General features: G+C 65.6%; 1 protein-coding gene across 2 annotated transcripts; it reads left to right on the plus strand.

Annotated features, from left to right (window-relative positions):
- The first annotated feature begins 23,491 nt into the window (after positions 1–23,491).
- On the plus strand, positions 23,492–114,969 carry RXRA (retinoid X receptor alpha). Of its 2 annotated transcripts, none has more exons than XM_052649816.1 (10): positions 23,492–23,574; positions 87,860–88,125; positions 93,395–93,545; positions 94,387–94,566; positions 101,235–101,404; positions 104,713–104,842; positions 106,025–106,157; positions 108,278–108,369; positions 109,825–109,930; positions 111,555–114,969. In XM_052649816.1, the coding sequence occupies exons 1-10, from the start codon at positions 23,547–23,549 to the stop codon at positions 111,700–111,702; spliced, it is 1,404 nt and encodes a 467-aa protein (XP_052505776.1). In that variant the 5' UTR covers positions 23,492–23,546; the 3' UTR covers positions 111,703–114,969. The 2 variants fall into 2 exon arrangements, with proteins under 2 accessions (XP_052505776.1, XP_052505777.1); XM_052649817.1 differs by lacking the exon at positions 23,492–23,574 and adding an exon at positions 70,795–70,861.
- The last annotated feature ends 20,811 nt before the right edge of the window (positions 114,970–135,780 follow it).

The following is a 135,780-nucleotide window of genomic DNA, read 5'->3' on the forward strand; positions in this document are numbered from 1 at the left end:
AGTTGTACACTTCAAAAGGATGACTTTTACGGTTTGTGACATTTCTCAGTTTTAAAAACACACACACTCACAAAGCTGTACAGGGGAGCTCTGCGTGGCCGGGGGCAGCGCCCTCCTCTCTGGCCGAACAAGTAGCGGAGTGGGGCCTGTTTCTGGTGCTTTGGGAATTGGGGCACAGGTGCAGCCCAGGCTCTGCTCAAGGAAGGGAGGCCGGGGTGGGGTCTCGGGCTGACCGCAGAGTCTCAGGGGGTCTGGGCCTCTCTGCCCAGCTCCCGCATTAGACGGATGGGCTCCGAGGCTCGGAGAGGGACCCTGGCTCCGCGGGGAGGGACCCTGGCTCCGCGGGGAGGGACCCTGGCTCCGGGGGAGCGCTGTCTCGGGCTCTCTTCCCTGAGGTCTTCTCCAGCAGCCCTTGTGTCATCGGGGGCTTCCCAGGGGTCGCCTGCAGACCCGGAGCTGGGACTCCTCCCTTTGGTCTCCGGCTGTCGCCTAGGACTGCAGGGAACTCCTGGGCTTGTGTCTAACTGTCTAAGAAATGACGCCTCACGCAGCAGGGTCAGTGATGATAACCATCTGTGCTCACGTGCAGTTTCTGTGCTTTTGGGAGCAGCTTTGCTGGGCAGATCTGGTTTGGAGTCTCTTGAGAGGTTGCCGTCAAGGTGCCAGGGGGCTGAAGTGACTTGCTTGGGCTGAAAGGTCCACTTCCAAGGGCCTGGCACGCATCACTGGGCAAGTCGGTGCCCTCGGTGGCCAGGAGGCCTCAGTTCCTCCCCACGTGGATGCTCTGCGGGGCACCCTCACAGCACGGTGGCAGCTTCGCCAGAGCTGGTGGTCTGAGAGCAAGCCAGGCAGAGGCCAAGGGCCTTAGGACTGGCCTCAGAAGCCTCTCCTCATCAGGATCACACGATGCCCACCTCTGCTCCCCACGGGAGGGGACCACCTGCGGGCGAGAGGCAGAGTCACTGGGGCCGACAAGGGGACTGCTTGCCTGAACTTGTGAAGTTCACACTTCAAAACCTTTCTGGAGCTGGTGCGTGCAGCCTCTTCAACCCTTTGATCTTGCTGTTTTTAGTCCTTCCAAATAAATTGACGATAATTCACTGTGATTGCCCCTGCTGCATGGAGCCCCGGGACCATTTCTCGGCTGAGGTGATATTTTTAAAGCTGCCTGACACGGTCTCTTTAGCAGGCAGGAAGGCCGGCAGACCTGAGCCCTGATGGTGAAAACACCCCCAGGCATGTCCCGTCCTGTGCACAGCGGCCAACGCTGGGCAGGGAGGACGAAGCTGACGGCGCCATGGAAGCTCTGTGCTGGGGGAAGGACCAGCAGTGCGAGGTCAGGAGGGCCCGCAGACCAGTGAGAAATGCTGGGACTTCCCACTGTTGGGGCCCTGGGTTCCATCCCTGGTCGGGGAACGAAACCCACAGCCAAAAAATTAATAAAAGTGAAAAGGGCTTCCCAGGTGGTGCAGTGGTGTGGAACCCACCTGCAAGCGCAGGAGACGCAGGAGACCTGGGCTCAATCCCTGGGTCCAGAAGATCCCCTGCAGCAGGAATGGCAGCCCGTTCCAGTATCCTTGCCTGGGAAATCCTATGGGCAGTGGAGCCTGGTGGGCTACAGTCTATGGGGTCCCAGAGAGTCAGACATGACTAAGGCGACTAAACAATAACGGCAATAATTAAAAAGAGAGAGAAATGCTGCTCCCGGGGAGCCCGCTCCTTTTATTTCCAGGTGACTCTGTGTTTCTCAGAGGCTGACCTTACTGATGGAATCAAGGCCTCCCTCTCCTCCGGCTTTAGACGGTGGTGGCTGTCACTAAGCTGTGCCCAGCTCTTGTGACCCCATGGACTGAAGCCCTCCAGGCTCCTCTATCCATGGAATTCTCCAGGCAAGAATACTGGAGTGGGTTGCCATTCCCTTCTCCAGGGGATCTTCCCAACCCAGGGATCGAAACCCTGGTCTCCCGCATTGCAGGCAGATTCTTTGCTACCTCAGCTACCAGGGTAAACCAGCTGCAGAGGGGTGTAGCAATTCTGGTCAGGGTATTGATTTCTCTCCAGGAGGCCAGTGCCTGTCAGGTGCCCCCATCCCAAGCCCTCTCTGCCTCTGGGTTCAGGTCACCACCCCCGCCCATCCCCCTTGCTTCTCCAAGCCTAGGGTGGGGACAGTCCCTGCTTCCAGCCCCAGCTCTTGGGGCCAGCCTCTTGCGGTTTCTCTCACCTTTGCAAACTCTCTGGTTTGTAAGCAGTCCTCAGATTACTCTGCCTGAGAGCAGCAACAAGAGGCCCCCCAACTGCCGTGCCTCTGAAGGGGAGAATGGGCAAAGGACAGCCAACAAGCTCCTCCTGCTCTTCTGGGAAAGTCCATCTCTTCGCAAGGGGAGGCAGAATTCCCATCAGTATTGCTGGGGTTCCGTCGCTCGGTCACGTCTGACTGATTGTGGCCCCGTGGACTGCAGCGGGCCAGGCTTCCCTGTCCTTCGCCGTCTCTCGGGGCTGCTCACACTCATGTCCACTGAGCTCGTGCTCAGTACTGTGGACAATAAGGCCAGGAGGCAGCGTTCGCATGCCTTTCATTAAAACTCCAAGAAGACACAAAAAATTTTCTAAGAACATAGTATAAGTGGGTGCTGGTCCCTTCCTGGCTCACCAGGCTATGTGGGCACAGCTGGACCAGGGGCCAGGGCTGGGTTCATGGCCACTGGGTGGCAGGTGTCCAGTCTGGCACTGAGTGCTCCTCCAGGGGGCAGGGAGCTGGAAATAACTGAAGATGTCTAGAAGATCCCCTGGAGGAGGGCACGGCCACCCACTCCAGTCTTCTTGCCTGGAGAATTCCATGGTCAGGGGAGCCTGGCGGGTACAGTCCATGGGGTCGCACAGAGTCTGACTGAAGCGACTTAACACGCACACAGGTACAGAGAAGGACATTCATCAGATGTCCTTAATTCCAGAAAGAGTTGAATAAATTAATCTAAATTTGCCTGCCAGACCTCGATGTCATCATTATAAATGATAACGAGTATTGAATGAGACAAGAAAATGTCTATGATATAATTTTAATAGAAAAACAAGAGCACAAAATGGTAAATATAGTATGACCTCTAGGTTTAATGTATACATACATTCACAGAAAGTGAAAGAGGAGAGTGAAAAAGTTGGCTTAAAGCTCAACATTCAGAAAATGAAGATCATGGCATCTGGTCCCATCACTTCATGGGAAATAGACGGGGAACCAGTGGAAACAGTGACAGACTTTATTTCTTGGACTCCAAAATCACTGCAGATGGTGACTGCAGCCGTGAGATTAAAAGGCGCTTGCTCAAAGTTATGACCAAGCTAGACAGCATATTAAAAAGCAGAGACATTACCTTGCCAACAAGGTCTGTCTAGTCAAAGCTGTGGTTTTTCCAGTGGTCATGTATGGATGTGAGAGCTGGACTGTGAAGAAAGCTGAGCGCTGAAGAATTGATGCTTTCAAACTGTGGTGTTGGAGAAGACTCTTGAGAGTCCCTTGGACTGCAAAGAGATCCAACCAGTCCATCCTAAAGGAAATCAGTCCTGAATATTCATTGGAAGCACTGATGCTAAAGCTGAAACTCCAATACTCTGGCCACCTGATATGAAGAACTGACTCACTGGAAAAGGCCCTGATGCTGGGAAAGATCGAAGGCGGGAGGAGAAGGGGACGACAGAAGATGAGATGGTTGGATGGCATCACCGACTCAATGGACATGAGCCTGAGTAACCTCTGGGAGTTGCTGATGGACAGGGAGGCCTGACGCGCTGCAGTCCACGGGGTCGCAAAGAGTCGGACACAACTGAGCGACTGAGCTGAGCTGATTCACAGAGAAACGAAAAGACTAGTGGGAAAAGCCAAAGTATTAATAAAGATCATTTCTCCGTGCTGGGATTATTGGTGTTTTAATTTTGTCTCTTATCCTTTAGCTTTCTGCATTCTCCAGACTTTCCCAAAGGAATTGCTTTTCCATTTGTTTGTTTAGAGAGTGTTAACATTAGTCACTCATGTCCGACTCTTTTGCAACCCCGTGGACTGTAGCCCACCAAGCTCCCCGGTCCGTGGAATCCTCCAGGCAAGAAGACTGGAGTGGGTAGGCTGTTCCCTTCTGCGGGGGATCTTCCCAGCCCAGGGGTCGAACCCGGGTCTCCCGCACTGCAGGCATATCCTTTACCATCTGAGTCACCAAGGAAATGACTTAAAAACGCACACTGAGAAGGACCAGTACAGACAGAAGTCGGGTGGCGCAGACGGCATCGCGGGGCGGCATCTCACCCCGATCACCGCACTCTACAGTTTCCAGAGGCCTCTCCCTGCGTCATCGCTGGGGCGGCCTGGGGAGCTGTGGTCACAGCCGACTCCAGTCCACCTCTCTGTCAGTGATCGGTCCCCCTCAGACTGGTTCAGAATGCACCCCCACACCCACGCCAGCCCGATTCCCCCAAACGCTCTTCTTGTAAGCTCTGTGGCTCTGCAAGACGATGCCGAGGTCTGCTCAAGACAAGCAAGTCACACCTCAGGGTCCTGAGTCCTGAGCTGAGCTGCCATTGGCTAGGGAGCTGGTGGGGACACCGGTGGAGCCGCAAGTCCCCAGGATACGTACGCTCACTAAAGCTGTGGAAGACGGACTTTCCTGGTGGCTCAGCGGTTAGGACTCCACGCCTTCACTGCCGAGGGTGCAGTTTCCCTGGTTGGGAAGCTGAGATCCTGCAAGCCACATGGAGTGGCCTAAAAGCCTCAAAAGACAAACCCCAAACCCCACAAAACAACAGCAACGAAGGCTCCAAAAAGTCACCAAGAGCTGAATCAAAATGACGGCACCGGGAGATGGATGGGCGGCAAAGGGTGGCCGGAAGGTCCTGATAAGGTCGGGGTCAGCCAAGCCTGGTGATTGCAGTCGAGAGGGCCACAGGATGGCCAGAAAGGAAACGGGTTCTTAAGAGAAATCGTGGGGGAACTGAAGGCGTATCGATGCCAGGAGAGTGGCCGGGGCTGAGGATGCCTGGCCGTCACAGCTGCAGGGTCCGCTCCCGTGGCCCCGCACCTGGTTCTGTGTTGGTTTTCTTCAAGAGGCCTGTGATCTGCGCCCGCTGCCTGCCGTGCAGAGCCTGGCTCTGCCTTGATATGGATGCCTGTCTGAGCCCCCCTGAAGGGTTCCCGGCTCAGAGAGGGCAGAGGCGGCTCCCGGGCATGACCCCTCTGGCCCAGGTCTCGCCCTTCTTACCTGGAGCGGGACCTGGGGAGTCTGGTCCGTTTCTCAGCCTCCCTGGCCCCCTCTCCCAGCTCCTTCAGCCGGAAACACGCTTCCTCTGAGACTTACGTTGCACCCCTACCTTGGGAGCCCCCTGTAGCCCCCTGGGTGGATTAGGCCAGGATGGTGCCCCAACCCCGGCCCATCACTCCCCTGCCCTTGCCTAAGGCTCTCCTCTCTCCCTGTATCGCCAGGCCAGAACCCCGCGGACAGGCTCTGCCCTGGTCACCCCTGGATCTCCAGCCGCGGGCTGGGTGCCCACTGCTCAGGAGATACTCAACACCGTCTCCCTCAATAAACGCCAGAGTCGAGGAAGGACTGGAAGCAGGCCTGGCCAAGCCGCGTGGCTCTGACGGGCGCCTGGCGCGGGTCTCTGCAGCGCACGCGGGGGTCCTGAGCAGGCGGTGTCCTTCCTGCTGGAGGAACCCTCGTCCCAGTCCTCCGGGCCCTTCTGTGCTGAGTGGCGTGGCCTGAGCAGGGTGTGGACTCTGCAGGAAGCCCGCAACTTTCCTGGATCTGCCCCCAGCAGAGAGGGCTCCTCCTGCTCACCCAGCGAGCCCCCCTCTCGGGGGCCCCCCTCTTTATCTCCAGATAAAGCCCCCTCAAAGGCCACAGCCACCCCAGGCTTGGCAGAGGGCTGTGAGATGTGGGCCCCTTCCCAGGGTGCCCTGCCGCCCCCGGCTCCTGGCCGTGGAGCCCGCATCCCCGGCACAGCCGCGCCCGCGGCCGGCGGGCCTGCCCGTCTCCTCCGGCCCTGGCATCGTCGGTGCCACCCTGTTAAAAGTTGAGTACGCATTTTCCTCCTGCCAACGTTTCTCCTTTTCATTTAGCAAACACTGATTCCCTCCTGAAGACGGGATGGAGTGGAATCACACACGCCTCTGGGGCGACTTAGCTGCCAGAGCCAGAGGCGCGGGGCAGACGGGGGCTTCTCCTGCCCCTCACCCACGGCTGGCTTTGTGACCTCAGACAGCCGTTTAGCCTTTCCTGTCTGCTGGTTCCTCCCCCCAGCCCCAGCGGCTGGAGAAGGAGCCCCCGGCGCCCCTGGCCTGCAGAGCAGGAGGCTTTATTCGCCAACCAGCGGGGCCTCCCAGAGTGGCTCCGAAGAAACCTTCTGTAAAAAAGCCAAGTTCAAGGTTGTGTCAACACCAAACACCATGAAGTGGCAATTATCCAATTAACTTGATTAGTGTAGACAGAACCGCCAATGTCTGCTCGGCATACCCGCTTCCGCCCATTTCCTGAGCTTAGGCAGCTGCGGCAGAAGCGAGAGAAGGTTGGGGCAGGAGACTGGGCCTCTCTGCACTCCGGCCGCCCTGACTCTAGTCTGGGGGTGACAGAGCTTCCCCCACAAGTCTGCGGTGAGGCCGTGTGGGCTGACCTCGCCGAGAGCTCTGGGTACACGGGGGAGCTGGCTTTAAAGGCAGCACGTGTGGGCGGGGGTGGTGCAGACCCACTTGCATCCTGGGGGGCTGCCTTCTTTTCACCCTCATGACTTCAGGTGCTTGAAAAGTGCGTATTTCGTGGGGCCTCCCTTCTACCAGGGACAGCGTGGGCAAGGTGCTCTGTGCCTGGGTTTCTCCGTCTGTTCCACGGGAATCCTAACGGCCTGAGCCTTAGAGAGGTGTGAGCACAGGTCTGGAGAGTGATGATGGTGTGAAGGTGGTGAAGGGGGAGATGGTGGTGGTGGTGGTGGGGATGGTGGTGATGAAGGTGATGATGATGAAGGTGATGGGGATGAAGGTGGTGGGGATGATGGTGATGGGGATGGTGGTGATGAAGGTGATGGGGATGATGGTGGTGGGGATAGTGATGAAGGTGATGGGGATGGTGATGATGAAGGTGATGATGATGGTGGTGGTGGTGGTGATGAAGGTGATGGTGATGAAGGTGATGGTGATGAAGGTGATGGGGATGATGGTGGTGGGGATGGTGATGAAGGTGATGGGGATGAAGGTGGTGGGGATGGTGGTGGTGGGGATGGTGGTGATGAAGGTGGGGATGATGGTGGTGGTGATGGTGGGATGGAGATGATGAAACGCTGTTCTCATGGGCTGACTACACAGCCAACCAAGGAAACATTCTTAACTGCAGAGTCCTTTCAAAGTAATCCCTCCCCCACAGCGAGGTGGAGTCAAATCCTCTTCTCTTGAATCTGGACCTCACAGCTTGCTTAACCAAGAGAGCTCTGGGGAAATGATGCCATGTGACTTCCAAGTCTATGTCAGACGACGTTTTGCAGCCCTTCTGCCCCACAGACCTGCTAGGACGTTCCGGGAGCCCTCGGCCGTGTGTGAGGGTAGCTGCCCTGCGGGCGCCCCACTGGAAAGCTGGACTGGGCGACAGTCCCCCCGAGCCCAGCCCTCCAGTCACGCAGCGCGGGGCCAGACTGCGAATAAAGCCGCGCGGACCAGCTCACCTGCCAGCCGGAGGCCACCACGCGAGCCCGCGAGTGTTCCCTGGAGGAGGAGAGCTGCCTGGCTGACCCCCAGAGGGGCTCCTGACCCACACAGTCTTCAAACCGAACAGAGTTAACGTCCTGTGCTGCTCCACGTGGGGGCAGCGTGTAAGGCGGCAGCGGCCGCCTGGGACTGGCTGGTTCTGGTTCTTGGCCACTTCCTGGGTGAACGTGTGTCCGCAGGCGGCTGCTTGGCTTGGCGCCACGCATCTGAGTCCCTGCCGGGGACCTCGCCCTGCTACGGGGTCCAAGGAACGGTCAGCTCCGAGCTAACTTCTTGGCAAGGGGGAAGGCCGGTGTATTTTGAAGCTAGTGCTTACAGAGTTGTAAAAAGCCTCAGACGGAAGGCCCTGGGTGGGCCTGGAAAGAGCCTGGAACAGTGTAAGCCGAGAGCTCCCTGGTGGGGCCCCACCTGCGGCCCCAAGCCTGTCCACTCAAGGGCAGGACGGCCCTGAAGGACAAGACTGACTGGAGGGGGCCACCCAGGCAGCTCCCAGTGGTTCCCGTGCTACCACAGCCAGGCCCTGCTTCTGGGGGACTCGCTGGGGGTCCTGGCCTGTTGACAGGCTGCCCTGAGGGAGAGAGGGGCAGGGAGGGGGGAGGGAGGGGGTCGGGGCTGCCAGCAGGGGGGCTGCCCCGGCCCGCCCCCAGCCCGCCCCCCAAGCTGGAGGGCAAGGGGTGCCAGCGTCCCGATGCTCCGACTCTGGTTAGTTGTCAACTTCCATCAGAAACTAATGAAATTTTGACTGGGATTGTGTCAAACCATCACAGGGAAATATATCTCATCCAGCCTTACAATCCATGAACATGGTACATCCTTCTATTTATTTAGATCTTTATTTTCTTCCCTCAGCACTGTTTTGTGACTTTTTAATGTAAAAATCTTGGACAAACGTTGCTAGATTCTTTCCTGAGCACTTTAATTTTTTGTGCTATCCTAAAGCGGAATTTTTAAGACTTTATTTTTCCATTGTTTGCTCCTAACGTGAGTATGATCGATGCTTTTATATCACCTTTGTGTCCTGTGACTTCACTGAAGGCATTCATTGCTTCTCACGGTTGTTTTGTACATTTCTGGGAGTCTTCTACGTCAGTAATCACATTGTCTGCAAACAGGCACGGTTTTGCTTCTTTTCTGAGCTTTGCCTTTCCTTTCTTCTATCCTTGGCGTATAGCAGCGTCTAGGACTCCCAGCGCCAGGCTGAACAGGGGCATCAAGAGAACACCTTTGTTCCCAATCCTGGGGAAACAAGCCAGCTTTTCACTGCTGAGGGTGATGTTGGCTGCAGCGGTTTTTTACTAGATCCCCTCCATCAGTTTGAGGAAGCGTCCTACTGTGCCTAGCTTACTGAGAGTTTTTATAGTGAACAAGTAGTGAATTTCATCAAGAGCTTTTTCTGAATCTTTTGAAGTAATCAGATTTTCTCTTGAAATATTATGATTTTCTTCCATTAGCTTATCAATATCACGAATTCTATTGTTTTTCAAATGTTGAACCAACAATGTATTTCTGAGATAAGTCTCAGGGATTGAGCTATTACCTCAGTGAGGTAGTATCCCTTTTTAAATGTGGCTGGATCTAATCTGTTAACATTTCGACATTTTATTAAATCTTTGAAAAATATTTTTATTAAACGTTTGATGTAAGAGTTGAGTAAAATGCTAGAATTCATCAATGAAACCCATCTGGGCCTGGAGTTTTGGGGTTATTTCTGATCAATTGAATTTCTTTAATAGCTGGAGGGTTGATCAGATTTTCTATTCTTTCTGTCAGCTTTGGAAAGCTGTCTGTCCTAAGAAATATGCCCATTTCACCTGCACTGCCGTATTTTTGGGCATCAAATTGTTTATACAAATTCTCTGTTATTTCATCAGCATCTGCGGGACCTGTGGTAATAACTCCCCTTCCACTCGGGTGCGGCTGATCCTTTTAGCGCTGGTTATCTTTGTACGCGCTGCGTTCTTGGTCCTTCTGGGTGGGGCGTGTCCGCTCGTGGACGTGTCCAAAGACCCCGGTTTGGGCTTCGCCAGTTTCCTCTGTGCTTCGTTTCTATGTCGGGATTTTCTGCTCTTGTCTTTCTTAAATCCCTCATTCTATTTACCTTGGATTCAGTCATCATCCTGAGGGGAAGCCTTAGGTCACTGATTTCAGGTCCTCTTGCTTTTCTAATATAATTATTTAAAGTGATGAATTCCTCTAAGAACTGCTTTAGTTGCAAGCCATGAACTTTGATACGCGGGGTCATTGTTAGACAGCAGCTTTGTTCCCGATATTTGGAGAGAACGGGATGGATCCAGGAGTCAGACCTACAATCTCATTTCTGGATGAGAGGACAGAAGCCGGCCCAGAAGGCAGCAGACTCCCCGGGTTGCTGTGGAAAGGGCGGCGGCCGCCTGGGCCCTCCCGAGGGCTCCGCCGCCGGCCCATCGCAGACTCGCTGCCCCGCCTCTCCCAGCCACCTTGCCCGCCTCTGCCCAGGGCCGTCTGTCCAGCCCTGCTCTGGCGGCGGCCGCCTGCCTTGCGTTACCCTTGTGCCATCGCTCCAGGTCCAGGTCAAACTGGCATCCGTTCATCTCTCTGGACCTCTGTCTTCATGCTTGGCCCTCGTGGTTGCCAATAGTCCCTCCTTCCATGAACTTAGAAATCTGTCTCGCTCCTCGTCTAGGTGGCGGGTCGCTGCTCGAAGCCTGATAATCACGGCGACAGCCCAGCTTGTGTACTCCTGTCTCCTCGCTGCCATCCCGGCAGAGACTGTCGCCCCAGTAAGGATGGAAAGGAGGTTCGGGAGTGCTTGGGTCTCATCCAGGCTCCAGTCACGGGGCTGATCTCGGGACGGGCGGGAGATCCGACCCAGGTCCCCCCGCTGCCCAGAGAGGTGACGGAGCCTGGCCGGCTGCACGCACTCCGGGCCAGCAGTGGTGCCGTGCCCTTGCATTTCAGTTGGTAGCGCTGGCAGGGGTGGGGCCAGACCCGCTGCTTCAGCGTGGCCGCCTCCTCTTGCAAAGACCCCAGCGAAGATGGCAGGCCAGCCAGATGGCAGAGGTGTTGCTCAGAAGTGTGGGGACACTGCTTATGGGGGAAGAGCCAGCTTCTTTCCCCAGCCACGAGGATAATTTGGGGAGCCTCTGGGAGCCTCCTTTTCTTCCTCCCACAGTCAAGTTTTATTTATTTACTTTTAAAGCAAATGTATTCACTGTGTGCTCTGCCCATTCTTTGACCCCAAGACCCCCCAAGGGGGTGGGGTTGGTGCTATTACTGTTTCCCATTTTACAGCTGAGGAAACTGAGGCTCAGAGAACACAGTCAGAGCCCAGGTCTGCCAGGCTGCACAGGACGTGCCACAAGTCTTCCCACCCCGCCCTGGAGCGTCCCTGGAGAACGCAGGGGACTAAGACCCTAAGGTTGCTCCTTTTGGGTTCCGTGTAGGAGGGCTGAAGCCATCAGCGTCCTAAAGGGTGTTCCCCTGGGCCAGTCGAGGCCGGTGCAGCCTTGTTGGCCGTGCAGATGCTAACACAGGGCTGCTTGGCCGCCCCAGACAGACACCCGAGACTCTTCTGGAGGCAGTTCCAGTGAGTACCTTTCCTCATGGGACCCAGCAAACCCAGTGTCCCTGTAGGCATCATGGGTCCAGGCACAGCCGGGACACTTAGCAGATATCACCCGCCTGCTACGGGCCTAACACTCTGCAGGCTGCATCTCTGACGCTTTCAAGGGCCCTCTAGGAAGGTTCTGAGGCCCTTAGCTTAGTGGGGACGAAATAGGGACAGAACAGCCGGGGGCTGGGCCCCAAAGACATGTGAGACGTGGATCCAGCTGCGGGCGGCTTAGAAGGCCCAGTCCGCTCTGCACACCCACCCCACAGGCTCCCAACAGCTGGGCAGAGGGCGGCCTGGCTCGCAAGAGGGCTGTCTGTCTGTCCAGGGAGCTGGGCCCGCGGGGCCTGAAATCCAGCTTAGCTCTGAGCTTGACTGGAAGATGCAGACGCACCGGGAGCTGCTCAGGGCTGGCGGTCTGGGCGGAGGGAGGGGAGTCAACACTAATCCGTCTTCAGATGGCCGAAGGGGGTACTCGCTAGAGTGACAGGGCTGAGAAATCCTGTTAGTCCTCCGCTCAGCTGCGGCTGTCACGCGGCGTCCAGACAAAGCCGCTCCTGGGGGCTGCGGGCGTGATGAAGAGCTCACGTTCAGGGAGGGCAGGCGGCAGGGACCCCAGGGAGGGCTGATCTCCGAGGCTTGCTGGAGGGGGAGGGCCGAGGCTCCAGGGCCTGCTGGAAGCGTCTGAGGGTCCAGGTCCTGGCAGCCGGCCTTGGGCGAGCCCCTCCCTTCTTCTGGGCCCCAGGTCCCTTGTGTAAAATGGCGGGAGGGGGGAGAAGACCTCCCAGGGATCAGGTGGTCTGGGGGCTTCCTGAATCCTGCCTGGCACACTTGACTTGCCAGTCCTCCGGAGGTGGTCGGGGCAGGGTGAGGCCACGGGCTGTCTTGCCACCAGGGCAGTGGGGGCCCTGCAGCTGGGTTGACCCAGGGTAGACTGGGGGTGGGAAGGGAGCTGGGGTGGGATGGGAGCGGAGGGGGACCCGGGGTGGGGTGGAGGCAGGGGGGGGGACTTGGGTGGGGTGGGGGTGGGTGGGGACCCGGGGTAGACTGGGGGTGGACCCAGGGTGGGGTGGCGGCAGGGGGACCCGGGGGTGGGGTGGGGGGGACCCGGGGTAGGATGGGGGCACAGGGGGGACCCGGGGTAGACTGGGGAGGACCCGGGGTGGGGTGAGGGGGAACCCGGGGTGGGGTGGGGGCGGGGGGGGACCCAGGGTGGGGTGAGGGGGGACCCGGGGTAGGATGGGGGCACGGGGGGGACCCGGGGTAGACTCGGGGGGACCCAGGGTGGGATGGGGGTGGGGGGGACCCGGGGTAGACTGGGGGGACCCGGGGTGGGGTGGGGGGGACCTGGGGTAGGATGGGGGCATGGGGGGGACCTGGGGTAGACTAGGAGGGCACCCGGGGTGGGGTGAGGGGGACCTGGGGTAGGTGGGGTGGGAGCGTGCAACCTGCTCCACCAGCCAGGCTGACAAGCTTTTCCCTCCTGGAATCAGGCTCCGGCTACAGACCAGCCTGGACCGCGGCCGGGCAGCCCCCCTGGGGAGCCGTAATGGGAAGCAAGTCACAGCATCCCGACCTGGCTCCCCTGCAGAACAGGGCCCACGGCAGCGGCATTTGTCTCCTTGTGAGAATGGGCGTGCTCCTGGAGGAGCTCACAGTCAGGAGGGCGGTCCCCCAGGCCCAGAGCCCCCTCCCCAGGCTCCCACCCTCTCTGCCCACAGAGATGGAGGCCCTTTCAAACCCGACTTGCTGGGGCAGAATTACCGCTCCCCGCCGAGCATGCTGAGCCCCACCCACCAGCCCCTGCGGTTGACCCCCCCCGCCACCCGACCTCCCCAGCAGGAGGCTCTGCCCTCTCCTGTGCTCCCAGAACTGCCCCACATCCAGGCCCCTGTGGCCCCGAGCCCTGACGCCTGGTCGGAGGGCCCGGGAGCCCTGCTGGCTCTCTGAGCCGCATCTGCGTTCCTCCTGGGCTTCCTGTCGCATCCGCTCTCTGGTCTGAGTGTCTGGCCCACCTGGGCGGGAGTCACCTGCAGATGGAGGGAAAGGGGGCCCGGATCACCGACTGTTCCCTTCCTTGCTGCCAGTCCCCTTTGACCCTTGACTGCTGACTCTCTGGAGGCGCCGCTGAGCGAAGGTGCCGTTTGTGGGGTGCCGGGGCCCAGGGCTCTGTCCTGCAGCTCAGGACGTCTTGGATGAAGCCAGCCATTCAGCTGTGTTGGCAACAGACAGCCAGGAACAAAAGCCAAGTGGCTTCTGCGTCAGCCTTTAAAACCACTGAAATGGTCTCACTTGTCACTCTGTGGTCCAAATATTTTGCCCACTTACACGCAGCCTTCTGTGCTTGTGAAATTAAGTGTGTCATTACTCTCACCTGGCCCGGTGACAAGGCGGGCAGATCAGATAAATAACCTCGCAGCCGATCAGGCGAGTGGGAGCGTATCCTTATCGGCACAACGTGGACACGGCTACTTCCGGCTGGGTGTGGGTGGAAGAGGGGCCGCCTGGGGTAGGTGGGGGGGCAGGTGGCCTGGTGGTGGGGGCTGGGGGGTCCCCCACAGTGAGGAGGGTGGGAGGCAGGTGAGCTTAGAGAGGAGATGAGACCCCTGGCTTCTGGGGCTCAGGAGGCTGTCTCAGGGGTGGGGGGCAGCGCGGGGCCGAGGGTGGGCTGAGCTGGAGACGGGCCCTGGACCAGTGTCGCTTCAGCACCAGGAATCAAGTTTCAGATGCATTCAGACAGGCTTTTGTTAACTCTATTTTTTTTTCTTTCTGATTTTAAATGTGATAAAGACTCATTATAGAAAAACGAAGAAAATTACAAAGGAGGGCGGGCAAGCTCCTGGCTCCCCACCAGCAGCAAGCGGGCCGAGGGGCTTCCTTCCTGATTTTTGCGGATGCGTTTATAACCGAGTCTTCCCCACTACCAGCGCTCTCGTTTCCAGCACGTGTGTGTGTTCAGTAGGGGCTGATCCTGTATTAATTAAGAGACGATTGCCGGTGTCTGTCTAGGCTGCCCACCTTCGGGGCGGCCTCATTCCATCTCCTCTGAGTTTTGTTTCCTTAGGATGGAGCGCAGCCAGCTCAGCTCCGGGCACCGCAGAGGTGCTGGTGGCCGGGGCATGCCCAGGGCAGGGCTTGGGGAATCACTCACCAGCCGGTTGCGGGAGGCAGGCTTATGTTACAGCGCAGGAAGCCGAGGCTGGGGAGAGGACGGAGGATAAGCCGTCGGGGGCACCCCTGAGTCTGAAACCCAGGGAGTGACACCAGTCAGGCTATCAGGGTGATAGTGTCCCCGGGCAGCTAAAGTTTCTCTGAGCCCGGTGAGCCGAGAGGGCCAGTGGGCGGGCCGCTGTGTGCCAGGTACTCACGGGGCCAGCCCAGCCGGCTGGCTCTTGCAGACAGCCCGACACGGGCCTGGGCGGCGCTGCGTGGGGACCGCGGCTTCCCCAGGTGCCGTGACTCACCCTCTCTGCCCAGGGTGGCGGGTGTGCAGCTGGCAAGGTGCGAACTTGCCTTTGCTGGTGTCCCTGTGGCCTCCCAGGCAGCTCTGAGTGGCCCTGAGGCCCCGCTGGGAGGCCCCTCTGCCCTCCCTCCCAAGCGCTTAAGTCCTGAGACCCAGGAGCTGAGCCAGCAGGGCATAGCTCGTGGGGACGGGCCCTCACCCAGCTCAGCTCTAGGGGCCCAGCTGTGGCCGACTCCCCAGCCGTGGGCATGGTGTGGGCAGACTCGGCTGAAACGGGCCTGTCCCAGTTGAGAGGCCCAGTCCCCTGCGACAACGGAGACCCGTACATAAACACTGGGACGACCTAGAAACGTCTGCCCACGAGGCTTAAGCCGGGCGATGCTGGGACCTCGCCTGGGCGGAGCCCCTGGAGGGACCTGGGGTGTGAGATGACCCTGGGGTGACCCTGGAGGCTGGGCCGGGTGGGGCTTGATGGCTGGGTCACCCCAGCGGATTCCTCGCGGCTCGCCCAGGGCGGGCGATCTGCGACTTTAGTCCTTCAGACCACCCTGGGCGCCCAGGATCAGCCCTGTCTTTGCCCCCTGCTGCGGGTCCCCTCTTGACTCGGGGGTCTGTGGCTCGGCAGAGTCGGGCTGGCCTCTCAGGGGAAGGGGACTGAACCAGCATGTGGCCCCGGCCCTGTCTTGCCCCCCTGCCCTCCACAGCAAAGACCTTGCAGGAAAGGGCCTTGCCGCTAAGCCCACTTGCAGCTCCTGGACCTGGGCACCTGTCCAGGCCGTGCGGGGGGCCTGTGACCGCCGGGTCTCCACCCTCTCTCCATCCTGCATCTCCTTCGCCCCAGGGAAGGTGGGGACTCCACCACTCGTGTCCCAGGGCGAGGTGAGGGCAGTCATGCCTGCAGAGTCTGGGCGCTCTGGGGGCGCGGCGGGGCTGCCCAGGACAAAGCAGAGACCCCTGTCCTGGGAATGTGCTGGTGGAGACACCCGGCAGGTTCCGCACACGGCCAGCACTGCCTGGAAGCAGGAGCTGGGGACAGGGGCCCACGAGGAGCAGGTGTCCCCGGTGGGGGTGAGTGGAGGTCCACGCCCGTGGCCGAGGAGGAGCGCCGTCTCCTCTGGCTCGTCGACAGTGCGTGGGCTGGGGCTCACCTTCCCGTCCTACCTATGAGGGTGATGCTGCGTGTCCCGGGGAGGCGGGGTGCTGAGGCTGGGCCCCTGCAGGCAGGTAAGTCTGACTCTCCTCCTGGGCGACCGCCTTTCCAGGGCAGCCCCTTTCCTCTGGGCAGTTTTTTTTTTTTTTTTTTTCTTTTTAAGCTCAGATGTGGCTCCTCTGGGGAGCGTGGACCCTCGTCAGTGGGAGAAACAAATGCCAACAGTCATTGACCTGAGGATGGGGGCGCCCTGAAGAGGGATCTGGGGCTAGTGGTGGGACCAGAAAGGACGGGGCAAGCTGGGAGTGATGGAGGAGGGAGTTCAAATCCTCTGGAGGTTTTATCAGTGCTGTCTCTGGGTTTTCCCCAAAGCAAACCCTAAAAGGCTTTCTCAGAGAACATACCTGACTCAGGGACTGGAGACCCATTGTACTGATGGGCAAACTGAGGCCCCGAAAGGGAAAGGGTGTTTTCATAAGTACAAAAGTTCTGAGATGTAAATAGGGACCCTAAGAGCCCACCCCCAGGCTCAGAGAGGAAGCCAGCCCCGTGAAAACAACACCATACTTCCTTCCTTGCTCCCCCTCCAGAGTATCTTGAGCTCCCACGATGTCCCAGGTAGGGCAATGGAAAGTTGGTGGTCCCATGCCCAGGTCCCCAGCCTCGACGGGCTCTCCGGCCGGTGGGAACATCCAGGAAACAGGACTTCCGGAAGCACTGGGAGGGTGTGGGCTATCAGCGGGGCAGAGCAGGCTCAGCCCGGCTTTGGGGCGTGTGTGTCGGGAACGGTCAGCCAGCTGCCCACAGGGGCCGCGGTGGGGCAATGCCTTTGGTGGAATGTGGAGTGGCCGGTGTGGACAGCGGTCCAGAGCTGCTGTCTGCCCGGGATCGGGCGGCTTTGTGGGCAGGGCTGGGTGCCGGCAGGAGGGAGATGACTCAGGGCAGGAAGGGAGGGCCTGGCCGGTTTTCTTAAGAGTTTGGACTTTATCCCGAGGGCGATGAGGAGCAGGAAAGGGTTTTTAACTCGCCGGGCGGGGGGTGGCAGGGCTCTGCCCTCCACTGGGTGGCCGCTGCCTTGGACCCTGAGCTGCAGCCAGGCCCTCCTGGGATGGCGCTGGCCGAGGGCAGCTGTGGCCCAGCTGGCGGGTGGTCTGGGGGTAAGCCGGGTGCGGGGCAATGTTTCCTGGGACAGCTTCTCTGGACGCAGGCACGGAACTCCGTTGCCACGCTCCCATCCCGCAGTGCACCGCCACTCCCCTTCACGGCTGCCATCAATAACCGCTCCCTTCTCCCGGTGCTGCAGTGGCCACATACATAATATTTAAACCACATTGGTGGGTGACAGAGACGTACGGATATTTTTAATCCCAACAGGCTATTACGGTTCATATCATGTCTGTCAAATAAATATTATGAATCATTTCCCGTTATCTTTATGGGGGCAAGCTGACTACATCAGGGAGATTGCGCACGCAGCTCTGCCCTGCGTGTTTATCCGCCTCTTATGTATATGTATGTGTATAGACGGAGATTTATGGAGCAATTGTCGATAATAAATGCTCCTGGTAAAACACATTATCTTCTTGCTTGGTGGGCGGCGTCTGGAGAGGGCATGAGGAAGAGGAGTCGGGGAGGGGCGTGCCATCTTCGGAGCCAGGCCTGGGACGGGGTCGGCACCCCAGGCTGTGCCTCGCGGCCTGAGCCCTTCTCCTCTGCTCCTGGGATCCGTCAACACGGATTTCCCTGTTGATGTTCTCATGTTTCACGTTAAAAATAAAGAAGTCTCTATGATTAGCTGGCTCTTTTCTTCCATCTTAAAAAGAGGCTGAGGTTCAGAGAGGGGCATGGCAGAGCCGCTGGCTGAGCCAGGCACAGCCTCCCCACTCCCGGTACCCACCCTAGCACCCAGGTTTCCAAGTCTGCTCCCTGGCCCCTCTCTCTGCACCTGGTCTCAGCATTTGCACACTGGTGAGAAGCAGGGAGATGGGGCAGTCCGCTGGAGGCCCCAGTGAGTGGTTGTCCCTAAGCAGGGGGTGGGTGTCCGACCATTAACCCTTATTGTAAATCTGCTGGCCTTGGTGCTGGGGCTGCTGCGTGACCTGGAGCCAGTCACGCTCCCCTGAGTTTTTGTATCGCCTCTGGTGAGCCGGGGGAGCAGGAATCTGCCTTTGGGGCCGGAGTTGGCAGACGGGGTGGCTGGGACTTCATGACCCCAGGAAACAGCGGCATCCTCCTCTGCTGACTCAGAACTCTCTGGCCCCTGAGAGCTGCCCTTCACTCCTTCTGCCCCCCCCCCCCACCCCCACGGCATCCATGACTCCTTCCAAGTGCCCTTGGGGTTCGGAGAGACCATCTCTTTGGAGACATCTGGAAGGATCCCGGGGTTCCCAGGTGGCGCTAGCGGTAAAGAACCCACCCATAAATGCAGGAGACGTAGGAGACATGGGTTTGATCCCTGGATCAGGAAGATCCCCTGGAGGAGGGCATGGCAACCCACTCCAGTCTTCTTACCCAGAGAATCCCACGGACAGAGGAGCCTGGTGGGCTACAGTCCCTGGGGTCGCAGAGTTGGACACGACGGAAATGACCTAGCACGGAAAGATCCTGCCAGCCCTTGCAGGGAGCTACCCCGAAACCCCAGTCTTTCTCCACAAAGTTAGCCACATCCCCTTAGGCCTGTCTCACACAGACTGGTTTGGCCAAACTGCCTTTCAGCGCCCAGAGGTTTGGGACGACGCTCCCACACGATGCAGGGGAGCGGCCTGCCTTCAGAGCATCTGATGGGGACGAAGCCTAACCTCTTTCTGGCTGCATCTGTCTGGCTGTGCAGGGCTGGCCACTGCTGTGGACGTGAGTGGTCAAGAGCCTGCAGGGCGACAGAGGCTTCGCAGAGGCGTCTCCTCCTCCACCATGTCCCCCCACCTGGTCTGCTCGCTTCTCCCCACTAAGCAGGACAGGCTGAGTGCAGACCAGCGGCTTTCCTGAGCTCCCCCACACGATGGAGAGACAGGGCGGACCTCAGAACAGCTCTGTCCGCCTTGTTGGGCGAGCTTGGGTGCCCCTCTGCCCCTTTGGGCTTCCTCCTCACCTGCTAGCTTGAGTCAGCTGTCACCAGCGACACAGAGGGTCGCCCCCACAGGAGGTGAGAGAGTGCCCTCCAGGCTGGGGGATTTGAGAACAGGCTGGGGTGCCTGAGCCCCTGCCCTGTTTATGGGGGTCAGGGCCCCACTCCGTCTGTGAGATCCTGCTGGTCATCAGCTCAGGATCACATGGGCCCTCCTTGGAGGAAAGAACCCAGAAGCAGCCAAGGTGCGCCCCGGTGCCCCAGGAACTGTCGGGAGCCATCCATCCAGACGCCAGTCTCCGGGGCCCCGCCTGGCAGACAGTGGCCTTTAAAAATACTGTTCACCAAGTGATTCCGGAGACTGTTTACAAGCTTGAGCTGAGACAGGCACAGGGGATAGGCCAAAGTACCTTAAAAAGCATCCTTCAGAAGGAAAAAAAAAAGAAAAAAAAACCCAAACAAAAAACAAAACCCTCTCAGATCCCAGGTTGTAAATAGATGGATATTACTATAAAAATACTTTTGGCTGCAGAAACACATGGCGGGAAGGCTGGGGGTGGTTTTTTCCATGGTTAGCTGGGACCTGGAGACTCCAAATGGGGCAGCCACCGTCCCGGGCGGGGCTCTGTGGGATCGTTTGCACCAAAGAGCCCCGGCTTGAGGCGGGAGCGAGAACCAGAAATAAGGGCAAGCACATTTTCCATCAAGGAGGCTGGGTGTTTGCCTCTCTCCGCAGCCCGCTCCTCTCCCCTCCTGAGCCAGCCAGCTCCTGCAGCACCCCTGCACCCCACCACTCCCAGCCCCTGCCAAGGGCAAGATGAGGCTGAGGGCAGCGCGGCACCTGTGGGCACTGGAGCCGGGCCTGCGGGGCTCTGTGGCACTCCACTGCCCCCGCGGCCTCCCGGGGCCCTGGCTGAGGCTGGGGCTTGGTGACACTGTCGGAGGTCTCTCCTGGGAGCAGAGGCCCCAAGAAACCCACGCGGCAGTTCGCCTGTGCCTGTCTCCCTGGCTCCAGGCACCAACAGTTCCAAACGGAGTCTCTGGGTTTTCTGGGGCAAGGGGCTGGGGGAGGACTGGGAAGCCCAGGGCTTGACTCTCCTGTCACAGGCAGGCGACTTCAGATGCTCCAACTCAGGCTGCGAGGCCTCTAGGACCAGCTTGCTGGTGAGCGCCCGGCATGTTCCGACCTGCCTGCCAAGGCTGTTGAAGGCTGTTCCTCCAACAGGCTGGCTACCTCCTCGCCCCGGGCGAGAGCTTGTACTGGTCCTTCTGCCTGGAGTGCCCTCAGCCCCGTCTTGATCCGATGAAAACGTTCCTTCTTCAAACCCAGCCCAAGAAACAGCTGTGCCCAGAAGCTGCGGGCCCCTGGCCTGACACGTCCTGGCCCTTCGGTCACTGTCCTAACACTTCCAGCCTGTCCACCACTTCCTACCCCCTTGTGGGTGCCTCTTAGGTCCCGCCTGGGCTGGGGCTCCCAGAGTGCCCACTTCATCATCTCATAATCGTATCGATAACTGAAGTGGCAGGAACTCTCAGGACTGAGCTCCTCCTCCTGGGGCCAGACTCTCCCTCAGTTCAGTTCAGTCGCTCAGTTGCGTCCGACTCTTTGGGACGGCAGCACGCCAGGCCTCCCTGTCCATCACCAACTCCCGGAGCTTGTTCAGACTCATGTCCATCGAGTCTGTGATGCCGTCCAACCATCTCATCCTCTGTTTGTGGGGTTCTTAAGGCGAGAATGCTGAAGCGGTTTGCCATTCCCTTCTCCAGCGGACCACGTTTTGTCAGAATTCTCCACCACGAGCCATCCATCTTGGGTGGCCCTACACGGCATGGCTCATAGCTTCTTTGAGTTAGACAAGGCCCTGGTCTGTGTGATTACATGGCTGTCCCTGCCTCACCTCATTCAGTCTTCTCCGTGACTCAGTGGCACAGGGTGACCACGCCCACTCTACAGATGAGGAGACTGAGGCACAGGGAGGGAGGGGCCTGGCTAGGTCACACGGCTGCGAATAGAAGAACGGGGAGCCAGCCCATGCCTGTTCACCTGGGACCACCCTCCACCTGACGACCTAGACTGGGCACACGGTCTGGCCCCTTGGCAAGGGCTGAAGAGACGTCTGTTGAATGAACGACCGACCCACGGCAATGGACGCGGCAGCCGTTCACGTTTCTTTGGCACCCTGCCCCCACTCAGCAGAGCGTGGCTGGCTGTCACACAGGGTGTGGCGCGAAGGCAGTGCTGCACCACAGGCCACTGGGGCCCTGGGGCCTGTGCGGGTCCACACCCTCGCTGGCCCAGACGCCCCCAGGACAGGGCTCGGGTTCAAACGCCGGCTTCCTCCTCGCTGCAGTGACGGTGCTCCGCGCTGTCACCTTTCCCGGCCTTGGCTGTCCTCCTCAGTCAGGTGGGCTAGCAGTGCCCACTGCCCAGGAGTTGTTGGGGGTGACCAGCCAAGAAGTGGGCGCCATGGTACTGGGTGGTCTCCTCTCCCAAGTGGCGAGGGCCTCTTCATCTCCGGTGGCAGTGGTGAGGTCTGACTCAGGCCGGGAGGACAGGCTGGGAGGACGCAGTTCAGACGGGCCACTGATGGTGCACAGAGGGAAGGCCGTGCCAGGGGCAATAGAGACAGGCCCGAAGACGGGGGCTGGCACGCGGCGCACAGCCCAGACGTGTCAGCACCCGTGTTCGCTCCTGCTCACCCTGCATGCTTGCCCGGCCCCGGCCCTGGCGGAAGGAAACAGACTTTAGAAGTGGGTGGCTGGCGGGGCGAAGCGGGTAGTGGGTTTGCTGGGACGACAGTGATGAGGACCAGTCGTACACCGGCCACGGCTCGAGGCAAGGGCAGATGGGCAGGGGGCTCAGGAGCCAGCAAAACCCAGACTTTCTCGAGTAGGGGAGGAGGGCAGGCAGGGATCAGACAGGAGCCAGGGGGACAGGGCAAGCCTGGACCACGGCCTGTGGTTGTGCCTGGGGAGGGAGGGCTCCCCAGTCAGCACTTACCCGACTCCCCCCAGCCCAGGATGCTCCCAGTGGCCCGAGGGCCTCTCTCTGCAGCAGGACAGGTCTCAGTGGCCTTGTGGGATCCAGCCCCTGGCCGTCCATGGGGAGGCGGTCCTGTTGTGTGCCCATTCCACAGAGGGGAAAGTGAAGCCCAGGGGGCTGGGGAGGCAGGCTGGAGGTCACATAGGTGGCAATGGTGCCCGAGGCAGGAGGGCCCCCCTCTAGTCCAGGCTGTGTCTGTCCCTGAGCTGCTGGCTGGGCCCTCCCATCAGTGCCCCTGGCCCAGGGGCCACCTGTGTGGCCCGGGTGACGTGGGGACTCCCGGGGAAGCGCCTCTGGGAGTGGACCGAGCAGGGGAGCTGGGTTGGGGGCGGGGTCAGGAGGCCCAGGTCCGTGCAGGTAACTCACGCAGGAGCCCCAACTCCAGCTGCCCCGAGGAGCTGTCAGGACGGGCATCCGTCCTTTCGCTTTTAAACAAACACGGCATGAATTTAAAAGTCAGGGCAGAGAACTGTCCAAGGCGTAAAAATAGCCACCTGGCCACAGAGTCAGCACCCAGCTCGCCCCTGGTCCCCAGCCTGGCGCTCCCAGAAGCCGGGGCGCCCCCTCCCCATCCAGGCCCCCTTCCCGGGGTGGGGAGGGCTGGCGGCGCCCGGAGTGTGGGAGTAGGGGCCGGATGGGGGCTCCAGAAAGTGAAACCCCGCACTAGACGCCGGAGCCGAGGCTGTGCCGCCCGGGGCCTCAGTTTCCCCAGGCGCCGGGCAGGCTCCGCGCGCCGCGCGGCCCGCCGCTTTGTGTGGCCGCTCAGACAATGGCCCGGCCGCTGTCCGCCTGCTCCGCCCGGTGGTGGTTTTTCTTTTTTGGGGGGGGGGGGCGGGTGGTAGGCCGGGAGGGAATTCTGCTCCCGCCCCGCCCGCGCCCCCCGCCCCCGCGCCGCCGCCCCCGAGCGACTCCCGGGAACCCCTGGCGGAGGAAAACTTGCAAGTTTGCACCGCGCTCGCTCGCCTGCAACTCGGCGGCGGGGCGGGCAGCGCGGGGGAAAGGGGCGCGCTCCGGACGCCGGGGAAGGGGGTGCGGAGGGGGGCGCGCTCCGGGCGGGCGGGGCTGGGCGCGCGCGCAGGGGGCGGGGGGCGCGCTCCGGACGGCGGGGGGGGGGGGCGGGGGGCGGGGGGCCGGCGGCGGGGGGGGGCGGGGGGCGGGGGGCCGGCGGGGGGCGCGCTCCGGGCGGGCGGGGCTGGGCGCGCGCGCAGGCCCGGCGGGCGGGTGGCGGCGCTGCGCCGAGTCCGCGCCCGTCGCGGGCCCCCCGCCGCCCCCCCGCCGGCGCCGCCGCGGTCGGAGCGGGGCGCGGGCGCGCGCGGCGGGCGCGCGGGCGGGCGGGCGCGCGCGCGCGGCGGGCGCGCGCGGCACAAGTAGTTTACATTGTTGGGCGACTTTTGCAACAACTCGCCGCGCCGCGGCCTCCGCGCGCCGCCGCCGCCGCCGCCGCCGCCGGCTCCCGCCGCCCGGGCCCGGCCGGCCGCGCCGGGGGCCGCCGCGAGGTCGCCGCAGACATGGACACCAAACATTTCCTGCCGCTCGGTGAGTGATCGCGGGCGGCGGCGGGGCGCGTCCCCGGCGCGCGCGGGGGCCCCCGGCCCGCCCCGGCCGGCCCCGCGCCCCCCGGCCGGCCCCGCGCCCCCCGGCCGGCCCCGCGCCCCCCGGCCGGCCCGCGCGGAGTTGGGGCGCGGGGCCGCGAGCGGGTGGGCCGGGCAACTTTTCCCCGGGCGGGCTGGGCGCGGAGCGGGCGAGGGCGGCGGGCAGCTCGCGGGCCGCGGCGGGCCGCCGACTTGGAGCGGGCAGCGGGAGGGCAGCGGGGCCGGAGGGGCGGCCGGCCGGCTGGACCGGGGCGGGGGGCGACTCCCGGCCCCGCCCGGCGGCGGCTGGCGCCCCCCGCGCGGGCGCCCAGCTCCAGCGGGGCGGCGCAACTTGTGCGCTCCCAGCCTCCGGCCGCCCTGGCATCGGGACGGCCTCTGCGCCGCCGCCCGGGCTGCGGAGTCCAGCAGGCCGCCGGCCCTGGAACGCTCGGGACCCCTCCTCCCCCAGAGCCGCCCGGGCGCCAGTGGGCAGGGTCGCCGAAGGGCTTTGAGACCGGGACCATCAAACCCGGGGAGGCCCCTTCCAGAAACGGGGAGCCTCACTCTGGCGCACGCGAGTGTTCTCCTGGCGTTCCCTGGAGCTGGCCCTGCACTGGGGGTGGACACCGTGGAGGGTCGGAGGGCCGGCTTTCCCGTCCTCCCGCTGCCATCGCGCCCAGTGGCTCCCTTGCCCTGGTCCGCTCTCCAGCTCCAGGTCTGGCCCCACAAAGGAGGCGGGGGCATGGCCGGGTGCCCCCAGCCCGCTGTCCTCCCGCGGGTTTGGGAACCAGTGAGAGGCAGGGGAGGGGGAGGGGGTGGGGAGACTTTATAAATGAGCCCGGGAAGGATATTAATTTGGCGGTGGGGCCGGCAGCCGGGCTGTCAGGCTGGGTGAAGGATTTGTGCTGAATGGAAATTAAAACAGCTGATTATGAATGAAGCCCGTGGCTTGCTGCCGCTCCCGCCTGCCCACCCCCTCGCAGCCTGGGGTGCAGTTTGGCCACCCGCTTGGCCGCCAGAACGCGGCGCAGCTGCAGGGACGCGTGTTGAGATGGGGAGGTGGAGGGGAGCCGCGTGAAGCCGGCCCGGCTTCCTGGGATGGCTGGGTGAGGGTCAGTGCTCCTGGCAGGCGCGCAGAGGGGCGTGTGACATGGTGACCGGGGTGGGCTTCCAAGTTCGCCAGGTCCAAGAAGACTCCTTCCGTGACCCTGCACGACAGTCCAGACCTCCGCCGGCGCCAGGCTGGGCGCTCTCCTTCCTCCTCAGAGCCTCCAGGGCGGGCACGCACGTCCATTTTGCAGATGAGAAAACTGGTTGAGGCCAGCGGCTACAAAGGGATGGTTTGGGGTTTGAAGCCCCAGCCTGGTGGTGCCTGTGTGTACGGACTGAAAGCTGAGTTGATTGTGACTCGCTGCTGCTGGGCCTGGCTGCCTGGGGTGGGTGGGGGGGCTGTGTAGGCCAACAACCTCTCCTGTCGCCTATTAAAGTCTTACACATGTGTACACACACACACAGAGGCGCCCCCTGGGACAGGAACGCTCAACTCTGTCTTTGCTCTTCTCCCGGGCCCCCCGATGAGGCAGGGCCCTGCCTGGGTGGGTGGAGCGGATGGGTCCCCGTCCCTGACATGCTGGCAGGGTTCTAGGAGTGGGCCCGCGGAGGGCCCTGGCCGCAGGCTGGCTGTGCTGGAGACCCCACAGAGAGGAAAAGTTGTGTCCCAGGAACCTGGACGGGTGTCAGGTTCCCCCCAGCCCTCCCGCCGCGGCAAGGAGGCTGGGGGGGCTTCTCTCTGACCCAGCCTGCGGCCTCCCAGGCAGCCCATGCCCCAGGCCTGAGCAGACAGCCCTGGACTCTGATTACACTTTATTTTTTTTCTAAGCTTGTGACCAGCTCTGAAGTCCAGTGGAGTTAAGGTCCATTTAAGCGGCTACTTGCCTAAGCCCTTTTGTCAACACGGCCTAATCCCTCGTGGGGGGTGAGTGTCGGAAGGCCTGGCCTGTCCAGGCGCGGCTGGCTGCCCAGGGCAGACCTGGAGCAGTTGGGCAGGCGGCATTGCCCCTTAACGGTTGTCCGTCCACTTTCGGGGCCTTGGGCAGAGGGCCTGGTCCTTCCAGCACCCACTGCCTGGGGCGTGGCGGGCCTGGGTCCTTGCTATTACCTGCCCGGGAGTCTCCCAGCTGCCAAGCCTCTGCGTGAGGGCAGGGCAGGGACAAGCCCGAGGTACGGATCTGGGCCCAAGCGCTTGTCCACGGCAGCCCCTGCTGCCCACGGCTGACCAGCGCCTGTGCTGGTTGGGAGAAGGCCTGTGCTGGCACCAGTCTGGCCGGTGGAGCTGCAAGGCTGAGTCTGTGGTCTTGAGGTCTCAGACCCCAGACCCCTGGCTGCTTGTGGCCCATTTGCCTGGGGTGGGTTGGGGGGCAGTAACAGGAGGGTAGGCCCACTGATCGCCCTCTGGGCAGCTCTTGGGGACCTGGGAGAACTTGGAGCCCGGATGAGGGGCATCTGGTAACATCAGAGCCCTCGGGACCCAAAATAGAGCACATTCTCGGGCCTCCCGAAATAACAGGGTCACGTGACTCTGCGGAGGCCGGGCTTGGAGGCCGGCCTGCCGAGGCAGTCCCGTCTTGGCCTGGGCCCTAGGACTGTTGGGGCGTTTGTTTTGGTAAACTCCGGAGGGGGCTCTGTGTGTTTTGGGGGAAGTGTCAGGGTGAGAAAAACGGCCCTCGGATGGGCTTGGCTGTGGCCGTGGCTGTTGCCTTGCCGGCCTGGACTCGGATGTCTGTCCGCTGCGCCTGGGCCCAGTGTGTAGCCCTGACCCACTCTGCCTCGACGCGGTGGGACATGCTGGGGACCCTCGGAAAGGGCCATGGGGGCCGGCCGGGCGGCTCTGAGCTGGGGCTTGGCAGAGCTGAACGGGCAGCCGTGCGCACACCGGGGCGGCCGCCGGGGGCCGGCTCCAGCTCTACCAGCTCGTCCAGCTGTGCCTGTCCTTCAGGGCCTGCGGGGATTTGCGCCTCCTCCAGGAGGCCCTCTGCCTGCCCTCCCTGGCCTCCCCCACTCTGGCCCCTGCCCCCGTGTGGCTCTTGGGGCGGGTTTCCGGTGGTGGTCCTGTCTGTCGTCCTGGGAGAGGAGGCCCCGGGGGCTGGTTGTGGAATTATAGTGCGTGCAGAATGGGGCGGGTGTGTGTGGCATCCGGCATCAGGACGGGGCCCTCGGTGAGTCGGGGTGGGGCAGACTTGGGGGGTGGTGTGTATGTGTGTGGGGGCGAAGGCCCCGAAGGCCCGCCGGAGCCTGTGGACGCCATCTGCAGCGTCCCACCTGCCCGGCGCTCCTGGGCTCTTTCTGCAGCTGGCCTGTTTCCGCAGCGGGTGCTGGTCTCGAGCTTGGCGCGTCCCGTAGGAGCAGAGGGCTCCCGGGCTTGACTCAGCTGCGTGCACAGGACAGGGCAGAGGCCGTGAGCTGGCCCAGGACCAGACCTGACCCTCCTTCTCTCTTCTGCCCGTTCCTGGTTTTGTCAGAGTTCATGGCAGCTGGCCCTGGTGGCCAGGGGCTTGAGGTGTCCGGCCTATCGGTCTGTTCCCACGGGAGCCGGCTACTGGCAGGGTCGTGTACGGGCAGGGGTCTGACCCCTCGAGGGCCCTGGTGGCTGGTGGGGCTGGTGTCCACCGGTGGGTGCCCTTCGAGCCCTTTGCCCTGGCGTGCGCCGTGCAGGTCTGTGTCCTGGACGCTGTGGAAGGTCAGGGGGCAGGGCCAGGCCCTCCCCTCTCCCCGCCTGCCCTGCCCCCGCCGGGACAGCTCCGTATTTGCCCTCCCGCCCTCGTCTCCTCCGCAGGCCCCTCTGTCCCTTGCTCCCCCACCTGCACCCTCTTGAGTGACCCGGTGTACCCTGGGGACCCTGGAGCTGCTCCTTCCTGGGGGGCTGGTGGCCAGGCCTCTGGGGACCGGGTCCCCCGTCCTTGCTGCCTGTGTGTGTGTGTCCTGCCCGCTGGCCTATCAGAGCCTCAGTTGTTCATCTGTAAAATGGACGCGCGCACGGCCCTTGCTGGGCGCAGGGGAAGGCAGTCGATTGTGTCTCCCTGACGGCCTCCTTCAGAGGTGCGGCCCGTGGTCGAGCCTCCCTGTGTCCCCTGTCTGGGTCGGTGGCGGGGGTGGGGGGGGCCAGGTGTCCAGTGATGGAGCAAAACAGGACCGTGAGGCAGAGGCGTAGCTGCTGCTGTGGCGGCCGCGCGGCAGGCGTGGGAAAGAGAGCGGCCCCGCCCGTGCTCCACGCTCCACGCTCCGAGCACCGGAGGCGCCTGGTCTGGGCTCCCCAGCCCCTGGGAGGGGGCGGGCGAGGGCCTGACTTGCACGCCCACCTAGAGCCTGGGGTGGGATGTTCGAGCAGTCGTGCCCCAGCGCCTCGCAGACTGGGAAATTGCACCCTAGAGTTACAGAGCAATTGTCTAGCTCAGCAGCAGAATGAGCGTGAAATGGAGCAGAAAGCAGCTAAATAAAATTGGCCCGGGCCGACGCAGGGGAGAGTGGGGACGCGTGCGCCGTGCCCTGTGTGCCGCGCTCCGGCCGCCCAGCCGGCCCGCCCGCCGCCGGCTGTCCCGCGTCCCTCCGTCTGTGTGTCCCTGCGTCCCCGAGACCCGCGTCCCCGAGCGAGGGGGGCCGGTGAGCCTGGCGCCCGCGCAGGGCCCCCTTTCATCCGTAGCCCCCGTCTGTCCCGTGTCTCTGAATGCCCCTATGACACGTCCAGGGCCCTGTGCTGCCCGCCCGAGACACAGTGGTGCCATCCCCTGGGTGCCCGGTGTGTCCCTGGGTCTGGGTTTCTAGCCCCGTGATGTCCTCTCGCGGACGGGCCCGTAGAGCTGTGGGGGCTGTCGGGCTGGACTCGCCTCTGGGCGGTTCTGCCTGCCTTTTCTCAGCTCCGGTTGGGCCCCGTGTCCTGGGACGGGCGCTGACCGCCTGATCCTCAGGGGGCGTCTTCAGAAACCACCTGCCTGGCGGGCCCTGCATCTGTGCCCTGTCCTGCCTCTGCGGGAGCCCTGTTAGGTGTCCCGGGCCCTCGGGTGAGCGTTCTTTTCTGGAAGAGCCGATGGGGCTTGAAGCTTCACTACCCTCGTTCTCTCCTGGTTACCCTGGAAGGTCCTCCTCCCGGGTCGTCCCTCGCGAGGGGTAGGGCCAGAGCCGACGGTGGAGAAACACGGTTTGGGTCACAGCTTGAGCTGCAGCCTCAGGACCCCTGTGGCCTGGGGTTCCCGCCCTCACCCCTCAGGGCGGAGCTGTCTGCAGCAAATCCCTCAGGGCCCGGGTGGGTGCTGGGGGTGGGCAGCCACACCTGGTCCCCAGGGCAGGGCGGGGCCTTGCTTATCGTTGTGTTCCCCACCCCCAACACATGCACGCACATGCTCGTGACTGCACGCCCCACGTGTCTGTGCACACAGGTGCAGAGGCGTGCACATATCTGCATATACCAACAGCTGCACGCACGTGTGCACACGCGTACACTCTGCCGCGAGGGTGTGCACGCACACACACACAGGCCCGGCCTTCCCAGCCGGTTCCAGCACAGTCCGCACGAGGTCTTCCTTAGAAGGACTCGGGCCTGCTGGCTGGCCCTGGTCCACTCAGCGCCCGGGGAGCACCTGTCCGGTGCTGGCTGGGCCCCGCCGACCCGCAGAGCTGGGCGTGAGCGGTGGGGGTGGCCAGGCTTCCTGCTGGAGCCGGTTCTGGTGCGGACTCTGGCAGAGAGGCGGGCTTGCAACAGGTGTGGGGGAGGGCCCTCCGGAGCAGGGTCAGCTGCGACCAGCGCCCAGAGGCCTGGACCCCGGGCCTGCGTGGCCTAAGCTGGGAGAGGCATTACTGGGTGAGCGGCGGCAGGTCGACACTGGGATAGGGAGGGGCCCCGAGGCCATGGCGGATCGGGGTTAGGCCGCCAGCTCTGTGCAGAGGGTGAGCTGGCAGCAGGCAGGGGCTGGAGGGGAGAGGGTCCTGGGTGGGCTTGGAGCCCGACCTGGGCGGTGCCCCTGTGAGTGGGCCCGAGCCTGGGCCGGGGGTGGGGACCCCACGTGGCTTCCTGGGGGCTCAGGCTGGGCCCTTGGGCTGGAGTTAGCTGTGCCTTCCTTGCGCAGGGGGCCGGGAGAGGACCCAGCCCCTCGTGCGGGCTCATCCGGGCTGCACGGTGTCTGGCGGGGCCTTAGTTTCCCTGGCCGGGCGCGGGGCACGGGGCTGCTGTGTCGGGTCCTCGTGGAGGCTGTGCTGAGTCTGGAGCCTCTGGCGCAGAGCGGAGGGGATGGTGAGGGGAGCGAGCTGGGCCTGGGCCAGCCGCGTGTAAATCCTGCAGCGGCCCCGGATCCGCCCCGTGGAGTTCAAAGCTGGCCCCGGGTGTGGCTGTGGGGCTGTAATGAGGTTACTGATTCAACCGGCTTCCTGGTGCTGCCGCGCAGAGCGGAGGGAGGCCGGGAGCTCCGGGACGGGTCTAAGTGGCCCGTAATTGACCAATTTAGCTTAAGTGTCCGCGCTGGCCCTGGGCAGAGGTCAGGTGGGGACAGCCCAGGTGGCCGGAGTCGCTGCGCTCATGGGCCCCTGACGGACGGCTGCCTTCTGCCCCGCCCTTGGGAGCGGGCACCAGTTGGGCAGTTGGCCCCGAGCCCCCACCTGGGGGTCCCTGTCGCAGTCCCCTCCATGCCTGTCTGCGGGCCCGCGTCCTCCAGAAGCTGCGTGCTGTCCCCGGCCAGCTCGTGTGTGTGTGTGCAGGATGTGGGGCGGCGGGCGCTGGGACGGGGTGCTGGGCTTGGATGTGGGGTGACGGCGTTGCCTTGGAGAAACAGCGGAGGGCCGGCCGGGGAGCACGCACGGCCCCGCACCATCCAGGAACGCGCCGGGGGTTGAGGAGTGGGGTGGAGGTCACCAGCAGCTGTGGTCACGGCAGCTCACCCTGCACCATGGAGGGTGTGCCCAGGGCCTTGTCCAGGGGCTGGTGGGCCAGCCTGGGCCCCGCTCTCCGGAGAATCTCGGCCTCTGGTCCAGAGCACCCACCTTGCTGGCTGTTTGGCCCTGAGAGGCCAGGCCAGGTGTTGGGGGCACCGGGCAGCGGTGGATGGTGGTGACCTGGCTGAACCGTCCCCCTCAAGTGGACAGTCCACGTTTTGGGGATGGGGCTTTCAGACTTGGGGAGCTTGAGGGTTGTGCCCAAGGTGTCCTGGCTGATGAGGGCCCAGAAGAAGGTCAATGCTGGGATCCGAGCGGTGGTGGGCCTCCTTCTTGGAGACACGCCTGCTGTGTACCCCCGTGCCCCAGCTTTGTCTGGAGCGGCTTTGGGGTGCCCTCAGCAGAGGCTGTCGCTTTCTGGAGATGCCTGGCTGAGCTCTTGGGGGTCAGGAGAGCTCGTGTCCCGCAGGGCTGCGGCCCAGGCCGGGTGGACAGTCCAGTTTGCTCTCTGGCCAGCTCGCTGCGCGTCCGGGCAGATCCCGTCTCCCCTGCCGTGGTTTCCCTGGGGCCCTCTGCCTGCTGGAAGTGTCGGCCTCTCGCCCTTGGCCTCCTTCCCCTGAGCTGGGGACCCTCAGCTCCCTGCTGAGGGGGCAGGCCCGGGGCTGTGGGAGCTGGGAAGTTGGCTGAGGGTTGGCCGGACGGTCGGTCCCGGTGGGCCCGGCTGCCCAGCTCTGGTCCTCACCTGGGGTGTTCTGGTGAGGCGGTTTGGGGGTGAGCAGCGTGAGGGGGACTCTTGAGCATTGCAGATGGAGGTTGGGCGGGGCCTGCGGGTGCTGTCGTGCCTGCCACCCCCCGAGGCCAGTTCGTGCCCTGTCCCCTGGGATTCTCTGTGGGGCCCGCCATTGCCCCGGCACAGCCCTCAGGCCTCTGCTCAGGATCCTGTGACCCTCACCCCCTTCCCCTGCACTCAGCGCTGCTCACTCTGCTTTCTGACTTTCTCGTGTTCGGAGCTGGTCAGTGAGAACAAGTGTCAGCTCTGAGCAGGGAGGCTGTGTGTCCCTGGGCTGGCCAGTCACCTTTCCGGGTCTCAGTTGCCTCACCTCTCACTGCCTGGGGAAGTCAGGGAGGCTGCCAAGAGGAGGTGACGCTGTTAGGCTTTGAGGGATGAGCTAGAGTTTGCTGGGTGGGTGATGGGTCAGGACCACCCCGGCAGGTTTCAGAAGGATCCAGCGGCACAGCCGGGCCTCTGGCTGGGTGGCCCGTCTGCTGGTGAGGCGCCAAGTGAGCATGGGGGTGTGGTCAGCTGCTCTAGGAATAATTAACCTTGGGAGGAGGGGAGGCCAGGAGTGGGCCTGGCCGGCACCTGGCGGCAGGCAGCCCCTCTGGGCCTGTTCCTGCTGACCTGACGTCCCCTCTGCTGCCTGGGCCTGGGACGTGCTGGTCTGGAACGTGACCACGCTGGCCCTCCTCGTGAGCTTTTTACACCAGCTCCGGCTCCTGGGGAAGGGGGCGGCCGGACCTGGGCCCCCTCCGCGTGGAGCAGCTGGGGGTCCTTTCCTCTGTTGCCTGTCTGCCCCCCCATCCCTGGTCCATCGCCGAGGTTAGCCCGCCCCCGCCGCGCAGCCTCCTGCGGGAGTGCTGGTCTGCCTGACGGCTTCTCACTTACCCCCTCCTCGCCTGGATTGAGGAAAAACAGCTCTGACTGGGGCCAGAGTCCACGGGAGGTGGCAGAGCCGCCCCTGCCCCACCCCTGCTCCCGGACTCTCTGCCCAGGATCAAGGTCGGCGGGGGGGGGCGGGGGGGGGGGAGGTGGTGGGAAGGCAGGACGTGGGGGCCTTGGACACCGAGTGCCAGGCCACTCTGGGCTCAGAGGGACGCTGGGTGGGCCACGACCTTCCAGGGTCCAGCTGGAGGGTCTCGGACGTGGGGAGGGGAGCCAGGGCCTCCCCGCTTCCCTTGTCCGTCTCCCTGGACACAAGGTGGGTGCCAGCGACGGCCAGGGGGCTGCTCAGAGCTCCCTGGCCTGCCCGCCCCGGCCCTGCCGCGTGAACTTTGTGGCTTGGAGCGTGTTGCTTCCTCCCTGTTTATCTCGGCTTCCTCATTCGTGAAATGGAAGGAAGGATGTTGGGCCGCGTTGGAGGTGGAAGTGCTGCTCCCCGCCGGGACCCTTGGCCGAGACTGCCAGTCGGGCGGGCTCTTGCTCCCGAGGTGGGGGGACCCCAAGACCGTGGTGGACTTGGCTGGAGGCCTCATTTGCTGCTAACGGCAGAGCGGCAGGCGCTGCTGCGGCCTCGGAAAGTGTTTGTGGTTGAGTTAGTGTTTTCCGAAAACCCATCTGCCTGCTCCCTCCACTTGAGACTCAGAGTCCTCGTCACTGAATGCGCCCTCTGGGGGTCCGTCCCGACTCCCACGGGAGGGGAGTCCTGCTGTGTGTGTCTGTCTACCCCGGGGCCGATTCCTGGGCGTGGAGCAGCCGCCGAGGGAGCCTGAGGCCAGGGCCGGGTGGTGTGTGTTCCTGTCCCCCACGTCCGCTCTGAGTGCCGCAGAGGCCGCCGCCTCCCATTGCTGGACAGAACCCGGGTTTCCCTTGGACCCAGTGCCCGGATGCAGCGTGGGGGGCCCTCAGCCCCAGGCGATGCCCTGTTGAGACCTCGTTCCTTCCTCTGCAGCTGAGGCTGTCTTGTTGAAACCTGGCCGGGGGGCGAGAGGCCCAGAACTAGCCTCGCTCCTGCCTGCCGCCGTCTGTCCGTCCCTCCGTGCGTCTGGCTTTGTCTGCAGACGCTTGGCTCCTGCTGGTCGCGGGCGTGGCAGGGGCTGTGTGAGCCCAGCCCCCGGGCTGGTGAGAGGTGCTCGGGGTCCGAGGGGCTGGGTGGACCCCAGCACCATCTGTGTCACTGGAGACCAGAGTCTTCAACCCCGTCTGGGCCTTCTCCGTAAAGTGGGGCTGATAAAGCGTGGAAGGAGAGGTCACTCGTGGTGGACAGGCGTGGTCATGCCTGCCTCTGCTGTCAGGGAGGGGATGGCGTGAGTGGGCTATGGGAGGACCGCAGGGGGCACAGGGGGCACAGGAGAAGCGTCACCGGTTTGCCCTGGTGTCCCTGGGTTGCGATCTGTAGGTTGGGTCGTGAAGGATGCGTAGGAGTTTGCCTGGGAGAAGCCGGCTTCTGCATCCCCACTCGCGCGTGCTGGCTCTGTAGCTGACGTGCCTGAGGCCTCCCACCCAGAGCTTCGTGCATCTCCTGTGTGGCTGCAGCTGAACCAGCGAGGGGGAAGGGCAGAGATGGAATCAGAGAGCCCAGAGAAGCCTCTGGAACTTTTGTCCCAGGAGGTGGAGCCGTTGGAGGGTCCTGGGCCAGGGAGGGTGGTGTCTGGCTTGTGTGTGAGGAGGGGCTGGTGGGCAGGGCAGGGGACCTGGTGGCCTAGGGAGAAGCGGTCCAGGGATTTGGCCCCGAGCGTAGGAGGGCCTGGGGCTGTGCCCAGTGAGGAGATCATAGCAGGGGCGGGTTTGGGGCATCAGGACTTCGGTGTGGGAGCAGCCTGGCACCTGGCTGCTGCCGCCTGGACCCAGGCAGCTGGGCGGGCTGGAGCTCGCGCCATGGGCCACCAGTGCGGATGCGCACCCAAGGGGACGGCAGATGCTGCAGGCCAAGCGCACCGCAGAGCCCGGGGTGTCCAAGAGCGTCCGAGGCCTCGCTGGGCCTCCCTCGCAGGCTGGAAGGGTGGGCAGGTGTGCAGGCACGGCTCCCAGCCTGAGCCGGGCTCCCACGGGGCGTTCGGTGCCTGCCGACTTCCTCCCGGCTCTGTGGCTAGCTCGGGGGGCCTCCTCTGCCCAGGTGCGGTCTGGGTGCAGGACTGCGGGCAGTTCTGGTTCTTGATTGGCCGGCCCCGAGTCCAGGTGCCGCCCCTCTGACCCCGGCTGGCACCCTTCCCGCCCGCAGTCCCAGGGTCACGGGGCAAGGTCACACCTCCCAGGCCCTCGCTGGCTGTGGTCCTTGGGAGGCAGGCCGGCTCCTGTGTGTGTCTCCCTGTCGCCCTGCCCGCAGCTCATTGCTGCGAGCTGCCTGCTTCTGGACAGTCCCTGTGTCTCCCCTTCGGGCAGTGGAGCACTCTTGCAGCCGGCTGACGGGGATGGAATGGCTCTCGTGGCCACGCTGGTCCTGGAAAGTGCTGATAAGCTACGAGTCATTATCATGGGGGCAGCCAGGGAGCCCCAGGCCCCTGGGCCCGGACAGGGGGCAGGCAGATCGTGGCCTTGGGGGCGTGAGTGGGCCTCACAGGGAGACCCTCCGGGGTTCTGGAGGTGGCCTGCCTGGGCCTCCCTCCCCCGCTGACCCTCGGCCCCTCCTGGTGCAGGCCCAGCACACACACGCGTGTGCACGGTGCGCCCCTCCCTGCTGTCACTGCCGTCGCGTCCCAGCCATCTGGACACCCTGCTCAGAGCCTGGTGGCCCTCGGCTCACATGCCCGTGTTGGGTGCGTCCCTTGGACTTGGCCCTCAGGACCTAGAGGCCGGGGGCCCCGGGGTCTGCCCTGTCATCCTCTGTTCCCACTGACAGGACCCCCGCCTTGCGTGCTCCGGCCGGCTCGGGGGTCTGTGAGCCAGAGGCTGCTGGACAGAAAGGCCAGGACTGCGAGTGGCGTGTGTTTGGGCCCCCTGTCCTCAGGGATCCCCATCCTGCCCAGACCCTCCTTGGGGACTTGGAGCCAGGACCCCGTGGGGGCGCGGAGACGGGGTCAGGTCACCCCTGTGGCCGGGTTCCGGGGCCAGAGTGCACGTGTGAACTTCTGTGTGCCTGAGTGGGTCGCGTGTGCCCACACGGGCACGTCCGGCTTGGAGATGCACCCACAGTCCTTGCGGGCCTTCAGGGCTGGGAGCCTGGCTGAGCGGCAGGCGTGGGCAGTGCCCGGGGTGTGTGCGGCAAGACCCGGCTGGTCCAAGGGGCAGGGGGCCTGAGGGACAAGCACGCTGTGCAGGATACTGGGGTTTCTCCTGAGAGCTGGGGGTCGGGGAGGCCCCGACGGGGAGGACTTGGGGATGGGGGTCTGTGGGCAGATGTATGCTGGAGGAAGACCGCGAGGCTGTGCGGAGGGGGTCTGAGGCCGTGGGTCCTGGGTCAGACCGCCAATGTCACCCCCAGTCGCCCCGGCCAGCCCCCTGGAGCTCCCTCTGGTTCCAGGCCTGGGGGAGGGGTCAGATGAAGGTTAGACCCAGGGGTGGGGGCGGAAGGGACCCCAGGAGGGACGAGGATGCTCTGGAAAGGCCTGCAGTGGGCAGGGGCTCCTCCGCGGCCCCTGTCCCGCTTCCCTGGGCGCACTGTGGCGACCACACTCCTGGTCAGCTCCGCTCACCCGCCCTTCCAGCGGGCACCCCGGGCAGGCTCAGACGGTCGACAAGCACCGACCCAGCACGGGAGGGCCTCCCTGGACGAGGTGGGTGGTGGAGGGTTCCCGCCCTGCCAGAGCTGGGGGGTGGTGAGATGAGGGAGCCCCAGCCCCCTTCTCGTGCCCTCCAGCTGGGCTGTCTTCTCTTCCGAGCGATCCTGCACCCTGGGAGCACGGGCCGGCCTGGAAGCCAGTCACGCACACTTTAGTGCGAGTGAGCCTGACGCCAACGCTGCAGGCGCCGCAGGAAAGGGGGCGTGGAAGACAAGGAAGCGTCGTGCACACGAGGACACGGGTCTGAGCCGCTCGGAGAGCCAGGCCCGCTCCTCATGGTGGTCTGGTTCCCTCATGTCCTGCCTGCCCGCCTTGGACAGAGCGCTCTGCTGGTGGTGAGGGTCCCGGGCGGGGGAGTCCCGGCAGAGGGAGATGGTGGGCCGGAGCCGTGGGCGGGGTAGGGATCTGCGTCCGAGGCCCACAGGGCCTCAGCCCCTTGCCCAGGGTCACCTGGCTGGTCAGCGGCAGTGCTGAGATCTGAACCTGCCTCTCGGGACCCCTCTCGGACCTTTCCTGTGCAGGGCGCAGAGCTGGCCTCCTGGGGGGCTGGAGGCCGGGTGGGGGAGACGCTCCCCGTCCGGGAGGGGTGCAGCGGTGCCGGCCGGGAGATGCCGTGTTTCCTACACAAACAGCCAGGGCTGGCTGGAGCAATTTTATTTTTATTTCCTATTTTTACTTCCCCGTTGGCTCTTTTTAGCAGCTCTGGGTTAGATAGGACCCCACCCTCCAGTCTCCACCCGGCTTCCTGGCGCAGTCCTGGGGCTTCAGGGAAGCTGAGTGCGTGTGTGCGAGGCCCTGGTTCAGCTGCGTGGTTTGCACGCGCCTGGTGGCGGGGAGCTCATTTCTCCCCAGGTCGTCCTGTGAGGTGGCCTCTTCCCATCCCTGGGGGCCCGTCGTGGGGAGTGGGCGGTGGCTGTGGGTGTGCCCCCCGGCTCACGAGCCCGTGTCTTGACGCCCTGCCCTGGTTCTCTGCTGGAAGTTGAGGTTGAGGGTGGCCGTGACGGAGGAGGAAGGGTGATCAGCGTGGGCGCGTCTGCTGGGCAGAGTGGGCTGGGGACACGCAGGTGAACAGCGTGTCTGCCTTGGACCTGGCTGGGCAGGGTGTGCCGAGGGCAGGCCTGGACTTGGCTTCCTGCAGACCGCATCTGCTGGGCCCAGGCCCGACTCACTGAGGGAGCAGCCTGCTGCGGGGTGGTGGGGGCGACGTTGGAGGGTCTGGCTGGCCGAGGTTTTCTGCGATGGGTGTGGGGACGTGGGAACCCCGGGTTGGGGGCTCACCACCTGGCCTGGGGCGAGGGGTCCACGCCTGCCTGCGTGGGTGCAGCTGGGTCTTGCGCTGGCATCTGGCATTTGGTGGTGGGTCCTGGCCTCCCGGGTCGGGCCTGGGTGGGCCTGGGGCTCAGATGGAGAGCTGGTGGGCTGCCGTCCAGCCCCCGGCCTGTGCCCAGCCTGCGGTACCCCCTGTCTGCGGGTGCGGGCGGGCTCGGACGACCCTTGAGGCCTCTCGGGGTGCGGGTGTGGGGCCACCAGTCCCGAGCACTCTGCACACCAGGAGACCGAGGTGCCCGGGCTGGGCACCTTGCGTTGTGCTGTCTGCCCCAGGCCTTCCATGTGGAGGGGAGAGCGGGACAGGCCACGGTGGCAGGGTTTATCCAGGGCTCGCTGTGGGACTAGCAGGGGCCCGTGGGGTCAGAACGGAAGGCCTGTGTGGTCCTGCCGTTGGGGAGCCGCTGGCCAGGACGAGGACACAGAGGCACGTCCATCTCTCCAGCCCTCCAGTGTTCACGTCAGAGATGGACCAGCAAGTCTGGACGAGACCCCAGTGTACTGTGGGCGCCTGAGGACGCAGGGCGGTGTGGTCAGGAAGGGCTGTGAGAGGGATGGATGGAGGACACTCGGGCCTAGCCCCGTCCTGCTCTGTGCCCAGGGGGCCCCTCTCCATGCCCGCCGCTCCATCTGTTGGCAGTAACGCAGGTGCCAAGCAGCTGGTTGAGCCTGGGTTCACTCCTGCTGAGCCCACTCGTGCATGAGACCCTCTGCCACTGCGTAGGTGCTGGGTGGGCTTCCTGGGGGGGCTTGGGCAGCAGTGCCCAGACTCAGACCCACCTGGTGGGTCTGGGACTCTGACCCATGGGCCCGTGGAAGGTCCCCAGGGAGGAACTGGCCGGGCCTTGTTCCGGCCCACCGTGTGTTGGCTGGCTCAGCTGGCCTCTGTGGTGGCTGCTGCCCTGTACGAGGTGGGCTTCCTTCCGGGCCGAGGGATGTGGCTGGCCCCGTCCAGGAGGTGCCCGCTGCTGCTGGCATGTGGCTGCCGAGACCTTGGGGAGTCCCTTCGTCAGAGGCCAGAACACTGAATCCTGTGGCTGAGGCGGGTGGGGGACACCTCCTCCTTGGAGATGACGAGATTTCTATGCACCCCGCCCTGCAGGGGCGCCGTGGGCAGAGGGTGTCTGGCTGGCGGGGCTGCCTTGTCATTGCTGGGAGGAGGGACTCCTCCCCGGAGCCTGGGGAAGCCATGTGCGGGCTGGGTGGCCCAGCGGGGGCAGCCCTCCTGAGCCTCCTCTGGGTGCCCACTTGGCCCTTTGCTGCTGAGTGACCTGGGGCAGTGTGTCCGTCTGAGCCTGGGCTTTGTCCTCTGTGCAGGGGGGTGGTGACACTTCCGGGGTGGTCGTGGGGGTGAACCTTCAGTTCTGGGGGCCGCTCTGGCCCTCGGAGTCCTTGTCTTCAGGTTGGGGAGAGGCGTCCTCGCTGTGGTGCCTGGGGGCCTGTGGAGGCCTGCCCTGCAGCACCCGCGGCACCCAGCGGCAGGCCTGGCTGTAGGGGAAATGTGGGAATTGGCCCCGAGTTTCCCTGGAAGGGGCGGTTGCAGACCCTTCTGGGGCCCAGGAATCCCCCAGGACCAGAAAGGGAGCCCCCTTGCCGGGTGCCGTCTGATGCGGACGTGAAGGGGATGGCGCTAAGCGCCTCGTTCTGTCCTCACTGGCCTCGCCCCCTCGTGGCCTGGGCAGGGGCGTGTGTTCTGGCGGGCGGCTCTCTGGTGGCCGGGCGGCTCTCTGGTGGCCGGGCTCTGGGGACCTGCCGCGCCCCCCAACCCCCACCCCAGCGAGCACGGCCCCAGGCCATGGAATGGTGTGATTCTGGGTGCCTCTCTTCCTTCAAGCAAAGAGGATCTTTCGAAACTGTGGGAAAGAGCATTTCCTCCCCAAACGCGGGTGGGGGGGGCGGGGGCTCGGTCAGCAGATGTGACGTCCCTGGCGCCCTCTCGCCCTTCTGTACTCCTGCCCGTGACACTCACGGGCCCGTGGCCAGAGGGCTGGGCAGGTGGTCAGGCCTGCAGGTGCCCCCGCAGATCCAAGCCCCCCACAGAGCCGAGCCCCGAGGGTCCCTGCTGGCTGTGTGTGCCGTGCGTTTGCAGCTCTGAGCCTTCGCTCTCGCTGTTCCCGCTGCCGGGTGGGCCTGCCCTGCCCTCTCCCGGCTCTTCGTCCCAGCAGCCTGATCCCCGTGCTCCTCCACCTCGGAAATGTCCCCCAGGAGGGGATGTGGCCGAGCACGCACGCGCCCGGCCTGTCCTGCCCCAGGCCTCGGTGTCCCCAGCCCCGAGTGGGTCCCTTCCTGTGCTGACGGGCAGAGAGGATGCTGTGGTCCCATGGCGGGGGCACTGGTCCCGCGGGCCGGGCCGGGCTTCAGCAATCTCGCTTCCTGCCCACGCTGCTGCTGGAGGGGCTGTGATTTGGCCCCCCTGTTCCCCGCCCCGGGCTCCTGACTCAGCAGCCACAGGGTCGGGTTGGTGGGGGGAGACTGGATTTCTCGACCAAAAAACCCAGCCTGGGGCACCCATGGCCCAGATTTCTTTCGTGAAGGTGGGAAGTCGAGCCCCGGGTTCCTGTCTGGGTTCCCAGCAGGAGGATGGGGTGGGGCTGGAGTCGGGTCTGGGCCCTGGGGCCGCGCGCTGGGCCCCCCTCCCTGCCCGGCCGGACTGCCCTTCCCTTGGGCACCACCCTCTGTGGCTCCCCAGTGCCTGCAGGAGGTGGCTCTTGCTGCCGCCTGGCCCTGCTCTCCTGTGACCACCCCGCCCCCCGCCCCATGTCCCTTGGTCCTCAGGAGCCACGCCTGCCCTGTCCTCCGGGTCCTGCCCACCTTCCCACTCCGTCAGGCGTCGGCAGGGGTGTGTCCTCCTCCAGGAAGCCCCCCTGGGTTAGGTCCCCTCCCTTCACTGTCACGGTGTCAGAGTCTCATCCCCTGGAAGGAGTGGCGGGCGTGGCCTCGGATCCCCCCCAGCATCAGTGCTGGCCAATGGTCAGACGGGGAGTGTGGGGTCGGGGCCACCTCCCGGGGCCCTGGGCCGAGCGGAGGGCCGGGGTCTAGTGTTCACAGAGCTGTTGCTTCGGCTGCTTGAACGGGAGGGCCCTTTGCCCGGTGGTGTTTGGGGGCCCCTCTGCCTGGAAAACGGGAGTGGGTGGCCCCAGGGGCCATCGTGAGTGCCCAGGCTCAGGGCCTTGGGCAGCGTCCCCTTGCCTGTCGGGGGGCACAGCCACTCCCCCTGGGGTGTCTCAGAGCCGATATTGGCGCGACCTGAGCGTGTGCCCAGGGAAGGAGCCAGGTCTGTAGATGGAGGCTTCGTGCCCCATGGGCCAGCAGCGGTGGGAGCACCTGGTGGGCTCGGGGCCCTTCCTGCCCAGCCCTGGGGCCAGAATGGACGCGGCCCTTTTTGTGGGTTGGCTCCTGGGGTTGACAGTCCTGGCCTCAGCGGCCTCCAGCAGCAGGGGCCGGGGCCACAGGCTTGGGTCCGGCATTGTGTTCTGGGCCCGGCCCTTCCTGGAGGTCTTAATCCAGAGTCTAATAGCAGCCCCGGTGTCCCCCACCCTGACGGTGCCGCCAGCAGCCTCCTGCTTCGCCCCTTGAGGTGTTGGAGAAGCATCAGCTGGGAGGGGCTCCGCCCCCGGCGAGTGGGGCGGGCGGGAACAGTGACGCTGACGTTAAGCGGGGCGTGCTCCCCTCTGCTCCCGCTCCGCTGCCGCCTCTGTGCGGAGAGGCGTTGGAGGCTCACCCCTAGCCCGATCCTTTGTGACTGGATCTGGGTCGCCTCCTGGCGCAGCGGCGGGCCGGCCACGGCGCTGCTGCACCTGCTTTGCAGGAGGTGCCCGGACACCCCTCCTACGGAAGCCCCCCTAGATGAGCCCCCCTGGGAGGGCCCCTCCACACCCACGGCCCTTGCCTCGTGCATCTGGCGTGCCTTCGCCCCGCCTGCCGTGTAGGGACCCCGTGGGTCGCGGGGCTGGCGCCTGCTGGCAGCCCTCGCTCACCCATCCTGGCACGCCGGGCCGGGCCTTCCTGCCTTTCTGCAGCCCCTTCCCCGCCGCGCCGTGGTCCTGGGGGCGCAGCGGCAGCCCCGGGCCTGGCACGCGTCCGTGCTCCCGCGGGACCAGCCTTCCTGCTCTTCTTCCTGCTGCTGGAATGTTCGAGCACGTGCTGTGCCTGCCCTGAAACCTCCCTCCCCGACGGCCCCTCCCCGCCCCACGTGGGGGTCGCCCCCGCGGACCCCGGGCGGTCGCCGCGGCCCTGGCTGCCCCCACCGTCCCCCTCTGCCTCCCCCGAGTCTGCCTTTTTTTCTGAGGCTCTGCGTCCGCACGTGGTTCGCTGGAGGGGCCCTGCCCCGACCCCCGACTGGGGCCTGAGTTCTGCGTCTGGGGGGGGTCCCAGGGGCTGTGCCCCCCACCCCTGCAGGTCTTCACATGGAGTGCAGGAGGACCGTGGCTGAGGGCGGGGGCTTCCGGGAGCCGCCTTCCTCCCCCCGCGTCCTTCCTGGGTGGCCTTGCAGAGCTGGGGTGCTGGGAGCTCTGGGGGCCTCCCACGTGGGCACGGGGCGGGGGGGTGGTAACAGCTGGCCTGGCCGGGACCCTGGGTCACAGGACGGGAGGACCGGGCCTGGGGGAGGTGCTGTGCCCGACGCAGTGCCGGGGGGGCAGGGGACGCTGCCCCTTGGCTGCACTGGCCGGAACCGGGGCCCTGCGGGAGCACCTTAGCCGTGGGGGAGGCCCTGTGCTTGGGGGGGACCCCTGCGGGCTGGGGGGCACCGGGGTGGGCACTGGGAGGGACGGGCAGGTGGAGCTAGGGTGGGGCTGGGGTGTCCCCCTGGGATGGACTGTGCTGCTGTGGGGAGGAGAGAGTTAAGGGCTGAGGAAAATAATAATGTTTCTAATTTTCCCGTGTAATTTGATAAAAATGTAAATCGCTGGGCGGAGGACGCCCAGCCGGCCATGGTGTTGACCGAGGTGAACTGTGGGCTTGGGGTGGCCGGCCTGCCTTCGTCTGTGCCCCCTGCACAGAGCCTGGTGCCTCTGCCCCGATGGACGGGCGCTGGGGGGCGGGGGGCGGCCCTCATGGTGTCGGGGTGTCCACCGAACGCGGGGCCCCCGGGGGGTCGGTTCGGAGCTGGGCTCCCCTCTGACCCCACCCCACCCCCACGTCCAGAGGAGCGCGGGGCCTGCGGTGACGATGGTCGCGTCCTGGGTACGTGGGGTGATGCTGGAGACACGCTGTCGGACGAGACGGGCGGCCAGGAGGCTCTGGGGGGGGCTCGGGGCAGCCCGTCCAGGGGTCCCAGGGTGGGGGCGAGGCCGGCCCCGGGGGGTGTGTCGGCGGGGGCCTGGGTTGATGGCAGTGTGGTGGGCGGGGGGCAGCCACGGGAAGCCCTGGAGCTGCAGAGGCCGGGCCCAGGGTCAGAGTGGGGGCCCGCGCCCCTGAGGGGTGGTGGCCTGAGGGGTGGGGGCGCGGTGGGGCTGGGCTGTGGTTAGAGCCACATCCCACAGGCCAGGACTGGGGGCGCTGGGAATCAGGGTGCACTCTGGGAATCGGGGTGCCTTGAGGTTTGCATCTCAGAGGTGGTGCTGTTTGTGGGGTCGTGGTGGGGGAGGCTGGAGCTGCGGGTGGTCGGTTGGGCTGCGCGGGGTCTCACGGAGGCGGGAGGACCTGGGAACCTGGGGCCTGTGGTCAGAGCCTGGTGTGTCCTCAGGGTGGCGTCTGGTCAGCACGACCCCAGGGCTCGAGGGTGGGGGCAGGCGGCGGGGCGTCGGCGCGGCCTTGGCCCACGCGGGGAGTGCGGCATCGGCCAGGGGGGCGGGGGTGCTCGCTGAGCACAGGGCGCCCGAGGGGCCCCCGCCACAGGTCAGTGGGTCAAGGGCTGGGGGAGCCCGGCACGGCTGGCTAGCCCCGTCTTGGCTGTGGACCTGCCTGCCTGCAAGGGGGGCACTTCTGCACGTCTGCACACCTGCCCTGTCCCGGGGTCCATCCCTGGGAGGCGTCCCGCTCGGCCTGGACGCTTGACGGCTGGGCTGGGGGGCAGCTGGGACCTGGGTGGGAGAGCGGAATCCCGAGAGTGGCCCCGAAACGCCGGCTGACCGTGACCTCAGGGACCTCAGCCCGGCTTCGCCCCAGACTCCGGCTCCGCCAGTGTCCCCAGGAGCCGCCGTTTTGGCCAGCGGGCAGAGCGTCTCCGGGCAGGGGCCAGCGTGTCGGCCGAGACCCAGTTCTCTCACGAGCGGTGTGGGCAGGGCCGTGCTGAGGGGCCGCTGACGAGTGGGTTCGTGTCGGCCCTGGGCTCACGGTGGGGGTGGGGTCCCCTGAGCCCTGTTCCGGCCCCGGAGCGCCCGCGTGGAGGCTCTCCCAGGAGAGGGGCCTGGGCCTGGGGCCGCCCCCCGCCGACGCTCTGTGCCTGCACACCTGGGCAGGGCGGCTCTGGGCAGGGGTGACCCTGCCTGGGGGAGGGCTTGCTGGGCTTGGGGCGGGTGCACGCCTGGAGGAGGAACCAGCAGACAGGGAGGCACGGCCTCCTGGGGCTCTGGGGAGGAGGGCGCTGAGGCTGGCTCGGTGGGTCAGGTGGGGACTCACGCCAGCATCCTGCTGGGAACGCTTTCCCCTCTTGCCCTGCGGGACCCCGCCGCCCTCCCCGGGCACACGCCTCTGCCCAGGGTGTGCGCAGGCCCGGGGTCAGGAGGGGTGGTTGTCCAGATGGCTGGGCGGGCGTGCCTGCCCAGCGATACCAGGAGAGGCCGTGCTGATTGCGGGCTGTGATTAAACGACCTGTCCGGCTGGCTGGGCAGCTGGTCAGTGTCAGCTCGCACGGCAGGATGTGTGGACGCTGTCCACTACGGCGGGGGTGGGGTGGTGGACGGCAGGGGGAGAGCACAGGCCGCTGGGAGCCTCGGGGGCGGGCGCTTGCGGGGTGGAGAGTCAGACACGCTGTTGGGGTTAGAGACCCTGGCCTGCCCCACCTGCCCGCCCTGGGGTGGAGGGTCAGACACACCGCTGGGGTCAGACACCCCGGCCTGCCCCACCTGCCCACCCTGGCCCTGGCCCCTGGCCCCTCTGAGCCTCAGGCCCCTCGTCTGTGGAGGCGGCTGCCTCTCACGCTCTCGCATCTGGGTGGAGCAGAGGCCCCTGGCGGCTGGTAGGTGGCCTGGGCCCCCCAGGGGCGCCTGCCGTGGGCTTCTGCTCCTCCGAGGCCAGCAGTTTCCATGCGGGGTCTTCCTCCTTGGAGGCCCAGCGGGCACGCAGCCGATGGACGCTCCCAGACCTGCAACTGGGGTCGCCATGTGGACGCCTGGGCGGCTGTGTGGGGGCCTCATTGACTGTCCCTCCCACCCTGGGCAGCGGCTCACCCTGGATATTTTCCTCCTGGGTTGGGAGGCAGGCGGGAGGGAGGTGGGCCAGGCTCCTCGCCCGCCCCACAGCACCTGGGGCTGTGTTGCAGGGGGGCTGAGGGTCCCGGGTCCCCTCTGTCCTCATCTGTGTTCTCAGCTGGCCTTTCCCTGCTCCCGGGTCAAGGTGGGCAGATGCCCCGCGAGGGCCGGCAGGGCCTCCCGCCTCAGCGTCCCCGCCTGTGAAGCGGGAGCAGCTGACGCAGCGGTCGGGAGGAGCGGCTGCACCGTGAGGCCCGCCTGCCAGCCCGTGGGCAATGCTGGCGGTGGAGGCCGCTCTCTGTGGTCCCCTTAGGAAGCGATGGCTCTGGGGACAGTGCTGACTCTCCTGGGGGCGGGCCGGCCGTGGAGGTCCAGACAAGGCAGGGCCGGAAGCAGGAGGCTGGGGAAGCTGCTGGAGGCCTTGGGTGCCTTGCTCCCCTCCGGGGGCTCACCCCTTGTTGGGGTCTGTGGGCCCGTGGCAGGGCGCCGGGCAGGGAGGCGCGCGTGGCCTGGCGATGGGATGGAGCTGAATGTGCGCGGGCAGGTGTCCAGCCCCAGCCCTGACCTGACCGTGTCACCCCAAACCCGGTGCCCTCCCAGCGCGGGAGCCCCCGGCAGGGCAGGGATCCGACGCCCTGGGAAATGTGATCCCCTCCCTGGCCTGTGAATATTTCATCAGTGGATTAAAAATTGAAGCGGAACCATCGTGCCCCACCCGGGAGGGTGGGGGAGGGGCGCTGGCACCGTTTCAGGCCCGTTTGAGTCTTTCTCTCGATAACGGAGCCTTGTCAATTAGAAAGCGACATTGCTGTTTAGAATGCCGCTGTGCGGCCCTCTTTAATTAAGGCCGAGATGTAATAACCGATCTGCTGCCGTGAATGAATTTTTAACCATCTGAATGAGGGGTGACCGGTGCCCAGCGGGATTTGTCAGGGTGGGTGTTCCGGGGGGCCTGAGATTCATGGGGGCTGTGGTGCTGGCCGGGCAGGGGCATCTGGCCTGTGTTGGTGGTGGCGTGTGTGTGTTTGGTGTGTATTGGTGGTGGCATGTGTATGTCTGGTGTGTGTTTGTGGGGTGTGTGTGTGCCTGGTGTGTGTTGGTGGGGTGTGTGTGTGTCTGGCATGTGTTGGTGTGTCTGTGTGTGTGTCTGGCATGTGTTGGAGGGGGTGTGTGTGTCTGATGTGTGTTGGTGAGGGGGATGTGTGTTTGGTGTGTGTTGGTGGGGAGTGTTGGTGGGGGTGTGTCTGGTGTGTGTTGGTCGTGGGGGTGTGTGTGTTTTGTGTATGTTGGTGAGGGTCTGTGGTGTGTGTTGGTGGGGTATGTGTCTCGTGTGTGTTGATGAGGGGGTGTGTGTTTGGTGTGTGCTGGTGGGAGGGTGTGTGTCTGGTATATGTTGGTGGGTGTGTGTCTGGTATATGTTGCTGAGGGGTGTGTGTCTGGCACGTGTTGGTGGGGGGGTGTGTCTGGCGTGTGTTGGTGGGGAGTGTTGGTGGGGGTGTGTCTGGCGTGTGTTGGTGGGGAGTGTTGGTGGGGGTGTGTCTGGTGTGTGTTGGTGGGGAGCGTTGGTGGGGGTGTGTCTGGCGTGTGCTGGTGGGGAGTGTTGGTGGGGGTGTGTCTGGCGTTTGTTGGTGGGGAGTGTTGGTGGGGGTGTGTGTGTTTGGCATGTGTTGGTGGGTGTGTATGTGTGTCTGGTGTGTGTTGTGGGTGTGTGTGTCTGGCACATGTTGGTAGGGGGTGTGTGTCTGGTGTATGTTGGTGGGGGAGGTGTGTCTGGCATGTGTTGGTGGGGGATGTGTGTGTGTGTTGTGTATTGGTGGGGAGTGTTGGTGGGTATGTGTCTGACGTGTGCTGGTGGGGTCGTCCTGGTCTGTGTGTGAGGCTGAGGGGGTGCAGACTCTGGTCTCTGTGTGGGGCTAGGGGGTGCAGACTCCGGCTCCGTGTGTTTGTGGGTCAGGATGGGCACGCCTGGGGGCTGAGGTCAGGTCTGACATGGGGCCGGGGGGAGCCCCGGCAGTCCCGAGGGTCCTGTGAGTGACGTGAGGGGCTTGGGTGCGGCGGGGATGGCTCTGGGCTTGGGCCTGGCCAGGCGTGTGCTGGGTGCTTGGTGAGCCGGGATCGTTGAGCCCCCAGGCCTCCCGGGCCGTCGAGGAGCCTGGACGTGGGTGGACAGTGCCGTTCCGGGTGGGCAGGGGCTGGGCTGGGGGGTCCAGCCAGGTGGTCGCTCGCTGGGACTCACGGGTCTGTGGGGCTGCATCGGGGCCCGCGGGTGTGTCTTGGGCCCCAGGGTGGCAGCAGGGGTCCCCTCCAGGCCCGCGGATGGAGGCCCGGTGCTGGGCAGTGCTGCCTGGCTCCTCCCCACTGCACCCGCCCACTGGCAGGCAGAGGTGGCCACCCGCCAGGAGCAGACGGTGTGGGGCGGCACGTCTGGACCACCCAGCCTCCAGCCTCCCTCTGCCGGGCCTCCGTGTTTTCCTTTGGCGGGGCCGGTGCTGATCCTCGGCTGCCGGCGGGCGCTGGGCGCCGTGCGCCCTGGCCGCGTCGGCGGCTCCCGCCTGGCTCAGCGGTGGCTACCCGGCGAGGCAGAGTCGCGGGTGCGGGTGTCGTGGGGTCGTCCGAAGGGCTGAGGGAGGGGCCGGCTCGGGGCGGCTCCCTGTCGGTCCTCAGCCTCGCCTGCACGCCGTGGTGGGGTGGACAGGGCCCTTGCATCAGGCACGGTCCTCCTGGAGAGCAGGGTGCCCTCCGCCTTGGAGGATGTCTCTTGGGGGGGGCAGTGGGCTGCACCTGGAGTTTTGGGGCCCCAGGAAGCGAGCTCAGCTGGGGAGGAGCCATGTTTATTTTCTTAGATGATTTAAAGGCTGCTGGAATTTTGCTCTTGAATGTCCCCACAAGGTGGAATTTCTGATGGCCCTGGGTGTGGGAGGCCCGGGCCGGGCAGACCGAGCTGGAGGGGGCCTGGCGGCTGGGGCCGCGTGCGCGCGCGCGTGTGCCTCTGAGCACGCACGGGGGCGTCAGGCTGGCGTCCATTCACGTGGCTGCTGGGGGCATTGCCCGCCCTCAGCAAACCTTCCCCTGCACGCGGAAGGGCTCTGATGGCCGGGGTCGGGGGGGGGGCTCCGTCTTTCTTGGAGGCTGTGTGCCCCAGTGTGCCCGTTTGCTGGTCCTCCCGAAAGCGTGGGCTGGATACCGTTCACCTCCTCCAGACCAGAGGATCGTCTGCCCTGTCCCCCTGCCCCTCCCCAGGGTGGGTGGGTTGAGGTGCCGTCTGTCTGGCAGTGACGCCTGGCTTTGGGCAGGGAAGGGCCTTTTGTCCCCGAAGCCTCCTGGTGCCTCCGGAGGGCGGTTGGTGTCCAGGGCTGGGTGAGCCGAGCTGTCTGTAACCTGGGCTTCCTGACCTCTCCCTGACAGCGCTGGCAGGACTAAGGAGCAGTGCCAGACCCCGCTCCGAGCCTCACCAGGGGTGCCCTGAGAAAGCTGCACGTGCAGCGGGCGGACGGTCCCGAAGGGGCCACAGCGGGGCGGGTTGGGGCCTGCCGTTCCGGGGAGCAGAGATCTCTAGGCCCCGGAGCAGGGACTCAGGCCGGCCTTGCCCACAGGCCTCCCTGGTCGGCCGGCTGTGGGGGCCAGGGGCCTTGGGAAGCCGTGGCCGTGGCGTGCGCTGGGCCGTTCTGACCCGGGCTCTGCCGTTGTCGGCAACCAGTGGAACCAAGCTCTGTCTTCAGGAGTGGAGTGACGAGGCCCTGTCCCTTGTCACTCCTGCAGAGCTTGCAGCCAGGTGCCTCCACAGGTCACTGTGTCTGCCCTCCTGAGCTGTTGGCCTGGTGGGAGAAGGCCTGTGGGCTTGGTTAGCTATAGCTCTGACCCAGTTAGGGTGTCCCCCCCGGCTTGCCTGCCTTAGAAAGAGGGGAGCTTTCAGAACTGCGGTGTCCAGTCATGGCCCAGACCAAGGAGGTCGGCAGCCTTGACGCTGGGCTCCCCAGTGGCCCCAGGTGACGCTGATGTACAGCTGGGCCAGGAGCTCCCGGTGCCCTTCCTGTAGCCGTGTGCGTGTGTGAGTGCGTGAGTGCGCGTGTGTGCATGTGTGCGTGAGCGCGCGCGCGTGTGTGCATGCATTTGTGCGTGTGTGCGCGCGCGTGTGTGTATGTGCGTGCATGTGTGCGTGCGTGTGCGTGCATGTGTGCATGTGTGTGCGTGCGCACGCACATGCATGTGTGCATGTGTGTGCATGCATGTGCGTGTATGTGCGTGCATGCGTGCATGTGTGCATGTGTGTGCATGCATGTGTGCGTGTGTGCGTGCGTGCGTGCGTGTGTGTGGTGGGGGGCGGGTATCTGTGGTTCCCAGGAGACCTGAATCTTTGGGAGCTCTGCTGTTGCTGAAAGCCTCAGATCTGGGTCAGGCCAGGCCCACGCCCCGGGCCTGTGCACTCCAACCCCCCCGCCAGCGCCCGTGGGCCTTCCAGGCCGGTGATGAGCACGGGCCTGTCCCAGCGCTGCGGGGTGTCCAGACGAGGGGGACTCCCGGGGCTGGCTCCCCTGCCCGCAGGGAGCTCAAGAGCTGGGTCTGTGTTCCAGAAGGGCCGGGACCTGTGATTGCAGGAGGGGTGTGCGTCCTTTCTTGGCCTCTGGGGTTCAGGGTGGCTGGGGCCACGCTCCCTGCAGGCATGACCCCCCCACGCTGTGCCTGGCTCCCCCCTACCTGTCTCTGCCCCAGGGCTCTTCCTCACCTGGGGAACTGCAGGCCCAGGTCCCCAGGGGGCTGTGGGTCCCCAGGGTCAGTGGGAGCAGTGGTCAGGGGGCTGGGCCAGGCGGGTGTTGGGAACTCTGTCAACCAAAGGACAGACGATGAAGGCGAGTGGGACCCTCACTGTGGGTCAGGGAGACGTCGGGCACCCCCATCCGTTTCCTCATCTGGCCTTGGGAGGCGGGGAAGGCAAGGGGCTCTCACAGTCAGCCGGCCGTGGGCCCTGCCGCGTGTCAGTTTAGGTTTTGATTTCCGCTTGTCTGGGCTTCACCTCTCTGGCGGGGTTGGGAGGGGAGGCCCAGAGTTCCGGGGCCAGCAGAGCCTGAGAGAAGGGACGGGTGGCGGCTGCCCGGGGAAGTTTGCACAGGGTCCTCTGTGGCCGGGGCGAGTGCCCGAGGTTGGGGAGGCCTGGACCCCTGCCTACCACCTGGGGGGAGCGGTGCCGCCTCCGCCCTCGCCCTGCTCCCCAGCCTGAAGGGCGGCGGGTCCTTGCAACACAGCGGAGGCAGGTAGGGGCCTGGCCCGTTGTGCAACCTGCAGCTGTGTGGGGAATTCCTCCCAGCGCCCTGCCTCTGCTCTGCCCCGGAGTTTGCATTTTTTGGAAGCTTGGCTGCGATCTAGTCCCAGAGGAGCAGAGGCTGGGCTGCTCCCAGGTGTCAGATAAGCCCTTGGTGGTGGCAGGGGCAGGGGGTGGGTTGAGCACAGTTAGGTTGGGGGGCGGGGCAAGGTCTGGGATGGCTGCTGGGCTTTGACGTCCCTGAAGAGGGGCACGGTCGTGTGTTACCGGAGCCAGCGCGGGGTCCCCTGGAGCTGCCACTGGCTCAGGCCAAGTCTCCTTCCCCTGCTGACAGGAAGCATGGACCTTGCTGGCTTTTGCACCTTCCCTGGCCTCTCCTGGAGGGCTGGGGGCCTTCTCAGGAGGGGGCCTATCTTCACCCAGCTTCTCCATCCCAGCTCTGTGGGGCTGGCTAGACTTGTCCCGAGCTGGGGCAGTGTCAGGCTTCTGTGGGTCAGCCCACTCGGGAGCAGGGGGCCTATGGGCAAGCTCCTTGACCCCATGTCCTGCCCCGAGCCTCAGCTGCCTGGTCACTGAAGTGGGCAGGATAAGGTGCTGCCGTGTTGCTGGCCCTCTGTGCTTGCTGGGATCGGCCTGGCTCACGTGGGAAGATGGCGCGTGGCAGCGGGGCCTGGGCTCCCTCGACCTGGCCTTGGGCTGGACTCGCGGTCCTGGGTATGAGAAGGCCCCCTGGAGGTTGGTCCAAGGGGAGGCGAGGGTGCCGGGCACACAGCCCTGCCGAGGAGGGCGGCCCCTGTGCAGAGTGGGGGCCTGCGGGGCTGGGTTGGGGCCTTCCTGCCCGTGAGTGCCCGGCGCAGGGGCACACGCTCCTGCTCACTGGTTCTTGGACCAGACACTGCGGGGCTTCAGACGGGAAGGGTGGAGTCTATCAGGGTCCTGCTGGGGTGCGGTCACAGCTTGGGCGGCCTCACCTGTGCACACGCGGCTGGGAAAGGCCTCCCCTTACCTGCCTCCCTCCCTGCCCTGCAGGCGGCCCCGAACCTCAGGAAGCCCCGGGGAGGGTTGGGGAGCGGAGAGGGTGCAGCGGGGGCAGGAGCAAGACGCGACGAAGCAAAGCCGACGTCTGCCCCCAGCCCCCAGCCCGCACCCCCACGCCTCCTTATCTGGTCCCCGGGCCGCCTGTCGCAATTGCTCGCTCGGGGCTGGGTTGAGAAACGCGATCGAGAGATAGTCGTCTGGGGCGGTCGGACTGGTTTGGATCCTGCCCTCGGCGGAGGGCCTGCTCCGCCCCCCCCCCCCCCCAGGAGAAGCTGGCCTGCACCCTCCCGCCTGCATCCCGGCCTTGTTCCAGGGACCGGGGGGTCTGGGGGCCGGGAGGGGGGCTTGCATGGGGAGGGCCTCCCCTCCGCCCTCATCTCGCAGCTGTGTGACGTCAGGACCCCGCCTCCCTGGCCTCAATTTCTCCTGGGCCCCTGGGGTGGGGTTGGAAGGGGGGGGGGGTCTGTGTGCAGGGGTTGTGCAGGCCGGGGTGGTGCCAGCCAGGCCCCGCGAGCCCGGGGTGCTGCGGGGGACGCAGCCCTGAGCAGGGTGGAGGGAAGAAGTGCTTCTCCCCAGCAGAAGTTGGGGTTCTGTTAGCTGGGACCTTCCAGGACGCAGACACGTGCCAGAAGTAAGCAGTGAGGGCCATGCTCGGGGCGGAGCGCGTTCCTAGAAAATGGACCGAAAACTGTGTTTTCTTCGGACGATGATCAGTTTTGCCTCCGCAGCCCGTGACCTGAGTTATCAGAGGATGACAGCGTGGGGCAGCTTGGGTCAGGGAGCGGTCAGTGGGAGAAGTGCCGGCCGAGAAGGAGCCCGGGGTGGCCACAGGCGTCCATGATACTGGGGAACATGGGGAGGTGGGCTGGGGTCAGGGAGCTGGAGTGTGGGGGGCGTGAGATCCTTTGGGTGCTTGATGGGAGGGAGGTGTGACCCCCACGTGTATTTCTGTGGACAGACTCTGGTCTCCTGCCCACCCAAGGATTTTGTCCTTCAGAGGGGTCCCCGTGGGAGGTCATGTGTCACTTATAAGTGTGGCCCCGGCCGAGGAAGGAGCCAGCTGTAACCAGGTCAGAGCCCAGGCCGCTGGGTTCTGTCCGGCCCAGCCTGCATGTCCTCACCAGTGAGTGTCCTGGCCCGCTGGGTTCTGGGCTGGACAGGAGGCTTGTCACGCTGTCAGCGGCCTCTTTCAAGCAGGAGGTTGGTGAGGGCTCAGGGCTGACTTGGGGCGAGGGGCAGGACGTGGGCAGCTGCTGTCCAGGGTGAAAGGGCCTCCATCCGCCTGGGCTGGGGTGGAGCTTGGGGGAAGCCTTCCTGGAGGAGGCAGCAACCTGTAGTCTAGATAAGGGAGCGGGTGGGGGCTGGGGGACAGCAAGCACAGAGGCCAAGACCTGAGGGTGAGGGGGGTCACGGCGAGCCCCAGAGGGCCTTGTGGGGTCTGACTTGAGCTCCTGGGCGCCCTGGCCGTGTCTTCTGCAGCCGCTATTTGCTGCGGTGGCCCCGAGTCTCTCTGCTCCCCGCGCCGTCCGCAGGATGGGGTGAGGGGGCCGGGGCTGGCCTTGGGCCTGTCGGCAGGTCTGAGCTTGGTCTTTGTGTGAGTGTGCTCTGCACGTGGGCAGAAGACCAGGAGCCCCACAGTCCACCATTTACTGCCGTGGGCTCAGGAAGTGGCCCCAGGATCCTTTGGAGCCCAGGAAGCCACAAGGAAATAAGGGGTGCAGGGGAGCCCCCCGGGGGCTGCGCTGGAATGGCCGGGAGGCTCACACTTCAGCAGGTGGGGGCTTGGGCGCAGAGGGCGTGTGAGCAGCTCCTGGTAAAGAGAGGCTCCAGGTGAGGCCAGAAGACTGCGGGGCCAGCAGCGGAGACTGGGAGGCTGGGCGGGGGCACCCCGTCCGTCCTCGGGACAGGGAGGGAGGCTGCGGCGATGCTGTTGGGTCCGAGCTGGGGGTCCCCAGCCCTCCCGAGCGAGGGTGTCTTGGAACTGGACTTCGAAGCCGCTGTTCCCATTATGCCCCTGCGGAAACCGAGGCCTGGCGGTGGGTGCCTGAGGCTGTTCAGAGCCTGGGAGGGCTGCGGGGCCTGGTGGCCTCAGTGGGCTCCGTGTCGGGGTGCCCGTGGGCTCCGTGCAGGGAAGGCACCTTGTGGTCAGTGCTTACCAGCAGCCAGCTGCTGAGCCGAGGGACAGCTGGCCGCCCCGGCCCCCCAGTCCCTGCCCCTCGGCCCCCTAGTCTCCGGCACCCAGCACCTAGCACCCGGCCCGCCAGCACCCAGCCCCCCAGCCCCCGGCCCCCAACCCCCGGCCCCCGGCCCCCCGGCCCCCCGGCCCCCCGGCCCCCGGCCCCCCGGCCCCCCGGCCCCCGGCCCCCCGGCCCCCCGGCCTCGTGGAAAATGACTTCCGTAAGTCTGCATCCTCGTTCTGCTCCCGGCTCCTCGCCTTCTCCGGGCACGCAGTGCAGCTGTGTCTGGAGGGTGCCGGGCTGGGGAGGGTGGCCCCCTTCCCTGGCCCTCCCACCCCCATTAGTGGGCCTGGATTTGAGTTTTCCTGAGGACTGGTTAAGACAGACTCCTTGCTCCCCCTGCTATAAATAATAATAATAAACAGTCAGCATTTGTGGCTGGATTTCCACGGGGGCCAGGTACATGTGGCCGGGGGTTGGACGGGCCATGGTGGGGCCCTTGTGGCGGGGGGAGGCAGGTGGCCCCTCCTCCGCGTCCACCCATCCAAACACACGGCTGAGGCTCGGGAGGCCCTGCGCCCTGTCCGTTTCCCTCGTGGGCTGCGTCTGGCTGGATGTTTGGCTGAGCAGGGCAGCCTGGGGGCTCTGGTGGGCCTGGCCTGCGAAGGGAAGGGGCTCACGCTCCGAGATGCCTTGTTGCCCCCGCCGGGGGACAGGTGGAAGGTCTGGGGACCCTGGGATCCCGGGCTGGAGCGGGGCGTGGAGGTGGAGCTGGGGAGGGGGCGGGCGCCTGGTGGGGTGGGGTGCTGTGTCCCTCAGCCCCACCATCTGGGCTGGAGCCCCTGGCTCTGGCCCAAAGCCCCTGCTTTTGTCGTCTTGCCTGGGGGGGGCCGGGTCCAGGGTTGCGGGCCAGGCTGACAGCCACTTGCCGCCCTCGGTGGCCTTGCCAGGCCGTGGGGCGTGGGGTCGGCGTCCGGCCACTGCCCGAGCTGCTGACAGCCTGCAGACTCCCTGTCGTCGGGCTGGGGTGGAGTTGGCAGGAAGCAGCTGCTCCTTCCCCTCCGTGCCCGCTGCTCACGGGACTGCGCTGTGGCCGCAAGCCCGGCTCAGCCCTGTGGCCTTGCAGAAGCCTCAAGTTCAAGCCTGCATCCTTGCGTCTACTTCCTTCCCTAGGGGCCTGGCAGTGGGGCCGCGTGGTGCAGTGCCCGCCCCGGGCCCCAGTGTGAGCCGCTCTCAAGCCCACCGAGAGGCCTCTCCGCCCTGCAGGCAGAGGCACTTTGGCCACGAGACTGCCTTGTCTGGGGGGCAGCCTGGGATCTGGGACCACCCGGGGCGGGGGGAAATTCTGACCAGCACCTCCTGGAAGGAATAACCCCATCCAGGGGCTGGGGATCCTGGGTGTGGGGGCTGCCCCCGGCCTGGCCAAGACCTGGGACCTTGGCCTGGGGGGACGGTGGTCACAGGGCACTGAGGTGGATGCTGAGCTGTGCTGTTGGGCGGCTGGGGGACGGGGTCCTGGGCTGGGAGTCCGGCCCGTCTCCAGGGGCCGTCAGAGCCCCAGGCGAGCCCCACGCTGGCCCTGGTCTGGGGTCGGGGAGACACCTCGGGGGAGTCTGGGAAGGCCTGGCTCCCTTTGAGCCCGCCGTGGCTAGTGCCCCTTGTCTGGGCTCTCCTGGGCTTTTATCTGATGGGAGCCAGTGGCCTTGCGGTGTTGGACTTGACTTTCCCGCATGCCTTGCCATGTGACTCATCAGGGTAACGTAGTGACCGTGCTGCTAATTCGTTTGACTAATTGCTTCTGGAGCTTTCTCTGGGCCTGGCACCTGGTCTCGGAGCCGAGAGGGAACTTGGAGAGCTCAGTGACACGGCTAGGAAGACGCAGGCCTCCCTCGAGGCAGGGCCCTGCCCCTGGACCCGGGACGCGCTGGGCTGCAGGCTCCTGTGTGCTGAGGCCCGTTTCAGGGCCTGGCCTGCGGCATCCGTCCCTGGGGTCTCTCCCGGCACGGCCATCCACTGCCCCTCCCTCTGCCCAGCCCGAGTCCGTCCTGGCGGGGCTGGGGCAGCCGTGGCCTCCTGGCCACGGGACGGGATGCTTCTGGCACACGCGGTGCACCGGGAGCCCGGGAGCCGCCGGGTCGGCCTCCCTCTCGGTGCTGTAATGTCCTTCCTGCTGTGCTGCGGTCCTTGGGGTCGCAAAGAGCCGGACACGACCGGGCGACTGAATTGCTGAGCAAGTGCCTGATGGGTCTGGCTAAAATCTGGGGCACGGTGGAGGTTTCTGGTGTGGGAGCAGGCCCATAGGCTCTTAGGGTAGATCCACCGACTGCCCACGTGGAAGGTTCCAGAACGGGCTCCCAGCCTGAGTGCCTTGGGCTTCCTCCTGGTCTGACGCGTGCAGGGGCCTCCCCGCCTCCCCCGGCCCTGCCCGGCTGGACTTGCGAGGGTGGCCGTGGAGCTGACCATGTCCCCAGGGTGCGCCCAGCGCCAGCTGGAGCTGGCCTCCGTGGGTGTGCTGACTGAGAGCCACCTTTCATCCCTGGTGTGGAGGGTGGCTGGGGGCGCCCTACACCAGCCTGGGTGTGGGGCTGGGCCTGGGGTCACGTGAGTCATCTCCGAGCAGGAGAGATGGGAGGTCCCCAGGGGTGAGCCTCAGGGTCTGTGTTGAGCCCCTTGTCTCTGGCGTGGCTGTGGCTGGCTCCTGGGTTCCGGGCGGGAGGTCTCCTCCGCGAGCAGCCCTGGCCCTCGCCGCAGCCTGGCTCTCCCACACCGTGTTCGGGGGGGGCCCGAGGTGTCCATGGCTGGGAGCTGTCTTCAGGGGAGGAGGGGCGGCCGCAGAGCTGGCACCCCACCCCTTCCCCATGGCAGGTCGGGGACAGATGGTCAGCCCCCGGGGTGCTGGGCACTTGATTCCTGCAGGGCCCTGTCTGTGGGTGGGGAGCCTCCCGGGGTGATGGACGTTCTGTGAGTGGTGGCCGCAGGCCAATGGGCAGCAGGACCGCACTGCCCCCTGCCCCCACACAGCCTAGGAGCGGCAGGGCGACCGCAGAGGGCCCCTCCCCTGGGAGACACGCGGCGGGCCCAGGAGACTGGCCTCGTCTGCCCACCCTCCTCCCTGCCAGAGGGGAGAGGTGGAAGGTGTCCACTTAGGTGATCAGCCAATTTCACAGCTCACTGGTTTCCCATCTAAGCGCCGGCCCCGGGGGGCCTGGGGTGGGCTCCACCGCTCCTCTGCTGGGTGCTTGTCGGCCGGCCCCTCGCTCCTCGCCCTGTGGGGGCACCTGTGGCCGCAGTCTGCTGTCTGTGACTGGCTGGCACTATGTCCAGGAAGATGCGGCTGGTGCACGTGGACAGAGGGTCGTGTGGCGAGGCTGTGGTGAGCACACCTCTGGGAGCCCGCGTCCTGGGCCGTGCCAGGCACAGTTCCGCTCGGCCAGGCGCATTCCCTGGAGGCTCAGCAGAAGAGAGCCCGCCTGCAACGCGGGAGGCGCAGGGTCGATCCCTGGGTTAGGAAGACACCCTGGAGAGGGGAATGGCAACCCGCCCCAGTGTTCCTGCCCGGGAAATCCCTTGGACAGAGGAGCCTGGTGGGCTGCAGTCCACAGGGCCGCAAAGAGGAGGACACAACCAGGCGACCGAACGCCGCCGCCGCCCGGCTGACTCGGCGCAGCCCCGTCCACCTCGGCCCGGCCCTCAGAGGCGTGAGGACGCCGGGTCCTGGGGGCCCCTGGCCGCCTGGTCCCGGGGCGACGCCCGCTGCCAGCAGATGCGGGGGCGGGCAGGCCCCCCGCTTTCGGGCAGACGCAGGTGGTGTGTGTTTTGAGTAAACACAGTCATGCCGCCCTTAGCGGAAACCTCGGGCGATGACGCCTGTCACTTCCACTTACTTAGCAGTTCAGGGGAGAAGCCTTTCCTGAGAAGGGAACCGCACATCCCCAGAAAGCGGGCAGCTGGCGAGGCGGGGGTGGCTGCCGGGCGCACCCCGGCCACAGCGGGCCTTCTCCGCCCCTCCTCCCACTTTCTAGATTCTTCTACCAGGGTGGCATGGCAGGTCTTTCCCCCTAACTCTCGAGCTGAGCTGAGTTTCCAAGGCACACGGGCGTCTTGCCCACTTGTCCCAGACCCTGGTGCGGACGCTGTGGGGTGGGAACCCGTGTGTCCTGGCGGGGACGTCCGCTCCGGGCTCGCCGCCCCGGTTTGTGGACGTTACAGATGAGGCTGTCTGATTCCTTCTCCCCTTCCGCCCCCTTCCCTTTCACAGGAGAGGGCTGAGGCTGGAGAGGGCTGTGCCTGTCCGCGGTCACCCTGTCGGGGGGCGGGCCGCCCTCAGCATCGGGGGCACTTCCTGCTGCAAAGGCTGTGAGCGTCGGGTGGGCCGTGTAGCTGGACTCGGGGTGCAGAGACGGAGGAGGCGGGGTGGCCCCGATGACAGCCAGCTGCACGCAGGCCGCAGGGAAGTCCCCCCCACGCGTGTCATCTCCCAGGGTCCTTTCGGGGACCCCTGCTGTAAAGACGGGGTGGGGACTCGGTCACACACAGGAGCCTGCTTGTTGGCTGTCCCTGGCTGACAGCCCCCAGGGCAGGGGCACCTGGGCAGTGATGGTCACATGGGTCCCCCACCTTGGGTGCGCTCAGGGCGTGGGCCGACCCGGTCTCCGAGGATGGGCTTTGGCTCGTGTGTCAGCCCCAGGGGGAGGCCGGGCGTCCTGGCCCCTCTGCGGGCCTCAGGCTGGCCCCGGTGTGGACGGTGGGCCCTGTGCTGAGCGTGGCTGGGCCCTCTGCCCCTTGCCGGGGACTCTGCCGTGGGGGCACAGCGGTGGCTTTTCTGTCCGTGTGGACGCGGGCCCTGCCGTCCCTCAGAGGGCCTGGGGCGGGGCATGTGAGCCGGTTTCACTTCTGCTCTTGGTGCTCCCTGGGTGGGGGGTCCGAGGGGCTAGGGCGGGCTTGGGGAGGGGTCAGCAGGCTCCGTGGACGGAAGGGAAGGTGCTTAGGGTGGAACTCACTGCCCCGTTCACAGGTCCCGCCACCCATCCTGCCTGGGTCAGGCCCACGCTGAGGAGGGGTCCCATGCCGGGGGTGGGTGGGTGGGGCTTGTCTGGTGGGGGAGGCGCACACAAACGCCCAGCCTGATGAAGCTGGACCCTCTGCGTGAGCCTGAGGGGTGGCCTGAAGGTGGCAGGTCAGGGGTCAGGTGAGCGACCTCTAGGAGCCTGGCCTGAGTCTTCACATCTGGGGTTTTGTCTGATCCATCTGGTGCTTGCTTCCGGTGCCCCTTCCTCTCCGGCGGGACCAGTGGGCTGGCACGGGGTCACCGTTTCTCGGGCCGGGCCTCAGGGAGACTGAGGCTACGAGGCGCCAGGCCCCGGGGGGAGGCGGCCGGGGAGGGTCCGTGGTCCTGGGGGGGTCTCCGGAGCTGGCACCGCCTGGGTGGTCCCCGGCACATAGCCGCATGCACGGGGCAGGTGCGGTCTCTCCTCTGCAGGGCCGGCCGCCCCCCACGTGCAGGGGCTTGGCCGGGACTCAGAAATTCACCTTATCTCAGACCGTCGGGCTTCCTCTGCAGGCTGTTCCTGCCCCCGCCCCTGGCCTGGCCCATCTGACACTCGTTACCCCTGGTGTCAGCAGCAAAGTGGCCCCTATGGTGGGCTCTCAGGACAGGGACGTGGACCCTCTTCCAGCCTGAGCCCCCTTGCGCAGCACAAGGCCTGTGGCCTGCCTGGGGTCAGCGCGGCAGGGCCTGCTGTGGGGGGGCCGTCGAGTGTTCCCTACGGGTGGGCTGGGCAGGGCTGGTCTTCCTGCTCCAGAATCAGCGTCTGGGAGGAGATGTGGTCTTGGGGTCTGGAGGGCAGGGGGTCCCTGCGTGGACATGGGGGTGGCTGAGGCTAGAGTGGAGGGTCGCTCGCCCGGCCCCGGGACCAAGGGCTGCCCCCTGCCTTGGTGCCCCAGAGGGGTGGCTGGATGGCGGTCTCGGGCGTCTGGGGCGTGTGGGCGGTTTGAGCCTCTGCCCAGCTGTGGGCCACCAGAGGGGCTGGGTGTGGGGGGCTTCCCCTGGTGGGCCTTCCTGGGGTGCCCTGGACTGTTGCGCTTGCCTGAGGGCGGCCTCCCAGGCCTCGGGTGCCCGCCTGCGTGGTGGGCCCGCGGGAGCCCATGTGCTGCCTCCGGGCCCTCTCCGTTGCCAGATGTTGTCTGGAGATGGGGCTGCGGCAGCCACGCCGGCTCCGGGCCCCGCTCGGCCTGCCCTGCCGGTCTGCAGGAGCTGCTGATGGAGCTAATGGCGCTGCAGCTCCCCGACACCAGCCGCGGGCCCACCCCGCCGGAGCACCTCGGCGCCGAGCCTCCCCGCCGCCGCCGGGCGTCTTCTGTCGGTCACCAGCCCGGCTCGCTCCCGCCGCCGAGGTGCCAGCGTGTGTGCTGGGCTCCAGGCCCCGGCCGCCCGAGCGCAGCTGCAGCGGGCGTGGGCCGGGATCTCTGCCGCCCTCTCGGAACTCTTCCTGCCGTCTGAGGGGCGGTGGGAGGGGCTTCGCTGGCCTGAGTCCCGGGTTCGCGGTTGCAGGAAGCGCAGGCCTTCAGCCTGGCAGCAGCCGCCGTCTCTCACCTGGTTCTCAGTCCTTCGGTCTCCTCCCTTACACGACGTGGGGGTGGGAGAGGCCTGAAATCGAAACCCCCTCCCCCGGCGGTGTCTCCAGGAGCCCTGTCCCCGTGGCGGCTGCCTCCCCGTGGAGGAGGACCCGTCGGTGGTGGCCCTGCCCAGGCTGGGCTCTTGATTCCCAGTGTCTGGTGCCCCCCCCGGGCTCAGCAGACGGTTGGCGGGGGCTCGACAGAGGCACGAACAGGCTCCCGGAGGAGGCGAGGCCCCTCTGGGGACAGGAGCACAGCTGTCACCCTGTCCCAGGGCTCTTTTGACGCGTTTGCCTGCAAGGTCCAGGGGCTCCCCCGACCCCGAGGCCAGTCGGCCCCCGCCTGGGGGACCGCCCAGTGCTCCTCTCGGCATCAGGGCCTGGCAGCAGGGGGTGCGGAGGGCTGCTTGTTTCACTGAGTGAAACGGCTCCATCCTGTGGGTGGTGCACACGTGTGGGCGCCTGAGAAACCGTGGTGTCTGGGGCCCCGTCGCCCTGTCCCTGTGAGGTCCCCACTCCTGCTGCCGAGCACCCCCTGACCCCTCAGGGGCTGCAGAGGTTTCGGGGTTCCGGGCCTGGCTCCGAGGTCCAGCCGGGGGCAGCTGAGTGACCTCGGGAAGTCCCGCCCCCTCTCGTGCTGGGCGGGCCCTGTCTCCTGCAGCCTTGCGGTTCAGAGGTGGGAAGGGAGGCGGGGGCAAGGCTCGAGGCCCGTTTAACCTGGAGGCTTGCCCCTGCCTCTTATGACAGTCGTGTGTGCACACAGGCCCGTGCAGACAGCCACATCTGCCTGTGCGGCGAGCACGGTGTCCACAGCGCTGTGTCCTGCCAAGGGTGGCGCGTCCCTCGTCCCTCTCGGTGTCCGGATCCTGCTGGTCTGAAGACCTAGCGGGGTGTTGGGTGGGGCTCCCGGGCACCTGGGAGGGCATCCTGGTCATCTCACCTGGGGACAGGGAGGGAATGTCTGCAGGGGCTTCCGAGGGCACGTGGGGTGATGCCCATCCTCTGCGGGCCCTGGGGGAGCCTCAGGCCTGAGTGAGCCCTGGACGGCCCTGCGCCCCCCCGTAGGAGAGCCCTCTGGCTGGCGTTCCCACTGCTTGGGGCATGGGGCCTCCTCCAGGCCTTGCCCGCCACTGCGTCCAGACCGGGCGTCCCCTGATTACTGTCCTCGTTTCTGTGTGGGTTCATGCTCTGTCCTCCCAGCGGGCGATCTGCCGTGTCCCTGGATCTAGAGCAGCACCCTGTGTTGAGAAGGTGCCTGGGCCCCTCCTGATGAGGGGCGCATCGTTTGAAATTCTGTGTCTCTGTGGGTGCCGCTGGCCACATCGAGCCTTTCGGGATTTCAGAGCCGTCATCCTTCCTGGTTGCCCCTGAGCTGGCCCTGAGAGCTGACTGGGCGTCATGCTGGCTGCTGGTGGGGGCACCTGGGTAGATGTGCTGGCCCGTGGAGCCCCCTGTGTGGCGAGTCTGCAGGGCGGGCAGAGCTGAGACCCCGGAGGGCGTGCTGTGCAGAGGGAGCCTGGTGGCTGCAGGGCCATGTGTGCTGAGAGGCGATGCTTCCAGCGGGCACTGCCAGGCGGGGTGAGGGTGCCGTCACTGTGGGGGGAGTGCTGCTGTGTCCCCACCGACTGGTCCTGGATGTGTCCCGAGAGCCCAGGGTGAGGCCGTGCCAGGCCTGCACCGTGGGCGGCAGTGCTGGGACCCTCGGTCCCCAGCGCTGGGGGGTGGGCAGGCTCCTGGGGTCTGCAGGGGCTGGGGCCCTGGGCATGTGGGCAGAGTGCCCGCTCAGCCCCGGGGGCACAGGGCACAGCGAGAGGGATTTCCCTCCGAGGCTGACCCCCACGCCAATGCACAGCCTCCCCTCCCGCCGGCCGGGCCTGGGGCCCGCAGGGGGTCCCTGCCGCCCTGCTCCGTCGGGTCCGGCCTGGGTCCCTCGCCCTCGCTGGGGCTTGGTGTCCTCTGAGGTGGGCTCAGCAGGTCCCTTCTGGGCAGCAGGGGTGCCCTTGGGTGGCAGTGCTGTCCTGGGCTTCTCTTGTTTTCCCTCGACGTTCAGCCAAGGGACGTGGGCCGCACGCAGGCTCGGCCGGACCCTGTGCTGACTGTGAGGCCTGGGTGGGCTGGGCTGCGTCCTCCCGACTCGGCTCTGCGCCCCGGGACTGATGGGTGGCCCCAGCCGTGGGGCGCGCTCGCTCTCCAGGACATGCTCTCCCCAAGCACCGGGTTCGACGGGGTTGCGCGAAGCTCGGGGCGGAGCGGGCCTGCAGGGGCCTGTGGCGGCCCAGGGCCGGGGCGGTGGCCTCTGTACCTTCACGATGGCCCAGCCGGTCCGTGCGCCCCGAGGACGAGCAGGCCGAGGCCTCCCGGGCGCCGCTGCATGTCGAAACCGGCTGCTGGCGTGGCTGCGGTGTTGAAACAAGTGCTTCTGGGTTTCCCAACATCCTGCCGCCGTCACAGGACTGGGTGTCAGGAGCCGGGTTCCAGGCCCTGCCGGGGCCCTTCTCTTGGGGTGCCTGGCCGCCCCATTCTTGGGAGACCAGAAGAGACTGCCGCTCCCCCACGTCCACCCAGGGCAGGGCAGAGGGCGCGACTTCAGGGCCGGGTGACCTTCCTCTGACCTCTCGTCATCCTGGTGATCGGCCTGTCGTACGGAACTCAGGAGGCGTTGGAGGGCAGGATTCGAACCCAGAACTCGAGTCTGCGCTGAGGCTGTGTGCTGGGCAGGAGGCGGGGGCGGGCATCTGCCCTCCTGGGAGGCACATGCCTGTCTGGTGGCAGTGGGTGGTGGCCAAGGGCCCAAGCCCCCATGTCCCCCGAGAGACTGCCCCAGGTGGGGCTGTGAGCCCTTTACTGTGCCCACCTCTGGGAGCGGCAGGAGTGGGGAGCCTTAGGTTGGGCCAGGTGGCCCCCCTTTTCCTTCTGCTGGCCTCAGGCTTGAGTCCGGGGCTGCCCTGTGTGGGGCAGACAAAGACCACGAGGACCGCAGACTGGGTGACCGTCGACTGTGAGGCAGGTACTCAACTTCCGGGAGTCGCGGAGCCCTGCCTGTGACCTCCCCGGGCGGGCTTTCTTATTCTCACTGCTTATGGAGGAAGCTGGGGCCCAGAGAGGCCAAGTGACCTGCTGGGGGGCACACAGCAGTGGGCAGGGAGCTGGTGTCCAGGCTGCTCAATTTTTCTAGGATGCTGGTGGGTCCATCTAGGAGGAGGTGGTACGGTGGGAAAGTCCACCCCCAGCCCAGTGGCAGGTCCAGGCCCTGCCGTGTTGAGCTGTGCAGCCTCGGGCACACAGCCCAGACTCTCTGATTCCCTGAGGGGACCCTGCGGGCTCTGGGTGAAGGGGAAGAGGAGAGGGTCTTGGGCCTGCCTTCCCACAGACCCCAGCCCTGTCCCCCGCGGGGTGGGGCCTGGGGCTCTGGGAACCTGTGGTTAGGCCTCTCCCCGGCTGTGGTGCCGGCCTGTTGCCTGCCAGCAGGGGAGGGGCCCTGGAGACACGTCTCTTTTGGATGAGGAAGTGGACGCTCAAGAGAGGGTGAGGGGCCGAGCTAGGGCCACACAGCGAGGCGGGTGCTGAGCCAGGAGCCTGGGAGAAGGGTCATCAGGAGACCCATGCCTGAGACCTTTCCTGGTAAGGTGGGCGTTTCAGAGGGGGTGGGGGGCACTCAGCGCTTTCTCTGGGGCTGGGAGTGACAGTGATGGGGGTGCAGGGACCCCCAAGAGGACTCCCGGTTACCCAGTGCCCGCTGTGTCCTGGAACTGTGGTTGACGCCCGCTCCGTGCACCAGCACGGCATCAGTGTGCCCAGACAGTCCTGTCCGGACAGGTCATTAGCCCATTTTGCAGATGAGAACATTGGAGGCCGGAGTGACCACGTGGTTTGCTGTGGCACTCGGTCAGGAGGTGGGGTGGACTTGGCCCCTGGCTGCTCACCTCCTGGCACCGGGGGTCTGCTGCGTGACTCTGTAGCCCTCCTTGGGACTCTGGCTGGGCTGGCAGTCCTCACGGTGGGCGTGCATGCAGGTCAGTCCCATCCTCCCAGCTGTGTGTGGGGAGCCCAGGGCTTGGTGTGGGGTGGGAGGTGGGAGCCTACTCTTAAGTTATAGCTGGAGGGAAGCAGGTGGTGCCTCCCACAGGAAGCCCTCCTTGATGCCTGTGCCCAGACAGCGCCCTCCCTCCTGCCACGTCCCTGACCGGCTGGGCCCTCTGGGCTCCTGGAGAGGCCTCTGACTGTGGCCTGGCTGTCCCTGGCAGGGCCTGGCCTGGATTATCCACCTGTTCCAGCACAGTGGAGGCCGTGGGGGGGGTAGGCCACCCACTCGGAAGGGCTCTGTGATACATACCCAGAGGGAGTCTTTCTGAGGATGAGGATGCTTAGACCCAGCGGGGTTGGGCCAGCCGTGGGTTGTGCAGGCAGGCCTCAAGCCCAGGTCCGCAGGTTGCGTGCACACTTGCGCTCACTTCGTCACCTCGGGGGTGGCCAGGGACAGGCCAGCCTCGTGGTCACGGCCTCCTGGCTGCTTTCTTATGTGATGTCTCTTTGTAGAAGAGGAGATAAGGGTCAGAGAGGTTGTTCGGCCTGCTCGGGTTTGCACAGCTTGTTAGCACCTTAGGGTCTCTTTGAAAGTTAGTCCTTCCTCAACTGGTTCTTAAGGACCGTGGTGAATCCCGCAGCTTGTATCAGCCCATTCCTAGCTCCTTCACCCCGACTCTGCTTATCCATCTAGTCTTTGTTTGCACCGGCTGTATACCAGGGTACGGCCAGGCCCCAGGGCTGTCTGATGAGCCAGCTGTGGCTCCTGCCCTCGGACCTCCCAGACTTTGGCAGCCTCAGACGTGTGGGCTGGGGTACCCTGTGGTGGGGTGAGTGCCCTATTGAGGGTATGTCGTAGAAGGCACCACTACCCTCGTTGGGAGAAATCAGGAGGGCTTCCTGGAGGCGGTTTTTATTTAAACTGGATTGGAGCGAGCTGAGAGAGGTGCAGGCAGAGTTTCAGGCCCAGGGAACAGCATGTCCTCGAGGCGAGAAAGCTGATGTGTTCCTGGAAATGACCTGGTTCCCACGCCTGGGGGTAGACCCAGATTGGGGTGGGCCAGGGCGCCCTGAGGGCTGGCAAGGAGCAGGGCGAGAGGTGGGTGCTGGGCGCCCAGGAGAGCATCCTTCTCCCGGATCACGGTGGCAGCCGGGGCTCAGCTGGCTCAGTCCTGATCTGGGAGGTGGCAGGCTTCCTAAAGGGAGGCCGAGGGGTCCCCGGGCTCCCCAGGCGGCTCAGCGGTGAGGAATCTGCCCACCAGTTCAGGGGCCCCAGGGGTCTTGGGTTCAGTCCCCGGGTCGGGAAAATCCCCTGAAGGGAATGGCAACCCCTTGCAGTGTTCTTGCCTGGGAAATCCCACAGAGAGAGGAGCCTGGCAGGCTACAGTCCACGGGGTCACGAAAGAGTCGGACACGGACGAGCAACCGAGCCCCAGTGTGAAGGGTCCGTGGGTGGGCCTCGGCCCCTTCTGGAACCCTAGGGTTAGGGTGCTGAGGCGAGCTGACTCTAGGCTGCTGGGGGCCCTTCAGGCAGGCTCCGGCCCAGAGGAAAGCCTGGTTCATCTCGGGGTCAGCACGGGGACCACCAGACGGGCTGGCGTTAGGGCTTGGGCCTGAGCGAGGCGGGTCGGCTGTCCCATCTTTCGGCGAGTGGGTGTGGGGCTGTGCAGGAGCCCCCTGCCCTCCCGGGCCCCTTCCAGCCCACGTGCGGGAGCCTTTGAAGGGCTCGGGGGCGGGTGGGGTTGTGAGAAAATGGAATCTGCCTGCGTTTGGCTTGGAGAGCGCTTTCGGTGGGAGAGTTTGTGCGTGTGGCTGATGAAGGGAACTGCTAAGATTCTGTAAAGCACCCCCACCCCGTCCCCGCCCCACCGAGAACAAACCCTGGCTGCCCTGCAGCTCTGTTGCCAAAGCCGAGCAGAGAGTGGGAGCCGGCCACACAGTCCGGCTTGCCCAAGGTTAGCACGCTGGCCGCCTTTGCCCTGGCCCTGCAGACAGATAACGGCCTATCTCGGCGTTTATTATTTTTTAAGTAAAAACGGAATACAGATTTTCAACAGGCCTCTGGTGACAAGGAGGAGGAGGAGGAGGAGGCCTTTGGGGGAGGCCGGCCCTCCCACGACCGGTGGAGGAGAGAGCAGTTTCTAGGAGATTCTGGACCCAGAACCCAGGGTTCGGCACCAGGCAAGGCACCCGGCCCCACCCCCCGGCCCCAGCTGTGCTGACTGCCCTGAGGGCATTGCTGGGGGTCGGAGGGCATTCGGGGGCTTCTGGGCCCCCAGCAAGGCGTGTGTCCGGGCAAGTGTGCACATGCCTTGATGTGTATGTGCTGACGGCCGTCTCCGTATCTCCATCCCCTGTGGGATGGAGGATCCCACCTTCGCCCCTTGACCGTCTCCCTGCTGACTGGCTCCGCTTGCCTCCCTCACCCCTGTGCCATGTGCCTGAGCGGCCTCGGGCCCCCATTGCCCCTGCACTGACCAGAGGGTGGCCGCGGGAAGGTTGAGCTTGGTGTCCAAGCCTCGCTTCCTTCCCCTTCTGCAAGAAGACAGCAACGCCTGTAGGGTTTCTGAACGCGTGGGATGAGCCGCACGTCCCGGGCACGGGGCGCTCAGGAAACACCGGTTGTGCCCCTGCCTGGTTGGCGTGTGTGGGTGGGCCATGGGGGCCAGACAGCTTGTGAGGGGTCCCGGGCTCCCTGTGCTTGAGACCAGTGAGGGGTTTGGGCATTGAGCACCCAGGGGTCCTGGTGGGGGCGGGTGCGGCATGCTCCCACCCGCCTGAGGCTGGCTGCTGGGTGGACAGCTGTGTGGGTCTCTGAATTCAGGGCGGCCTGTGTGTGCTCGCCTCGCGCCGCCTGTCCATCCCAGGAAGGCCCTCTGCTGCTGTTCCCAACCTGAACCGTGGGGTCCTTGTGGCGGCCCCGCGGCCCCTGGCCTAGGATGAGCCCTGTGAGCATCAGGGGCCCAACCTGACTTGACCTGGTTGAGGACAGAAGCCCAGACTGGCTGCTTCTGAGCTGCTGGAGTAGGGAGTCCTGCCCCGTTCCCTGGGGCCCCAAGCAGGGTCGGCACTCAGCTCTCCGCTGGCCTGGGAGGTCAGCCGCTGGGCCCCTGATGGGCTAACTGGCCGCCCTCCCTGTGTTCCCCAGAGTGGGGGTCACGGCCTGTCATGGAGACGCCCGGCCAGTGAGCAGGTGAGAATGGGGGTAGCCTGGCCCCTCCACCTGCAGGGCCATCGGTGGAGGCCCAGAGAGGAGCTGGGTCTCTGGGCTAGCCCCTCCGTGGGGCAGGCAAGCCCCACTTGGAGCTTGCCCGGAGCTCCAGGGTCCGTGCGCTCTCAGTGAGACACGCATTGCCCTTGTTCAGGGGCCCAGAGTGAGAGCTTACCGACCCGTGCTGGATGTGGGGCTGTGAGGAGCACCCTGTTCCCCTGACATTTGAAGCGCTCATCCCGGAATCTGAGTCCCTCCCTTCTCTGACCCTCCACATGTGCGTGTCTTCAGGGTCATGGGCCCCGATTCCCAGACCCACCCGTGTCCCAGCCCCTTGGATGGGGGCGGTGTGTTGGGGAGGCACCGTGTGGCTGGGCTGTCTCAGGGCTGCAGGGGCCCGGCCACCCAGGGCCTGAGGCCCGCGGCCCTCCCCGCACGCTTTCCTCGGCCTTCCTGCCGGCAACCCTCGCAGCTGCCCTGGGTGCTGAGCAGGCTTTACACCAACTGTGGGTTTGAAGCCGCTGGCAGGAAGTTGGCAGCCGCCATGCCTTCTGAGCAAGGCAGGGAGGGGCCGAGAGTGTGGGCGAGCAAGGCCCTGAGTTTGGGGGGGTGGCGGGGTAAGGGGCCCCCCGGGCTGCTTCAGGGGCGCCTTCTGCATGGGGAGGGGCTGGGGTCGCAGGGGTCAGAGGCGGGGAGCCAGGCCACCCGGAGCTTGGCTGAGTGTTGGGGGGACAGTTCTAGCCCCGAGCAGTCTCTATCCTGCCTCCTGAGGGGCTGCCCGCTCCTGCCTCCAGAAGGTGGGTGAGGGAGAGGGGGCACTCCCCGGGGCCGTGGCCTGGGGGTCCGTGGCTGAGGGGGGACCGTGGCCTGGGGGGAGAATCCTAGCCTGGGGGGACTGTGGTCGTGGGTCCTGTGGCCCTGGGGGACCGTGGCCTGGGGGGGACCATGGCCTGGAGGGGAGAATCAAGGCCTGGGGGGACTGTGGCCTGGGGGGACCTTGGCTTGGGCAGGGACTGTGGCCTGGGGGGGAGAATCAAGGCCTGGTGGGGACTGTGGTCGGGGGTCCTGTGGCCCTGGGGGGGACCTTGGCCTGGGGGTGACCGTGGCCTGGAGGGGAGAATCAAGGCCTGGGGGGACTGTGGCCTGGGGGGACCTTGGCTTGGGGGGCACCGTGGCCTGGGGGGGAGAATCAAGGCCTGGGGCAACTGTGGCCTGGGGGGACCGTGGCCTGGGGGGGGACCGTGGCCTGGGGGGACTCTGGCCTTCGGGGGACTGTGGCCTTGGGGGGACCTTGGCTTGGGGGGGACCGTGGCCTGGGGGGGAGAATCAAGTCCTGGGGGGACTGTGGCCTGGGGGGACCGTGACCTGGGGGCACCTTGGCCTGGGGGGGAGAATCAAGTCCTGGGGGGACTGTGGCCTGAGGGGACCGTGACCTGGGGGCACCTTGGCCTGGGGGGACCGTGGCCTGGGGGGAGAATCATGGCCTGGGGGCATGTGGTCATGAGTCCTGTGGCCCTGGGGGGGACTGTGGCCTGGGGGGGACTGTGGCCCTGGGGGAGGACCTTGCCTTGGGGGGGACCGTGGCCTGAGGGGGAGAATCAAGGCCTGGGGGGACCGTGGCCTGGGGGCGCCGTGGCCGGGTGGGGACTGTGCCCCGGGGGGACATGCAGGGAGCTTTCCGGGGAGGGCAGCCCGTGCCCTGCCGACCGGGGCAGGCGGGGTGGTGTGGCTCTCCCTGTCTTCCCCGCGGGCTCAGCCGTGGTCCACGGGCCCGTGGGAGCTGGGCTGCACCCGGAGGTGGGGCACTCTTAACCCCTCGTGCACATCCCGCTCTGCTCGGGGGGAGGCCTGGAACCGGCTTTGCTGAGGGAGGCAGGTTCCGGCACAGCCAGGGCTCTGGACCCCAGCGGGACCGCAGCCTAACCGTGCATCAGCCCGCAGGCATCCGTGCGGGCCCAGCCACACCGCCCTGGCGCCTCCTGGGGCGAGTGCAGGGTGAGAGCCAGGCCTCCCCTGCTGGTGACTGTGCTTTGTTCCCTCGAGTCAGGTTGCCCAGCGCCATCCTGTGCCCGGCAGCGGGGTCTGCCTGTGCTGTGGGTCGGGGCAGCCCCGCCTCGCGCCTTCCCTCTGGTGGGGCCTGTGATGACATCGCCTGTCCAGCAGTTGGTCAGCGAACGCAGGCAGTGCAGTCCACTGTCCCGCCGCCAGAGCCCTAGGACGGGGTCCCAGGCCTCCCGCCCACCCCGCACAGCAGGGCCCCCTTCGCACTGTCCCATGGGCCCTCTGTCTTAGTCTCTCCTGCAGAACCCACCCCACTCACCTGCACTGGCCGGGCCCTGGGCCTTGGGGCTTCCTGCCTCTTGTGCAGGAGTGCTGACCCTTGCCTGGGGGCCAGAGGGGCAGAGGCTACCTCGAGGTGGGCGCCTGGCCTGGTGGGCTCCTGGGGGGCCGTGGGGGTGCAGCAGGGAAGCCTGAGGGGCCCCTGCTGGGGTGGTGGATGGACGTGGGTGGACACTGCCCTTTTGCGCCAGAGGCCTGCTCTGGCCCCTGCAGCTGCTGTGTGGCCGCCCCCTTGGAGGCCTTTGCCGTGCTCCCCTGACAGCTGGCAGGGGCTTGGCTTCCTGCTGTCAGGACCCCTTCTTGGCCCCTCTGGTTTCTGGGAGGTACAGGACAGCCCTGATAGGTGTCTGAGACCTCAGGCCTGGCCTGAACAGAAGTAAGGCCCATGGATGTGAGAGTCGGACCACAAAGAAGGCTGAGCGCTGAAGAACTGATGCTTTCGAACTGGTGTTAGAGAAGACTCTTGAGAGTCCCTTGGACTGCAAGGAGATCCAACCAGTCCATCCTAAAGGAGATCAGTCTTGAATATTCATTGGAAAGACTGGTCGGTGCTCAAGCTGAAACTCTAATACTTTGGCCACCTGATGTGAAGAGCTGATTCCTTGGAAAAGACCCTGATGCTGGGAAAGAGTGAACGCAGGAGGAGAAGGGGACGACAGAGGATGAGATGGCTGGACGGCATCACCGACTCGATGGACAAGTGTGGGCAGGCTCTGGGAGCGGGTGATGGACAGGGAGGCCTGGGGGCTGCAGTCCGGAGAGCCGGACACGCCTGAGTGGCTGGACTGGGCTCGTCCTTGTGGTGGGCTCCCCAGGTGCCACCTGCCAGCACCCGAGATCCGTGCTGGTCGGGGCCCGCTGGCCTGCCCGGCCTCCAGGGCGATGCTTGGCCTCACGGAGGGAGGGCGGTGGTCTGGGCCTAGATTTGCAGGGCTTGGCGCTCTCCCCGGCCGGTCGGTTGGCATGCTGGCGTCTGGGCCGCTGACGTGGGGTGGGCAGGAGTGCAGCTCCCAGGCCCTTCCCCGAACCGCTCCCTTGGGCCTGTGGGGTCTCTGGGGTCGGGCTGCAGTTCCTGGGCCTGTGGGGTCTCTGGGGTCGGGCTGCGGATCCTGGGCCTGTGGGGTCTCTGGGGTCGGGCTGCAGCTCCTGGCCGCCGGCCTGAGTGCAGCCTTCCTGGGCCCCTCCCGGGGGCCCCTCATGGCCCAGAGCCCGGCCGGCCCCGCCCACAGTTCCCAGGCCCCTCCGCCGGCCTGCGGCATCAAGTCCGGACAGGTGTGTGTGTGTTCAGGGCGGCCGCCCGCGGTGGGGGCCGGAGGCGGCGTGCCAGCCCCGTGAGTCACCCTGATCCTGAGCACGGGGGTGGTGGGGGCCGGGCTGCGGGCTGGCGTGACGGGGCACGCTGCCGGCCGGGCCTGGGAACCGGCCGCGGCCCTGGGGCAGTGGGGAGCTGGGGGTTGCGTGTGGCCTCCCGGAGAAGCCGGGACAGGCCCAGGCCTGGGCACGGGGTCTCTGAGCGCCTGGGGGCAGTGCTCTCCTGCCTGTGGACCAGGCCGTGCCTCACAGGTACCCTGTGCCCCCACCCCGCCCCGTGCCCACCTTCCGTGTGGGCTGAGAACCTGCTGGGGGAGGGTAGGTGGGGAGGCAGACGGACACGGCGTCCAGGCCCGGGGTCCAGGGCTTCCGTGTCCAGAGCACCTCCAGCCCGGGCCCCGGTCCTCTGTGCCAGGGATGTCCCGTCCTGTCTGGTGGGGGTGGCTGAGTCCCGCTGAGCGCCTGCAGCCCCTCTGGCTCCTGGGTCTTGGGGGTCAGAGGCCAGAGGAGGGGCCCTGCAGTGCTTCAGTCGGGGCCGGGGGCACTTGGGGCCGGGGGCACTTAGAGCCCCAGGGGTTCCCGCCCTCCTGAGGGTCAGCTCCCCTCGTGTCTGCTTGGCGGCAGAGCCAGCAGCGCCCCGGGGGGGTGAGAGTCGGGGCTCCACGGTGGGGTGGGGTGCTGGCTGTGAGGCTGCAGATGGAGCCGGGTCTGGGCCTGGAGGGGCCCCGCCTTCCAGCGCCGATGTGGGGCGCTGTGAGGGGCGGCTGGCGGGCTGGGCTGGGCTGGTCTCCCAAGTCTTAGGGGCGGTGGGGCGCGGGGCTGGAGCAGGGCAGAAGTGGCGGGGTCCTGAGCCTGGGGCGGGACCCTGCCTGTCCTCCGGGGCGGGGGCTTAGACCTGAGCTGGCATCCACAGGGCTGGGCCCTGTCCTGAGCTCGCTACACGGGTGTGAGGAGGGCTTCCAGGAGCGAGTGTCCCTGGCAGGAAGATGCAAGGGGAATGAATGGTTGCTTCTGCTCCGAGGGCCAGGCCTGGGACTGAGAGGGGCGGAGGGCCACACCAACTGCAGGGGGCTGGGGTTCTGGGCACTGAGGCCTGTGTGGGGCAGGCTGGGTCTGCGGGAGGGAGGTGGGGCTGGGCTTGCTGGCAGTGGCGGGTGGAGACCTCTGGTGAATCTGTTCCAAGATAACGGTCAGCAGAGGGCTGGGGGCCCTGGTCTGGGCTGTGGGGTGGCTTCCCTGCGCACCAAGCCCCTGACTTCCGTGGTGTCCTGCTGTGCTTCCTGGGAGTGGGAACAGGAGCAGCCAAGTGCTCCTGGGTGGTGGGGGGCGCTGCAGGTGGAGAGACCCAGCCTCAGTGTGCCCGCCGCCGCCCCCGGGGGGCCTTGGTCTCTGCGCTGCACCCCTGTGTGCCCTGCCGCCGCCAGGATGTGAACGAGAAGGAGGGGCCGTGGGCCGAGCCTGGGGCAGCTGGGGGCTCCGCGTGGCGCTGGTGCGGCCGCCTCCGCCCACCCCGGCCCTTGCCTGCTGTTCTCCGCACTGGCCGTGCAGGGAGGAAGGAAGCTGAGGGTTGGGTGGTGTGTGTGTGTGTGTTTTCGCCTGGGCTCGGGGGGCCCCGGGCAGGGCCCGTCCTCTGGCTGCCGGCACCTTGACTGCCAGGGTGAGAGGCCTGGGAGAGGCAGGGGTCTGCAGTGGGGCCAGGGGGCCTCCTGGAGGCTGGGAGGTGGGCACCGAGGCAGGTCTAGGACAGCCGGTGGGAGAGAGAGGCTGCCCCTGGGGAGAGCCCCGCACCAAAGTCCTCACTGTTGCTGGACCAGCCGGGCGGCCCAGAAACGAGGTCAGGACGGGGCCCCAGTGCTTGGAAGGAACAGTAGGTCTCTGGGGGCGATGGGTGCTGGGGGCGAGGGGAGGGACCTTTCAGGCCCCTGCTGACCCCCTCCAGCTACACCTGGGGGGACGCCGAGGCTGAGCAGGGGGCAGCCTGGGGCTCGGGGCTGGGGGCCTGTGGTCTGTGGCTTGCTCTGCTCTCCGGGGGGCAGACTCTCCCACTGTGGCCGGCCTAGGCCACAGATGTGATGTTGATGAGCGTGGCTGGGGAAGAGACGTGCGCGCCGTGGGCTGCTCCTGGCTGGTTCAGCCTCTGTGGGTTGGCTCCCTGGGGCCCCTCCTTTTCTGCCCACCCAGAGGCACTGCAGCTCGGGGTTGGCTCAGCCCCGGCACACTCTGGGTGCCTTTGGCCGGGCCTGCCCAGAGGCAGGGCCTGGTTGGTGGGACTCCCAGGGCCCGCTCAGACTTGCAGGCCGAGGGGACCCACAGATGTGGCTCGTGTGTGCGCACGGAGGTGAGGTGGCCAGAGTTGAGCCCTCTGAACACCCAGTCCTGCGAGAGCTCCCCAGGGCGTCTGCATAGGTGGGTCACATGTGCAGAGTGCGTTGCCACCGAGGCCACCACCCGGTGGGGCAGGCCCAGCGCCTGGCCAGCTCCACTTGCTCTGAGGGTGCAGAGGGGACATGGACCGGGTTGGGGCAGGCCAGGAGCAGGGACTGTCCACGAGCGGGCTGATGCTGGGGTCTGAGGCTGAGGAGGCGTGGCGGGTGGGGGCCAGCTGCCGGCCAGGCGGCGCCCTGGGCCCGGCACTGTAGCTGCTGGGAATGAGTCTGCGGTGACTCTGAGAGGCGGCCCCGCCTGCCACCTGTGGGGCTGAGCACGAGCGGGCCTGGGGGTGGTGGCTGGAGGTAGCGTTCATGTGACAGGGCTTGCTGGCTGCAAACGAACTGAGTCAGTGGGGCGAGGGCCCTGTGGACGTCACGGGCGCCTCCTGGCTGTGTCCTGGGTGTCCCGGACCCTGGCTGCCCGGCCGGGCCCTCAGGCAGCTGGGGAGGAGCCGGGCGTCACGGTTGGCCACCAGCCGCAGCTGAGTTGGCCTGGCCTGCCCCTAGACTGGGCCGGGCTGGGATCCTCGCCGTGGGCAGGCAGGCCCCCGCCACACCCCCGTCCACCTGGCGAGTTTAGCCTGGCGCGCTCCTGGGCTCAGAACCGGAGGAGCAGGGAGACGCGAGGAGGAGCGAAGCGGGGAATCCCGGCCCAGGCGGAGGAGGGGCGGCCGCAGCCTTGGGCCCGTCCGGCCAGGATCCTGCTAAAACCAGGCCTCCGCAGAGGCTGTTTGTGTCCTTATCGTGAAAACCACACCACGTGTGCTCGGCAGACACCCGAGCCGGGCTTGGTGGGAAGGGATGCCCCACCTCCCACTCCAGAGCCGGGCGTCCTGGAGTCGCCACTCAGCCGTGTGAACCCCGGGAGTCTCCTCCTCGCTGAGCCCTGACCCGGGTGGGTTTCTGTGAGTGTGGACCTTTTCGGGCAGGGTGGGGTGGGATGGGGATGGACCCCCTCACCTCCCATCCGGTCCCACAGTAGGTTGGGTTTCAGGTGGAGACTACAGTTGGGGCCGATGCGTGCCCGAGGGTGTGGGGTGCGCGGGAGATGCGGGCAGGGGGCTGCTGCTGGGTCTGTCCGCCGAGGCAGCCTGGGCAGGGGTACCCCCGCCCTTCCGGAGGAGTCCTGGGAAAGGAGGGAGGCTGCCTGGGCCCCACGTGGGCAGCAGGGTTTCCATGTGCCCAGGGGTAGGCAGGGCTGCCAGTGTGCCCGCCAGCCGCTGTGGAGCAGGCAGCGTGCACACGGCGTGTGCGGCCAGAGCCGCCAGGGCAGCTGGCCTGTGTGCCTGGATGTGTGCAGCTGGCTGGACCTCAGGCCTCTGGGGGTGGGGGGCCGGGACTGAGGACCCTGTACTCGCCTGTGCGGGAGCAGCAGGGGGCCCTGTGACGCAGCCCCCGCGCCCCCCGCCCCCCTGCAACTGCCGGCCCTGGGGCCGGGCCGCTGGCCGCTGGCCTACAAAAGGCATTCTGTGCCCCGGAAGAATGACCCCGTTGTGTGGCTGGAGGGTGGCTGGGAGCCACTACGGCTTCCTTCCTTCCCAACTTCCTGCTCGCCTCCCTCTTGGGGGCAGAGCCCCCACCTGGGGCCCAGCTGCTCCTGCCAGGGCCCTGCTTTTCTGGCTGGGGGTGCCTCTGGCACCCACCCCGTCCCGGCAGTCAGAGCCCTGCTGTCCACCCGCCGCCCTCGCCAGGCCCGCTGGCCCATCCTGCACGACCTTCGCTGCCGGCGAGCAGCGGGGCCAGGTGGAGACCTGAGGGTCAGTGGCCAGGGGTCTGTGGCCCCCAAGAAGGCTGCGTCGGCTTGCTCCAGCACCCCGGCTGGGTCAGTGCACCCGGGGGGTTGAGCGTCCTCATGCCAGCCTGCAGCTAGGGTGCTGGACTCAGGCAGCCCACTTGGCCGGCCCGCACCCCGGCAGCTGGCGGCCATGAGTGGGTTTCAACTGTGGTCCCGGCTTTGTCCTCAGCCTCTGCTGGCCCCCGGCTGGGCCCGGGTCCCATGCACGGCGCTGTCTGCAGGCTGAGGCCGAGCTCAGATTGAGGAAACGAGGCTGGGGTCCCCGTCCTCCTCTGAGCAGCCTGTGCTTCGGCCAATGGGAGAGGCCTGTGGTCACAGGTGTCTGGGCGAGGGTGGGGGGCCGGGCGGTCCTGGGAAAGGGGAACTTGGCCACTCTGGCGAGTTCCCAGCTGCCTGGCGGAGACGCTGGCCTCCTGGGCCCCTTCCCAGGCTTCCGCGGCCGACTCGCCCGCCAAGCTGCAGCGCCAGGGGCCGCGGGACTCCGGGCCGGTCGGCCGGGGACCGGTGCGGCCGCCCCCGTGGTGGGACCTCTCGCCCGCCCTGGCTATGAGGCTGCAGCTGCTGGCCTCTCTTTCGGGAGGTGGCCTGGCCTGGCGGGCAGGGGACCGCAGGTGGCTGGCAGGTAGGGCCAGGCTGGGGTGGGAGAGGGGGTGCTGGGGGCCTGGGAGGGGGCAGGGTCTCCCCTGAGAAGTGTGGCGTTCCTGGCGGGTATCTGGGCCAGGCAGGGGCAGGTGAGGACAGCTGGGTGGGGGCCAGGCGTGTCCCCGCAGCCTGTGACCTTCCTGGGCCCCGTTGCGGTCATCCAGCGCATGCCCGGAGCCCGGCGTGCTCAGGTCGTCTCTTTGGGGTCCTGAGTCTTCCCGTGGTGTCTGCACAGCAGATGTTGGGTGGGAGGGGAGGAAGACTGCCTCTTCCTTCTCCTTGCCCCGAGGCTCCCTGGAGGAGGGCCTCTTGAGGTCTGGCTTGGCCCTTCTTCACACGAGGAAACTGAGGCTCTGGCGGGCGGAGCTTGTCTAGCTGCAGGAGGCCCTGGACCCGCTGAGGAAGTTCCATGGGGTTGGGGCTGCCCAGGGCCGGCCCGGGATGGACAGCTGGCCCCGGCCCTGGCTCAGCCCTGGGTTTCAGCTCCCGTGGGGCGGGCAGGGAGGCCTGGAGGAGGCTGGAATCCCAGGAGGTCCCAGCCCCTGCATCGTACGGGGGGTGCCAGCACCTGTTCCCGCCTGGCCCGCCTCGTGGCCACCGGCCTTTGTTTTGGTTGGAAGGCGCTCTGTCCCGTCACGTTCGCCCTGTGCCAGGGCTCACGAGGGTCACTCACCACGGTTTGCCAATGCTCCTGTAAGGACATCCTCCACTGTGCCCAGTTTTGAGGGGATGCCGAGGTCCCGAGACATGACGTGACGGTCCCAGAGCCACACAGCGGTTCAGGGAAGAGACTTGGCGGCACGCACAGGAGCTGGGAGCACTTTGCCCGTCCAGGCCTCCTGAGTCCCTGCTGTTGTGATTGGTCAGGGTCCTGCCCCCACGTCTAGGGTGCCTCGCCGGCCTGGCCCGGCTTTTCTCCCGCCGTGTGCATGGTGGTGGGCGCCAGGCGAGGCTGCTCCATGTCGCCTCCGGGACCTGAAATGAGAGCCTGCTGGAGAGCAGGGCGCCGGGCTGCCTGCCCTCCGCTGCCCTTCACAAGCCTCACCTGAGTTCAGCAGTCAGGATCCCAGGAGCAGGCACCCAGGCGTGCTGGCGCCACGCACACGTCCTGGCGCTGGTGTCCCCCACCCTCGCCGAGCGACCGTGAAGGCTGGCTCCAGGTCCAAGTCTCCGAGCCCGAGGTTTCTCGAAGGCTGCGTCCTGCAGCGGAGAGCCCTGCGCAGCGGGGGGCTCTGCCTTCCTGATCCAGAGGCGTTGGTGGGGGTCTGTGTCCACACCCCTCCAGCAGCTGTCCCTCGAGGGCAAGCACTGGGCAGCCCAACATGCCAGCCTGGACAGGCCTCTTCAGCTCTGCTGTTGGTTTTCTCGTCTGTAAAGTGGGTGTAAGGAAGAGAATTTTCTAGGTCAGTTTGTCTCTTGACACGACAAACCATTCAAAGTCACGTGAAGCAAGCTTCACACGGAAAATGTCCTGGGCTGGCCTTGGCGGCCCTGTGCTCATAGAGGGTGTGGAATGTGTTGACCCTTAGTCCGGAGTTCTTAGATAGAAGCAGTGAGTGTGTGTGTGTGTGTATGTGTGTGTGTGTGTGGCGGGCACTTTGGTTGTTGCAGCCCTCGTGTGACAAGGTGCCATCGTGGCTGGGCCGGACATTCTGAGTGTCCTGCAGGCACGCTGCTCGTCTCCTTGGGGGAGGGGACCCTTGTCCGGGCCACACGTAGGAGACGCCTGCAGGGTTTGGGGATCTGTTCACGTAGAACGTGCACTTGGCTGCTAGGTGTTTGGTCGATTTTTTTGCCCATTGTCTCCTGCCTGGCTTCTCATGGTACCGCCTCGGGCTTTTTCCAGTCGCTCATTGTCTGGGAAGTCCTCCAAAGCGGCGTGTTAGCATTGTGGGTAGCATCGAGTCACTAGGCCCCGAGCAAGGACGGCTCCCTGAGTCAAACGTGTGCCGTGTCTGAGCGTCTGCAGTTGGTGGCTGCCATCCCGAGCGCGCCAGGCCTTCCCGCTCTTCTCCGGGGTCTTCCTGCACCTGTGTCTGCCGCCTGCTCAGCTCTGGGCGGGTGCGGGCGCTGTGCTCAAGGCCTCTGATGGAGAGGTTGTCCTTTGCTGTCTTTCTGAAGGCGCAGGCGGCAGCTGACCGCCCGCGAGGCCAGGTGGCAAGGGTCCACGGAGGTCCAGCGGGCCGCGGCCCCCCGGGAGGGGCTGTGCCCTGCTGCCCGCACGGCTCTGTGGACGGCGTGTGGGTTTGGGGAATCGGGGTGGGTTTGGAGCCTCGAGGGGCGTGGTTCTGGGTCCCTGCTACTCTGTGTCACGTGCCGGGGGGGGCAGCCATGAGAGCTGGACACCTCTGCCTGCCTGGCTTGCGTCCCCCGGCCTTGGTGTGGCCCCGCCCCTGAATCTGGGCTTCCTGGAGTCCAGCTGCCCTGGGCCAGGGTCTGGTCACTGCAGCCCCTCGGCATGGTGCTGCCCTGGGGGTGCGTGTCAGCCATCTGGCTGGACGGTGATCGGCAGCCCCAGGCCCCACCTCCCGTCCAGAGCTGCCTGGGGCTCGCAGCTCGCGGAGGCTATCTGCCCATATCCCGAGGGCAGGTGCCAGCGGTGGAAGCATACAGTCCCCAGGTCCCCCTCCCGCACAGTCGGCCCTGGTCTTGGCCCCTCCTGGAGGCTGTTTGTGGTTGTTGCCGAGGCCGAGAAGGTCAGGAAGGGGCACTGAGGCAGGGGGTGCTGGGGAGGCGAGGAGAGGGTGGGCTTTGGGATTGAGGGCCGTGATGGGGGTCATGGGAGGCTCTGGTGGTGGCCGAGGGCGCGGGGGTCCTACTGCCAAGCGGCCAGTGCAGGGGCTGCTACAGGGCTGGGAGGGCATGCTGAGCCAGCCGCTGTGGCCTGGCTGCGGCCAGATCCGAGCGTGGCCTCTTGAGGCTCCGTCTGTACAGAGGGGCTGATGGGGCCCTCACGGAGGTCACGGTCATCCAGGCCCGGGGAGGCTGTCCAGCTGCCAGACGGCCCGTCCGCCCCTGCCTGGAGGCCCGTGGGCTGGGTGGCCAGGCTGGACGCTGCCGCGGGAAGTCGCTGCGTCCCTGTGCGGGCTCTCTGGGCTCGTGGGGCGCGGATGTGGCCTGTCCCTGTGTCTCTTGCGTACCCTCACTATGGGGGGGGGGTCCGCTGGCTTCTCCCCTCTGCTGCCGTGGCGGCCCCTGAAAAGTGCCCGCTGGGGGTCACAGAGGGTCTCAGCCTCCTGGCCGCTGGCCTGCGAGGTGTGTCAGGAACGAGGCCTCAGGTCAGGGACCTGGGACTGCGCTTCGATGCTCTGTGAGGACGGGGTGAGGTTCTTGGCCCCCCGGTGCAGAGTGGGGACCCCGTCCTGTCCCTGCACTTGCTGGGGGCCTGGGGCGGGGACTGGAGAAACAGCCTGGCACGCAGCAGGTCCCCAAGGGGTGGCCGAGGTGGGGGTCAGATCTCAGCTTGGGGACAGTCCTGCCAGCTCGTGAGCCCCCAGGTGGGCCGGCTCAGTGGGATGTAGCCTGAAGGGGTGCCGAGGTGCAGTCTGTGCGGGCCTCCCCCCCAGGCTTTTAGCAGAGGTGAGTGGGGGTGATAAGCTGGACTGTGTGGGGGCCACCGTGCTGGCCCAGGCGGGAGGAGCTCCCGCTGCAGCGGAGACGGGGAAGCCCCGCTCCAGTTCTCGGTCTGTCTCACGGGAGCAGCCCTGCCTCCGTCTGCAGAGGCCCTGCCGCCCGCGCCTCCGCTCATGACGGGCACCGGCCTGGTGACTCCGGCTGAGTCAGTGTGGGGGGTGGGGGTGAGCCTCTGCCCCGGGAGGACACCGAGGGGCCAGGCTCGCAGCACACTGTGGCAGCGGGGTCTCCAGAAGCCCCCCAGGAGCCCCTTGGGTGCCGGGCTGGCTCTCTGCACCCCCAGGTCTCAGGCTTGGCCCTGCTGCACCCCTCACATGGCTCTGGAGATGCCGAGCATCCATGCCCACATCCGAGAAATGGCGATGCTTGAGGGTGGTGGGAGGGCTGGGGACGTCCCAGGAGAGGCCAGCCCACGTCAGGCCCCAAGGAGCTGCCCTGCTCCCTGGCCGCCTGGCATCCTGGGGCGGGAGGGCCCCCGGGACAGCTGCCCCCGTCTCCAGCACAGGAGGCCTGAGTATCTGCTGGGTGTCCCCGACGCCGCAGGGCTGCGGGAAATGCAGAGCTTCAGACAGGCCGGGGGTGGAGGCACCTGTGTTCCACGACAGAGCTGGGCGGCGGCCCCTGAGCCCGCGGAGCGGCGTGGCTCAGAATGAAACAAGCATCACTTCTTTTCCTGTTGAAGAGAAACCGCCTCAGCCAGCCCGCGGGCTCGGGGGGCCCCCTTGCCCTCTAGACGGCCGTGGGGCAGGCGGGGTTTCGTCAGGAATTCCCCCACGCCCCGTGTCCCCTCCTCTGCCGCCTGGGCCAGCTCCCCGGAGTTGCTGGGGAAGGTTCCGGGGCACTGCCTGGACGGGAGGCCGCGGTGCCCGGGAGCCCCTGCCGGGCCCTGGAGAGGTGAGCGTGCTCCCGGATGCCCGCGCTCGTCGTCCCCACGGTGGACGTCCCCGCCGGCAGCAGGTCCGGCCTGGAACTCAGGGCCGGCCTCCTGGGCTGGCCCGGGGTCTCTGCGTGAGAGTGAGGAGTGCTGGGCATCTGGTGGAGAGCGGCTCTGGCGCTGGGGGCGGGGAGCACCCCGCCCTCCCAGCCCCTTCTTCACCTGCAGGTGGGACGAAGGGCTGCTCGAGTCCCCAGGTTCCCAGAGGGCAGGGCGGCCACCGGGGCTGTTTCCCAGACTCGAGCTTTACCTCGAGGTTGCTCTGATTTCAGACGGGGGGTGCACAGGCCACCGGCCGCCAGCAGGCCCTGCGTTTGGGGATCTCCGCTTTGCAGAGGCCGTGGCGGTGATGGCGTTGCATGCAGGCTCAATGGTGCTCTTTGGACAGAATCCACCTGCCAGTGCAGGAGACGCAGGTTTGCTTCCTGAGTCAGGAAGGTCCCCTGGAGAAGGAGACGGCAGCCCACTCCAGGACTGTGGCCCGGGAATCCCCATGGACAGAGGAGCCTGGCAGGCTAGTCCTAGGGGTCGCCAAGAGTCGGACTGACCGAGGGGCTGAGCACAGCCTCAGCTGCCCTGTGGCCCCCTCCCTGTGGCCCCCCGCCCCCCACCCCCTGCCTCTTCCCGGGAATTCTGGCAGGCCTGGGGGTTCAGGTTTGGCCCCTCCCTGACCTCCCCCCAGGGCAGCTCCTGTCTGGCCGCTGAGCAGGGGAATGACCCCGGGGTGGGCGGGGGGCTCTGTCACTGAGGTCGCCTGAATCCTCATCGTCCCCGGCCATCTCCGGGGTGGGCCCCAGCCGGTGGCTCTGTGGCCTGCGCCGTGGGGTGGGCACCTTGCTGGGCGGATGGAGAAACAGTACCCAGGTGGGAGCCTGGCCCTGGGGTGGGTCTCTGAATGCCGTGGCCGCCGTCCAGTCATTGCCAGTCCTGACCCTAAACGTCCCCAACCCCCAGCTTCCCCCAGGCCTCTGGGGACAGGCCTGCCTGCTGGGCTGACCTAGGGATTGGTCTGTCTGGGGTCACCTGGCTGAAAAACGGGCCGAGCCCTGAGGTCCAGGATGCCCTGGAGTCATGGGGGCGGGGAACCGGAGGGTGGCGAGCTGGCATTTTGGGAGCCAGCCTTCAGGGCGCCTGCAGTGTGCAGGAGGGGCAGGTGGTGGTATCTGTGCAGCAGACCCCGTTATCTGGAGGCTCTGAGCGGCTTGTGTGGTGGTCTTTGCACCAGGTGCACTTCGGGTGTCCCGGTGGAGGGGCCGTCTTGCAGCCAGGGGACGGGGCCAGAGCTGCAGGGCTCCGCCGTGGTCTGGCCCCAGCATCCTGGGGGTCTGGCCAGGTGTGTTCCCTGCACTGGCGAGCCTGGCTCCCCGAGTCGTGGAGAGTTGGGGTGAACGGGGGCTCCAGGACTCGGCCGGAGCAGTGCCCCCTCCAGCTTCAGCATGCCCCTCAGCCTCTAGGGTGCCCCCAGGGAGTGCCCTCCGTGGGCGCCTGTCTGGGTGCCTCCAGCCCAGTGGGTTGTGGAGGGTCTGCTGCAGGAACTGGGAGGAAGCTGGCGCAGACACGCTGGGTGGGCACTCTTGCTTGGCCTGGCATGCAGGCTGGACCCCAGACCCCTGGGACCGTGAGCTTCTGGGCTTGGGCCTGGGGGGCAGCCTCCTGCCAAGACCCCGGCCTGAGCGCCCCACCCAGGGCCTTGGCACCATTGCGCCTGAGCTCTCTCGTGGACCTGGAGGTCCAGGCGCCGGCCGGCTGGCCCTGGGAGCCCCGTCTGCCCCACCCCCGCCTCCCGCTTGCGCTCCCCACTTCCAGCATGGCAGCCGGGCTCCAGCCACACCTGCCACCACAGGGCCCAACCGCGGTGTCCCCAGAGTGTGCCAGTGTGCCAGCGAGGGCGGCCCCACCTCTTCCCTTCCCTCCCCAACCCCTTGCCAGCCCTAGCCGGCTCAGGACAGCCATCAGAGCCCGGAGCATCGAGCCTTTGTCACTCGCGGCAGAAGCCACCCAGGGTCACCGTCCGCCGCCTCGGGGGGCGGGGCAAGTGGCCCCTCGGGTGGTGGTGCCGGCAGAGCTTCCGTCCACCGAGTCCGCAGCCCCTGGTCCCTCTGGGCCCTGGTGTAGCCTTGACGCCGGTGGGGCCGCGCTGTCTGCTCCTCACTCAGCGGCGTCGTCGGCCTGCCCTCTCCTTGCCCTCCCCCAGGTGTCACAGAGGCTGGGCAGGGCAGTTGGCGTCCGCCTGCCTCCCACACGGCTTGCTCGGGTGGAGCCCTGCTGGGTGTCGGGGGTGTCTGGGCGGTGCGCTAGGGGTGACGGAGGCGCCTGTCTTGGGTCACTGTGTCCCCCGCTCCTGTCTCCTCCGGGGTCTGGAGGGTCGGGGCTGCCCTGGACTCTGGTGTGGGCCCTGACGTCGATGGCCTCCTGGGCCTGGGACCCTTCTGGCCGGTGGGGAGGCCCCTTGCTAGGGCCCCTGAGGCTGCCTGCCCGCTGGGCTCGACCCTCCTCTGAGGCCCTGAGGTGGAGGCCGAGCTGACCCGTATCCCCCACGCTGGGGCAGAGGTTCGGGGCATTGTTGGGGAAAGGGCCATGGTACCCCAGAGGAGCCGCAGTCCAGGCCGCCTGAGCCCCCGGGCAGAGGCCGTGGGCCGGCTGTGCTCCCGGCCCACCCTCTGCAGGCCCCCGGCTCGGCTGGGACCCCTCTCTGCAGGGCCTGTCTGCACAGCAGGCGTGCCCACTTACAGAAGGGTGCTGCCCCCGTTCCTGAGGGTCCCCCTTCCCGTGGGGCCTGTGGACCTTCCTGCCCCCCCGGCCCCCACGCTCCGCCTCCCCCAAACCCCGGCGCGCCGTGGTCCCGTCGCAGGCCCCGCGGCTGCCACTTCTGCCTCCTGCGGGTGCCAGGGGAAGCAGTCCTTCCGGAAGGCGGGGGCTGGGGGTGGGTGTCCCAGGAAGCTCCGAAGGGCCTGCCAGCTCCCCGCCGTGGGGTTTCGGTTCCGGGGGGCCGGGGGAGGGTGGTCTTCTGGCAGGGGTGGGGGAGCGGATGCCCGTGCTCAGAGCCTGGCTTGGTCCTGGTCGGGTTGGGGGCTGATTCCCTGGGGCTCTTCTCGCTGCCCCCCCCACCCCCCCCGTGCCCGTCTGTTCCTGCCCCCTGCCCAGCTCCTGCCCGGGGCCCCTCCCCACACTCCCTCGCATCTGCTGGGCTTCCTGCTTGGCCGGGCCTGGTGCCCTCCCGGCCCCCAGGATGTGCAGCCTGGACCCTGAACCCCAGCTTGGGGCCTGCTCGGACCCCGCCCTGCTGAGCCCTGCAGGTTCAGGAGAGCAGTGGAGCCTCCCAGCTCTGCTTTCCAAGGGTCGGGGGTCCCCTGGCCTCGAGCCTGTGAGGCTTGCCTTGGGCTGGCATTTCCTGTTGCCTCCCCCGCCTTCCCTGGCAGAGGCCGGAAGGGAGTTGGTGGGGGTTCCCCAGCTTCCTTCTGGGGGGCCCGGGCGGGGAGGGAGGCGGAGGGTCCTGGAGGGCTTTCTGGAGGAGGGAGCCCGTGCGGCTGAGGGCTGTTGGCTGGGGGAATGCCCCCCGCCCCCCAGAGGGAGCCCAGGGTCTTCTGCTTGGCCGTGCTCGAGCTTGCATACAGCTCTCACGGGGAACTCACCACCTCAGGAAGCGGCCTGGGCCTGTACCGTGGGAACAGTCTCTGACTTTGCCGAGTGTAACCTTTCACCCCTGCCCTGGGCCCTACAGTCACTGCTGTGCTCTGGGTGCTGAACCTTCCGGGGCATTCCGTCTCTGCCCCATGGCATCCGTTTCTGGCCTCCAGGTGTTTGCGTTTAGCGTCAGTTTTATGGCCTGAAGTGCTTTCTGTGCCAAGGAAGAGGTCTGTCCCTCACTCTGCCAGGCAGGCCTTCTGTCCCTTTGTCCGGGTCGGGGCTGCCTGGCTCTTCGTGGGGGTCCCTGTGAGCTCCCAGGCCATGGCCTCCTTCCGAGGCCAGGTCTCACGGATTGCTGCTGGTCCCCAGGGGCCGGGAGGGTGTCAGCGGAGGGTGGTCCTGGGCCCGGCCCAGGTTTGGGGCAGGGAGATTCGGGAGTTGGGCTTTGCCCCTTCCCCGGAGTGCCCTGGGTCCTCGTGGGTGGGGAGGGTTGGCTGTCAGCAGCTCCCAGGGTGGGGTCTGGGCCTGAGCCTTGAGTCCTGCAGCCCAGGATCAGATAAGCATGTAGTGACCGCTGGTGGCGAGTCCTCTGAAGGTCCAAAGTATGACTTCAAGAAGAGCGCCTTATCGTAGCCCCTGCTTATCAGAGGGTGGGGACACATGCTGGCCCGGAAGAAGCAGAGCCTGCGGACACGTGGGGCAGGGGGTGTTTAGGCACTTTCTTTCCTAATGTTCCCTCCCTGGCCAGACTCCAGAAGACTCCAGAAAATACACCCAGGGCATTGTCACCCGGGCTCCGGGAAATGTCTACTGTGGGCGTTGTGTAACAGGAAGGGCCCTCAGTGGGAGTCTGGGGGCTTTGGGGGTCGCTGAGGTGGGCATGGGCTGGGGTGGCCTTTCCCCGGGGCCTGTAGCCCCCTGGTCTGGAGTGGTTGGTGTTCACATGAGCCTGGGGGCTGGCCTGGGGAACCAGGCCCTCCCTTCGCATCTGGAGGGTGGGCTGTACCCAGGACCGCTGGCCCCCGTCTCTCTCCCAGTACCCCCCCTCCTCGCGCCAGGCTTTCCCGCCCAGTTTTCCAGCGCCTGGCTCCCCTCCTCATGGTTCTCATACTTGGGGTGCCGCCTGGCAGCTGGCAGCCAAACAGGCCACTTCCCTCCTTCCTTCCGGCCAGAGCTTTCTCCGGCCTCTCCCGCCCCTTCCTGCCAAGGAGCAGCAAACAAACAAGCCAGCGGCTCAGGCCCAGCAGGCCCGGCCCAGACCCGTGAGCGTCTGCAGCTGCGGGGGTGGGGAGCTCTGCGGCCCTGCCTGTGGGCGTGGATGGCCAGCAGAGGGGGCGCCCCCGGCCCTGACACCTGCACTCCACCCCTTTCGGGCAGCCACCTCCAAGAAGCCCCTTTGTCTTCTCCTCCAATCTGAAACTCTCCAGTGCCCCAGGCTGGCCAAGTGGAGGTGGGGAAACTGCAGGAACACCGGGGTGACGTCTCCCTCTTGGCTTCAGACCCCCATCTCGCTTCTAGAGGAGCGTGTTGGGCGGCTCCCCTCAGGAGGCTAGGCCTTTGGGCTTCTGGATGCAGAGGTCGGAACGCTCATGTTCCCATCTGTGGCCCCAGCGGTAGCCGCTATGCTCTCTGGGGATGATGCCTGCAAAACGGATGTTGTAATGTCCATCTTGCTCCCCGCCCCCGTCCCGTGGAGGTCAGAAAGGTGCTTCCTGGGACTCAGTGACGGGGAGGGGCCTGTGCTAGCCTGCACCTTGCAGCGTGGGCTGAAGCAGGGTTCCTCAAGCAGGGAGGGGGCGGCGAGGGCCGGCCAAGTGGGCATCCCACGGGCCGTGGGGAAGGAGCAGTGACCGTGGGCCTGGGGGCAGCTGCAGGTTTGGGGCAGCGTGCCTGCTGAGCATTTCCTTGTCTGTCACAGGTGGGTGGACAAGGTCAGGGCCTTCACTGAGGTCAAGGGCGTGCAGCCAGACCTCGTGTCTGCTTCCCTTCCTGCAGCCTGCCTGCTCTCACCAACCCCTGGGGAAGACCTCTGGGCATACAGGTTGTAGGCATCCTCTTGTGGGTCATGTGTGGAAGTTGCTCCGTCGTGTCCGACTCTTTGTGACCCCATGGACTGTTCTCCAGGCCAGGATACTGGAGTGGGTAGCCTATCCCTTATCCAGGGGATCTTCCTGACCCGGAAATCGAACCCAGGTCTCCTGCATTGTGGGCAGATTCTTTACCAGCTGAGCTGCAAGGGAAGCCCAGGAATACTGGAGTGGGCAGCCTTTCCCTTCTCCAGGGATCTTCCTGACCCAGGAATGGAAGCGGGATCTCCCGCATTGCGGGCGGATTCTTTACCAGCTGAGCCCCTGATGGTGATGCAGGAAGCTTAATGGCTCATAGGGCTGGGTTGCAGTTCCCATCTATGCCAGTAGGTGCTGCCATCTGGACCTGGACTCCATAAGCTCTTACTTTCAGTGAAACGCTTTATGCTCGTTTCTGTGAATGGCGAGGGCTTTCGATGAGGCAGTCTTGCTGTGCAGTGGCAGATGGGCCCCTACTCCTTGGTGTGGAATTCAAGGCCCCCTTGCCATGCCCCTCCTCCCTCAGAGGGCAAGTGAGGGAGGGGGTGCCCAGCAAGCTGGGGGCTGCAGGAAGGAAATGGGTAAGAGCTCCCAGAGAAGGGGGTCCTCAGGGTTGGCAGAGCTTCCTGTGTGCCTGGTGGGGGGGCTCCCCACTCTGTGGGCTGCCCAGCACCTCCATGGACAAGTTCAGAAGGCCCTGGGAGAGAGCTCGGCTCCGGCCAAAGTCGGGCCTGCCTGGCTGTGCCTGGGGGTGGGCAGTGTCGTGCAGCGTGTCCCCAGGACTGTTGGTACCGGTGGCTGATGTTGGGGGAGGACTTGGGGGTGATGCCCAGACAAGGCTTCTTCCTGCTCTGAGCCTGGCGCTCTGGGCACGGCTGCTCTCAGGTTCGGGCATGCGAAATCCTCCTGGGGCTGTTGGGTGGTCCAGGCAGGGTGTCCCCCCAACCTGGGAGTGCCTGGAGAGGGCCACTGCATTGCACCCCTGGCCCGCTCGACTTGTCAGAAGCTTGTGTGATCACTGCAGGCTTGGCTGGAAGACCCAGAGACCATTTTTCAGATGGGAAGGCTGAGGCCCCGGGCAGGGTCCGGGGTGGGGTCCTGGTGTGCTCAGGGCACCCTGCCAGACAGAAGCAGGGTTTGCTGTGGCCTGCAGCTCTGGCTCCAGCTGCCTTGTTGGGGCCTCTTTGAGTTCCCGTGGTCTGCTTAGGCCCTCGGGCGGCAGTTTCACCCCGGAGAGCCTCCCTCCTGTGGAAGCTTCTTGCTGAGCCCTCGGGGTGGGGAAGGGAGGCCCAATTAGTGCTTGACGGGACTTGGAAAACCCTGGGATGAAAGACTGGCGTGTGGGAGGTCCGGGCCTCTCACCGCAGCCTCTGTAGGCTGCCTGTCTCCAGACCTGGCGCACACCCGGGCCCTTCCACCAGGCCCACTGGGAAGCTCCCCTCCCCCAGGCCACAGGCCACCAGGCCCAGGGCACACAGGAAGCCATACCTCTCCAGGGCCCCATGTGTTAGAGGGCCTGGGGGTGTGGTGTCTCGGCCACCACTGCTTGGGTCCCTGAGCAGGCCCGTGCGGTGTGCTGGGCCCACTGTGCCGTGGGTAGTTGGAAGGACGCAGGGCCTCAGTTTCCCATCTGTAAAATGGGGTAAGGGGACCTGCCGTTTACCTCCCAACTTCGTTCACTCATCCACACTGAGGAAATGGACTGTTTCTGCTGCACGGTGGGTGTGGTGGAAACATCAGCCTTCAGGTTTTTTATTATCCCCAGACTTTCACCTTGACCCCCTGAGTAGATGGGCGGAGAGGCTGGCAACTCTGGGCCACTGGCATTCCAGGTGGATGGGCCTGGTGTGCTGCGGGTTTGAGGGGCAGCCATCTGGCCTCCCTGTTCCGGTAGGCTGTCAGCCTGCCCTTCCTACGTCTGCCTTGGGCCCAGCCTGAACCTCAGAGTTGGGCCAGGCAGGGCTGGTGCCTGGAGGGGAGCTCTGGGTGGGCCTGGCCGGTGGGCCCCTGCCCAGGGCAGTCCCTTGCCATTCCAGGCCTGGCGTGGACACCGCGGCCGGGGGATGGGTAGCAGGTCGCTGGTGCAGGCTCCTGACCGGCCTCCTGTGGCTTCTTGTCTTGCAGACTTCTCCACGCAGGTGAACTCCTCCTCCCTCAGCTCCCCCACAGCGCGCAGCTCCATGGCGGCCCCCTCGCTGCACCCCTCCCTGGGGCCCAGCATCGGCTCCTCGCTCGGCTCCCCGGGACAGCTGCACTCACCCATCAGCACCCTTAGCTCGCCCATCAATGGCATGGGCCCGCCCTTCTCGGTCATCAGTTCCCCCATGGGCCCGCACTCCATGTCGGTGCCCACCACACCCACCCTGGGCTTCGGCACCGGCAGCCCCCAGGTAAGTGCGGGGCGGTGCCCGGACTAGGGGCAGGGCCTGGGCCAGGGGCGGGGCCTGACTAGGGGCGGGGCCTACTGGAGCGGCCCGGACCAGGGGGCGGGGCTTGACCTTACCTGCACCTTCTATGTTGGCTCAGATAGTAACAGCGGCTGTCTACAATGCGGGAGACCTGGGTTCCATCCCTGGGTCGAGAAGATTCCCTGGAGAAGGAAATGGCAACCCACTCCAGTACTCTTGCCTAGAAAATCCCATGGACGGAGGAGCCTGGTCATGGGGTCGCGAAGAGTCAGACACGACTGAGCGACTTCACTTTCACTTTCACTTTTTACGGCCCCTGGGAAGCAGGTGCCGTCACTTCCACCTTCTGTCTCTGGAAGCGGTCTCAGAGAGATGACCTCCTGGGCTTGGTGGTCTCCATGGTCGAATTTGCTCAGATGCTTCTTGGAACAGTCTGTCTTTTGGGGTCGTGTCTGGATGAGGAGGCAGCTGGTGCCTGGCAGAGCCAGCTGTTGTCTGGGGGACCCCTGAGGCCTGGTCCACCGCCCACCCCTGCCAACCTGCCCAGTGTGGGTACTTCTTGTCTGAACCCCGACAGAGCTGCCCAGGGCCCCAGCTGCTCATCTCCTCCCCTGGCTCTGATGGTCTCCTGGTGGGATGTTTTGCTGAATGCCTGGGAGATCTACTTGAACCAAGGGTTCTCCTTGTTTCTGGGGCTCAAACTGTCCTTCCTGACAGAGCTGAGTTCTCCTTTGCTGAGTGTCATTCATGTCTGGGATCAGCGGTCATCTTTGTGGAGGAAGGTCCCAGTAGAGAAAGGCCAACCCCACAGAGGAAGGCCCCCCATAAAGGAAGGCACCCCCACCCCAGTAGAGGAGGTCCCCCATAGAGGGAGGCCTCCCAGAGAGAAAGCACCGCCCCCATAGAGGGAGGTCCCTGTAGAGGAGGGCCCGCTAGTAGAGGAAGGCACCCCCATCCCAGTAGAGGAGGCCCCCCATAGAGGAGGCCCCCCATAGCAGAAGGCCTGTCCATCAAGGAGGCCCCAGTAGAGGAGGGCTTGTGACAGGAGCTCTGGGAACTGTCTCCCTGGGGAGGGCAGGACAGCCATCTCGAGAGGGAGTCCAGCACAGGCCCCCCTGCCCAGAGGAGTGTGGCTGACGGTGTCAGCTTGTCCCGCGGGCTCCCTGCCACCCGGGAGGCGCCCTGCCTCCAGGACTCCCCACTCCTGGCACAGGAGGGCAGGATGCCTTTGAGGTCTGGAGCCCACCCCCTTCCTGTCGGCTGGGCCTGTCCGGAGCTGGTCTCGGGAAAGCTGATCTTGGGAAAGCTGGTCCCCGGCCCCTCGTCAGACCCTTTGTTCCTGGGGGGCCCACGCTCCCTTGTGTCCCCTGGCCTTCCAGAAGCAGACAGAAGGCTGGAGGGTTGGTACGAGGGGTCTCAGCCGCCTTCCTGGGATTGGCTGTGTTCTTTGTAGCGTAGCCACCACGCCCGATCACTGGCTGCAGAGTGCCTGCCGCTCAGCGAGAGGCAGATGAGGCCCAGCCTGCACCTGTCCCCTGGGAACCAGGCCAGAGGCAGCACCTGCTGGTCCTCAGGCCTGTGAAGCTCCTTGCTGCCCCCGGGCCTGGTGCCTGCCCTGCATGCCCCCAGGGCTCATGTGCGGAGGAGCCTGGGTGTGAGTCTGAAGTGGGGCCTCTGCGGGGTAGGGCTCGAGGGTGGCAGAGATGCCCCCAAGCCTGGGGTTAGCCTGTCCGGGGGTAGGGGTGGGGCGATGCTGGGGGGTGGGGGGTGTGGGGCCTCGTCTGTCCTAGTAGGTTGCTTCCGGCACACAGCGAGGCTCCCGCCACGCGATGGGTGCTTGTTGGGTGCAGGTGCTTGTGAGCAAGGAGCCGCAGGTCCCGAGCCTGATGCCGGGGCTCAGGGAGTGGAGGGGTGCTGGTGTGTCCCCCGACGTTTGGCGCTGACCCACTGCTCAGCTGTCCGCCTGCCCTTCTGTAGGTCAGTCAGGCCACAGGTACCTTAGCCGCGATCTGAGCCCTGGGCTCAGCTTCTGGCCACCATTCCTGGGAAGGCCTCAGTCCCCACCACCCTGCCCCCCATAACTCCTTCCCTGGGAGCTGAGTTCAGCTTCTAGGCTTCAGCAGTTTGTCTTAGAAACTTGGGGTTCCCCATATTCATGGAAGTGTGGGTGGAGTTCGGGGGGGCATCCCCCCACCTCCGCCTCAAAACCACAACCGCGAAGTCAAGGGGCCGGAACCAGCGAGGCGGTCTGACTCCTGCTGCTGGCGGGGATGGCCCCCGACTCGACCGCGCCCTGCAGGGAAGTGGATGCGGGTGGTGCTGGGAGCTCTGGGCAGAACCGAGCCGGGCTGCGGGCACTGTGGCCTGAGCTGCCCCTCTTCTCCCCTGGTTCAGGGGCCCCATCAACCCAGGGGGCGTTCCCCACCTCGGCCCAGAGCTCGCCTGCAGTGCTGGGCACGTGTGGGCACCTTGGCGCCCTGGCCTCGCCACCCTGACAAGCCTCCTCGGGGAGGACCTGCATGGGCCCTACCTGTCTTTGCTGTGGGCACTGCGGCCGTGAAGCTGCATCCACCAGGCCACGTGTAGGAGTTTGCCCTCGGCCTCGACGGGCAGGCAGAGGCCGGTGGGGTCCAGGGGCCTCCCGCCCCGTGCTGACGGGGGTGATCGGCCTCACCGGCTAGGGCTGGGAGGAGGGGCGTGGTGGGCTGGACGAGGGGCGGCGAGAGACAGGAGGCGATCTGGGGCCCCGATGGAGCCGGGTGGTTATCTCAGCAAGTCCTGAAGGCTCTGCGGGAACTGAGGTGAATGCTGAGGACGCGAAAGGGGAAATGGGACGGGCCCCCACCCTGGGCACGCTGCGGAGCCGCCACTGATGCTGACCGTGCCTGAGGGCTCCGTCCCAGGTGCTAAGGCCCACCTCAGGTTATGGAGGGCGGACACCGGGCCCAAGGGCCTGCCTGTGGGGGGCTTGGGGACAGGACAGGTGGGCCCTACCCACCCAGCATGGTTTGGACAGACACAGAGGAAGTGCCCAAGTTCCTTTCCGGGGTGCCGCCCAGCGGATCCAGCTGCTCAGGGTTGTGGCCGGGCTCCCACAGCCTGAGGGAGGCCTTGGGCCCAGCCTCCGGCCCACACCGGTGTCCTCAGGGCCCCTGGGGACCTCCCTTGGCCTCTGCTGCTGACTGGCCACCCCGGCCACCTGCCCTTTTACCAGCAGTCCTTTGGTGTGCCCTCCTCCGAGCATGTGCTTGGCAGCTCCCTCTGGCTGGGTGCTGCCTTCCATCGTCCGTGGCCCGGCCGGGCTGGGGGCGGCCCCCCGAGGCCCCAGCGCTCTGCAGAGGCTGCTTGCTGTGCCCCGAGCTGGGCTCGTGAGCTCTGCTGTCAGCGTGGCCCCCAGATTGCTCCAGCATCCTGACGGCGACCTTCGGACGGAGGCACTCCTGTCTCTCTGGTTTTTACATGAGAAGCCTCAGGCCCAGGGCAGTTAGATAATTCCCCCAAAGTCACTCAGGGAATGAAGGGGGCAGAACCCCCATGGTCAGCTGTGGCCGCCCCCCCAACCTCCCGGCGAGCCCCACCCGGGCAGGGGGCAGCGGGTGGCCTTGGGTGCCTGGCTGGGTGCTCGGTGGATGGTCTCACGGCTCTGGGCTGGCCTATTTCTGGGGCCCTGGACACTCTTTCAGCATGCAGGGAGTCCCTCAGAGCTGTGGCTCCCAGAGGCCTGAGCTCACACCTGCGTCACCCCTTAAAGCTGTGTGCCCCTGGCTGGCCGCTGCTTCCACTCTGGAGGGGGACGGGCGGCTCTCCCCACTCACTTGGGGCTTCCCACAGGGCACAGCCCAGCACGATGGCACTCGGCAAATAGCTGGAGCCCCCTCTGAGCTGACTGTCTTCCAGAAGATGCTCCTGAAGCCTGCAGATCGTACTGGGGGGTGGGGGGTATTCTTGGAGCCAGTGGGGTCCTCTGGACACCCCTCGCCCCTCCCCTTGTGTCCTGACAGCCCCACATGGCCATAGCTGGCCTCCCGGCCTCCCTGCAGCCCCCTGAGTCCCGTGGGCTTCAGTGTCCTCACGGAACCAGGTGGCCACCTGGGCAGGCGAGCCCAGACGTCCAGGGCTGGAAGAGCCCGTGCAGGTGCTCGGCAAGTGCTCTGTGAGCACCAGCTCCTCCTGTCCTGGGAGGAGGGGGATGGGAGTCAGGGCCCACAGGGAGGGAAGGGGGTGAGGCTCCCGTGTGCAGGAGGAGCCCGGCCCGGGGCGACCCGGGGGCAGCACAGCGGCCGCAGTCCGTCCAGAGGCGCTGCAGGACCTGACTTCCGCCTCGGTCAGGGCTTTGCAGAAGTGAGGGCATTGGGGGGCTGCTGGCTGGCGCCCTGGCGCCTGTGGGGCGCGGCTGGCTTGCAGGGTGCGGTGGGAAGCACCCCTGGGCCCTGGGCGCTGATGGGAGAGTTGGGGTGGGCGCAGCGGAACCAAAACTGCTGTGTCACTGCCGAGGCAGCTGTTGCCACGGTGACCGGTGAGTTTCCCACGCTTCCTCCTGGCGCAGCGTCAGGATGGAGGGAGGGGCGGAGGGGGTGTGTGTGTGGGTGAGGCTGTGTGTGTGTGTATGTGCGAGGATTTTGTGTGTGTGTGTGTGTGTGTGTTTAAGGGTGCTGCCTCCTCCCTCTCGGGTTGCATGATCCGAGACCCCCACCATGCTGTGTGTGTGTGTGTGTGGGTGAGGCTGTGTGTGTGTGTGTGTGTGTGTGTGTGTGTGTGATGGCAGGAGGGGCGGAGGATGTGTGTGTGTTTAGGGGTGCTGTCTCCTCCCTCTCCCCTCCCTCCTCTCTGGGGTCAGGCTTCGGTGCCCATCCACGGGTTGGGGTCCCTAAAGCGCCGGCCACACCAGCGGGTCCCAGAGCTCTGGCTGGCCGCTGGGGGCAGTGCCCGGGGGTGGCAGGCAGTTCTCACTTAGGCGGACGAGGGGCAGGGGTGGGAGCCGGGGCCTCCTGGGTCCTTCTTCGAGCCTGGGGTTCCGTGGGAGCTGGGGCCCTGGGGGCAGTACGGCCTCCTCCAGCCTGGCCAAGGCGACGGGGCGGACATCCTGCCGGGCTCCCTGGGGCTGGGCCTGCCGGGCCACATGGCTGGGGGTGGGCGAGGCCCCCTCCGAGCCCCCGTTTCTCTCTCCGTGGAAGGGGGCGTGGCAGCGCCTTCCCTGTCCCGCGGACGCCCCGTGGCGCCTGCCAGGGCCGACCCCGCTTTCCCTCCGCAGCTCAGCTCGCCCATGAACCCCGTGAGCAGCAGCGAGGACATCAAGCCCCCACTGGGCCTCAATGGTGTCCTCAAAGTGCCTGCCCACCCCTCAGGGAACATGGCGTCCTTCACCAAGCACATCTGTGCCATCTGCGGGGACCGCTCCTCAGGTGAGCCGCGGGCCCCGGGGGCGGGGCGGCGGGGGCCCGGGGGCGGGGCTGTAGGGCCTGGGGGCGGGGCTGTAGGGCCCCGGGGGCGGGGCGGCGGGGGGCCGGGGGCGGGGCGGCGGGGGGCCGGGGGCGGGGCTGTAGGGCCTGGGGGCGGGGCTGTAGGGCCCCGGGGGCGGGGCGGCGGGGGGCCGGGGGCGGGGCGGTGGGGGGCCGGGGGCGGGGCTGTAGGGCCCGGGGGCGGGGCTGTAGGGCCCGGGGGCGGGGCTGTAGGGCCCGGGGGCGGGGCGGCGGGGGGCCGGGGGCGGGGCGGCGGGGGGCCGGGGGCGGGGCGGCGGGGGGCCGGGGGCGGGGCGGCGGGGGGCCGGGGGCGGGGCTGTAGGGCCCGGGGGCGGGGCTGTAGGGCCCGGGGGCGGGGCTGTAGGGGCCCGGGGCGGGGGCCGCAGCGGGGCAGGGCGGGGCTGCAGGACCCTGTGCGGTGCGGGTGCGGGTGCGGGTGCGGGTGCGGGTGCGGGTGCGGGGGTGGGGGGCGGCAGGAGCCCGGCCTTGCCAGCGAGGGTCCGCGGGCCTCCGAGCCGCTCACCCTGGACATCCTAGTGCTTCCAAGTCCAGGAGATGGTGGGCGGGGGCGGGTGGCTCCGGTGGAGCCAGGGGGCAGCTGGGCTGTGCCCAGGGCCAAGGGCCCCTCGCACGCCCCCCCCGCGAGCCCAGCAGCCCCGCTGGCAGACCGGCTGAGCCTTTCCGGGGCGCCGGCCCGGACCTGGAGAGGACGAGGGCCCTGCGTCCGAGTCCGCGCGCCCCTGACTCCAGGCCGCGCGTGCGCTCACGGCCGCCCCGCCCGCAGGCAAGCACTACGGGGTGTACAGCTGCGAGGGCTGCAAAGGCTTCTTCAAGCGGACGGTGCGCAAGGACCTGACCTACACCTGCCGGGACAACAAGGACTGCCTGATTGACAAGCGGCAGCGGAACCGCTGCCAGTACTGCCGCTACCAGAAGTGCCTGGCCATGGGCATGAAGCGCGAAGGTAGGCCTGCCGGGCGCGCGGCCCTCCTTGCTCGCAGCTCCTTTGCGTACTTCTGATGACGGGGCTCTCTACCTCCAGAGGCCTCCGCTGCCGCTGCGTTGGCACACATCCCTGGGGGCCGAGGCCTCTCACTCACTGACTTTTGCCTGAGCACCAGCTTCGCGCCAGGCTCTGGGGTTACAGGAGGGACACCCTGGGCCCTGCCTGCCGGCGGCTCCCAGCCCCACTGGGGACAGGCATCTATCAGAGCCTCTCCGAGGTCCTGGTGGGCCCTGCTGAGTGCGTGGGCTCTGGGGGGCTGCGGTGGGAGGTGGGGGCTCCACCTGGAATGAACCCCAGAGACTGGACAAGCCGGTCCTGGGGCCTGCTTGTCGCCGCTCGGTAGGACGGTCCAGGAGACCCGGGGCTGGGGGGCCGGGCAGGGAGCGCTGGAGACCATCAGGACAGCTGAAGCATGCTGGGCGCCGGGGTGTCCTGGGCTCTGCTTCCTCCCGCAGATGGGGCGGGGGTGCCTCACGCCCCAGATCCTCACAGTAGAGAGACTCGGGCTGCAGGCCTCTGCCTTGGGACTGGGGCCGGGCTTCGTTGACAGCAGGTGTGTGTCGGGCGGTAGGGCAGGGAACATGAAGGCTGCTCCCCCGGGGTCACTGAAACTGTCCTGCTGTCCTGCTGGCCAGGGCCTGGGCCTGGGGCGGGCTCCTCCCAGCCTCTTGCTGTCTGTGGGCCTCGGCTTCCTTGGCCCAGGCTTGGGGGCTCCTGGCTGGGAGGTGCTGTCTGGGGTGAGGGTCTGCGTGTCCCTCCTGCACTGTCTGCTCCCCAGTCCCCACAGGCTGGTGGTGTGTGTGCCTTCCCCCCAACCATCCCATGGGGGAGCCGGGCGGCTGTCTGGTTGCCCCGCGTCCTGTGTGTGAGCTGGGCAGCTGTCTCGTCACTGGGCACTGCCCTCTTGTGGAGGCTGCAATCTCCGTGTCACTCGTCTATTTCCTGGGCTCCAGGCCTCCTTGCTGACAACCTGAGACCTCAGCTGGGCCAGTGGTCCTGCAGGATCTGTGCCTTGAGGCCGAGAGGCAGTGATGGGCTGGGGGTCTCGGTGCTGGTGAGGGGCAGTGTGCCCATGGACCCCGAAGAGCGGCAGCTCCTGGGCTCCAGCGTGAGCTGGGGGGCCGGCCTGGGCCTTGGTCTGCCCACCCAGCCTTCCTGATGAGGGCGCGTGTTCCATAGAGACAGTGGCCCACCCTTCTGTGTGCAGGTGGAGAAGCTGAGGCCCAGAGGGTCTGGGGCTCAGCCACGGTCACATGTTGGGGTGGAACCGGGCCCTGGCTTCCAGTGCTGACCTTCTTCCTCCAGGCCAGCAGGAGGGCAGAGGAAGTGTGTGCATCTGCACCTCGGTGTGGGTCAGTGAGCCGTGGCCATCTGTCCACTGAAAGTGACCATCACACAGCCAGGAAAGGCCCTCTGGGAGCAGTCAGTGCTGTCTTCGGGGAAGCCTGGGGCCTCTGGGAACCCAGAGGAGGCCCTGGCCCTGCTGTGGGCATTGGGCAGCACTTGGTGGACAGGTGTCCAGCTGACCCCTGAAGAGTGGAGGGGAGTTCGGCAGACCACGTGTCTGGATGGAGGGGCATCACGTGCAGAGGTCGAGACCCCCAGCTGATGTGGCTCCCTGCGGGCCCCACAGAGTGACTGAACACAGGTCCCCAGGGCTGTCCAGTCCAGTGAATGCTGACCCTCCCCTAAGGTCCTCTCAAGCTTTCCACTTGTGGGCCTGGGGGACACCCCAGTGATCTGTCCTCCCAAGGTCTGGGGAAAGTGGAGACAGTGTCCCCTGTCCCAGTGGAGTGGTCCTGGGGACACCCCAGTGATCTGTCGCCCCAGGGTCTGGGGAAAGTGGAGACAGCGTCTACTGTCCCAGTGGAGCTGCAGTCTCGGGTGTGGGGGGTCAGCGGCTCTGACCCCCTTGCCCTTGCCCACCGGTGGCTGTTAGGGGCGCCTGCTGTGCCCGAAGCCTCTTTGGGGACCCTGCCTGGTCACATACACTCACCCACCCATGGTGCCATGACTGTCCACGCATCCCCCCAGGGAGGGAGGAGGCCTCGGGGCAGGGAGGGGGCCTCGGGGCGGGGAGGGGGCCTTGGGGCCGTATGCGCGCACTCTCCATCTGATGCATGAGTCTGGAACATTGGGCGCCGTCCTGAGGCACCGCGGCCCTAGAGGCCTGATTTATGGACCATTAGATAAATACCTGATTCCGTCAGGATTCACCTCCCCTCGCCTCCTGCTGGATTTATAAGTCACGAGCAGGCAGTAAAAATCCTCCTACACGGTCCCCTCATGCTCTCAACACGACGTTAAACTCTTTGCTGGCCCGAGAGCCGCGGGGCGGTGGGAGGCGGCTCCGTCCGCCCGTGGGTGCAGCGCCGTCTGGCCCCCCGCTGCTGTGGGGGCAGCCCCACCGCCTTGCCCTCTGGAGGGGTGAGTGGTGGGCACCCGTGGCCACGGTGCCAGCCCTGCAGAGGGCTCTGTGGGCCAGCGAGGTGCACGCCAGGCTCCTTCCTCTCTGCCCCCGCCCTGGGCTGGGAGCCCTGCCAGGAGGGCTCCCCAGCGGGGGCAGGGCTTTGGCGGCATGACCTGGGCAGTGCAGTGCCCGGCAATGGGGACCCAGCGTGCCACCCCAGCCCTGTGCAGGAGTGTGTAGGCTGTAGGCCCCCAGGGCCAGCCCGCGCCCTCCTAGGTGCAGCCCCGGGGCGGGCAGCCATGCCAGCTGGTGCTACACGGCTGGACCCACGTGACAGGCTTCTGGTCGCTTCTGGTGTAATGGGGACGCAGGCTCGGGGCTGGCACCTGGACTGGCTGACCGCAGGGAGGGCTGGCTAGCGAGGGACGCGGCAGGTGATGGCTTCATGTCGGGCCTGCGGGGCTGGGGCCCCGGGTGGGAAGTGCCCGTGGGCCGGGCCTGTCCGCTGGGCGTGCGGCCGCACTCTGGGGCCTGTCGGCGCTCCTGTCTGAAGAGGGCGCAGGCCGGCGCGCAGGGCTTCGTGGCCTGAGGGGGAGACCTGGCCCCCGTCTGGGGTGAGCGCGCCAGCCTGCAGGGGCCGCCCCACTGCCCCGCCTCCCCGCTCACCCTCCTTCCTCACGAAGGTCTCTCCCTCTTCCTTCCTGTCTCTGTCTGCTGGCTCTGAGTGGCGGGTGTGGAGACGGTGCCTGGTGTGTGTGCACGCACATGCGTGTGCAGGCGGGTATGGCACCACGTTTCACTGCGGAGAGAGCCCCAGCCGGGTCCCCACCTCCCGTCCACCTGGGGCCTTGCTCCTCCCTGCCTGTGCATGGGGGTGTTGGCAAGCTCCCCCAAGGGAGGAATGTGGCAGAGGGCATGGGGGGCCAAGAGACTGGTGGCCACAAGATGGGTACGTGTGTGTGTGCGTCTGAGTGTGCCTGTGCATGTGTGGGTGAGTGTGTGTGTGTGTGCGTGTGTCTGTGAGTGCTAGTATGCGTGTGTGGGTGCAAGCCTCTGTGCACGTGTGTGTGTGTGCGCATCTGTGTATGTGTGTTTGTGTGCTGGTGTGCAGGGGAGCCTGTATGCACTTGTGGGTGTGTCTGTGAGTGTGTGTGAGTGTGTGTGAGTGCTGGTGTGGGTGCTTGGGTGTAGGCCTGTGTGTGTGTGTGTATGCATGTGTGTGTGTGCACGTGAGTTTGTGGGAGTGCTGGTGTACACATGTGGGTGTGAGCCTGTGTGTATGTGTGATTGTGTGCACATAACCATTCTTGTGTGCAGACTGAGGGGAAGGAGAGCCGGGTCCTCTGAGCTGGAGGCACCTAACTTGCCCTGTGGCCTCTGGCAGGGATGCCCCCTCTGCCCTTGAGAAGGGGCAGCCGGGCCAGAGCCGCTGGGGAAATCCCGTCCTTTCTGCTCCTCGGGTCCTGCAAAGGACAGGGGAGGTGCCCAAAGCAAAGGAGGCGGCAGGCCTGGGCTCCCCCACCCATATCCCCCCTCCACCTCTTGGCTCCCCAGGGGCCGGCAGCAAGCGCTGTGGCAGAGAGGGGTCCCATGCTGGAGTCTGCTGACTGCGGGGACCCTGGCTGTGTTGGGGTGTTTAGCGCCCCTCCAGGTGCTGGCTCGGCTGCTGGGGAGTGTTGGCCCCAGGCGTTTTCCTGGGGATCCCAGCAGGGGGTCCGCGAGCTCTGCCCTCATGGCAACGTTCCCCCCCCAGCCCCGTGCAGCCCCCTGCCCCCACCGTGGGCTGGGAGGAGAACAAGGCCCTGTCTCGGCCGCCCCTCCTGCCTGAGGCCTCCCGCCGGCTGGATGTCGGTCACACACGACCACGTGTAACCGACGGCTGACCTGGTCCAGCAAGAATCCTAGCCACCCGCTCCCGCCGCCATCTATAAGTAAAACCGTAACACTTACGGTGAGGGTGCTCACAGAGCTTCGCTAGTTAATTCTGCCCCCTCCCCACACCCAAGGGCCCCCCGGTCGGCACCCCTGTGCCCAGGCCCGTTGCGAGTGCGGGCATCCCCGTAACTGGGCCACGGCGCAGGGGGCATGGGAGTGAGAGTCGCAAGCAGATGGAGGACGGTGCCTGTGGACCCCCAGGAGGCGGCTGCCGTCAGTCTCACTGTGGGGGGCTGCGGCCCAGAGGCTTGGGGCTCACCCAGGGCAGAGCAGGTCTGACTCCTGAGCCGCCGGCTCTCCTGAGGGCTCAGCCATGAGGGGAGCTCTTGGCCTCAGTTTCCCAACTTGGTAAAACGGGCCTCTCAGCTCTGTCCAGAACACAGACCCCAGGGACCCCACCCTCAGGGTCTCGGGGACACTGCTCGCCAGGGTTCTGAGTTCCCATCACTTGGCTGTGGTCTAGATGGGCCCGTGTGGCTGCCTCGAGCTGGGTCCACCCTTCTGGCCTGTGACCCAGTCCCCTGCACAGATGGTGACCTGAGGCGGTGCCCGGTCCAGCTCAGCATCCGCTGTGGTGGGGGTGGTGGGGGCCAGGCTGGCCAGCTTGAGCTTCCCACCCAGCCCCACCAGCTGTTAGACTTTGCAGAAGCGCCAGGCTTGCAAAAGCTCTGGCCCGAGGCCTTCTGCCTGGCTTCCTGGCCCAGCTGGTCTGGTCCACAGCGTCGGCCGGCCCGTCTGGAGTCCGGCTGCACCAACGGAAAGTCCCTCGCTTGAGTCAGCATTCGGGCTCGGAGAGTGAAGCCCCTGGCAGGGGGCAGCTGTGAGCAGCCGTTTGTGGAGGCAGCAAGGAGGTCGGGCTGGCCCTTAGGATGCCCCACGGCCCGGAGAAGGGCACCACTGGGTCCCGGTGTCTCCGAATGGTCGTTGGTGGGGCCGGTGTGGTGGAGAGGGGTCGACGTGGGCTGTGATGGAGCTGTGTGGGGCCCAGGGACCCCAGGGAGCCCCAGAGCAGAGCCCTTTTGCCCCCAGGTTCAGAGAACGGAGGCTCCCCTGGCCCCTGGGGGTGAGGGGCTGTGAGCGGGCCCTTCCGCACAGCACGGCGGCCGTGTGTGCACCGCGGCCCCCAGGAGTGGGCTTGCACAAGCTCCTGCTCTGTGTTGGGGTCCCCAGGGGCCCCGCAAAGCCCTGTCTGAGGTGGGCGCTGAGGGCACCTGGGGTGTCGAAGGGATGCCTCGGCCTGCTCTGGGTCAGCAGAGCAGGACCACGGGAGGGTAGGCTTGGGGGGCTTGGCGGGCGGTGGGGGGCACCGCCCAGTCCTGGTGCTGCTGCTATCGCTCAGGGATGTCTGGCTGTCCGCGGGGCTCTGCCCGATAGCCCGGGACTCTGCTGTGAGGGTTCTGGTTTCTTCAGCAGCCCCTCTGGCCTTGGACTAGGCTTCTCTCCTCTGTAGACTCCCCCCACTGCTCTGGTCCAGGGTCCTTGCTGTCCCCAGTAGAGGCGGGGCGGTGGGGTCAGCCCGGGATGCTGCAGGAGCCCCTCGGGGCTTTACGGGGCTCTGGGTGGGGTTCACTGCTGCGCTGTGGCGCTGTGTCCCATTGGCCTGCAGGGTGACCTCAGGGAGGTCTCAGCTTCTCTTAGGAGAGGGCGGCCTGAGCTACACGGGCTCTGAGATTGAGGGTCTGTGAATGCCCAGCGTGGGGTGCCTGGTCCCCTCGGCCTTCCTGCGCGTGCGTCTCCTCGGGGCGTGTTGAAATGAACCCTTCCCTCTCTCCCTGGTTCCCAGAGACTAGGCTGCCCCCATCTGCCCAGTCCTCCAGCCTCATGCTGGACACCCCCTCGGCCTCAGCGCCCACCCCGCCCCTGCCTGGGCTGCAGTCCCTGCCTTTCTGTCCCTTCAGCTGCATTGCTGCTTCTTCCGGAAGCCGTCCTGGCTGTGCCTGCGTCCATAACCCATGAAAGGGCTTCTCACTCCATCTTGGGATCCCTGCTGAGCTGTTCACTTCCTGAGAGCGGGGCGCTGTCCTCCCTGGCCCTGGGTGGTCCTGGTGTGAACCGGGGTTGAATGAATTAGCGAGAGGCGGCGCGCTCTGTTCTCAGAACACACAGCCCCCCGGGAGCGGGAGGCCAGGCTTGGGGCAGAGACGGGGCTGCGGTCTGGCCGGCCCCGAGCACCCTCGCTCTCCCTGGCCCTGGCTGGCTGGCGGGCGCGCTGCTTGGGCCCCGGGGGTGGAGGCTGCCGCGGGAGCTGCAGGCTGACCGTGACCCCCCCACCCCGCCTCAGCCGTGCAGGAGGAGCGGCAGCGAGGCAAGGACCGGGGCGAGAGCGAGGTGGAGTCGACCAGCAGCGCCAACGAGGACATGCCGGTGGAGAAGATCCTGGAGGCCGAGCTGGCGGTCGAGCCCAAGACCGAGGCCTATGTGGAGGCGAACGTGGGGCTGAGCCCCAGCTCGGTGAGCACCCCCGCCCACGTCCGTCTGCTCTGCTCTGGGGATGGAGGCCCTGGGAGCGCGCCTGGGAGGGGGTCCCCGTCATCACACCCCCGCCTGGAGGGGGACCCCCTCATCACCCCCCACCTGGGAGTGTGCCTAGGAAGGGGACCCCCTCATCACCCCCCGCCTGGAGGGGGACCCTATCACCACCCCCCCATGCCCCTGCACCTCCATGAAGCTCTGCTGCCAGTCAGGTGGGCGAGTTTTCGGTTGTTGGATTCACAGCCCAGGACTTTATGACTCCCTTCCAGCTTCCTGTTACCTCTGGCCCATCGTGCAGCCAGGCCTGTGGGCAGTACTGGGTCTCAGCGTCGTCTGTGTCTCCGTGTGGGCTCAGGGTGGCCCTGGGGTCCCCCTGGCCTCTCCCCTCCGTTCTGTCCCTGCCTCACGTGGCCTGGACGCCCTGCCCACCCCCGCCCCAGGGCCCTTGCTCGTGTGGTTTCCACTGTTCTTCTTCGGCTTCAGCCTTGGAAAGTGTCCTTTCCTCGGGGAGCCCTTTCCCTCTCGACCACCTTGTGCCCCCATCATGGGGGCTCGGCGCCCTGACGCTTGGGGGTCACGGCGTGGCGAGTGTGGTGGTTCGCTCTCCATCCTCGCCGTTGGACTGGGACAGGGCCCTGCCTTGCCTGTAGCTGCTTGATCACAACCTCCCCAGTCTCAGAGCGTGGGGGTCCTGTCTTACCTGCGGTCTCAGGACACCCCTCTTCCTTGTCCCCCTGTGACGGGGCGCCCCAGGCTGCAGCCTCTCTCAGACCCCCACGCTGGCTGCCCTGCCGTGTTGCCTCTTGTGTGCAGTGACCCCCCCGCCCTGGTTTGACCCTTGACGGTCCCTCTGGTCTGTGGCCTGACCCCACCTGACAGCCTCTCCAGTCCCAATGGGGAGCCAGGTTGCGGCGCAGGCCTCACGGTTGAGCAGAAGCCCTGAAGGAAACGTCAGGGGTCGACAGCGGTCTGCCAGGTTTTACTCTTGTCCAGACAGTGAGGACACTGTCTGGGAGGAAACAAGTCTGCCTTCTGCGCACTCCAGGAATGCAGAACAGGTGGGCAATTTCGGGGACAGGCCGGTGGGCTGGCCGGCGGGGGCTCTGCCCTCCTGTGGCCGCTCGTGGCAGATTGGCCTGGGTTCCCCTCTGGGGCTGGCTTGTTGGGCCCCTTCCCCCAGACCAGGGACACCTGTCTGCTCTGGCGGAGCCTCAGGTCCCAGCCTGGAGGCTCCGCCCTCTCTGGCAAGGGGCCAGAGCTCATGAAACTCCTGCTGAATGAGGTCTGTTTTGTCTTTTTGTGGGAATAAGGCTCAGAGAATTTAAGTACCTGCCAGAGGTAGGATGGAGCCGGCTGGAGTTCAAGCTCCTCCCCCTGGGGAACCCCTTCCTCCAGGCCTAGCCCTGCACCTCCAGTGCAGGTAACCTTTGCCCCCAGCTTCTTAGGTATGACGCGGCACCTGCCTCCGAGGCCCTGGCCTACTCCACCGGGCCTGCTCTGGGCCCCTTGGGGGCTCGGGGGGACTCCCGCTAGTGACCAGAGAAAGCCCGACCTCTGGGGCTTCAGCCCGGGACTGGTCAGTCTTCCCCATGCCTTCTGCCCGGCTCGGTGCAGCTGCCCGGACCCCCGCCATTAAGCTTGGCCTCCCACCCGTGGGCTGGAAGGGCATGGAGCAGGGTCCCTGAGGACTGGAGCCTGGCCCCAGGCTCTGGCTCGCTTGCTGCTGGGTGTATCGCTCTGGTGAGCCGGTCTCCGGTACAGGCTAGCTCTGCTCGTGGCTGTGGTCATCCGGTGGACGGGATGGGTGTGCGATGCCTGGAGGGTGTGCTGGGCTTGGGCACGTGGCCTCTGGGCGCCCCGAGTGCTGGGCTTCTGGTCGGTGCTCCTGGGTGGAGGTGGGAATGCTGTGTGGGCTGGCCCCCTGGGGCTTCAGTGTGCCGGTAACTTTGGGGGCGTCTGGGCGCTGGCGCCTTCCACCCCTTTCCCTTGACTGGCCATGTGCCCTGGAAGCCACTTCTCCTGCGGCCTCAGGTCCTCCTGCATGCCGGTCCCGTCCGCCCCGCCGACCTCGGTGCCCCACTGTCATAGGCCTCCCGAGAGAGCCCTCAGCAGGCCCTTCACGGCCGGATTGTTTAGACTGCGCTGTGCGGGAGGGCACATGGTTTCTATCAGGGAAGCCCCTCCAGCCTCCCCACCCCGTTGGGGGATGCCTGGCACACGTGGTTCCTGGAATGAGGTGCTTCCGCTTCCGCTGCCTGGGCCCCACCCCCCAGGGCCTCGCGGGTGCTTCATCGGAGCCCCGTGGGCTGGAGCCTGGAGCCACTGAGGCTGCCCGGGTTCCCCCATTTGTGAGGATGACTGGGCATCCCCTTCTGGCTAGGGGCTTCCCAGGTGGCTCAGTGGTAATGAATCTGCCTGCACTGCAGAAGACTCGGGCTCGACCCCTGGGTCAGAAAGATGCCCTGGAGGAGGAAATGGCAACCCACTCCAGTGTTCTTGCCTGGAGAATCCCACAGATAGAAGAGACTGGTGGGCTACAGCCCATGGGGTCTCAAGAGTCAGACTGGGCACGCACACACACTCCTTCTGACCAGAACTTTCTGGAAGGGCTTCAGATGCACCCTTGTGTGTGTGCCACGTCCAAATCTGGGAAGAAGCACCACCACCAGAGGGGCTGGCACGGCCCCCCCCTCCCCACGCCTGGTCTACAACACGAGGTCACCTGGCGTCGGCCCAAGGGCCGCGGTGGGTCATGACACGGTGACCTTTCTGTGGCTTCTGGACACGTGGCAGCAAGCCGAGTGCCTAAAAGAACACAGACGTTACTGCCTCACCCTTCTCGAGGCCCGAAGCCTGAGATCTGTGTCCCTGGGCCAAGTCAGGGCATCGGCAGGGCTGGCCCTCCGGGGGCTGGGGGTGGGGGCCGCGCCCCGGCCTCTCCAGCTCTGTAGGCGCCCCGCGCCCGGCTCCGGCCCTTCTTCCACGTTGAGGCGGCAGCTCTTCCCTCCTCGACCTTGGCCTCGGCCCTCACATCCTCCCTGCCCTCTGACCTTCCCCCCCAGCAGGGGCTCTGTGACATCCCCGGGCCCACCCACACGTTCCAGGGTCACCTCCCCTCAGAAGCCTTCAGTCAGCCGTGCTCGCCGAGTCCTTTGCGCTGGGGTTCGGGGGCTGAGGTCGTGGGGGTCGTGGGGGCGTTGGTCAGCCCCCGCCGCCAGGTCGGGCGTGTAGGGGCCTGATCAGGGCCCTGTTCAAGGCACGGTGCTCACCACGGCGCCCCTCCCCAGCCCAACGACCCCGTCACCAACATCTGCCAAGCCGCTGACAAGCAGCTCTTCACGCTGGTGGAGTGGGCCAAGCGGATCCCGCACTTCTCCGAGCTGCCCCTGGACGACCAGGTCATCCTGCTGCGGGCAGGTGAGCGGCGGGCCTGGGCGGGGCGGGGCGGGGCGGGGCGGCGAGGGGGCGGGGCCCTGATCCTGCTCAGTGCCTAGAGGCACGGGGCAGGAGGCATAGGGAGGGGTGGGGGCTGCTGCTGGGGAGAAGGCCTGGGACAAGGCTGGGGAAGGGGCCTCAGAGGAGGGCAGTCTTGCTGGGGCCCGGTTCTGCCCCTTGACGAGGTCTCCTCCTCAGCCTCCTGAGCCCTCGTGTTTGGCCAGCGGGTGTCCATCCACGATGGGCCCAGGGGTGGGGGAGACGGTCCCTGGAAGAGCTTTCGCTCTGACTGGGGCTCAGACCCCAATCCCAGAGCCGACAAGAGAAGATGCTGACCTGCGGGGTGGGGCGGGGCCCCGGGTCCTCGTGCTGAGCAGGCAGCCTCTTTGTCCCCCGGGCTCTCAGTTTTCATCTGTGTCAAGTGGGGCCAATACTAGCTTCGTGGGGTTGAGTCATGATTGAACAGGATCACCCTTGTGACCTGGGCACAGCCACCAGCCCGGAGCCTTTGGGGCAGTGGTGACGGTCACAGCCACCACTGCCGAGTCCGTGGGCTCCAGGCTGGGGTCGGAGACGGCTCGCGCGTCTGGTTTGCAGGAGCACATGCGTACGGGGTCTTTTCTCTGCCCTCCCCCAGCCCTGTGCCCACTCTGCGTGTGCCAGGGACTCCGGGAGAGGGCGGTGGCCCCCCTTGGCTCCGACACTCCTGGGCTCCATCATTTACTGTTTCGTGGCACCCCCAAAATGCCAGCTCGGGGAGTTTGCAGTGGGGGCTGCCCGAGAGGATCCAGGGGCTCCCTCGCGCTCCGTGGCAGCAGTGTCTGGCACGTACAGAGAGGGACTTCCCGGGCACCTGAGTGTGGAGGGCCCGGGTTAAGCAGCTGCAGGAGCTGCTCTGTGCGGGACTTACGGGCCAGTGCTCGGGAACTGTCCTTCTGTGGAAGGGTCATGGGCTCGGGGTTCCACGGAGGCCCTGCCTCGAGAGGGTGCGAGCTGCCTCCCGGGTGCCCGGTGGGGGCCGGGGCGGGGCGAGGTGGGGCCCCGGAGCCCTGCGGGTGGACGAGTCCCTGCTCCTGCTCAGTGGCGGGGGCGGGGGCGGGTCCCAGGGGCGAGGGGGCGGGGCCTGGAGACCACGGTGACTGTGCGCGCCCCCACCCCCCGCAGGCTGGAACGAGCTGCTCATCGCCTCCTTCTCCCACCGCTCCATCGCCGTGAAGGACGGCATCCTCCTGGCCACCGGGCTGCACGTGCACCGCAACAGTGCCCACAGCGCGGGCGTGGGCGCCATCTTCGACAGGTGGGGACCCCGGCGGCCTCTGTGCCGGGCACGGAGGTTACACTTGGGGAGACAGCAGGAGAGCCCCAGGACTAAGGCCCGGGTGGCTCAGAGGGTAAAGCGTCTGCCCGCAGCGCGGGAGACCCAGGTTCGATCTCTGGGTCAGGAAGATCCCCTGGAGAAGGGAATGGCAACCCATTGCAGTATTCTTGCCTGGAGAATCCCATGGACGGAGGAGCCTGGTGGGTTACAGTCCATGGGGTCGCTAAGAGTCAGACACCACTGAGCAACTTCCCTAAGATTAAAATCCCCAGGGCCGCTCGCGTATCCCAGCTCCCACTGCGGTGTCCTTCCCTCCACATCCGCGTGTGGGAAGGAAAGCGGCCCCATCTTTACAGCAGAGATACACGGTGGTGCTGTCCTGGGGGAGCCGGCGAGGACTCCTCTGACATGTCGTGGTTCCATGAGCCTGCGTGTGGCGGGCGCACGGCCGCGTCCCAGCGCCGCTCCGGGCCTGTCCCCGGCGGGGACGCCGCTATCTGCTCCCGCCCCTCTGGCACACACCCAGGCGGCCAGTGCTGGGCAATGGTCAGGCGACTCTGTTCTCAGGCTCCGAGAACGTCTGTCTCCACCGGCGGGGTCACTGGGAGGCCTGTTCCTGTCCCTGGCTGGCTTTGCCTGTGAGCCCAGAGCATGGGGGTGTCAGCTCAGCCAGCCAGAGCTGCAGGGGCTGGGGAGGGCTGTGGGTGGGTCCTTGGGGTGGGGGAGCTGCAGGGGCTGGGGAGGGCTGTGGGTGGGTCCTCGGGGCGGGGGAGCTGCAGGGGCTGGGGGGGTGGACCCCCCGGGAGGGGAGGCAATGGGCGGGGTCCCAGGTGAGCCCCTGAGTGAAGAGAGCCGCTCAGTCGTGTCCGACTCTTTGAGACTCTGTGGACTATACAGTCCATGGAATTCTCCAGGCCAGAATACTGGAGTGGGTAGCCTTTCTCTTCTCCAGGGATCTTCCCAGCCCTGGGATCGAACCCAGGTCTCCCACATTGCAGGCGGATTCTTTTCCAACTGAGCCCCAAGGGAAGCCCGAGCCCCTGAGTACAAGAGCCTAATGGTGGGGGGGGCGCAGCAGAGACCCCTACTGTAGCCCCCTGGGGATAAAAGCGAGAGCGTGCTGCCACACGGGACAGCCCAGGAAGAACAGGGGGGCGGCTCCTCACTGCTCCCCCACCCCGCCGGCTCCAGGCACCCTGGGCAGGCCCTGATATAGACAGTGTAGGGTGTGTCTTTGCCACAGGACATTCAGGGCCTTCACCAAACTCGAGGAGGGGGCTGCGGGGTGCTGGGTTTATTGCTTACATGCTTAGTCGCTCAGCCGTGTCCGACTCTGTACGACCCCATGGACTGTAGCCCGCCAGGCTCCCCTGTCCGTGGGATTCTCCAGGCAAGAATACGGGAGTGGGTTGCCGTTTCCTTCTCCAGAGGATCGTATTGCTCACAGATGGCTTCTTTAGCAAGCCCGTCCCTCCGAGGGCACGTTTAGAAATGCCTCCCCGGCTGTGCGCCCAGCTGACAGCTCCGGGGGCCCAGGTGCTTGGGAGGTGCCTGGTGATGGGAAGTGGCACAGAGCCCCCTCTGGCAGCGAGCCAGGAGCAGGGGAGCCAGGAGCTGGGGAGGCGCCTTCCCGCGGATGTAGGGAGCGGCAGGGATGCACGTCCGGGCCTTGGCCTGGTCTGCAGCCGGCGGGGACGTGTGCCGGTGGACTCCGCCCCCGACGTCCAGGACCCTGGCTCACCCCGCTGTCACGCGGGCCCCCTCTAGTCTCCGGGTTCCTGGAATAAAATCCCACAATGCTGAGCTCCTGGAGGTGGAGGAGAGGAGCCCCCCTCCCTCCTCGGGGCCGGAGGGGACCAGCTGGGCACAGGGACTGTCCTACCCTGTCTGAATCGCCCTGCCCTTCTCAGCTGCCCTTCAGGCCTGCGCGGAGTCTTTTGGGGGTGTTTCTGGGGGCCCCAGGAGGGGCGTGGTCACGGAGCCCTTCGGGGGTGTTTCTGGAGGCCCCAGGAAGGGCGTGGTCTGGCTTGGACGTTGCTGTTTCCCTGCCCCCTCGGTCTGGCTTGGACGTTGCTGTTTCCCTGCCCCTCCCCCCACAGGGTGCTGACGGAGCTGGTGTCCAAGATGCGGGACATGCAGATGGACAAGACGGAGCTGGGCTGCCTGCGTGCCATCGTCCTCTTCAACCCCGGTACCGCCTGCTGCCCAGACCTGGTGTCCACCCCCCAAGGGGCCAAGGCAGCGGGGCACCCGCCGCAGCCCCACAGCCCACTGATAGGGCGGTGTCGGCCCCCTGCCCCTCCGCTGAGTCTGCCTGTCTCTCTTGCGATGGGCTCCGCTACCAGAGACCTGGAGCCCGGCTGGTCTGGGGGTGCTGGGGTGGGGAGCACCGGGGCAGGGGCGGGCTCTGAGGGCTTCTCGGGGAAGTGCTGGCGGTGGGAAGGCGGGCCAGCGGCAGGGCTCCTGAGTCCTTATCCTCCGTTGCTCCAGCACTGAGGGTCAGGCTGGGGTGAAGATGGGGCCCCCTAGTGGGGACAGCCCGTTTCCAGGGGCATTTGTCCCCAGGCCTGTGCATGAACCCACGACCCTGCCAACACAGCCCTGCCCAGTGGGATCCCCCTTGAAGTCGAGCGTGACTTGGCTGCTGGCACTGCTTTACCTGCTGGGGTCCAGACTTGGGGTTGCCAGGGGCGGAAGGGAGGTGGCCAGAGCTGGCACAGGCCCAAGTGTAGGGAGACTGGGGGCCCAGCTGCAGAGGAGACTGCATTTCCCGAGGTGCCCAGACCCCAGGCCACTGTGGCATTGATGCTGGGCACGGTGCCCCTGCTGGGATGTCAGACAGCCAGGTCAGGGCTGGTGTGGGGGCCCCTGGCCTAGGGCTCAGAGGTCACCCAAGAGCAGGCCTGTCCCCAGGGCTGCACTGGCTTCAGATGGGCAGCAGGGGGGCTCCAGCCTCTGCCCGCTAAGTCATCAGCGTGGACCATGCCTGTCTGGGGCCTCACTCAGGGCAGGGGCCCGAATCCCAGTGCCCAGAGGGGGCTGGGGTTGGGGGTCAGTGGGGAGAGGCTTGTCGGGTGTCAGTTTGCGGGGTGACCTCGGAAACAAAGGAGCAGAGAGGGGCTTAGCTTTGCCCAACCGGGGAGCTCTCACTGCCTCAGGGAGGCCTGTGACTGCTGCCCAGATGACCCAGGGCGGCCCGTGCGCCTCAGTCCTCACCCCTGGGCCCTGGGGTTTTGGTGGCCCTGGCCCCAGGCATCTCTGTCCACAGGCAGAGCCCCTTCCAGACCAGGCTCGTGCTGCCAGGGTCTCAGGGCTCAGGGTGGCTTTGGCCCCCACAGCGTGGGTTTGGCTGTTTCAGACAGAAGGAGGTTTGGAGCCTACATTGGCTCAGAGGGGCTGAGCCCCAGTGCACTGAGGCCTCCGGAGGTGATGTGGTTGGCGTGGCAACCAGGCCTGGTGGAAGCAGGCCTGCCCCACCTTCCTGGTGGGGTAGTGGGGTGGCGGGAGGTTAGGGGGCGGGCCCAAGGTCGAGTGGCCAGCACACAGCGGGCAGGGTGTGCGTGTGGGGCCGCCTCATCCAGGTCGGGGCTCTGGGTCCCCGCTTCCCGGGGCCGGGCCCTGACCTGTGGCCCCTTCTCCCTTGCAGACTCCAAGGGGCTCTCAAACCCAGCCGAGGTGGAGGCGCTTCGCGAGAAGGTCTACGCGTCCCTGGAGGCATACTGCAAACACAAGTACCCCGAGCAGCCAGGAAGGTGAGCCCTGGCAGAGCCTCCGCCCGCCGGGCCTCGGGGCTGGGGCAGGCCCGCCCCAGCCCTTCAGATGCTCCTGTGGGTTAGAAGGCAGCTGCCCCCCCCCACCCAGGGCAGTGGGGGACCCAGGCACTCTTCCGCCCCAGCAGGTACACGCTCACCGTTCCCTGCAGCCCCGCCAGACAGAGGGGCCCTCTGCTGGCGCACAGTAGGCACGCGTGGCGCGTGAACCAAGGCGGTGCTTTCCTCTGGCGACAGAGGAAACCGCTCGAGGCAGGGCCCTGGTGTGCTGGCCCCGGCAGGGATGAAAGCCAGCACATAGTAGGTGCTTTACAAATTGTGCGGAGCAGATGGCCGTGGTCTGAGCACAGAGTCTGCCTGCCTCTCTCCCTGCCGACTGTGGGCCCCGGGGGGCTGGCCTTGTCTCCTTGGCAGGTCCCCCGAGCCGGGCGCGCAGTGGGTTTCTGGGAGAAGGTGCCTGCAGACCGGCTGTCCAGGTTCCTGCCTCCTCTCTTCCTGGACTGTCCTCTGTCTGCCAGGAGGGGTTGGGGCCCCAGGGCCCCAGGCCTGGCTCTGCCCTCACCCGCCCTGCCAGCCGGCACACACATGGTTAAGTGTCCGACCAGCCTCATCTGGTTTAAAGTGAAACTTCCCGAAGGAGGGGTGGCAGTCCCGCCTGTTTTTCCTGGCTCCCCGCCCCGGCCCATCTCGCCAACTCAGCAGAAAACAGCGCGTTCTCTGGCCCCGCTCCAGCCTCCGAGCTGCGTTTTTGCCTTTAAAACGTGGGTTGTGTTGCAGCCAAGCCCGGGGCTTTCCCCCTGAAATAAGACATTGTTAATAATGAGTGAGGTCGCGGGTCCCCAGAGGGTCGTGTGCAGAAGGCCTGGAAGCGCTCGGGGTGGGGACCGGAGTCCAGGGAGGGATAGATGTGGACGTCCGGGGTGGGGCATCGGGCCCTGTCCCCGCACGGCAGCTGTCCTTGGCACAGAGCGCAGGAGCCTGGCGCCCCTTCTCCAGGCACCCCCCCAAAGTCTCCCCTACCCTTCTGCTGCCCACTGTCCTCCCCCGAGACTCCGCAGTGGGGCAGGCGCAGCCCGGGGAGCCCCTCCCCCTCCCCGCACCCGCCCTGTTTGGCGTCGGGCTGCAGCTCTCTCTGGGTGAGGTGGGTGCTGGCGTGAGCCCCACTGGAGGCTTCTGGGAGCTCAGACCTGCCCCCCAGCTCAGGAGCCGCTTTATCCCGAGAGGGGGGCCCACCGGCCAGGGGCTTTGCTGGTGCTCAGATCTGCCGTCAGAGCCCTTCTTCCTGCGTAAAATCCTGCTGCGACTCCTGCTGCCCTTGGAGAAAGCCTGCCGCACCTCTTAACTTCCCCACGAAGCCCTGATCAGCCTGCCCCAGCCCGGCCACCGGCCCTTCATCCTGAATCTCTACCCTGGGGGCGTCCCCTTGGAGCCTTCTGCCCCCGGGCCCTGGCCCCTCTCTGCGTCCGTCCTCTGCCTGAGAGACCCCTCCCCGTTCAAGGCCCCTGGCTCAGGCAGGTCCCCTGCCGTGGCAGCCTCGGGGTCTGGGGCCACGGGGCTGGGTGGGGGGGGGGGAGGGTGGCGGGCGCTCATGCGGCTCCGTCCGCAGGTTCGCCAAGCTGCTGTTGCGCCTGCCCGCCCTGCGCTCCATCGGCCTCAAGTGTCTGGAGCACCTCTTCTTCTTCAAGCTCATCGGGGACACGCCCATCGACACCTTCCTCATGGAGATGCTGGAGGCCCCGCACCAGATGACTTAGGCCCGCTGGTCCCGGCCCGCCCCGCCCTCCTCTGCCCGCCTGGACCTGGGGGCGTGGCCCGCCACTGCTGAGCCTGTGCTGCCGGCCGCCCTCCCCGTTTTCCACGACTCGTCTGGACCCGGCAGCGGGCATCCCGGGGCAGCCGCCAGAGCGGCAGGAGCCGGTGTGAGCCCTGGGGTTGGGGGGAACCCGGACGGGCTCACGGGGTACACGCCGCTATCCCTGGAGCCACAGCGTTCAGAGGGTGGCAGGGCTCCGTCACGTTCTGTGGTCGCTGGGTTTGGAAATCTCCCGTGGGAGGTCCTCTGTTTGCAAGGATTCTCTGCCTCCTACGTTGGCTGGTGCCCTGCCCGCCCAGCTTCACCCGCGATTGGGAGGAGGGGACAGGTGGGGGGGGCTGCCAAAGACCCCGACCCGCCTCCCAGGAGGATGGGAGGGGCTCCAGCCCCTCAGAGTGAAGGGTGAGCAACCCCTTTTTCCAAAGATGACTTTCAACCTGCTCCCCAAGCCAGTCAGATTGGGAGCCGACCTCTGTGCTGGGTTTGGGGGTCGCCTAAGGCTGCAGGGACACCCGTGCACCCCATCCCACCTGCGTGCTCTCTTTGCATTGTCCTGGTTTCAGCTCCTGGTCCCACGGGGTCCTGTCCAGGCCGCCCCCAAACCTTCCAGCTTGTGCAGAGGGCTGAGGCTGGCCCCCAATCCTGCAGGGCGCACCCGATCTCTAGTGGACCGGAGGTCTGCTGCCCACCCAGGAGGCCCACGGGGATGGGAGGGGAGGAGGGTCCTCGGTCGGCTGCGCACGCTGAGGGAGGCCGGCAGGGTCCAGAGCTGGAGGGGCCTGTGGGCACGCCGCTGTGGGGAGCAGACAGCTGGCCGGGGCCTGCGGCACTGTGGGCCGCGCTGCTTGGCTGGTGGGCATCTCGTGGGCCCCTGGGGTGGGGAGCGGCCGAGCGCCAGCCCCCTGGGGTCGGGTGGGGCTCCCAGAGACAGGCTGTTGTCCTGTGTCCGTCCGCACCCGCTCTGGTCGGGGGCCCGGCCGGCCAGGCAGGCCCAGCCTCCTGGGCTGGCTCTCTCAGGGTGAAGGCCTCTGCACCGTTGCGTTCTCCCTCCGGTCCGTTTTTCCACCTCACACCCCGAAACCCAGCGTTTGTCGGCTGGGGGACCCGGAACTGCCAGCGGCCCCGGAGCAGGAGTGGGGGTCGGCGTTGTGGGTGCTCCCCCAAGCCTGTCTACCCCGGGGGGTGGGTGCGGGGGTGCCCCCGAGGCTGGGTGAGGACAGGCCAGCCTCCCGGCCTCCGTGGGGAAGAGGGTGTCCGTTCTTTGCCCTCCAGGGTCCAGCCCAGGCTGAGCGAGAGGCGCCTGGGCCGACCGTGTGGAGGACCCCACAGACGTCTCTTTGCTCTGGGGCCCCCATTCCCGCCCCCAGGAGACGTGTCCCCGGCCGCCCCAGCACCCGCCCCACCCGCCCTCTGCGGCAGAGGTGGGAAGAGCCGGGGCCTGCCCAGCACCCCCGGAAGTCTTGGCCGCCTTGGGGGCGTGGTGGTGTCAGCAGAGTGACGCAGGCACCCCGGTGGTCCTCCCCCTGGGGTCCCCCCAGTGGTGGGTTTGTAAGGCTGCCCCTCACCCCGCACCCAGTGCCTTCTGCAGCTGGACACACCCCGTCCACGCCCCGCCCGCCCCGCTGCCCTGGACCACCCTGGAGACCAGGAGAGGGCCCTGTGGGGGCTGGCCTGGGGGCCCCCCGGCCACCCCGCCCCAAGCCCGAAGCCCCCGGCACCCCCTCCCCCGGCCTCCTGCCTCCCCCCCGCACCGGGCCCCCGGTGTCCTGGGGCCAAGTCCCCCATCTTCTCCTCGGGCGCTGTCCTCGTAGCATCCTTGCTGTGTTTGAAAAGGTGATGGTGGGGAAATGGCACGTTATTCGGTAGATAGACGTTTTCTTTAACCAGACCTTCAGTAGACCGATCTGGTTCAATTAAGGTGATTTTTTTGGTAATTATTATTTTGGTGGGACAGTCTTTAATTTTCTAAAGATAGCACTAACGTCAGCTTGTTGGCCATCCTGTGCCATCCCCACTTGCTGGATGCTTCCAGCAGGCACCCCCACCCCCCGCATCACCTCCCGCTCAGTCATCAGGCGGGGCACCCGCGGCCGAGGAGCGAAGACGACTCCGTCTCAGGTTCGGAAGGTGTCGGCCAGGCCAGCCTCTGGCTTGTCCCCCACCGGGGGTTTCCTTGGAAGCCGGCCCACCCAGGGATGTCTGTGCAGAGGGCACTCGCGTCAGCTGCTGGCCCTCATCCCCCCGGGGGAGGATGGCCTCCCACCCTGGGCGTCCCAGGAGGGTTTGGGCTGGCAGACCCCCCGGGCCAAGTGCTGGAGACCACGCCGCACTCCCTGCTCCGCGGAGGCCCTGGTTGGGCCCAGCCGGAACGTCCAGCTGGAGTGTGACGGGCTGACGTTGCTCCCAACGTGGGATTTGGTCCCTGCGCACGCAGGTGTGTGTGGGCAACACCCGTGCTGTAGAGACCCCGCGTGCCCAGACCTGCTCGCCGTCCACAGACACACAGACCAGTTACCAGCGTTTTCTGTTTATTTTTAATCAAGACTCCCCCTCGACCCCATTTTCCTATAAATTTGCTTGTTGTAAGCAAGTATGTAAGGACCCCTTCTTTGGTGAAATCCGGGTTCGAATGAATACCTTGAGGCAAGGAGACGCATCTATTTTAAGATGCTTTGGAGCAAACAGCTTTAGCCATTGCCAGTCCTTAGCAATGCCTTAGCCGGGACGTGTAGCTCACAGAGAGGATGACATACAGAGAAACAGAGGAGACGTCTAAAGCGTCGGGAAAGGTAGAAAAAAAAAATCTATTTTTGTACAAATGTAATTTTATCCCTCACGTATAACTTGGAGGGCATGGCGGGGTGGGGGGCTTGTTTTGTTTCTGCTTCTAGAGGTGAAGGCTCTCTGAGTCGACGTCGGGACGCCGGATGGGCGCGCGGGCCTCGGACGACACTGCTGCGGGCGAGAAGGTGGGCCTGGAACTCTCGAGGGTTTTCCTCCCCTTCCGAGTAATGGTCACGCCTCGCTCTGCGCTCTCCCCGTGGCCAGCTGGCCTTCCCGGGACTGACTGTGAAATTACTTCCCCCCACGTGACTGTTCTCAAAAGCATCGCGGCCGCAGGTGCCGGGAGAACAATGGTGTCAGAATTGTGGAAAAGAGACTCGAGCAAAACGGGGGAGGAGAAGCAAAACATGAGCGTTTGAAAACACCCCCCTGAGCTTGCCTTTGTTCGGGGGGCTTTCCTGTCCGGGGCTGGGAGCCGGCCTCGCGGGGGGCTTCCGGCTGCCCTGGAGGGGGAGGGCCTGCCGCCTTCACCCTGCCCCGAGGGCTGCAGCAGGCGTCCCAGCTGCTCTCTGCCGGCGGCCGGTCCCCGGCAGCGAGACCCTGACCTGGGGCTCCTGGGCCCTTCCTCCTCCCCGGCCTGCGCTGCATCTCAGGGCTCCTGGGTGACCGACCCCCTCCGTGCCTGGGCCCCGTCCAGAAGCCCCCCAAGAGGGGTGCCCTCAGCCCTCTTGGGGCTGGGCTTGAGCCGAGTCCGGCCCTTGTGTCCACATCAGCCCAGACAGGCGGGAGGCTCACACGGCCCCAGGATGAGTGATGTCATCCGGCTGCCCCATTAACGAGCGGGTGGTGGCGCCCACCTGCCCCCACTTGTCTCCACGCCATCTGGGGGCTGGACGGGGCCCGGCCGCAGCATGCCTGCAGTGCCCAGACCCTCTCCTGCACCTCCGTCCAGCCAGCACCGTCTGAGGACCCGGGCCATCCTGGGGCTGGAAGCCCTGAGGCCCACAGCCCTGCCCGGTGGCACCAGACACTTTGTACTGAGGGCTGAGGTGGCTCCCAGGGGAGGGCGTGAACCTGATGATGAGGCCTGAGGCCCGAGAGCCAGGACCCCGCAGAGAACTCACTGTACGTGGACGTACAGTGCGCACGGGGGTTTGCATGTTTACATACATACAAACGTGCCCTTGCACGTGTGACACGCACAGCCTCACCAGAACTCAGCTGTCCCAGCCCTGGCTGGCTGCAGGCGGTGCCCGGGGTGCTGATGCCCGGCCCCCACGGCCCACTGTCCACGACAGCCTCCCAGGAGTCAGGCATGGCTTTGCCCAACAAGCTCAGCCTGTCCCTCCTGGAAGGGTGGGCGCAGGAGACAGACCCCCATGAGCCTCTGCGGCCAGCCCATTCTGGTTTCCTGTCATAAAAATTCAAACATAACCACCGTGGGGACCCCTTCCTGGCCTAGAAAGTGTAGTCAGCCCCGGGGGCCTGGAGAACCAGAGGGTCGCCTCGCCGGTGAGGGGCCCTGGCTCAGGGGCTCCCTGGCCGTTGACCCCAGCCTCAGTAGGCCCTGGCCCAGCTCTGGACACAGTGTCCACGGGCAGACCCTGCAGGGGCGTCTGGCGGGTGTAAGTGGACCCCGAGGAAGGCTGCCTCTGATGGCTGCAGGGCCTGAGGGGCCGTTGGAGTCTCTAGGGAAGACCAGGGCAGGGCCATGGCCGAGACGACCTCCCCAGGCTGAGGGTCCCCCGCACGTTGTCCAGGATGCAGGCCCGAGGGAGCACCCCTGGGCTGGAGTGCCGATCCTGGAAGAGCAGAGCATGGGGGGCCAGTGGGCAGCGGCTCGAGAGGAGGAGGAATCCAGGGCACAGGGCTCACACCCGACCTCTTGCCAAGCGCTGTGCCTGTGGAGGGCCCCCAGTTACGCGGAGACCCTGGGCTGCCCACGGCCACTGCCAGGCAATCTGGCTCCTGGCCTCCCTGCTGCCTCCAGTTGCCATGGTGAGCCCGGCCCAGGGCAGTCCCCCTGGACCACAGATGCTGGGCTTGATAAGTTTATCTGCCTCAGGATCCCGTGTGACGAGCTGAGCGAGCAGGGCTGGGGAACCTCAGAGGTGAGATTGGGGCATTTGGACGGGACTGTGCCAGGCATCCCCGCATGGCAGGTTCCAAGCTGGGTGCTGGAGCCTGGTGACAGGAGAGCGTGGGCCCTGCTATCGTCAGGCAAGCGGTGTGGTTGGAGAAAGGGCCTGTGTGGGAAAAGGAGGGAGTCCTAGGAAGAGGGGGTGAGCCCCCAGAGCGGCCCTGACACCCAGCAGGGGACGCAGAGGACAGAAGAAGCGGGGGTCGTCACTGGGCCTGAGCGCAGCAGCAGCGAGTGATGAGAACCGAGCAGAGGCGGCCAGTGGGGCTGAGACCTCAGGCAGGGAGGGGCCGGAGTCAGGAGACGGGACACACGGCAGTTCTCGTCCTCTGCCCCCTGCTGCCCACGCGGCCTCCTCTGCCCCCGCGCTTGGGGCCCCTCTGCAGTGCCGAGGGCTGACCCCCAGCTGAAACACAGGCTGCTGCTGCCCACCAGCCTGGCCGGGCGCGGACTTCCATCCCTCCCGTCCCTGGGTGGGGGGGCGACCTCGAGGGCTCAGAGAGGTGGAGTGGCCTGGCCATTTCACCCCGCTGCCCCCCAGCCTCAGAAGCCATCTGGGGGTGTGGGGGACCCCAGAGGAGCTGGGAGGGGCCGCACGCCCGGGGAAGAGTCCTGAGACGGATGGACGGCAGGGCCCGGAGCAGGGCCGGCCCAGCGCCTGACCACCGTCTGGAGGAGCTCAGAGAACAGACGTGTCCGCGCCCGGTGGCCCCGGTGCGAGGCAGCACTGCCCCCTGCTGGACGCGCAGGGCAGAGGCCGCGCGGGGCCTTCCCGTTCGGCAGGTGCCCACTCCCGGCCCCTGGAATCGCCGGGAGCCTCGGAACTCGGCGGGCCAGGCCATGCCCCCGTCCGATTACGTCAGAGGGTCGGGGTGGGGGCAGAGGGGGGCCACCCCGCTGGGCAGCGGAGCCCACTGCGCGGTCAGCCCGGACTGGGAGTGGGCGGGCGCTGTCCCCTCTGGACCTCAGTTTCCCCGTCCCCCCAGTGGAGACAGACACCTCCACCTCCCAGGGCTGTTGTGCCGAGGTGGGCGAGACCTCAGTCATCCAGAAAAGACCCTGAGGTTGCCACATACTGGGTCATTTTCCTGGGACATGGCTGTCCCCCGGGCACAGGCCTGGCAAGCGTGGGGGCTGGAGGCCTCCGCCTCTGGTCTGGGGCCACATCTGGAGGAGGTCGGGGCTGTGGGCCGGTTCCAGGCCGGGGGACCAGGAGGGTCAGCGTTGTCATGCCCTTGACGGTGAAAGCCCCAGGGAGGTCAGAGCCGCCAGTGGGGGTGGGAATCCCGGGCTGTGGGGGCCTTGGTTCCTCATTCATTCACGCACTCACAGACCACACTTACAGGCCAGGCTCCACCCTGAGGGGCTCTCTATCCCACCAGGGCCCCTGGGCCCTGACCTAACCTGGGGGCTGGCTGCAGACTGCGACTCAGAACCTGAGAGCCGGCGCTCGGCACCCAGCGAGCGAGGCTGGGAAAAACCCAGTCCCGCCAGAGGCGTGCTCTTGGTTCTCATGCTTCCGAGGCAGAGGTGGGTCAGGAGCGTCCAGGGAGTCCAGGCCCGCGGCCCCGAGGGGCTCGTGGCGGAGGCAGGGGCGGGATCACCGTGCTCGGCTTTGCTGGCTGCGCTGCCCCCAGGTTAGGGCCCACCCGGCTTCGGGAGCCCGCTCTGCCTGGGGGCCTGAGGTCCCTGAGCTGCCCCCATGTTGGGCCTCTGTCCTCCTGTCCCTCTTTCTCTGTGGTGGCTGCCGGGGCCCTCCAGGAGGCCGGACGCTCGGGAGGCCAGGCCTGGGGTCCACCCCCAGCTGGACCTGGGTGGACAGAGCGTTTCCCTTCTGGGCCTCAGCCTCCCCTCTGCGGACGGGGGATAGCCGCAGTAGGTACGGGCCGTGCAGGCGGGGAGCAGAGCCGAGATCAGTGGCGATGTGCAGCCCCGTTGTTCGGGGAGGAAACAGGCCAGGGGAGGAGGTGCTGGCCCACCTTCAGCTCCAGCAGTGGGACCCAGGCCCCTGAAGTCTGGGCGGCGCTCCCGCCTGAGCTGGCCCGGGTGCCTGCTGAGGAGGGCCGGGTGTGAGCCCGCCCAGCCGCCTGCCTGGATTCCAGGCTGCCCGGTAGGACAGGTGGGGCCCCAGGGGGGCTGGTGGGGACTGGTGGGGGTGCCTGTGGGCTTCCCTTCCATCCGCTGCCAAGCCCTCAGGAGGCGGGGTAGGGCCTGGGCTGGCGAGGGGCCCGCTCTCTTCTCTTAGCCACCAAGGCCCTTGGCGAGTGCAGAGTGGGCAGAGGCTGCTGCAGCCGGGCTCTCGAGGTGGGGGGCCTCCCTTGCACCCTGAAAGTGGAGGTCGCCTGCTCTGGGAAGCAGTTTCTTACAAAATTCAGCATCATCTGGTGACCCCAGCCATAGGTGTTGATACAACCAATTTGAAAACGCATGTCTGCCCCCAGCCTGGCACACGGACCTTTATAGCAGCTTTATTTGTAACCGCTGACAACGGGAAGTATCCAAGACATCCTTCAGTAACTGAATGGATAAGCAGACTGAGGCCCCTCCAGACAGTGGAACACTCTTAGCAATAAAACGAAATGAGCTGCCAGCCACGGAAAGATGCGGATGGATCATAAACGCATATTGCTAAGTGAGAGAGAAACTACATGGTTCCGTTTATGCAACATTCCGGAAAAGGTATCACTCTGGAGACGGTAGACAGATCAGTGGTTCCGGTGGGGTGCGAGTAGCGGAGACATGGGGTTTTTAGGGCAGCGAAACTCTTCTGGCGGCTACCTGACACTGTACTTGTCCCAACCACAGGACTTCTCTGCACAAACACTGAGCCTTACTGTATGCAAAGAGAGTTACTTGGGAGGCCAGGAGACTCCCAGGATGGCGTGCAGACTGTGACCGGGCAAACCTTCCTGAAGGAGGGACGGCAACAGCGGCTGAGCTGGCAGTCTTGGGGTCCGTGAAACTGGCTGTGAGGGGCGCCGCCGCGGGAGCCTGTTCTTGGGGCGATGACGCTGTTTCTGGGGCTGCAGGCTGACAGCTCTTGTCTTCACTGAAACTGGACCGTGCCGCCGGGTTGGGGGCCCTGGCATGTCGCTGCTGGGGTGAGAGGGACCCACGTGGGGGTGGATGAGAGCTGGAGGCCCAGTGTGCACTCCCTGAGCACCCGGCACCCAGATCTTGGTTTCTAACGCCGTTCTCCAAGGCAAGGGCCAGGGGTCCCGTGGGAGACCATGCCAGGGCTGGGCAGAAACGGCCGGAAGGAGCCAGGAGCATCTTGTGCTAGAGAGTGAAAGTGGAGGCGTGCAGGAGCCGCAGAGGCGCGACCGTGGGTCATCGGGGACACCGGATGTGACCAGCACGGTCCCCGCGGACGAGGCTGGGACACCCGGGGCTGGGACAGACAAACAAGGTCGGGCTGGATTATGACTCAAAGGACAACATGAATACCCGTGAGCCTGTTCTCGTGTAAACACACGACCGAATAAATAAACGCGTGGTGGAGGAGAGATGACTCTCCCTGCAGAAGAGTCCCAGAGGGTTTGTGTGCGTGCTCCCCTCCACGAGCTGGAACCCGAGCCCTCATCCTCGAATGCAAGCTGTGCCCAGTGACTGCCTTGTAGAGAAGCTGCCGGGGGAGGGAGACGGAGAGGAACATTCCAGGGGAGGGGTGCGGAACCCGCAAACCCGACCTCGGCCAGGGCTCAAGGCCAATGCCAGCAGCGATGCGTCCCGGTGCTTGCCTGCACCCCGGCACAGTGGCATGAATAGGGTAGCTCCCTCAGGGTCTTCCTCCCAAACACCCTCATCAAGGCCCACCGAGAGGAAACCACCAGAGAAATCCCAGCCGAGGGACCTTCCACAGAATCCCTGAGCAATCCTCCTCAGAATTGTCAAGGTCGTCAAAGCACAGAAAGTCTGAGAAACTGCAGCCTGGAGGAGCCCACAGAGCTGTGACCACTCAGGGCCGGGTGGGGCCGTGGGTCAGAGGAGGACGTTGGGGGAGAGCAAGACGAGGGGAGTGAGCCAGGCTTCCCAGGCGGCTCAGGTGGTGGAGACACTGCCTGCCGTGCGGGAGACCCAGGTTGGATCCCAGAGTCAGGAAGACCCCCTGGAGGAGGAGACGGCAACCCGCTCCAGTGTTCTTGCCAGAATCACATGGACGGAGGAGCCTGGCGGGCTCTAGTCCCTGGGGCTGCAAAGAGTCGGACACGCCTGAGTGACTGACACTTTCACGTCACGGACACAAACCCAGGCCGAGCTTGCTCCATCGTGCTTCCCTCTGCGGCAGAAGCTGTGCTTCTCACAAACTGCAGGTCAGTGGCGACCCCGAGTCTCGCAGATCTCTTGGTGCCTGTTCCCCAGCAGCGTTTGCTCATTTTGTGTCTCTGCGCCACATTTTGGGAATTTTCCCAGTGCTTCAAAGATTTTAATTCCTGTGAGATCCTTTATGGTGACCTGTGACCTCTGGTGTTACTCTTGTCATTATCCGAGAAGCCGTGAGCTGCACCCACAGAAGACGGCGAACTCAGCTGACAAACGTGTGTGTTCTGACAGCTCCACCTCGCTCCCCCGCCTCTCGCCCTCTCATCCGGCCTCCCTTTACCCCGAGACGCGACAGGGGTCGATTAAGAACCTACCATGACCTCCGAGTGTTTAAGGGAAAGGAAGAGTCGCTCGTCTCTCACTTTAAATCAAAGCTAGAAACGATGGAGCTCAGTGAGGAAGGCGTGTCAGAGCTGAGAGAGGCCTAGAGCTAGGCCTCTTGCACCAAACAGTTAACCAAGGTGTGAAGGCAAAGAGAGCTCTTGAAGGGAATTAAGAGTGCTGCTCCAGGGATCACACAAATGATAAGAAAGAGAGGCAGCCTTCCTGCTGGTGCCGAGAAAGTTCCGGTGGTCTGGACAGAGGATCAGACCAGCCCAACACTCCCTGAAGCCAAAGCCTCATCCAGAGGAGGACCCTAATCTCTTCAATTCCGTGAAGGCTGAGCGGGGTGAGGAGGCTGCCGGAACCTGGCAGGGTTGGCTCGTGAGGGTTCGGGGGAGAAGCTGCCTCCTAACGTGCAAGGGCAGGGGAAGCGGCAAGTGCTGACGTAGGAGCCGCAGCAAGTCATCGAGAAGACCCAGCTCAGACCGTCCACGGGGGAGGCTGCCCTGGACAGCAGACGCTCAGTGGAGAGGAAGCAGCCTCCACCAGCAAGGAGGTGGCGTCTTCCCAGTGGCTCAGATGCGGTTCGCATGCTTTCGCGGTGAAATATTTTAAATTGAGATTCGTGCACGTTTCCTTGGACATAACGCTATTGTAGGCACCAGGGAAGCCTCGATCGCTACAGTGCAGTGTGAACATAACCGTCATCGCCCTGGGAGCCGCAACGCTCCTGTGACTGGCTTTCCTGTGATACGTGCGGCAGTGGCCTGGAACCGAGCTGGCTGTGCCTCTGACCTGTTGCCTTTAATGATGGCGTTTTGATACTGGTGCCTTAGTCACGACACACGTACCAGATGAATGTGAGGTGTCAGCATCGGGAAGAGCTGGGTGAGGGGTCTGTGGGAACTCCCTGCGCTCTCTTTGCAAATCTAATACGATTCTGAAATAAAAGAGTTTATGGAGAAAATTAAAGCAGCATGGATATGTAAAAAAAAAAAAAAAATGTCACAAGCGGTGGCCTGAACACTGACTTTCGGAAACCAGTGTGTTTACTGAAGGCCTCTTGTGAGATGGCCCAGCTGTGGTGAATAGGACTCTCTTTTCTAAAGAGATTCCATACGCAGCCTGTCTTTAACATCCCGTTTTCAGGAGAGATGGAGGGAGCGAGGGAGGGCAGGAGGGGAGGGGAGTGTCGGGGCGTGGTGGGTTCGGGGCGGGCTGAAGGGCTGGCCTGCAGGCTGACTGTCTCTCCCACCTCTCCCCCCGCCCGCCCGCCAAGGTCTCTCTCTAGGCCCTTGTTGTATTGCCTGAGCCCCTTCCCCAGGAGTGAGAGCCCCCCAGGGACGGGCCTGACCCCAGTTACAGAGCCTCATGGGCAGGTTTTCATCTGGTAGCTCAGCTTTTGTATTTTTATTAGAAAGGCCCCAAACCCAGCTGACAGAGGAGCAGCCTGGGTGCCTTGGGTGAGGGCTGGGCCACGGCAGAGGCCAGTCTCATCTCGTAGCCGGTGCTTGCTGGGCGGCCGGTGGCCTGGTGCTTGCGGACACACGGGGGATGGCAGGGGCTCAGCCTGGCACCCCCAGGCTCCACCATGTGTTACCCCTTGTGGGCTGAGCTCCGGGTTTCCAGCAGATCACCCCCACCACTTCCCAGCAAGTTCTAGGTCAGCAGGACCCAGGCTGGAAGTCTCAGGACCGGGGACTTTCCCAGTAGAGAGGCGAGGTTTCCTGATATGTCTGGGGCTGGATGCGGCTGGGTGTGAGAGGGGAGCTTGGAGCGTCCTTATGGAACCCATAGTGGGGTTTTCAGAGCCTCTATCAGAGTCTCAGCGTGGGGCCAGGGACCAGGAGACCAGTCCCCTGCTGCTGGTGTAGTCCGGGAACTCAGTCTGGGGCCTTACTGCCCCCCACCCCTACCCCTGGGAACACAAGTGTGGGCCCTGGAGTCACACCCATCAGCTCCCTCCACCCCTGCCCCCCAAGCGGAACGTTCTGGGGGGCATGGGCGGTGGGGCCCCCCTGGGCTGCAGGTGGCCGTCCAGGGTGTAGAAGTCCAGGATATCGGGCTCTGGAGGAGCCCGAGGTCTTGGAGGGCCTTGGGTAGGACAGGTTGGAGGAAAAGATCTAGGGATTTGCCAGTGAGCACAAACTTGGTGGCCTTTGGGTGCAAGAAATAAGTGACGCTTTGATTAAAATAGAAAGAAATTGATTTTTAAAAAAAGCCAAGACAAAAGTGAAAATGAGCTCAGCAGACAGAGTGTTGATGGGGGATCTGTTCTGAGCGGTTCCTCTCCAGAGCCAGCTGTGTCCACTGCAGCCAACAGTGGGCGCTGCCTGGGGCGTGTGCTGAGGACGCAGAGGCCCGAAGCGCTGATTCTGCCGCGGCTTTAGGGGCCTGGAGCCCGTGCGGTCATTGGCCTGATGGAGCCGCCTCTGGGTGGCTGCACCAGTGGTCGGTGGAGCACGCGTGAGCGGGGCTGGCTGGCCGCACCAGCTCTCCCTCCAGCTCTGGTGGTTTCTTCTGTTGGACCCACCAGGACCTCTTTCAGTTCAGCTCAGTTCAGTCGCTCAGGCGTGTCCGACTCTTTGCGACCCCATGAATCGCAGCACGCCAGGCCTCCCTGTCCATCACCAGCTCCCGGAGTTCACTCAGACTCACGTCCATCGAGTCCGTGATGCCATCCGGCCGTTTCATCCTCTGTCCTCCCCTTCTCCTCCTGCCCCCAATCCCTCCCAGCATCAGGGTCTTTTCCAATGCGTCGCCTCTTAGGGCTCTGGAGACCCCACCAGTCCCCGGACACCCTCTCGTTCTCCTCTAGTCACTCCCGCCAAACCCCGGGCCCTTCTGTTTGCACAGTAACAACGGCTTGTAAAGCTGGGTTGCAGTTCTCTGGGTCAACAGTGGGTGGCGCGCTCTAACTATTCCAGGTGGTTGTCCAGTTGCTAAGCTGTGTCTGACTCTGCGACCCCATGGATTACAGCACGCCAGGCTTCCCTGCCCTTCCCTTTCTCCTGGAGCTTGCTCAAACTCATGTCCGTGGAGTCGGTGATGCCATCCAACCATCTCATCCTCTGCCACCCCCTTCTCCTCCTGCCTTCAATCTTTCCCAGCATCAGGGTCTTTTCCAATGAGTCAGTTCTTCGCATCAGGTGGCCAAAGTATTGGAGTTTCAGCTTCAGCATCAGTCCTTCCAATGAATATTCAGGACTGATCTCCTTTAGGATTGACTGGTTTGATCCCTTTGCAGTCCAAGGGGCCCTCATGAGTCTTCTCCAGCACCACATCAATTCTTCGGTGCTCAGCTTTCTTCACAGTCCAACTCTCACATCCATGCATGACTACTGGGAAAACCGCAGCTTTGACTATGTGGATCTTTGTTGGCAAAATGATGTCTCTGCTTTTTAATACGCTGTCTAGGTTTGTCATAGCTTTCTTTCCAAGGAGCAAGCATCTTTTAATTTCATGGCTGCAGTCACCGTCTGCAGCGATTTTGGGAAATTCCTCGATTCTGCAACTTGAGCATTTATCAAACCAAAATGACTTACTCATTGATCAAGTTCAATAAAGCCTTTTTTTTGTGCACAGAACTTTGTGGATTGTAACTTTGAATTAAGTCAGAATCAAGGAAAGATGCATTTCATGATTGGGAGCTATTACCTGCCAATAGCTTTCCTGGGCTTGTGGGACATCAAGGTAACCTCCTTGAAGTACAGGATGGCTGTGAAACTCGCCACAACTGGAGGCATTCGGCCCCCTGCCCCAGAGAAGTGCATGCCTGCCTGGGTACCTGGAGTTTCGTGTACCTGGAATGAAGGGGAAACATCACCGGTGCCTCCAGCTGGCTTGATGGCAGAGATGGGGCCGGGCCATCAGCTCCCCCGTCCACCACCAGAGGGCAGCATTGCCCCACCGAGCGCCCTCCACCGCTAAGCCTGTTGGCCGGGCCGATTAACTAAGCCCTGCCGTCTCCCTGGCAACCGTCTCCAGCCCTCCCTCTTCCGGCGCCCGTCCGGCCGAGGAGGGCTGCTCTGTGATGGACAGGGGCTGCCCCTCTGCTCTCTGTCTGTGCCTGGGCCAGCGGAGCTGCCCGAATGGACTGTGCTGGACGCAGCTGGGGCCCCGTAAGAGCATCTCTGATTTCCTCTTGGCGGAGGGGCCCTCCTTTCCCCCAAATGTTTGCCTTCCCCACCTCCTGTTCTGGAAAGGGAGAGGGAACTTTCAGAGCCAGGTGCAAAGGCAGCGATCCCCCCACACCCCATGGAGGAGAGGGAGCTGGGGAGGGGGCACCGGCTGCTGAGGAGTGGGGGTGCAGAGTGCAGGGGCCACGGGCAGAAGATCACGGGTGTTTGGGACCCCAGCTGCTTCCAGATCTTGTCCAGTGGGAGCCCCTCTGTGACCAGACTGTGCAGCGGGAAGTGATGATGAATTTTGACCACTTTGGATCTCAACATGACACCCCAGGCTCGTCCCCGAGACCTGTAGAAAGGCTCAGGTGGGCACCTTCCCGGTTCGGAGTGAGTCAGGGGGAGAAAGGGGGTCACGGACACGCAGGAGCGCCTGCACAGGATGAGGGGTCAGGGCCATCGGTCTCAGCCGGCTCTGAGGAGTCAGCGTGAGGGGAGGGTGGGGAGCCTCTCTGGATGGCGCGGTCAGGGAGGACCTCGGTGAGAAGTCAGGGAAGGACAGCCCGGCCTCCCGCTTCCTTGCCCAGCTCGGCCTGGCGGACACGCACCCTGAGTGGGAGGCAGGCGCCCAGCCTTCCCTGTGCCTGCGAGAACGGCGCAGGGCAAGCTTGCAGATGGGCCTTGCTCCCTGGAGCCCCCCCTCTTCTGCCCGGGGTGCCCCGGGACCACAGCACCGGGCCAGGCACCCAGTGGGCTGATCATGTGACACGGGGTTGGGTGCAGACTCCAGGGAGGGGAGCTGTGATTCAGTCACCTTCTCACGGCGCCTGTATTTCGACAGGACGGTCATGGGTCACGCTGGATGCGTCTGAGACTCCAGGGCAAAGGCAGTGACGGTCAGCCCCGAGTACCCATCCGTCTGTTCACTTGCTCAGCAGTTGCTGCCCTGGGCTGGCTTGGGGAAAGCAGCATCTGCCCCATACAATGTAACACGTGGCTGTAAATTTTCTAGTAGCCACATTAAGAACTATGTGAATTTTATTAATATATTTTATTTAACCCACTACGTCAACCGGTTATCATTTCAACATGCGAGCCATCTAAAAGTTATTAACGGGCTATCTTACACTCATTTACTACCAAGTCTGAGATTTGGTGGGTAATTTACACTTTCAGCACTTGCCGACTTGTGTAAGTCAGACTTCCAGCTCTCAAAAGCCACAAGCGGCCAGGGCTGGCATCCTGGAGAGTGGAAGTCCGGAACATGCTCTTGGGGCTGCAGGCAGGCAGCCCGCGTGGGCTGATCTGTGCCAGGAGGGGTCACAGGACTGTGGGAATTCAGAGGGAGGAACAGCCAATGGGGAGGGGCTTGGAGGACTCCCAGGAGGAGGAGGCATTGGGGCTGGGCATGGGGTAAAGAGGAGTTCTTGGGGTACAAAGGAGGGGAAAGACAGTCTTCTACTTTCGTTCCTGGTTCCCAAGGTAGGGTCTGAAGAAGTCAAGCACTTTCACTGACTTCCCACCAGGTTCTCCTAAAGGAACCACTGACTCAGGTCTTATTCCGGGGCTTTCCTGGTGGTCCAGTGGTTAAGCCCATGTCCCCAGTGCAGGGTGCCAGGTCCAGTCCCTCATCAGGGAACCAAGACCCTGCATGGCGCAGCTGAGACCCAGATAAATAAACACTCAAGAAAAATCAGCTTCTTTCTGCCCCTGGGCCAGTGCTGATTTTTTTCCGTTTCTGGTAACAAGCCCTGAGGCCCAGAGGTTCGGCTGCTAGGTCGTTTGTGTGCTCAGTCGTGTCTGGCCCTTTCTGACCCCGTGGCCTGCGGCTCCTCTGCCCACGGAATTCTCCAGGCAAGAAGGCTGGAGTGGGTGGCCACTTCCTCCTCCAGGGGATCTTCCCCACCCAGGGGTCGAACCCGTGTCTCCTGCACTGACAGGCGGGTTCTTCACCACTGCGTCACCTGGGAAGCCTGTGTGGGTAGCAGGCGAGACGTAAGTCTCACTGAGGTCTTAGGGAAGTGGCCACAGGGACGGTGTTAGCTGACCCTTCCTCTGCTTTATGAAGCCATGGTGCGTGTGCCTGTTGCTTCACACAGGGAAGGAGGGGCTGGTGGGGATTCCTGAAACTTGTCTGTAACCAGGTGCCATCCCTGGATCCCACTCAGGAAGTCTTCCTTAGGTCTAATTGAAATCTCTCTTGCTGCTGTTGGGGTCCCAGGCGAGGCTGCTTTGCAGGACTGCTCTGATGCCGCCTCTCCCACGGCTATCCCCAGGGACCAGCCTGGAGAGCTGCCATGTTCGTGAAAACCTTTAGAAGTGACTCTTCCAAATGTGTCTGCAAAGAGTCAAAAGATTGAGCCTTCATGGGGGCATCTCTGGAGAGGTGACTGGTGTGGGGCAGCTCTGTGGGAACAGAGCCACATTCCCCCTGCTCTCCTTCCTGTAGGGAGAGGGGTCCACTGGGGTGACGCTCTGTGGCTCCACCTGATGGGGCAGCAGGAAGGCCCCTGTTTCCTGAAGCTTCCCTCCTGTGCTGTCTGGAATTCAGCTTCCGGGCTTCGTTCTGGGGCATTTGAGCATCACCCTTCACCCTTACATATGCTCACCACGTGTTCCAGCACTGAAGTGGTCCCTGTCGTTCTTCTCGGGGGTCCTGGGGTGGCTGGGGTAGGGGCCACAGTGAAGTGCGCTTGTGGCACGGGAGGTTGAGGGAGGAACCTGTGGGTGATCGGCCCTGGCCTGCTCCCCGAGGCGTGGGCCCGGGTCCTCTGCTGAGAGGTGGGCTGCGTGGGAGCCCAGGCTTGCCTCTGCCCTGTCACCTGAGTGGCTCAAACGCTAAAGCGTCCGCCAGCAATGCGGGAGGCCCGGGTTTGACCCCGTGGTCGGGAAGATCCCCTGGAGAAGGAAAGGACAGCCCACTGCAGTGCTCTTGCCTGGAAAATTCCGTGGACGGAGGAGACTGGTAGGCCACAGTCCCTGGGGTCACGGAGTCAGACACGACTGAGCGGCTTCACTGGCCCATTGTCACCCGAGAGGTGGAGGTTTCAGCAGCGCAGCCTTGCCCTCACACCTGCTGTGGGTCTGGCAGGTTTTTTCCCTTTCTGCCTCCTCAGCTTGGGCTCGTTTGGGCACACTGCCTCCCCAGGTGGCGCGTAATGGGTCAGGGTTGCTGTGCAGTAAAGAGCAGGCTCAGCAGACTCGGGTTGCCCACACCCTGCATGCCCAAGGGAGGCCAGGCCCCAGCTCAGCTCCCGGGAGGGACCTCTGGACACTTGGGACATCCTGTTGATAAAAGCATCTTTGTCTACCTGCTCCAGGCTACGCTAGGGAGTCTATGAAATGATGGGGTTGATTGGGGGTGCCTCAGGGTCCCCGGTATCAACCAGACCTCTGCAGGGGCTGGAAGCTAAAGTCACCTATGTGGGCAGCCAGGCTTGTCTTCATGACCCACCTCCAAGGAGAACCAGGGCACCAAAGCTCAGGGGGGCTTCCCTGGATGGCACCCCTCCCATGACGTCACACGTCCTCTGGGAGGGGCTGGTGCCTGGTGTCCCTGGCACCTGCCCCATGTGGACCATCCCTGGGCTGGTTTTCCTCTGTCCGTTCGGGCTCATAAATCTTAACTGTGAGTGCAGCGGCCTGGCTGAGTTCTGCGAGTCCCTCCAGCGGCTCCTGGAGCCTAGAGTGGTCTGGAGCTCGGGGGTCAGGGTCAGCCACCCTGTTGACCGGCCCTGGGGGGGGGCCGTCCCATCTGTGTCATGTGGGCAGTCCTGTGTCCAGAGGCCCCTGCAGGACGTCTTCAGATGCTGGGGCGCTTGGACCTTTGACCCTGACTCCTCTCTGCTGTCTGCGCTCTCAGCTCTGCCCACTGGGCGTCCACGTGGCACCTACATTCTCCAGGGAGAACCAAGCTGTTTCTGGGGGTGGGGCATCCTCCCTGGGTGGGCCCCTGCTGACTGGGGTGGGGACACAGCCTCGGCACCTCCCATTCTGAACCTGGAAGCACCTAGGACGAGGGGGCTGCTGGGAAGATGGGGCTCTGTGTGCGTGTGTGCACGCGTGTGTGTGGGTTCTGCCTTGTCTGGGGTGGGGCTGGGCTGGGCTGCAGCTCCTCTGGGAGCCCCCCCAGCTCAGGGGAAGCTCCGAGCTGCCTGTGCTAAGGCTCTGGTGGCGTCCAGGAGATCTGGGAGGCCTGACCTTCCCTCCGGGGACCCCTGTGTGCCAGTTCCCCCAGACGTGCCTTGGGCCCCGACGCTGGGTCCGTCCAGGCTGCCGCTCCCATGCTTTCTGGCCTCTGCCTCTGTCTGGGACAGACGCTGGCCCTCCTGCCAGGCCCCGCCGCCCGCCCCCGGGGGCCTCTGCGCCTGTGTTCAGGTGAGCTGGCCCAGGTGTGGCCGGCCCTGATGGCAGCCCTGGGAGAGGCTGCTGGGCATGAAGAGCCCCGGACGCCATGGAGACATGGAGCTGGGGGCGCCCCGGGGTCAGCCTGTGCCCGGAGCCTGGTCTTAGAACCCCGCTCTTTCCCAGGCCGTGGCCTGCACTTGGCCCCCGCCCTGGCCCAGGCCCCACGTCCGGGGATGGGCGCTGCCCACTGTGCCCTGTGGGTTGGGACCCGGGGCCTGGCTGGAGACCGACGCCTTCCCCCGGCCTGCAGCCTGGCCGCTGCCCCCGCCCTGCCACGTCGCCGCTTCCACCCCAGCGGCAGGAAGCCGCGCGCACGCTCTTTCTGTAACGTTTTGGAGGGCTGCTGTTGCAGGGAACATCTGGCCGCTGTCCAAGGAACATAATAAGAGAGAGAGGGCGAGAGGGAGTCGGGGAGGAGGCAGGGGCTGGGGAGGTTTGGAAAAACCATCTGATTCCACTTTGCAAAGACAACTGCAGTTATGTCTCTGAGGGTTTCGAAGTCACTTCGGATTCAAACCGTGCCGGGTGACGTCAGTGGGAAAAAATGAAGCTCGCCCTGGTTCTGGGACACACACCACATGAAGTCGGTCCCAGCAAGCTCCAGGCCTATGAGCCAGGACAGCGGATGGCCCACAGGGGTCTTTGCAGAAAGGCAGGAGCCGTGGGGGCAGGGGCCGAGGTCCGCCGCCCTGGGCATCCCAGGCTGTCTGGCCTCAGCTCCGTGGCCTGACCCAGGGGGACAGGAGGGGAGCAGGAGGAGGGCAGAGTGAGACCATGGATGGGAGAGAGGTCAAGGTCAAAGGGAGCCCCGCGCAGTGTCCCGCATCTGAAGACGTCCAGGGGCCTCTGGACACAGGACTGCCCACGTGACACAGCCCTGGGCCCCTTCGGAACAGTTCAGTGTGTCCCACCCCTGCTGAGAGTGGAGGGCCGCAGGCCCCGGGATGGAGAGAATCCTGGCATTGCTGGGCCTCCAGCCTTGACGTTGGGAGGATCCCCCGGGCTCTGGGGGTGTCCCGGGCCTCAGCCCACCCCCCCACCCCAAGCACACTCAGGCCCCTGCACTTTGCAAAGTCAGCCTTGCAGCTTGGTGCCGAAGCCTGGGACCCTCACGGTGTCTGTCCACCGGTCCCAGCTACCGTGGGCGCTGGAGGGGGAGTGAGAAGGACCCACCCCATCCCTCCTGCTTGGGGCTGCTCTGGTGAGGACGCTGCCTCTCCGGATGGGGGCTCCAGGGGTCCCGGAACACGGCAGGAACTGACATGGCCCTGGCTCCACAGGAGAAGATATGAGGCCCCCTTCTCCAAAATTCCAGGGGCTCCATGGACACTCCCCAACCCTGACAGAGCCCGAGCCTCGGGACAAGGTCACCGCAGCCTCAGAGCCCTCGGTCCCTAGAGGTAGGCCCCCCACCGGAGGAAGGGCCTCCCGCCACTTGCAGAGCCCCCAGGGGCACATGTCCTGGCCTCCGTGGAGTCCGCTGGGGTCTGAACGGTGGCCTGGCTTAGCTGTCGTTGCCACATTTGCTCTCCCAAGTGCGTTTTGAAAGAAACTTTGCAGAGAAGCCTGGTGACGGCGAAGCTGGGTGGACGCCGGCTGGAGGAAGGCAGATTCCAATCGACCCGCGTTTGCTAGCAGCTGACGGTGCCAGGCCCGAGGGCAAGGGCCCAGGGCCCGCGGCCAGCCTCCAGGTCGCCCCTGAGCAGCCTCGCTCCGAAGGGCCCACTTTGTGGGGAGGAGGTTTGCATCCTGAGGTGCGGGGGACTTGCACGGGGTGCCGGGGCTGGGTGGGCTGGAGGCCCAGGGGCCACAGTGCCTGGGCGTGGGGCTCAGCCTGGAGGGGCCCGTGCTGTGACTGGAGGGGGCCAAAGCCTGGCTCAGGACGGGGTGGGGGGCGGGGCGGGGCCGCCTGTCTGGGACGCGGTTCAGCTGTGGTGCAGCAGAGCCTTGACTCATGGGCTGGGGCGTCCTGGCCTCTGGGGGTCTGAAGACATTTTTTCCATGGAAAGTAGCCTCTGGCGCTCTGCTGAGCGGGGAGCTCTCTGCCCCCTCCCACCGCCGGCCGGGCCTTTGGCAGCGGGCTGTCCTGCCGGACTTTCCGTGGCCTGGGCTGGGGTGGGAGCGCCGGGCAGGGGTCAGTCGGGTGGTCCTGCTGCTGGTCGGTCCCCAGAAGGCGCTGCCCTGTGTGGCCTCGGGTCTGGGAGGGGGGCGAGATAACGAACCTCAGGGGCTGGCTGCAGGGCGACAGACCCGACTCCTTCCTGAGCTCCTTGGGGGAAGCTGGGAGGCGGTAAGGCGGTACAGGGAGTGGGCTGTCCTCTTGGGGGGGCAGCTGAAGTGGCAGATGCTGGAGCATTTACTGAAGCTCCTGGTCTTGGGGGCGGGCACCCCGAAACCTCTCCACGGCGCTGGTGGTGAAGCGTCTCTCTGCCTGGCTGGGCACCGGGGCCGGCTCGCCCGTGGGCGACACAGGACGCCAACTGGTTAATCAGAAACCCTCCTCGGAGCCCCCTGAAGGACTCATCCCCCCACGGGAAACACAGGCACCCTGGGAGCCCAAGAACCACGCACCGACAGAGGGGCCTTGCCGTGGGCCGGTGGGCCCGCCGGGATGGTGAAGGCTCGGTGCGCCTGGCCTGAGGTGGACTCGGGACGCAGCTCTGTCCCCAGCTCTGCGGGAGGGGCACGGCCATCTGGGGCAGCCTGCATGGGGGCCTCCTGGCTGGATGTGAGTGCAGCCTGGGGTGGACCCCGACTGCATTAGCCCCAAGTGGCCTCAGCAGCGTGGGCCGGGGGCTCTGCAAGGAGCACTCTGAGGCCATTCCCGGCCCCACCCTCTCCTCCAGGAAGCCCTCCTGAGCTTCTTGCCCCTTTGGATTCTGCTGGGTTTGGCACACGGACCCCGCAGTCTGACCTTAGGGTCTTCCGCTGTGTTATAAACAGAAGTCTTGTCTCTTGGGAGAGCCAGGGGCAGGGCCCAGGCCCGAGGCTTGGCTGGGGCAGGGCTCGCTACACGCGCTGGCTGTGTTGGCCAAGGGGAGGTGGTGCCAGGCCTGGGGCCCCCCGAGAGGGCACCTGCTTTTCAGCTATGCCACCCGTGACCTCCAGGGCCCTGAGCAGGCCTCCCATAGCTCTGAGCCTCAGTCTCCCCTTCTGTGAAATGGGATGTTAGCAGCACTGGCCTCCTCGGGATACTGGAAGGATCTAAGGGCCTGACAGACGTGAGCACCCAACCCAAGGTCTGGCACCTGGAGAGGTCGGGGGCCCCCAGGGTGGACCAGGCTGAGGGGACCCTGGACTCAGAACTCCCAGACCATGTGCCTTCCTCTCCGGCTGAGTGCCTCTGCCTGAGCCTCCTGTAGGAGACCCTCCAGGGCTGCCCAACCCCAGTGTGTCACCTAAGCTCTGGGAGCTCTAGGCAGCTCACGCCGGTAAGGTTTTTCTTTTCCACCCCAGCTATGATAGCCACAAACGTCTCCAGCCATTGCCAAGTGTTCCCTGGGGGGGATAAAATGCCCCTATTTGAGAGCCCCTGGCTTAGAGAAAGAAGCCCCGTCCTAAGTCAAGTGGGGTTGGGACCAGCTCGGGTGTGGCCTCCTCCAGGAAGCTTGCCCTGGTTCTCGGCAGCACTCTCTCACCAAGCATTTCTGCTCATCTCTGATGTGAGCGTCCATCTGGCAGGGGCATCGAGAGGATTCTATGAGGCCTGCCTGAGTGTCCTGCACGTGGGCCTGCCCCCGGGCCGCCGCTGTGACGGGCTCTTCCCTCCTGACTCTGCGGTCCTCACCGCTGGAGGCCCAGCCCTTGTGCTCCTGGCCTGGGCACTGGGGCCAGGCGGGCTCCTGCGGCAGGAGCTTTGACACCAGCTCCTGGGGGTCCGGTCCCATGAGGCCTGCTGGGCACCAAAGGGGGTCCTGAGGCCCAGAGGAGGGCGGGCATCAGCCGCGGCTCTGTCTGCCGGCCTGCGACCGGGGCAGGGCATTGCATCTCGATGCCTACGTGGACAGGTGTATGCCCGTGGGGGGAAGAACCTTCCAGAGCGCAGTGAGGGATGGCATCCCTTGCTGGGCTCAGCCTCCAGAAGGTCCTGGGGTCTGATTGCAGACACGCTGCACAGCCGTCCTGGGCGTCCTGTGCCCAGCTGCCTCGCTCCTCGCGGGCCCCCCGCACTCTGCCTGGTGGCTGTTTGGGGTGTTCCTGGTGAGGCCCCTGCTGGCTAATACCGCAAGCACCCCGGGCCTCCTGGACACCTCTCAGAAGTGCGGGGGCCGCGGCCAGAGCTTCCCCTCACGTCCTCATGTTGACAGGACTCAGACAGCGTCTCAGTCGCCTGAGGGTCAAGTGCTGGCGTTCGAGTCCTGCTGGGGAGATGCGAGCGGCTGGCTTCCCAGCGCGTGCAGCCGCAGCCGGGGTCATGCACCCACTCCACGGCGTCCTCCCGGTCCCCGGGCCTGCAAGGGGTCACACACTCCCTCCATGGGGTCCTCCCGGTCCCCGGGCATCGAGACGGCACTCACTCCACGGCGTCCTCCGGGCCCCCAAGGGGTGACACACTCACTCCATGGGGTCCTCCTGGTCCCTGGGCCCTCGAGTGGCCCCTCGGCTCAGCCAGGTCCCAGCCCTGGTCCTTTCCCTCGAGGGCCCTTGGGGCACCATCCTGAGGCCACTTTCCTCAGGCACCTGGCTCTTCTCCTTGACGGGAGCCCGTGTCTGATATGCAGGACGGGTTCTGTTTGTGTCTGAGTTGAGCTGGGACCCAGGTCTCTCTGTCTGTCTTCTGTCCTGAGCTAAATGGGCCCTGTGGGCCTGTGCGGGCTATTTATGTGTGTTCAGAGAGAGGGACGTGCGTTTCACCTCTGGTTGCCTGACCTCAGGCATGTCCCTGGGTTTCCTGGCCTCAGTGTCCTTGTCCATCAAATGGGGATAAAAGAGCTGCCCCCTTCTCTGGCGTAGAGGTTTCGGCTTAGCACGTGGCCACGAGCCAGGGTGACAGGGCTGACCCAGCAGCGGTGTCCTCGGAGCCGGGCTGAGCGCTGCGTCCAATTTGCTGGGCGTCCACCTCTGGAGGGCTCTGCTGGGCCAGGCCCACTGGTGGAGCGGGGTGGAGGCTGGACGGAGGCTGCGGTCAGTGGCTACGGCCAGGGGGGGACGCTGGGGAAGAGATGGGCCTGCACTCATATGCCGGGGTACCCTGGGCTTGGCTGGAGGAGAGTCAGCAACTGGCTTTGAGGGAGTGGGTGGGGGGTGACCCCCTGAAAAGGGGCAGCGCTGGGCGGAGAGGAGAGGCCTCAGTCTCAGAGCAAGTGTTAGTCTCAGGCGTGTCCAGCTCTGTGTGAGCCCGTGGACTGCAGCCTGCCGGGCTCCTCTGTCCGTGGGATTCTCCAGGCAAGAATGCTGGAGTGAGTTGCCTTTTCCTCCCCCAGGGGTTCTTCCCGACCCAGGGATCGAACCCAGGTCTCCCGAGTTGCAGGCAGACTCTCACCGTCTGAGCCGCCAGGGAAGCTGGGCACGCGCTTCAGGAGCAGCTGCTGTGTTTCCCGCGTCTCCTGCCTCTTGCCGCAGCTGAGCTCCTGCGACTTCTCCTCGGGGAGGCAAACAGGCAGCCGCAGAGCCGCCCCTGCCACCCACCCCCAGACGCAGCTCTCCGCCTGAAGCCCGTCTGGAGGGCGATACCATCAATTTTGCAGGAGCAAGGGAGGAAAAGAAACCTTTACAACAACTCGGCAATAAAAACCCCAGCCAAATGGTGGCTGGGCCGCAGGCTGGAGGCTGAGACGGCGACCCTGCTGTCCCGGCCGTCTGGTGCCCGCCCATGGGTGTGTGGCCCTGGCCCCACCCCAGGCTCCAGAAGGTCCCCTGTTCGTGCAGGTCACTGGCCTGGAGACCGTCCCAAACTTCCCCATAACAGCAGCTTCCA

Source organism: Budorcas taxicolor, chromosome 11 (genome assembly GCF_023091745.1).
Source record: "Budorcas taxicolor isolate Tak-1 chromosome 11, Takin1.1, whole genome shotgun sequence".
NCBI lineage: Eukaryota > Metazoa > Chordata > Mammalia > Artiodactyla > Bovidae > Budorcas > Budorcas taxicolor.

Coding starts and splice junctions, on each gene's coding strand:
- RXRA (XM_052649816.1), top strand. CDS start 23,547: ATGGACACCAAACATTTCCTGCCGCTCG. Junction 101,405..104,712: donor TGGGGCTGAGCCCCAGCTCG/GTGAGCACCCCC, acceptor GCCCCTCCCCAG/CCCAACGACCCCGTCACCAA. Junction 104,843..106,024: donor GGTCATCCTGCTGCGGGCAG/GTGAGCGGCGGG, acceptor CACCCCCCGCAG/GCTGGAACGAGCTGCTCATC.